The sequence below is a fragment of the Microtus pennsylvanicus genome, chromosome 22 (assembly GCF_037038515.1).
Source record: "Microtus pennsylvanicus isolate mMicPen1 chromosome 22, mMicPen1.hap1, whole genome shotgun sequence".
NCBI lineage: Eukaryota > Metazoa > Chordata > Mammalia > Rodentia > Cricetidae > Microtus > Microtus pennsylvanicus.
The window spans coordinates 9051985-9160107 of record NC_134600.1 but is presented as its reverse complement, the minus strand read 5'-3'; the positions used below and the strand labels follow the sequence as shown (position 1 = coordinate 9160107).

The window sequence follows — 108123 nt, the reverse complement described above, 5'->3', positions numbered from 1 at the left end:
GCCTTCCCGGCAGCTTCCATGGTCTGGGTCACTCCTAGATGTATACCAACCCTTGGCTTTCCTCTAAGCTCCACGGCCCCCCTGTCCGGGGATACCTATTGACTCTTTAAACCAGTTAAACTCAGAATAAAAGTCATCAGCTGCGTGCCTTCTTCCTGCTCTCCAGCGCTTGGTCCTTAAGCTTCCCTGGGGCTTGCTCCTATCCCCAAAGTTTCATTGATTTCTTCCTACCTCTTCCAACCGCCCCGTCCTCTTGCCTGAATTACGGCATTAGCTTCCACATGACTGCCTTCCTTCAGCTCACCCCTCCCACTTAGTTCAATCTCCTTGCAGTCATTTTAGTGATCTTTATCTAATTGCAAAACTGATCGTGTCATTCCAAACTCAAAAAATATTAATCATGGCTTTTCTTGTTTGCTCCTATACAATTCAAATTTCTCAGTGTATTCTCTAAAGCCGTGTTCCCCTATCACCTTCTGAATAACTTGTGCCATACTTTTCATTGCCTGCGTAAGCACTTTTGTTCTCTGAACAAGCCAAGCTCTTCCCCCTCCACGCACACTCCACTCACCAGTCCGTGCTGTCTTTGGAAAGTCCCCTGAGCCAACATCTGTGCTTGCCAAATTATTTGATGGGTAACTCATCTTAAAAAAAATCCCAGAGCAGACGTCCGTTCTCCGACAGGTATAACGGAGGCCGGCTAGATCTTCTGGGAATGTGTACCTATAGAATCAATCGGTTCCTTCAGGTAGATGGCTATTGAATCAAGCCTCGAATAGCGCAGCAACTTTGGGTAGGAGAAGGATCTAAGAAACTTCCCAGGGATGTGCGCACACGCGCGCATGTTCTTTCTCCGTCTGCATAGTTTATTTTCTTGTCACACATCCACCCTCACCAAGTCATCCCGGGGCTCTCAATGTCCCTGCCTTTCTTCCTATCTGGGATCTCCTTGCCTAATTACCCAATTAAATGTGTCTGTATTTTGCCCTCAAAGTTTTCATTGTAATTTTTTATGTTTTTTGAAGTGTTCAAGGGCTATTGTCCCTAAGAGTTACAGTTTCTGAAAAGAAATCTCTTTCTTATGTTGTAGGAACTACCATGTAACACATCAGCTTCTGAACTGGAAGGGGATGCGGGAGGGTGGGGGGGGCACACAGGGCCTCAAAGAACAACAGCAACTGAGGAAAGCTGGGAGCAGAGTGGGGTTTGGGGAAGAGATTGTCCAGTGCCCCGAAAGTCAGCCCTGAAAACACACATGCAAACAACATTATGCAGATTGAACAGATTATACTTAAGTTATATACATGCAATAACAATTGGTGAAAAAAAGAGGCCACGACTCTAAAGGGGAGCAGGGAGGGGCATATGGGACAGCTTGGAGGGAGGAAAGGGAAAAATACAGTTATAATCTCAAATTTTAAAAAATGAAACGCAAGCAAAAGAGACAAATGAAAAATTTCCAAAACCAAAACAGAAACCTAGAAGAAAGATACTTCCAAATACGTGATACTATTTTGCAAGATTCAACTCAGGAAGTTGCATCTTTGTAACAACAATATCAAGTATGCAGAAGACATAAAACTAAAAAAAAAAACAATGGCATATCTGGTAAACTGTATTTTTCAAATCTTGTTTTTCTTCCTAACTCATCATGGGCTCACTGAGAATAGAGCGTACCTCTCTGTGCCCTGACTCAGGCTTGTGGCTTCTTCCAGTAAAAGGAATGGTGGTTGGAATTGTAGGAATTGTAACTGTCAGAGAAGGAATTGTAACTTGCCATGCTCCGTGGCATTCATTTGTTATTGTTTTCTTATTCATTCTTTTTTCCAGGAAGTGGTATTCCCAGGTGCAGCTGCTCCTACTGCTTGATCCAGGAGAAAGTCCAAGGCAGCCCCCTCGAGCCTCATGCCTGGAGAACTGGCCTATACTGGCTCTCACTGTGTATCTGAGATTCCCCCCACCCCTCCGAATCAGCTGCTTTCCAGATGACAAAATAATCATTCTAATCGTAACAGGTTAGAACGCTGCTGCTGGCCATATTGCCAATAGGGTACAATGTAAAACAACGAATACAAAGACTTGCATTGGGTTTGAAGGAAAGGGCCAGGCTATGACAAGCGTCCCTTCAATCACTGGCAATCAATCAGGTAAGAAGAAATTGTGCTTTACCATGCCTGAACTGGTATGTAGACAAAAGGAAGTCCATGGTGTGAGGAACCTAGGAGCCACGTTGTACAACGAATAACGAAGGCACTGGACTAACTCGTGATTCGTGATGGTGAGGGGAAGGACTCCTAGAAAGTGTTCTGAATCTCTCATTTCAGGAACATTTCTTTTTCCTTGGAAAAACAACAATCAAGATCATCCTTATTCCTTATCCACCCCTTCTTGTATTCTGTCTTTCTCTTATGTTAATCGACTATACCTGTCTTGTTGCATTATGTCCATTATTAAATAAATATTATGGCAGCTAGAAATAGAAGCACTCAAATAGAAACACCACCAGGCAAGGCGAATGGGTAGATAGCATCTACACAGTTCTTCACCCAATGTGGGACTTTCAGCGGCCACCATGCTCGCCTCTGCTTTCTGCTCCTCTCTGCAATGCAGCTGCGTACTGACTTCCTTAACAGATGGAGGGAACGTTCTCCTCAACCTTTGAATCTGGGCTGGCCTGTGACTTGTTTTGAACACTATTAGGTAACAGATAAGACTTCGTATCAGTTGGAGCCCTGTTATGTCTGGGCAAGTGAGGTCAGCCTTTTGAGGGATGAAGGACGATGGGCCACTGTGGGGTCAGTGCTGTTCTCCAGGGTTCGGCGTTAGATTTGTGCGAACACTGGGGCGAGATCAGACCGGCCTGATCCAGATGAGCAGAGCATTGGCTGGTCTTTACCAGCAGTGGTAAATGACTGTTTTGCCAACTTGTATTTATTGCACATGTGTTCTGTGTTCTATGTTATATACCAGATTAGTTAAATACCTTTATTGTACATGTGTTATGTGTTCTATGTTATCTACCTGATCACTGATGCAGATCTTACAGAGAGGTAGGGAACAGAGAATATCAAAACTGAAATCTAAACCAAAAATTCTCAAGTGGAACAAGCCTATTTCCCATCCCCAAGGCATTTGGCCTGGAACATCTCTTCAAGGAATGCCTTACCCTGTGTGTGCCTATGACTCCCTCATCAAAAGACTGGTCAGGTACGAGATATGGGGTATTTCCTCACAACCTTGATCTGTTTAAACATGGCAGCTTAATGTCCAGCAAATAAATGTATAGCAAAATGTTCACAGACTTCCCTGGCCTCTCAGTTGACCTATTCTAACTTAGCTATACCTTCTAATAGGTATAGCTAAGTTAGACCTATTATAACTTAGCTATGCTATACAATCAGTAGTATTGCCATAGTTTAAATGGCTATCCATTGGAATTCCTAAAAAAAAAATTTCCTGCTGTTTTCTCACTTTTCCTTGTCTTCTGTAGGTCTTGCTACTACGCAGTCCCAAGAATGTCACTTTATTTTGTATTTGCCCTTTTGGTTTATCTGAAGCATAGCTGGACCCAGATGGAAATACACTGCTCTTAAAATTACTTTGATGACTCTGGTTTAGCTTTTGTATCGTCCCTTATCTTAGTGAGTGTTTCCAAAGTTCAGCTAACAGCAGCTCTGTGGGAGTCCCTGTACCGCGCAGCTTGTTGAAATACAAGATATATGTCACATCTTAAACTTGCTGTGTGCACACGATATGTTTCTGCCCAATACACTTTTGGGGGAACGACCATCCATGCACTGCCAAGCCAAATTCTTCTCGTTAATGACAAGTGGTACATCATGCAAAATTCTACCAGACATTAAAAAGCCGAGGACGGAGAGATGGTTTAGCGGTCAGGAGAATAGTCTGTCTTTCGAGAGGGCTGGGATTGCGTTCCCGTTGAGCAACTCACAGCCACCTGTAACCCCAGTTTCGGTTCTAGGGGATCCCATGCCCTCTGGCTTCTGAGGGCACCTGCATGCATGTGGTGCTCGTTAACTCATGCAGGAACACACGTATTCACATAAAAACAATACATAAAATCTGTGAAAACTTTCACAATATTCTTGGACTTACAGGAAATGGGCCATAAGGAAATGACTAGTTGTGAGGGAACGGTTTGTGCTGGAGGGCACTGTTACCAAAGTTGGTGAAAAAAATTATTCTAGCTGACAAAGCGCAATTCATATTTGCACATCAAAGCACAATTTGATAGTGACAGACTATCAAAGTTATGCTGACGGTGACTATTTAATTGCATTGGAAAACATCCGATGAACAGCTAAATTTAAAAAAAAAAGAATAAAAGATAGTCTGCATTCTAAGGCTCCTGCAAATATAAAGAAATAAAAACCCAGGGAAGATATTCTAGATTGCTAACGTTAAGGTGGTGGGTCCCGGTCACACACGTTTTTAAGGGACCTAGAATAATCCCTCTGGGACCCCGCGGGCGGCCCGCACGGTGCTCGCCGCTAGGGGCGCTGCGCCGCGCGGTCGCGCTCGCCGCCGCGGGGGGTGGGAAGGCGGCTGCCGGGAAGAGCCGCACCACGTGCTTTCGGGGAAACCAGCCGGCACCGAGAACCGGCTCCTCTGAGAGGAAATCGAAAAGCGAAAGCACCGACCGGCAGGCAGCGCGCAGGCGCGGGCCCGGGGCTTTCCCACCGCTGCCCCGCCCCGCCCTCCCCGCCCACTCCCGCTCACCCCCCCCCCGCCGCGCACTGCGCAGGCTCGGCTCTCGGGTAGGTGGGTGGGGCCTCTGGGGTCTTGCGGGGAGCGGAGGGCGACTTTCCTTCCCCGCGTGCACACGGGCTGCACCAGATCCCCCCGGCCACCCAGGCTGATCGCAATAGCAAGGAAGAATAAAGGGAGGAGAATAGCTTAGTCACTGGAAAATGATTCTGACTTTGGCTGCGGGACAAAAAGCACTGGTCTCTGCCTGCGGTTTTTATGACTTTCCTGAATCTGGGATGGCAGCATTCTAGGTAGAGTGGGAAAGACCTGCCTAACTGGCACATACTGCCAGGCCTCTTCAGTGGGGACCCACGACACCCGTCTTCCGCACCCCAACATGCAGTTTGTGCGTAAACCCCACAAGACAGAGCCACGTTTCTTTCCCATGCTAGGAACACTGGCTCGGCAGGATAATATGCGGAGCCCAAGACAAATGGAAACGTGGGGCTAAGTGCAAAACCTCAAAGGATTTTGAGACAGCAGTGGAGCGGAAATTCAAGGGCAGGGTCCTAAATGCCCTGCCCTGCAGAAGCCATTCCACACAGAGGAGCACAGGGAGGGGGCGTTCATTTCAGAAGAACCCTTGTTACACGTTCATTTGAAGAAAAACTTAGAATGAAGAAGCAAATTTTATACCGCCTCTTTTATATTTAATTCCTGGCTTGGGCAATAGAATCCAGCGCCTAATTTAGCTTTCCCCACAAAGGCCCTACAGAATTTGGTCCCATCTGCCTTTTTTTTTTCTTCTCATTTTATCCCACCCTGTCCGTACTTCACCAGGCTCCTCTCCCATCCCCCACTTCATGGGTTCCTGAACCCCAAGTTTTTACCTACTGGTCTTTGGGACCCTAACTAACTGGCTGAGTTCATAGGTTGGCTCTGGCCTTCCCGTGTTTAGCTGGGTCTTCGCTGGTCACTTCTGATAACTTTTTATAACCCTCCAAACACTACATCTGCCCTTCTCTTTCCATCTTGCCGTACCAGAGCACAGTAATTCAGGAGAGACTTTGGCTACGCTCCGACTCACACTTCATGAAAGCAACCGACAGCCCCAATGTGTCTCGGTGTCGTGCTCACCGTCTTTCACAGGTACACAGAATGACGCGTAGGACGACTGAGCAAGTCGACGCAGAAATTTCCGTCTTTGTGACTCAAATGGGAAGCCCTGCAGGAGACGGGCATCCTGGGTACAGAGCTGTCCTCAGAATTTTTCCTAGTGCATTGCTGACCTTAACACTGGGGGTAGGGATCCCGGGTCAGTTCAGACCTTCCCACAGGCCCTTATACCTCCTGCCCTGGGTGTTAGAGTCAGAACAACCTCCCTCCAGTATGTAAATGAAGCCAGTCCTTTGTACCGCTGCCCCCCCCATTCACCGCCTGTTTACCCTGTCTAGATGGCTACTGTATTTCTTTGCATCCGTAGCATAAAAGATGCTTAAGGCAATGACTGTAAATCCTGTTGTTTAGGCCTTGCACGAGCATCAATGGACATAGGTTTAACGAAGGCAGAGTTAGGGAATATTTTGGGGACACTGGGTCCACCTGCTAGCAGACAGACATGGGAACTGTGAGGTACACCCGGGAGAGACCTAAATCAAAGCGAAGTTGGGAGTTATTAACACCTACGATTCGAGATCGTTTTTCAGAGCTTGGAAGTTGAGCTCGTGGTGAGATTGAAAGGAAGTCCGTTCTGCGGGCCATATCGAAATCAGGTGTGTTGGGGTTAGACAGGCTGTGTAGAGAGACTGGTCTGTGAGTTTAGGGTTTGTAGGTATCACAAACAGAATCCTAACTTGGTCTTGCAGGCTAACCGAGAAACAGAGGAATGAACCATTGTTCTTCTTGTATTCAAACACGGTGTTATTTGTTATTAACTATCTGTTAAGAGTAGATTGTGCTGGCCACTAGGGATAGACCTACTAACAGGGCTGTCTTTGTCCCATGCTTGCAGAAGCCACAGGGGACGTGCAGTGTGCTGGGAAACTTAGCTGTGGAAAAGGCGTGATCTGAACCTTTCTCCCATATGCGGACACATGCGCACTTTTGACAAGAAGGCTATTCAGAGCCTGAAGCATGTGTAGACATTATCCAGGGGAGAAGGGTTGACGGGACAAGACTGGAGACTTGAGAGACGGAGCAGAGGGAGGGGAGGGAGTACGAGCTTCACAGACATTCGAAAGACCTGTTGAGATTCATGGTCCTTACTCAAAGTTTAATGTTAGATATACTTTGGAGTTATGAACCTTTTTGGCAGTCTGACAAAAACCTATGAACATCTTCAAAGAATTTTCATGTCTTTAGTTGAATAAAGTAAAATTCATAAGATTAGGAAGAAAACCAGTTTCAGTGAAATATATATACCTAGTGAACTTGGACATACATAAAACCAGACTGACATCACCTTTGTGACACGGAGCCAGTGCTTCCCCACGAGTGGCCTTAGGTGGATCTAGCAGTGGGTCTGATTCACACAGTTTCTAAACTGTGCTTAGTGTATACAATGACTATACTGTCACTATGACCGTCATATGAGATAAAGGTGGTATGAGTTGCTGCCCTTAATTCAAAGTGGATGGAGAGTTGAACTCAGCTAGAAGTTAGTAGAAATAAAGCTATCGGTTTTGCTGTTCGAATTCATGAGTCCCGGAATGCTATCCCTCTCCTCGAGTAAAATGTGGAGGGTTACGGGTCACCCAAAGATTTGAAGCAGGAGTGAGGGGGTTCCATTTTTATTATTTACGACTGTATGATGTCCGCATGTGTGAACGCAGTCAGCACATATGTGCACAGAGCCCACGTGGCGGTCAGAGATCAACTCTCTGGAGCAAGTTTTCTCTTCCCACCGTGTTTTTGAGAAGGATTCTCTGCACAATTCTCCTGTCCCTGCCTTCTGTCCCACTGTAGGTTACAGATGCAAGCGGCTGCCCCAGTTTTATTGGAGCAAACTCAGGCTGTTGGGCTTTTGTGGCGAGTAGGTTTATTTCTTTGTAGCTTTATCGCAGCATCCTCTTCCTGAGGATCCAGATGGCTCAGGTCTATGCTTATGATTTCATAACTCATGGATTTGTCCGGATTCATAGACACAATAAAAAGAGTTCATTTCCCTGTCTATTAATGATCCTGACAAGTCAGATTTTGAAAATGCAATCCGTTGAATCACTAAATGTTCTTGTTCAGCTTTTAAAAGATATCTGCCCTTTGTCAGAGATTGGGGCAAGTGTGAACAGCACCCAATTTGCTAAGTCTGAACCGTGCCATTACTCAGTAGTACAGAAAAGTCCTATGCTTGATCCAGAACGCTATCGCCTCTAAGGGAGTGCACGGGGTTCCTGAACCATGAGGGGTGAGGAAAAATCCCTTAGTTGCACTTATATGTGGAGGCCAGAAGACAATCTCTAGTGTCATGCCTCAGGTTCTACTTAACTTTCTCTTTCCCCTGAGGTACCATCTCTCGCCAGCCTGGAATTAGCCTACTAGGTGAGGCTGTCTGACCAGTGAGTCTCAGGGATAGATACCACCTTGCCAGCTATGGGGTTACAGATGGATGAGTGTGTGTGTGTGTGTGTGTGTGTGTGTGTGTGTGCGCGCGTGCACGTGCGTGCGTGCATGTGTGTGTGTGCGCGCGCGTGCATGTGTGTGCGTGCGCGTGCATGTGTGTGTGTGCGTGCGTGCGTGTGTGTGCGCGCGCGTGCACGTGCGTGCGTGCATGTGTGTGTGTGTGTGCGCGCGCGTGCACGTGCGTGTGTGTGTGTGTGTGTGTGTGTGTGTGTGTGTGTATGTGTTCAACGTGGGTTTTCAACCTTAAACTCAGGTCTTGGCACTAGCGAGAAAAACAGTTTAGTGACTGAACTATCTCCCTGGTTGAAATGATAATATTAAAATTGATTTGGAAAATGTGTTATCTGTGATTGGTCCAGGACCAGTGACAGGAGAAGGGAAATATTTGGAAATCGAATCTAGATCTTATTTTATTAAAAGCATCTGAGTTGCCACCAGCTTGTTATGGACTGAAGATTTGTGCCTCCCAAGTTCATGCACTGAAAGTGAGGTTTAAGTAGGAAACATGCGCCCCCCCCCCCCGATTTGTACTTTGAATGCTCAGTCCTGGGCACTGTTTTGAAGGTTTTGGATCTTTTGAGAGGTGGGGCCTGGCTGCAGGAAGTAGGTCATCCGCCTTTGAAGGTTGAATCTACTTTTAGTTCTGACTTGCTTTTCCTTCTGTCTGTCTGCCACAGTGAGAATAGCTTGGCCCTTGTGTCCCCTCGGCGCTGCTCCTCCAAGGTGTCCTCCAGCACGATGGACGGAAAGCGAGAGCCAGCCAATACTTCCTCCGTTCTTCTGTTCGGATTTGGTCCTGGAGGCTCTAACCTGTGGCTCTCACGAAGAGAAGCTCTCGGGAATGGGCCTGTCACCCTCATCTGAGCTCCCAGTACACTCTGGGAACTATGGTGACACCAGGCCTGGAAGAAGGGGATCCTGCCCCTGCGGCTCCTGGTCTTGCACTTCCAACTTTCAGGATGGTGAGAAATAAGTTCTTGTTGTTGGAGCCCTACAATCCCAATACTTCTACACCAGCCTAAATTAAACCACAGTTCAAAGGAAAACCCTATGGTGGTAGAGTTTGGCGGGGGAATATGCTCTAAATTCCATCCCATTGCATTTCCAGCTTGCGTGGCCCAGTTTGAACTGGACTAAACAGGTATCTCTAGAATGCTTCTGGCTAAATCCTGTTATGCAAAAAGAAGATACCTTGAGGGAATATCTTGCAACCCTGGGGTTAAGGACTTGGTTCTGGGGGCTAGTGGTCACAAAGGACCCACCCCCAGGTGCTTAAAACTACCTGTAACTGCAGCTTCAGTGAGATCCAATTCCCCCTAGATTCCAAAGAAACTTGACTTATGTGCACATACCTGCCCTACACATGGTTAAAAATCATATAAAATAAGCTTAAAAAGAGAACTTATTTTAATTTTTCTGGATGTAAACAAAAATAACCACTTATTGAACTCACAAGGTAACTTGTGCCTCTGTTCAAGAAAGCAAGCCACTAGCTTCCGTGTTCTCTCTGGTAGCCCAGATAACACGTGAAAGCTATGAACGCATAGGAACCTTGGCGTTCTGTCAACCAAGCTTTATTCTGAAAACCTTTTCACAGTGTCTGCTAGGTAGGTAAGACTTTGTGGTACTTCTGATAAATTCCAGGGAATGAGGAGCTTCTAAAACCCGTTCTGACATCTTAGTTAGTTCAAGGCAACATTTCCTGGTAGGAAAACTAGAAAACAGATCACTGTACTGCCCAAATTTATAGTATTTCTGTCAATTCGACGGGTCAGTTTCAGGTGACTTCAGGAAGCTGACTTCCAGAGGGCAGCAGGAACCGAGCATGTCCCGTAGGTGACGTGGTCCTTATTGGTCACACACTCAAGACTACCCAGAGGGACAAAGGGGTAGAGGACAGGCTTGGGACTAGGGCTGCTCCACAGAAAGAGCCTATGGCTTAGTAGGGGATGTGAGCGAGTAGCAAAGACAAGGGTAATTGGCTATAAGTGTGTGTGTGTGTGTGTGTGTGTGTGTGTGTGTGTGTGTGTGTGTGAGAGAGAGAGAGAGAGAGAGAGAGCATGAATACATACATATTCCTGGAACGGCCAAAGGCAGAGTAAGCAATGACATCACAGACCACAGTTAGGCTGAACTGGTGCCCAAAGTACACCTGCAACTTCTGTACCCACAGTGCCAGTCAGCAAAGCACTTCCCATCTCTCCACCAGCGAGAATCAAACGCCTTGCTCCTCTGTAGTCTCAGATGAAGATACCAGGACCAGAGACTCGTGGAATCAGAAGGGATGGCTGAACCCCTTCAGTCCGACATGTTCTCGAGATGTAAACTATGCAACCTGCAGGTGACTTCAGGAATCCGAGGTCCAGGCTGCCATTTGCTTCCCAGCCTTCATTTCCTAAGACTTTTCACCCATCTGTCCACTTGCAGTGCCTTTAATGTTAGCGCATTTGCCCACCCTACAGAAATGACTCTGGATCCTTCTTCTCACTGAGAGACCCCCATCCCCGGTAGGGGCACTAGTAGCTGTGAGCATCACAGATATGCTGGAGCTGTACTGGCAATCTGAAGGCTCCATGATTCACCCCTGTGAGTCATGCTGTTCCCGCCCCATCATTCCCCACATCTGGGATCTACTTTCATGATTTTTATCTGGTTTTCCGCTAACCCTTCCTATGGTTTTGACTAATTCAGACATGATACTGTATTCTCGATCCACCCGAAATGGTAACATGGCTTCCAGGGCCAAATCATAAATAAAACCTGAGAAATAAAATCAGAAACAAATGCACGCAAGGATGTGTTCTGTTATATTGTTGCTAACACTGGTTTCTTAAAGCTGTTTTCTTACATGTCTATCTGAAGCTTTGGAGTTTTTTGCTTTCTTTTTTTCTTTTTTTTCTTTTTTTTTTTTTTTTGCATTCTGGTCACTTGCGCTCCCAGTTGGGGTGAGAGGAAAGCTTCGGACTTCTACCATTTTCTAGAAACCGGTATTTACAAAGCTGAAGAAATAAATTGTGGTCTTTGGCCGAGAACAATCCCCGCTGTCAACTGCTCTCTTCTGTGAAGAGTCACTTTATGCTGTCATTCAGCAGAATACGGAGATTTCATCTAAAAATTGAAAATGGAAAATGATTGTTAAGGAAGCTATTTTGCAAATAAATCAGTTTTGAGGGAGCGAATACTCTTTTGTCTACTGAACAATCTGTAATCTTTCTACCAGTTAACTAAGAATTCATTAGAGTCATTGGGTCTGATCAGTCTGAAAGAAGAGTAATTCGAGTAGATTAAAAACTGTGTTAAGAAGTCTACTCACGGGGCAGGCAGAGTAGCTCCCTGGGTTAAAGCACTCGCACCGAAAGCCCGAGTTCAACACAGAAACACACACGATAATTACAAACCCCAAATCCATTCATCACAAGAAACATAGTAATATTAATTATTATCTAAATAATTAAAACCTAAAAAAAGGTACAGAATGTAGCAAAAGTTCAGTTGGATCTAAATAACTTGGTATGTTCAGGATATCCAACACTGGGCTAAGCCATGCAGGGCAAGCAAGGACTGTCCTTTGGAATTCTTAAAGAATACCATTTGACTTCTAGCCAGGTAGCAGCTTCCTGCGCATCCAGATCCCTGCAAGGTTTCTCTCTGATGTATTCATATTTGGTAAATTGGGAGTGGTGAACCCTTTGACAACATTGGGGGATGGAAACAAATAGAAAACATCCCAAGTAATGTTATAAATGGGGACACAGTTCTTAAAAAATATTTATGTTCGAGCTGGAGAGATGGCTCAGTGGTTAAGAGCACTGGCTGCTCAAGAGGCCCTGGGTTCAATTCCCAGCACCCACATGGCAGCTCACAACTGTCTGTTACTCCAGTTTCAGGGGATCCAACACCTTCACACCAATGCACGTAAAATAAAGTTAAATAAGTTATTTAAAAAAATACTTATGCTTCGATTGTTCTTCGTGTTCTAGGGCCACAGAGACAGGCTGTGCAACAACCAAGAGAAACTGGAACTCGTGGTTCTCAAGGTAACTGCCAAAGGAGACTTACAGATCTTGGCTGCACCAGGGAGAGAAGTGTAGGCATATTTGGCCCTCTGGTTTTGTGGCAAACACCGGAAGGCAGTTCTCGCAAGCGCCAGTATTTAGCAACTTGCATGCCACCTAAGCAGCACCATCTGTTTCAGGCTCTTGAATTTGTGCTTGCAACCGCGCTTTCTCCTTGCCCAGGCGGTGCCGCAACCCCCTGCGATTCACTTGGCACCTTTGTTTCATTGCCAACACCCCAGACCATTGAGAGACGGGAGGACTTACTGCGGTTTCAATCGTGGCGGGGCTCAGGTTTTCTCTCAGCACAGCATAGACACTCGGGGACATGGGGAGAAGGTCTGAAGGAGACTGGGGTTCCGTGGAATCACTCCGGCTTAAAGAGATAACAGGAGAATATTACAAGGATTATAACATAATAGCTCATGGTAGCCTGCTGTGTCCGGGACTCATCTAACACTTCATCTCTTTGTGACAATAAGCTTGCCTGCTTCATCATTTCCTATCAGAGCATTCAATCTGCTAGGCAATACATGGCATATAAAAACACCGCTTTATAATTCCGGCCTTAATAGGCGGGAGAGTGTGCCCTGAAGACTCGCTTTATGCGTTCAAAGAAATGAGACATAAAATGCTTTATTGGGCATTAAAAATGCTTTATCTTCAGTTATATGTACTCCGATCTGCCCTTAAATCTTTTAGGAAAAGCCTTTTGAAAAAAAATAAATCAATTCAACAATAAATATTTTACACGTGACTAACGTTACTCACATGGTTGAAATGGGGATAAAAACCGAAGGGACATAACCTTTGTCTCCCCGTTCTGTTGGTCTCGAAACTGAAAAAGAAAAAGGCACAATGTTGGGAAAGAAATGTTAACGTTATTGATAAAGTTGGAAATCAAACATCTGGGAAAATGTCTAATAAATAACACGTTTGTCTTGTAATTCACAAAACAGCCACACAGGTGAACTTGAAATGCATTAGGCAAACAACAAAGCCCTTGGCAGGCTGATACGACTTCATATATTAACGACTCTAAAATGTCTTGAGGATAGTTGAGATGGCTTGACTGTCTGCCCTTTAAGAGTGGCAGTAATATCCAATTCATTTGCCATAGTGAGGTTGTCAGTCTATGGGGCGCCTGGGGAATAGTTAAAATGTGGAGCCTGACGAAGGGAACTCGTTAGGTGTGTGCTTTATAAGGAATATTGAGACGCCAGCCTCTTTCTTCTCTGCGTCTTGGTCTCATGGCAGGCCTACCAAAAGGTGACGGAATTAACCTCCAGAGACTGGCACCTTCCAAACTGTAAGCCCAACAAACTTTAGTCTTTGGCTGACACACGTAGGAACAGAATTCTTTTCATTAAAACACCGGTCATAAACTTATTACTACACAGAGGTTTTGAAGCATGGACATCAGCTTGCCTAGAACTAACATTACACCGTGATAAACACATAGTACTGGTAACGGGCAAACCTTGGTCTTCCCAGGTGCACCATGCCAATCGAATGCCAGTATGGTCTCCCAGCTTTAATTATTATGCTATTTCACTACAGCTGAGGAGCCTTAGAGACAACAGGCTGTTATCCCTTGGTACCTGTAGGGGACTGGGCTCTAGGAACCCTGACAGTCACTCAGTCTACTGTGCTTCAATCCTGTGTGTACAATCGTGCTGCGTTTGCTTTGGACCTAAGCACCCCTTTCTGTAAGCTTTACATCCGTTTCCAGGTTGCCTACAATACTGCCTCAGCATAGACACTGTTTTAAGAGCTCTCAGCCTATACTGCTTATAGAAGAAAGACAAGAAAAGGTCTACATCTTCAATGCCGTTGCAATCTCGAAAACCTCTTTTTGGTGTCTGGTGGGCTGAATAAGATGTGGAAACTAGGAAGAGAGAGCCCAACTGTACATTCATGAGAGAGAACAGGGAGCCCCTTACCCCAGACAGTCAATTTTATCATTTTTCTTTGATGTATTCAATATTGTTGGATGTCTATTGGGATAGTTGCTCTTCTAGAGTTTTAGGACACATAGGAGAGTCTGGCGAGGCAGGAGAGTGGAGCAGGGAGCCCCATGTCTCTTCTTACATAAAGAATAAACACTCCGAGTAAGGATGAGAGTGAGGCCGGATGGGGTATATGATTCAGGGCTGGATTATTTGTCCAGCATTCGTCAGAGCCTGAGTTCCATCCCTAGCCTCTCTCTGTCTCTTACACACACACACACACACACACACACACAGACACACACACACACACACACACACAGAGAGAGAGAGAGAGAGAGAGAGAGAGAGAGAGAGAGATCACAGTAGAGTGAAAAACTTAACTCTTCGCTCTCAAAGTTTCTTTGCAAAATGGACTGCTGCATTTTCCCGAAAGCTTTGCAGCCATCAGCTCCCTTCCCTGAGCCACAGGCATGCAGCCATCAGCACTCCCGTGGAGTGGCGTTACATTTTTATTTTTAATAATTAAAGCTTCCCTGAAGTTCAGAGAGCAAAACAACCTCACTGGCCAGTCTTACAGACCAGGTCGCAATAACACACACCTTTAATGCCAGTGGTCATACTGGTTGGCCATAGAAACCAGGTCATGCGTGCCTTTAATCCCAGTGGTGCATTCTTTTAATCCCAGCACTAGAGAAGAAAATAAAACGGGAGGAGACAGCTCTCAGTCAGTCTCATTCTGAGATTCCTGGAGGCAGGATCGCCATTTCGGACTGAGGTCTAGGTCTAGGTAAGAGCCAGTGGCTGGCAGTTTTGCTTTTCGGATGTTCAGGCTGAACCCCAATTTCTCTCTCTGAGTTTTTATGACTAGTACTTCACTCCTGTTTTAAGGGGGACGAACTCCAGGCTCTACAAAGAGCTGGTTTGGCCGTGGTGAAGTCTGTTGTAGCCATGAAGGTTACTCTACTAACCACGGATATGGCAATTCATTACCCCCATTGGACCTGGGACATTACAACATCAAAGTAATAAAAAAGAAGAACTTCCTTCACGTTTCTCTGTTATGTCATCATTTCCCAAAATCTCATGAGAAAAGTAAACACAGACCTTCGCAAGGCTGGGAGCTGTAGTGTTTGCCAAAGGCTTTGTCTTTGGGAATGTCAGGGTAGAGGTACTTGAGAGGGTTCTCGGGGATGTTCTCGGTCATGATGACCTTGTAGTCTCGCAGGATGTCAGCGAAGGGCAGAGCTGACAGCCGCCCTTTGTTGTAGGGTTCCACAGAGTGGAACCTCACTTCTCCTGAAAAGCACAGAAACCGGGATATTCAGGTTCTCCACGGTCATTCCTCGACCCGCATTATCTCCATAGCTAAAAGGTCTGGCCTTCTGGAGTCCCATCAGTGTAGGCCGTACACGCGATAAAGGGCGCAACACAGGCTTTCAGAATTCACAGGTACCCGGTTACAGGCCAAGCGGACCAATTCCTATTCAAGCCGTGAGGGAGTGCCATGGCGTACCGTTTTCAGAGTGGTCCACCCAGGTGAAGGTGATCCCTCCAAGATGGCTCTCACTGAATCTTAACAAGAATGTCCCGGGCATTTTATCCTTGAGCAGAAGTCGTTCCTTCTCTTTGCTTACAAAGCCCATGATGTACCTAAAATTAGAGCAAGGGGCAAGGCATGGTCTCATCTGATTGTCGTTACTGCTCCACTGATTGCATTCATCAAGAATAGGCCTAACACAAACAACTGTACCCAACTCTGCATTACACAACACATGCATATTATACAATACATGCATGTAGTATAGAGGCACAATGTATTATTATAGGTTATTCTCTGAAGAAACCACAACACACTTTAACACCTAAACACACTTTAAAAAAGAAATGGGAAAAAATTAATTAACTAATTAATTAATTTTTTTTTTTGAGACAGGTTTTCGCTGTAGCTTTAGAGCCTGTCCTGGAACTAGCTCTTGTAGACCAGGCTGGCCCGGAACTCACAGAGATCCTCCTGCCTCTGCCTCCTGAATGCTGGATTAAAGGCGTGTGCCACCACTGCCCAGCATGGAAACAAGATAATTAAAGCAGAAAAAAAGTACTCCTAAGAAAAACAGAGCCCATGAACTCACCCATCAATCCACAGGGGGAGAATGTGCTTTTTAATCAGGTCCAATATTGCTTCCAACCAGGTCCAGAAGGTAAACGGTTTGCCAGGCAAATGTTCCTGTCAGGAAGAAGGTGCAAGCATGGACAAGGCCGGTGACTTAAGCTGCACCCTGATAGAACCCACCCTAACTTTTGAGCAGAGCAGGACCTTCTGTTAGGATCACCCTCATCCGGGAACTCCTCCAAAGCATCAGCAACGGCACGGAGCTGGAGCCGCAGCAAGCAGCGCCATGACAAAGAGCTTCCTAAGCAACACCTCCCACCCCAGTTTGTACCTTGCAGAACTTGGCCCAGCTGAGGTGACCGTCGCTGTAGTTAGACTGGACTAAAATGAAGGAAAAAAAATAAACAGAAAAATTTAACGAGAGTGGGACTCTCCATTCTGTGCCTGGCCTAGTTTCTCACCCTCCTTCATCGTAAGCATTTCACAAGGACTTGCAATGGAGATGTACGTAAAATAAATGGGAGTGCAATCCCTGTGAGTGCAGTGCCTGGTGAGAGGTTTGGTATCTAACAGCTTTGTGAGGGAGGAGCCAACACCAGCTTTAGGACGCTCCAGGAATGGGGGATAAGCTGGCAGACAGCAACTCCAGGGAAGCCACCCCAGGGAGGAAGGACAGTGGAACACAAGGGGCTGTGGGGACAGCGTAACATTGACTGGGGACATTAGAAGCAGCCTAAGGGTGGTGACTTGCCCACTAAAATGAAAACAATAAGCTTGGAAATCATAGGTAGCAAGCAGCCAACAACTATTTTGATCTAGAACACTATTAATACTATCTAAATTCTATGAAAACTCCATTCCTGTGGATAATTTGCTGAAGAGCCTAAGACTACAGTTGCAAGCCACGCTAATCTATACTATTGCTAGTAACGTACTAATATACTTAAAAGCATTAGCTACTCATTAACAAAAATTTGCCAAAATCTACCATTCATATTTGCTGTTTATGAATTCAAGATTAAAAAAAAATTGTATTTGGTAAGTGTTTATACTGTCCAAAGGACCTGATGTATCTGAATGCCAACTGATGAGCCAATGGGTGTGTGTGGCAAGCGAGCCAGCATCCTACGAGCCATTCTGCTGCCCCGTGTTCTGTGCAGACCAAACCTTGGTACCAGTTCAACTGGAAACACATCCAGACTCAGTGTGAGCTCTCCCTGGTGCTGAGGGCTCTTGCTTATCAAAATTCAGGTGTCCATAAGAAATCTGGGTAAAGCTCTGACTGCAGTTAGTACAGAAAGGGCTGCTGACGACATCTGTACGGTCTAGACACAGAAGCTTCCGTCACGTGAGGAATTCGGTCATTCTTGGTGTCTTTGACTTTCTGTTCCATTTCCCGTACTTGGCCCAGCCAGTTCTAGTTAGTTAATGGCAACGTGAACGCTTCACAGCCTAGTCAGAGGAAGTGGCTTAAGGACTCCTGAGAACCAGAGGGTGAATGGAAGGGACTGGCTGCAGAGGAGCTCTGGCCCGGCTCACAGCGGGGCGCTGCTGCCTCCTAGCTGCGGAGTGAGGCTGCGACCTCTGAGCCCCAGCCTCCTCAAATCAGTACAATAAATATCGTTAGCCCCCGAGGAACACTGTGGGGATTAAAAGGAGAAAAACACTTGGGCCTGTCCCTGACGATATCCAGTAGGCATTCAGTAAAGCGTGACAATCGCCGGAACTCTCAGCGGTAGTAGCATGACTGCTTGCAAACCCTCCCTGCCCGTCTGCCCTCACCTGTGAGCTTCTCCGCCAGCATGTTGAGCTGGTCTGAATTAAGGCCACGGCCGACATAGGATGAAAACTGCCAGCTCATCACTTCCAGGAGTTGAGTCAGCGTGACAGACGGAGGATTATTGAAGAAAACCAAGTTCTGAAATAGAGTCACGGTGACGATATCCGTTAGTTGCATGGGGGAACACCACCATTGAGTACATCGCTGCCCTGATTTAAAGTCGGGGGTCAAGCGAAGTCAACAACACAGATTGTTAAGAGCGAGCTTTTCCGTGCCTGTGTTCCTTAAGATAATACAACTTGGGGATCCATCTTTGCTGATGGAATCACTTGCCATCTCCCAACGTTCTCAGAACGACCAACTCAACCAGCAATCGGCTTATACAGGTAGTTGTAACCATACAGATAGCCTTCCCCGAAATGCTATTCCCTATAGACATGTTCAATTTGCTCATCATGAAAGAGGGTACCGCATCCAGCAAAGATCACAAGACGGGAAGAAGAGGAGGAAAGTGGTAGGATTTTGGGGGACACTATTCTCTCTTTGAGAAGGGCATTGGAGGATGGCCAGGGAGGACAGGCTAATGAAGGCATAGAGCTCAGAGTCTGAAGGGAGACTGAGTTAATAAGTCAGCCTCAGCTGCTTGGTCTGGCTTCATGAGGAGGCTGTGACCTCGGTGTCCAGATAATCACACTGAAGCCCAGTTGTTCTGGAAAGGGTGCATATGGCGGCCTCTGTGGCTTCCTAGCTGATGTTGTTAAGGACAAAGTGTGGTGCTGCCCTGAAGCTGGAGGACGGAGGCACCCCACTTTCCTCCCATGCCCCGTAGTTGGAAGAGATGAGCAGACACATAGCTCTTAAAGGAAAGAGTCATATAGTGCCAACGGCTATTTTTGGCCTTAAAGACCAGAGAATTGGCCGGTGGACTCTTTGACCCAAGAGGGATCTTAGCCCCCGGCAGCTCCTTCTTTGCAGTTGGTCTGCTTCAGATGCCTGGGCATCTGGGGATGAGGGTGGGGATGAGGGTGATGCAGCTAAGCCATTGATCTGTCTCAGGTGCCTGGGCATCTGGGGATGAGGGTGGGGATGAGGGTGATGCGGCTAAGCCATTGATCTGTCTCAGATGCCCGGGCATCTGGGGATGAGGGTGGGGATGAGGGTGGGGATGAGGGTGGGGATGAGGGTGGGGATGAGGGTGGGGATGAGGGTGATGCAGCTAAGCCATTGATCTGTCTCAGATGCCCGGGCATCTGGGGATGAGGGTGAATAGGACTGAGCTGTTTTCTGCATGGTTCCCTTTTAGGAATATTGCATTAAAGGGAAAAGGCACTGAAAGCTTCCCTATTTAGTGATCATTTCTTACACAGTCACCTAGGGGAAAGAAGTCTTCTAGCAGAAACGGGTTTGAATAAAGAAGGAAGGATTTATTTGAACTGCTTCTTCTGGAACTAAACACTTGGCAACACAACACACAGTCTGGAGTTTTGTTTTCTCTGTCTTAAGAACAGAACAAGAGGGAGTGTGAAATAATTTTTTTCCCCATTCCCTAGTTTTCATTAAAAACCATCTATATCCTGGCACTAAAGTCCATTTTGGGCAAGTGCCTCAAAGAACCACCAGATGGCACTAAAGTCCAGCCTAAACCTAGCAAGGTTCACATCTATACCTAAACAACATTTGTTCTGTCAGAGCTCAGGCAAGATTGACAGATATCCTGGCTACTTATTTGGAAACTAATTCTGTGCCTTTCTAGAAGAGGCCAAGGACAGGTGCCCAGAGGTTAAGGTAGTCAGATAGCAAGTTCTGACAGCATTTAGACAATTCTGGAGCCAGATGTTTCCCGGTAGAACCAGGACAGCCTTCGAATCCACAGTCTTGGGACTGGTTAGAGTTCAGAAATAGCCAGAGCTCTCGGAGTCTGTAAGTCTGTAAGAACACACGACCTCCTCCCCTTCGTTAGTATCATTCATTAGGAGGCAAGATCTTGCTACGTAGCCCGGGTTTGACTCGGATTGGCCTCAGATCACAGTCTTCCTGCCTGAGTCCTTCAAGGGCTTGGATTCTAGATGTGTGCTCCCCTGCTCAGTTCGAGCAGGACGCCTTAAGCATGGCCTAACAGGGCTTACACACAGTTGAGAGGAAATGTTAAACAGGATGAGAAGCGGAGAGACAGGGATAGGGACCTTACCTGGCAGTCGTTGGTTGACACATTGTACCAGATGATGGATGCCCAGGCATTGGGCAGCTGGCTGACGTTAGAAATCATCACCACAGGTAACGAGCTGGTCTAGTGAGAAAAAAAAAAGAAGTTATTACAGGTAGTCTAAACTTGCATTGCTGCTACTCTTGGCCTTCTCTTCTAGAAGGCCATTTCAAGTTAACAGCCCCCGTCTTCCCATCCTGGTACCCAGGCGCCATGTGAAGAACTTCTGAGCACACACAAGCTGGAGTGCAGGAAGAAAAGGAACAGGAACCCTTTCTGAGCGCCCGACACTAGCAAGCAGGCAGTTTCCTCACTATCTTCCCTGACACTGAGAAATGACGGTACTTCCTCATGCCACACAACGCCCCAAACACAACCCAAGTGGTTTTGGTGAAGATTTAGTCATCATCATCCTTTTAAGCTGTGCTAAAGAATTTGATCTGGAAGTTACTTTGGGAATGAGCCACTATGATCCGATCATGACTTGGTGCCTAATTAAAGTCTATGGAAGTAGGAGTTTTGTTTAATGCTAGAGAGGTGCACCATGGGAGTTGGAGCTGCCCCGCCTGCTTCTAAAGAACAGTTAGTACTATCGTCAACATGGTTTTCTTTCTTTTTTGTTTATTTAATTATTTATATTTGTTTATTTATTATGTATACAGCATTCTGCCTGCATGTATGCCTGAAGGCCAGAAGAGGGCACTGGAATACATTACAGATGTGTCGTGAGCCATCACGTGGTTACTGGGAATAGAACTCAGAACTTCTGGAAGACCAGTCAGTGCTCTTAACCTCTGAGCCATCTCTCCAGCCCGTCAATCCGGTTTTCTGTGGTACCAAGTAGCCAGGCTTTCACAGACTAGCCTGGGAGGCTAATCACGGAACAGCCGTCCCTTCCTAATAGACACAAAATTCCTGTGGCTAGAAATACCCAGGAGCTGAGGAACCAGGCAGCTTATGGAGGCTTAGGGGAAAGATGTGGAGAATTTTACACACATTTGAATGCTTCAGACAAAGAGGAAAAGGCAGAATCTAAAACAACACACTCAAGCTACCTGAGATGAAGTGCCAATGGCTACACTGGCTTGTCTATTCAACATATATGGGGGCTTTAGCATGGGCTAGGAATTGTGTACAGGCAATGGTGGACATGCAACTCATGGTGCCCTGACTTTAAAGAGTTCATAATCAAGCAGGGCGGTGGTGGCGCACGCCTTTAATCCCAGCACTTGGGAGGCAGAGGCAGGCGGATCTCTGTGAGTTCGAGGCCAGCCTGGTCTACAAGAGCTAGTTCCAGGATAGGAACCAAAAGCTACGGAGAAACCCTGTCTCGAAAAATCAAAAAAAAAAAAAAAGAGTTCATAATCAATGCGTTCAGTTTAACCCTCTAAAGGCTTCTTTAGTCTTAAAGCTCAATGGCGGCTGTTAGATGATCATAAAATGACATACCCACCAACATCCCTACCACTTTTCTCTGCTCACCACAGCAGAGAACTTTCCAAGAAATTTTAATACATAGCTCACATTTTTGAAAATATATCACAATATGACACAGTCATATTGTTATTTCTCTGTATGGTTATTTCACTGTATGCTTTCTGTTGAATATTCATAATTCAGAAAATAATAAAAACGTGGATAACAAATTATTCCATATATTGACTAGTCATGACTTTTTTAAAATCATTTTTTATTTAACCAGCATGGCATCTTAACTTTTTAGTGGATATTTGACACAGTGTTTTTCTAAATAATACGTGAAGGACAAACAACAGCCTAGCACGATTGAGCTTCTTCTATAAATGCTGACTGGTGGCTGTGGAACTTACTAGTGAGGAGAGGCTTCTTGAGACACTTACCTCCAAGTCAATGGTGAGGCCATAGAGGCATATCTGGGTCTCAAAGGCTATGGAGTGTAACTCCTCCGTCACCATGTGGCAGCCCTATGGGGAAACAAAGGAATTCTTTCCTTACAAAGGCAGCTTTTCTGGTAGAGATATGAAAATTAACAAAGTAAATGTCATCAAAAAAATCCATATGATTGTTTTAAAATAAGGCAAAGTTAAAGAAATCTTCTTTTCCACAAACCATGACTTTGAGTTTCCAAAACGTGAAATTTAAAACTCGGGTATATTTTCAGTAGTTGAAATGCTAAGTTATTCCTTATTCTAATAAGCCACCCATTTATGGGTCTACAGAAAGACTTATAATCTCGTAATGCGTTGATTGGAAAAGATATTAAGATAGCTCTGGTTAAAGATGGCATGCGAGATACAGACATTTTCTTTGCTTTGCTTTAGAAACTTTAATAAGATTTCAGTAAAACTAAGTTGTCATTTAGATTCCCAGTGAGAGGCAGGGAAGTGTGGAAAAGTTGGAAGAGGTTCGAAGCGCCTAACTGCTCTGAGGTTGAAAAGGGGGCCCTAACAGGCGAGCGAAGAGCCCCCGGCCCATGCAGGGACGTCTACACCACCCCCTTGGCCTGCTCAAGCGACAAGAGCTTTTCTCTTCAGAGCGGAAGAGTCGGTGGAATTAGAAGACTTTGCATTCTGGGTAGAAGACAACGTGTGGGCAGTGGGGCACTGCCAAGTGAAGGGAGGAGGATTCTGTGCGAGCCTGGGCTGAAGTCTACTCCCTGTCTGCGCTTGACATCAGGAAATACACTCGGATGTGGACCAGACCAAAGGCAAGCTCACAGTATTACCTTCCAGGAGCTGCTCCCCAAGAAACAGCCAGCTCTCAAGAATTCATCCTTGATTCTGCAGACTCAGCAGAACATAGAGGGTTTCTAAGTGGGTTCTGTGGTCAGTTGTGAAACGCCACACTAATGATCATTAGACATTTGACAAAATCTCTCACATAAAACAGGGGTGTGAAACAAACAAACAAAAAAAACCCCAAGCCAACCAAACCTCTGAAGAAAATGCAAAAAGCAAACCATTTTGTAAAAAAGTAAAGACTGCATGCCAGGCTCAGTTTGCCCAACAATTAAATGACAAATGTCCCCATTGTAATGAGTGGATATTGCCACTGCTCAGTGCTAAGCAACCATAAAAAGGGTCCAAGGATGCCAGTTACAGAGGATAGACAAACCAAAAAAAAAAAAAAAAAAGTCACACTAACCCCCGACACTGTAAATTTCCAGGAACCAGAGATTAAATGGAAAGTCTAAGGGTCAAGAGTACAGGTATGAAGTACCACAATGGTTAAGAGCACCGACTGCTCTTCCAGAGGACCTGGGTTCAAGTCTTAACATAGCAGCTAACAACTGTCTATCATCCAAGATCTGACACCCTCACCCAGACATACATGCAGGCAAAGCACCGATGCACATAAAATACAAATAAATACATTGCTTTAGAAAACAGAGAGAATCAGAACATAAAATAACTAGAATACCATTTTTTTAATTATGAATAAAGTTATTTATAGTACAGTAGTCTATGCCTATTCAAATTAGCAGTCAAGTGTGCCCACCGAAAGCCTCCGGAAGCTGGTTCCTACAAACCTTCTTTCTGAAAACTGTTGCAAGAATTCCTCTAGTAAAATCAAAAGAAATAGCTAAGAAAGAGGAGGACATAGACCTAGCCAGAATAACGGGGAAGAGATCCTTAGCAGAGAAATCAAAAGAACTTTAACACAGAAAAGAAAATCAAACCAAACAAACCAAGTAATTATACAACAGAATTGGAAGGTGAACGGGGAGGATGGGAGGGAGAAATGACAGGCCCAAACCTCACTAATATGAGGATGGGGGATACAGCTAGCTATGGAAGAAAAGGAAAAGAGAAACACTCTGATCGCTATGTTGGACTGTAAATGAGGGATCGTCTCGTTCTGATGGAAAGGTTAGGGCGGCATGAGTGACAGGTCCTTAAATGAGGTAAGTAAAGACTCAAGGAAACCGGAAGCCGTGCAAGAACGGGAATGCAATCTTAGTTAGCAGTTTGACTCATGTTACGTTTTATATAATTGCAATTACTTTGTATAATATTATGAAGGTAGAGGGAAATTTATATGTATTGATACTCCCCATAAAAAGTCATAACTTAATCTTGTACTCAGAAACAATTTAGGTATTTCATAGGGAAAATTTAAAAATGAAAGAAATAAGAATTATATTCACAGCTCAACAATGAATTCAAGAGAGGGGTTTAGGTGGGATTGACTGGGAGAGAAATTGCCATTTTTTTCCCCTCTGACAGCACCCTACAGTACTTGACTATGCCTACAACCAGCAGAATTGCCATCGTTAGAAGCCTATTAGAAAAATGGGGTGTCTAGCTCAGACATTTTTAACAAGAACTACAGGTAGAATTTGGGAAGCAATTATTCTTGATGTGGTCCGTTAACATTTCATTTAGCCCCAAAAGGGACGTGGCCAGTTTTGTGAGAGAAAGCTCACAGCGTGCATAAAACAAGTCCGGGAACAAGTGAGAGAAACGGACTTGTCTAAACTTCAAAAGCCAGGTGAGATCAGAGGACAGGGCCACCCTGGGAGAAGTGGAGGAATAGCTCCAAGGGTCAACAGCAATTCTAAGCCCTTTGCATTCATTTTAAGATAGAAAATTAGCCAAACATGATGCGAATAAGAATTCCATGAAAGAATGTAAGAGCTGCTGATCACGTTAAAGGTAGGATGTGTTCATCTGAAGAAAGCACAGAGGGAAGACGGCCTCTCTTCCAAACTGTAAAGAAGAGAAAAACCTCCCCAACGATGAGGAAAGATGCTTATGCTGTACAAACACACCCACAGGATGACTGGGGAACCTAAATTTTATTGGACGTTCGCAAAGGGGTGGTCTTCATTTTTTTTAATCCAGTTCAATGTTAGATAAGCATGTGCAAATTATTTGAGAGGCCTCCTGCAAGCAGGCAATTGAAAGCCCAATGCTAGCATGTTTAAATATTTCATAACCATAAACCAAGTTAACAAACTGTTACAATACGGCCTAGCCTCCTACTTTGACATACAACCGTCACCTAACTTAACTGATCAATTAATTCAGCACCACAGTGCTGTTTACACTTGGAGGAGCAGGAAAAGCCCTGCCTCCCAGCCCGCCCACCCATTTTGGTAGGTAGCTCAATTCATATCCGTAAGCATGCATGTAATAGCTCATTATGGGTATTTTCCTCCTCTTTTTAAAAGTTGTGACACATGTGTTCAGCATCCAAATGTAGATCCTGGAATACACACACACACACACACACACACACACACACACGTATTTGGGAGGCAGCAGTGCTAGGGACATGGAGGGGTAGGAGGGAGAGGGGCAATGGATTTATTGTATTTTAATTTTAAAAAAGAGTAGAAGAAAGCAAGCTTCTACGACCAGAGCAATGACTGCCAGAATTGTCCATTAACTTTGAGGAAAATTTCATGCTTTAGGGTTTTGTTTCTTAAATCTGGATGGCAAGAACGCTTCTTGGTCATTCTAATCGATTTATGTTGCTTGCTTGAAATCCCCTGCTCTGTTAGGATACACATTGACACCAAAATATGGCAATGAGGCCAATATTCAATGCACAGGACTGAATAAAAAGCCTGACAGAGCGGCGCAGCATTAATTTCCAACACTTCCACGGCCATCAATCAAAGCCTTCATTGTTTCGTCAATGCAGTCCAAGCCAGACACTAGGCAGTTTCATGGTCCTGGGGTTGATGCCTCGGTCTGTCCTTATTGCTTTCGCTGCCGACTGTCCAGTAGCGCATCCTGGAAACCCAGATAATATGAACCAATGCTTAAATCCTCCAGGAAGAAGACATGCCTGTTTGTTCCTTTGTGTTTGCTTGTCTGATTGCTTGAGATGGGTGCCATGTGGCCTAGGCTGGCTTCCAACAGGGCCGTGAGCTGAGGAAGTAAGACCCTGAAGTCTTCTGCCGTTCCCGCTTTCTGACTTGGAGTATTGAGACTACAAGTGTGCACCCCAACTCCAGGTCTTTGCTTGTTTAATAAGCTAGCACCTACATAACGGCACAGGCAAAACTGCAGTGCTTAGGGAGACAATCCTTTTAACAAATATTTATTTATCACAAAATATTTATCTATCTTAAAAACAAAAAGAAAACTAAGAACTAGCTTGGATGCTGGCAAATAATGCGCGGAGAGCGCTAACTGTACATTCGCGGGAGAGCCCGTGAGCAGCGGAGCGCTAACGCAACAATCACAGGAGATCCCATGAGCGGAACGCTAACGGGACAATCACAGGAGAGCCCATGAATGGAGCGCTAAGGTACAGTCAGGGGACAGCCCATGAGCGGAACGCTAACGGGACAATCACAGGACAGCCCATGAGTGGAGCGCTAAGGTACAATCAGGGGACAGCCCATGAGCCAAGCGCTAACGGGACAATCACAGGACAGCCCACAGTCACAGACTCGTGTGAATGAAAGCATGCTCAGCATGTACGAACGATGAGGATACTGAACGGATGCTGTTGCCCTTAGAGGGGGCGGGGGTAGGGGAAGAGACTTCTGCCTTTCTTCTGTAAGGACCTGGGAGAAAGGTCATTTCCGGGGAATGCTTATTTCACGGGATAGAGAGCTAGCTTCAGAGTCTGGTCACTTGAGAGATGATGAGAATCATTTTATTTATTTACTTGGGGATTATTGCTTGCAAACAGATGGGGGTGTGCCCTGCATCCCATGAAAGAGGGCATGTCTCCAGCTAAGGATGTGACACGTGGGTGGGCAGAGAAGAACAAGGATCTACAGTTGTTTCAAGTCACTGCATGCGAGTTCCCCATACACGGAACCCTGGCTCTCCATAGAGAAGGCAGCACGGAGTCCTGATCTGTAAGAACCACGGCTGACCACGGCCCATTGCCACCCATAACTAACTGACACATCCTCCCAACTGGGTCCTGTCAAAAGAAGTGTAGGATAACATTAACCATATCTGGAGAAAAGGAAATTGAGAGGAAGAAAGTGGCTTGCCCAAGTTATCTCTCCCGTGAGAAGTGGAGCCCAAACCAAGGCGGTTTTCAAATTCCCCAGAGGCATAGCAGGGAGGCAAAGGGGAACCCAGCAGATAAAAGGTATGGGCATTTCCTAAGGAAGTTTTCTGCTAATTTCCTTCCAGTCTTGGCAAGGAGCCTCTGCTGATAGCTCCTGTTTCTGAACTAGCTAGCCAGCCATGTGTGAAGTGGGGTAGAAGGAGGAGGTCCTTCACCCTCCCAGAGACTGTTAGGATCCCAGAAAGATGCACCCCAGAAGGATGAGCAGACAGACTACCAGGGTTTAATGTTGGTCCCCGTCTTTAACTGCCTGTGCAAATGCTCGCTCTCCTAACTGGAAGGCGTATGCTATCCACCTAACAGCGTTAGCCCAAATACCCAGTTCGCAGTGTTCACCAGGAGGAACTGTTAAACCAATTCTCCGCAGGGTATGCACACTTGCTGCAGGTGTTCCTGGATAAGCAATGGTAACCTTCGAAGCTCGAGAATGAGGTCATGGGATCCTTGCTTCCTGTCTTCCTAAAACATGCCACTGCCATTGCTGGCCCTGTGGCTCTATGAACACCATCTCCTGCCTGCTATTCTACTTTCCCTCGCGTTCCTTTGGTCATTTCTACTTACTGACCCAACCCCCCTGGGCTGGATCATCTTTCTCCACGTATTTCCTAGCCGTCAACTGTTTCTTGAGCACCCATTGGAGCCTGTGACTTGTTCTAAATGTACCTCGGCGTCATACCAAGAGGCTGTCAGTAGGGGGAGCTCGAGGAATATCTCAAACAGCGGCCCTGATTTAGCAAACTTAAAAAAGAAACAAAGTCATTGTCTCTCTATGATTCTGTTATCAACTGGAAAACAAGAGGACAAAAATTCACAGCAATATAAGTAGACACGACTAACAAGACAGTGCTTGCGTCTTCTATAGAGGAGGATGTCTCTAAGGAAATTCCGGTACAGATTTTTGATTTCACGTTGATAAAGATGACAATGTTCCGCAGGAGTTGAGCGATTTAGAGGTATTCCCATTGGATCTGTTTTGCTTACGAAAAGCACAGAATAATTGTGTTTGGTTTGTTCAGATTCGCAAATAACAGCATTCAGGGACGCCACGCTGAATGAAATATCACAACTCTGTTCAAAATTCCACCGAGCTGGGTAACAGCAGTTCAGGGAACTTAGGAAACCCTTGGGTGGGGGGGGGGAGATTCCCCCTAACTTATTTGTTTTGCTCGGGCTCTCAAACTCAAAGGCTCTGGCCCTGCGGGTCACTGGGAGGAAAGGCCTGTTTGTGGCTCTGCTGTAGCAGTGTCTGTCCTTGAGGGGCCATGGTCTGTGGCGATTTCGAAGGGACAAGAGAGAGGATGAAACGCTCATAGAGGGATACGTGTGGATGTCAGGCCTGGGGCGCAGGATAGACCGCCACGCGGTGCGGGGTTTCTACAGCTCTTCCAGAGGACTCAGACGTCTGTGAGACTCATAACAGCTGTGATTTAAGAGCCCAGTGAGTGGATCTCTGCAAACCGGACAGTCAGACTCTTAATTGCTGGGCATCTGCACCGAGGGCTCGGGGTCACCTCAGAAGCATCTCTGGGCAGGGTGTATCAGGTGTCATGTCCTCTCAGGAGACAAAGAGTACCATATTTCTCCGTCGTATTATTCCAAAGGTGACAGTGGTCAGTCACCAGTAGGAATGTGGACTCGGACTTAGCTTTTCCATACACAAACATGAAGATAAAAAATAAAATGCCGAATTTTCCAGGCCAACTAAAAGATGGCCCTCACGGCCAGGACTCAGCCAGTCTGTTGGCTGGAATGTTTGTCCAGTTCACTTGGTGAAATGTGAACTTTACAGACCAGAGGAATTGATGCTACGCAATAGAAGAATTACTTTTCAGCTATGATTTTCATGAGATGGGGCATGATTTTTGACACCTGTTTCACATCTGGGGGAAAACAAAGGCTTTGAAGATAGTGTGCCGAGATGGAAGGCTAATTAAAGAAATTGTGACAACGATATAAAATATAATACAATGAAACAATTTAAACCGTGTCCTCCAAACGGCGAGCTGTTCACCATGTGTGGCCATGTCAATCAAAAGGTTATGATATGAAACAATGCCTGTGCCATAGTTTGTTTGTTTTTAAGACAGGGTTTCTCTGTGTATCCCTGGCTGTCCTGGAACTCACTCTGTAGACCAGGCTGGTCTTGAACTCAGAGATCTTGCCTTCGCCTCCCAAGTGCTGGGATTAAAGGCATGTGCCACCACTGCCTAGCTGACGTATTTTTGAGGCATAGAAGATTAGACTGGTGTACCCAGAAATTAATGTTTTCTCTGAAGGGTGGTATGATGTGTTATTTTAATTTTAGCCTCCAAGAAGCCCCATAATATCTGTAATGATCAAGCTTTATGTCTATAATCAGGGAAACATAAGGGAAAGATAGATATAAAATTAAGCAGTTTAAGAGCGTTGGGGACATGCTGTTATAGGACTGTTTCCCAGAAAAAAAATCCCCAAGAGTTCATATTTCCTACCTCATTTCCTTTACTTCCAGCACTGGACTTCATTTCCTTCGGTTGCTGTGTGAAAGAAAACAGCAGAGTTTAGATGGAGGATTGTTATCAGCTGGGTATCAAGCTGGCCACACCCTCTACAGTCAGCACGTTCACAGCCGTAGTTCCGTGAGAGAGAGAGAGAGAGAGAGAGAGAGCAATAACTCTTGTTCTCTTGCTCACTGAAAGCCCACATCTCTACCTAGGTCCAACAGGAGCTAGTAGAGAAACCTAAACGAAACCCCACCTCATCATATGTCTGTCTGTGCAGATGTCTTTCTGCTAACCAGTTTTGTGTTTTGGAAAGCGGACCCTTCGGGCTGGGGTGGTGGCATCCCATATACAGGCGGATGTTGGCTAAGTGTTAATAAACCAGACGAACAGCCGGTGGCAAGAAGGGCAATAGGGCCTTTGGAAATCTAAGAACTATTAGAGAGAAGCCGGGCGGTGGTGGCGCACACCTTTAATCCCAGCACTCGAGAGGCAGAGGCAGGCAGATTTCTGTGAGTTCGAGACCAGCCTGGTTTACAACAGCTAGTTCCAGGACAGGCTCCAAAACCACAGAGAAACCCTGTCTCGAAAAACAAAAAATAAAAGAAAAAGAAAAATTAAAAGAGCTATTAGAGAGAGAGAGAGAGAGAGAGAGAACAGGAAGAGAACTCTAGGTCAAGAGGAAGTGGTGAACAGGAGAAGCAGCAGCTGGGGCAGAGCTTTCTAGACAATGCCAAGGCAGACGGTAGGAGCAGCCCAAGTTGTCCTGAAATGAAAGTGCTTTCTGCCACACCTTATCGGGTGTCACTTCCTGGGGGACTTTAAAAAAATGAAAGCAGAACAGCTCTGCCTTTAACACAGATCTCTGCAGTTGTCACGGTCAGCCTTGGCCAGCCACCGCGAATGGCGGCCGTTCTGAATTACAGTTCTTCAGAAGTCACCGTCAGCGTTTCTGTTCCATGTCCTTTCCGCTGTCTGAACTTCTCAGTGCTGGCAGCTTATGTACCATATTGAGAAGAAAGTAAGACATTAGCTAAGAAACTTCTTACTGATGGCAGGGGATACATGAAGTAAGGAACTATGTAAAACAAGAAAATGATTATGGAAGGAACATACAGTAAGAAATGCTCATGGAAGGAGCCCAATACAATACTCTGAGTTACATAACCCGTTAGCAAAGCTTTGGGCGGTGTGTGTGTGGCTGGGTGGCGGGCAACGCCTGCGCCATCTTATTTGCTACTTACCAAATGTCTAAATTCTACTGAGAGACTCCCATTGGAGGCTTCCTCAATGGACATAGCTTTGACTTGAGTCCCGCAAAGCACAAATCTTCTATTGCTAGAGAGAAAAGTTTTTGCCTTTAAAAAAGGGTTTTGGGTCAACAAATACTTGGATAATTTTTACAAAAAAAAAAAATCTGCCAAGTAAATATCTTACCTCAGAGTTGAGACATTCCTGTAAAAGCAAGGAGAGCCTTTCAAGTGAGCTGGCTATTAGACCCGGGAAGGTATTTCTAGACTACCACCACTTTAAGTCACACTACAGGAAGCGCCATCTAAGTCTTCATAGTTAAGTAATGCTTGAACTTGAAAGCAAGTATTTGAAGTGGTAAGAAAAGTTAGAGAAATAGATATACAAGTTCAAAATGATTATGTAAGAATTTTTAAAAAAATCTGTCATTGCCATATGTGAAATGGAATGGAATTTTGAAATCTTACTTGTCAATGGAAGCTTTCACCTTCACCTGGTAGTTGAGCTCTGGCAATTTTATTAGTAGTCTGAGAAGAAATGGGAAAAAAAGAATTAAAGACAGAAATTTAGAAGTGGTGAATGTTTTTCTTTCTTTTTCTCCCTGTCTCTCTTTTTCTTTCCTCTCCCCCCCTCTCTCTCCCTCTCTTTCCCTACTTTCCTTCCTTCCTTTCTTTTTTTGTTTTTTGAGACAGGGTTTCTCTGTGTAGCCCTAGCTGTCCTGGAACTAGCTCTTGTAGACCAGGCTGACTCTGAGATCACAGAGATCCACCCGCCTCATCCTCCCGAGTGCTGGGATTAAAGATGTGCACCACCATCGCCCAGAGTAAAAGCTTTTTCTACATTTAAATAATTAAGCATATTTCTAGCATAGACACACAAATAAAACATTATCTCCACCTATAGGTTGATGTGCTTTAAAATGTAAAAACTTCTTGAGTTCATTCTGTGATTCTATGGGCACCAGGCAACACCACTACCTACAAACATTGCTGTTTGCACATTTTCTCAGTTGACAAGCACTAGATATGTTGGTCTGTTCAGAAAAACAGCTGTATATTTGGACTGAAATCTAAACCATATATATAGTTAAGAAAGATTCTTTGGAAGTCTTTTAACGCAATTCCATCTTCTCCCCATACCATGAAAGCAAATGTTTTGTAAAGCTAGCAAAACCAAATATTTTTGAGAATTTTGATGAGGAAAACATTGAGGAAGACCATACTTCTTAAATGAATACAGAAAAATCCCAATTAAGTTATACTTGTAATTTTAAAAATAGTCATATATTTTCATAGCGGCAAACATGCTCGTAACTAAAACAGATCTAACTTCAAACAAAGGCACGATTCAAGCTTAATACGAAAATCCAGCCAAGTGGGCGGGATTTACGGAATATGGAGGAAATGCATTAGAAGGAGAGACACAAAACCAGGGCTCATCAAGAGCCCAAGCAAAGATGTGTGCTCAGTGAAGCAAAGGGTCCTTAAAGGGGTTGCACAAGATTGGCTCCAGGATGGAAGATGTTAAGGGCAAAGTCAGTAGTAGATGGTGAAGGGGGTGTGTGCTATCATGAACACGGACACAGAATTTTCCTTTCCATCTTCCTCCTTATCTGATCCAGAAAAGGTTTGATCCACTGTACAGCGCATATGGCTGACCCCAGAGCAGTGTGGTTCCTGGATTGTGGGTCGTGACCCCTTTGGGATCACATATCAGATATTTACACTATGTTTCATAACAGCAGCAAAGTTACAGTTATGAAGTGGCAACAAAAGTAAGTTTATGGTTGGGGCGTCACCCCAGCACGAGGGACTGGATTAAAGGGTCGCAGCATTAGGAAGGTGGAGAGCCACTGCCCTAGAGTCTTCCGTGGTCACCGTCTCTTTGCAACAGGAGAGCACAATACTACGGCAGAGAGACACTTTAGAGGGAAAATTTATATGATCTAGCAAGAGAATCTGTACAAAATTCAGGGAAGAAGAGGCGGACCCAGCAGTCTGAGGAGGAGGGCGGGATACCCACAGATGGTAGGCTATGCTCAGGTATCTTTTCAAAGGCTAAGTGCTTCCTGCTCAGCGGCTTTTCCACTCAGAATGTTTTTCAGACAGCCCTTATTATCTCCTAATTTTCTCTCCCCGCATTTCCAACTTCCTCGTCAACTGCATGGATGTAAAAGAGGATGTCCACTACGCCTCCCTCCCGATTCCCTCGTCACCATCTCCCGGCTTCCATGGGGGTAGGGAGACGAGGAAGGAACAACTCTTAAGAATGCAGTTTTACAAAGAAATCTGGCAAAAACACACAGAAAGAAATTGACTAGGAGGGTTAATTGGGGGCTTTGAAAGGCAAACTGAAAAGTGCCTTCCTTTTAAAAACTGGGTTCCAGCTCCCCTACGTGAGCAACAGTCCTGCCATAGAACCCTCAGTTGCTCTCCACCGTGGTATCAACAGAGGCATCTTGATTTACTCAGCATTCCTTCTGATTAGGAATTTTGCAGCGCCTGGAGTTGAAGGCTCAACAAATGTCTTTGAAAGTAAGACCGAAACACCTTGTCTTATGTTTACTGGGGAAAACCTAGGTTTTGGTTGCTCATAAATATGTACCAAATATACAAGAAAGCTCCGTGAAAATCATCCAAGCCCACGTGTTAGGTGCTCAGGAAGGGATATACCGAGGACCGCGGTGCTCAAAGTTTTGTGGAAAGAACATTTGCTGGGTAATCACAGGGAAGCGTGCGGCACCCGTTTCCTGGACATCACGTCTACCAACATTGGTCCCCATCTGCTTTGCTATTCTGTTTCTCTTGGCTCCGCTCTGTGGCCCAACAGAGTCAGCCATGATCTCTCTGTGCTCAGTCTCCTACAGTTCTCCCCTTCTGTCTTCCTGGTCTTTCCTCACGTTAACCTTTTTCAGCAATTAATCCCAGAGTGCCTGATATGATGAACACATACGTTCATGCTAATATCCCTCATGTCATGATCTTGACAAGCAAACTCTCTCGTCAGAACTCCACTGCGGGGACGTGCCAGAGTCCAGCCTGGGCTCTCAGCGGGTGCTCGACCAGGAAGGGCTGAACGGAAGGTGCCTTCATTAGCAGTGGCTGTCGCGCCAGAGATATAAAAGAACGGACTGTGTTCTGCCTACCTTAGTTTGGTAGTGAACTGTATGAGGGTTTTAAGGACCATTGGCCTCTGAGGGTGTGTCGGCATGCACGGCTGTCGCTCAACCACAAACGAGCTACATGGAAAAGAAAGACCGTTTGAAAATGTTGAAAATTTAAGCCACAGAGAAACTGGATGCGATTTTTTCCCCACAAAGCCCGGACTTCTTACACCTGGAAGATGCTGACGCCCCCATCCCACCTCCTGTCTCCCCAGCAGTTGCTCAAGTCATTAGTGTAAAATAACAGGGAAAAGGTCTGAAGGTCATCCCTAATTAACAACAGCAAATCTTAATTACCCGTTACGGACTCAATAAACATCCCTGCTTATCCCAAAATGGCAAAAGAGAGACTTCATTTCATGCCGTTTTGGACTGAATGTTGGGAGTTCTGGTGCTAAAAATTAGGATCCCATAAAGTGCTCCCCACCCTCGTTTCTTGGATGCGCTCGCAAGAAGAAACCCTTTCTCTTGTCTCAAATGTGAAAACTGAGCGGGAGGTGGGTGGTGCGGTTGAGTACCGTGCCTGCGGAAAACTTGAGTCTGCTGCCGAGAGACACACGCTGCGGATTAAGGAGCCAGGAGTGGAAATGTGGTCCTGGGGATCTCTGGGCTCTCTGACTGCTTCCTGGGGTCCCTACCACTCGGTCCCACTCTGCCCCGCGCCCAGCGAGTGTTACAGTCACAGCGAGCGAGCGTGCAGGCGATTCACTTACTTCTTGAAAAGGTTGTAGATCAGGAAGATGGCTCTCTCTAGCAGGTGTGCTCTCTGGGTGGGGATGGGGTCGCCTTCATAAGTCATCTTGGTCGATTGCTCCTCTAGTTTCTCCAGTTGTCGTCTGAGTTGGAAAAGACTTTCTGCCAACAGGGTAAAGCTATTGAACAGCAAATGACAGGTGTTTGTCCCCACTTAGTGACTGAGCTGGTTTAGCAACTAAATAATAAATGATTAAGTGGTTGAATTAAAGAAATCATTTAATTCCAGTGATGATTTATGACAAGTCTTTATTGTCTTTTCCTCAACCTTCTCTTCTTTTTAATATGTATCGTGTTAGATATCTTCTAATTTGGGCTTTTAATTTACAGAAATCCTTTATGAGTTATCGTCAACATCTGGAACCAAATCCCTTTTAATAGGCCTTGAGATCCTGTTAAGTGTGTGTATGAAGAATTTGGAGAGAAACCAACTTAAAGTGTAGGGTACAAGGCGTGGAGACTGTGGTGTGGAAATCCTCCCTCCCTCCCTCCCCGCCACTGCACACATTTGTTGTTCCTGAGTTTTAGCGGGCAGCGGTGACTGAACCATTTGGGAATGCTTGCTTCTGAGATCCAAGTGGATCTTTCCTTAGAGACGGCAGGGAGGAACTAGGTTCTAGCCAGTGAAGGCCAAGAAAGACTGGAACAGACTAGGAAGAAGAGGGGGCCCCAGTGTGAGGAGCAGAGGTCTTGTCTCTCAAGCATTAGACAGAAGGGACCAGGCAAGGAGCTGTGGCCCCTGCTGGGTTTCACTGTGGGCACCGTGGCTGGGGTCTTCCTTGCCCCCTTTGTCGCTTGTCTTGTTTTTACAGCAGATCTCTCTGGGTTTGGAGAATTGACGAAAATCAGTATATTTTAAAATGATGCATGCGCGTCTTTACTTCTCTTGAGAAGTAAGCCCGAGCAAGCAGGGGCATGGCAAACTTCCATTTTCTGGAATTATCCCTCAGAAAGCAATTTTGAAATTTTAACGGAACAATCCGGCTTCTCTGTGTGTTTTGCTATTGCTCTCTCAGACAGTCTTATTTTCTGTTGGTGAGTCAGAAAACTTTATCAACATTTTATCTTGTAATCTAAAAAGGTAGTGTCTACATTTAATGGCAGGCCTGTGTTTTAAGAGGAGACGCCTTGCTGTTGACTGCTGGAGATTATGTAACTTGAAATGGTGTTATACTTTTATATAGGGTCTTGTTCTGCTTTTGCGGCTCCCCTGAGATGGTGTGTGTTACTCTGCCTAGCTGAACTTTCTTTTTAACTGGCCAGCAAACCTTGTGTATATTTGTGGTTTTACACATGGTGTTTTGAGATATTTGTATACCGAAGGATGGCCAAATCAAAACTAAAACATGTGTATTGTCTCTCACAACCTTCTTCTTGTAAGAGCAGAAGACTGACTTAGTAATTTTCAAGTTTATAAGCTATTACTAATTACAGTCATGATGTGTGTTAGAGTCCCCAATTCTTTCCAATGGAAAGTTTGCAACCCTGACCAACATCCTTGACAAAGTGAATGTGTTTGAAAGCATAAAACTAAACGTTTAACTCATACCATAAGGCACACACATTTTAAAAAGTTGTTTTTTAAAAAGATTTTTGAAGCTAATTTTTCTTACATCCGTGCAGACAATGCATTGCTGGCTTCAAAAAACTCATTTGAGTCTTTTAAGCTATCAATGTCTGAATACTGAGGAATTGTTATGCATGGGAGATGCTTCCTTTGCCTCTGTGCTTGGTGTAACCCGTGGCGAGCACCCCGAAGCCTGCACTTCCTGTGGTTTTCACTAGAACTAAAGTCAATGGCTTTACCAGTTCTGAAGCTGGTCCAGCCCGTTGTGCAGCGGGCCTCCGATGCAGGCGATCTGCTGCCGTCTCTTCCAGTCCTGCAGCTCCTCGATCAGCAGGTTGTTCATCAGCAGGTCTGACTCGTTCACGATCTGTGTCATCTTACTGAGGGCTTCCTAAAGCCAGAGGCGGGGAAAGAGACGCACACAGCAACACCCAGGTTACGCTCTTGCTGACACAGCATACTGACCTGAGACATGAAGGCTTGATGAAAAGCAGCCAAACATTGGATCGAGACCAGCTCCTACTTGGTCTAGCATTGCCTTTTCAAACGTCAAAGTCTTTACAACTGGGTAGTGTCACAAGAATTGTGGCCACAGGAGACATTCCAGTGTTTCAGTTTCTGTGTGTCCAATGGGAATTTCTGCGCCACTACTGAACCTTGCTGTCGTACACAGGCATTTGAACAGTTGCTTGTTCTGCTTGTTTATATGTGTACAGGTGTAGTGTCTGCCTGTACATCCAGACGGTACGTGTGTGCAGTGCCTACCGAAGCCAGAAGAGGTATCGGATCCTCTAGGAGTGGAGTTTCAACTGGTGATGAACCTGTTCCCTCCAGAAAGCAGTCAGTTCTCTGAACCCCGGAGCCATTGCTCCAGTGCCTATTTCTACGTTTGTTTGTTTGTTTGTTTTTTAAATAAATGTGATTTTCCATCTATTTGCAAATACGCTGATTAAAACTCGGGTCTTTCTGTGCTACTTTTCCAGCAGACTCTACTTGTGCTCGTGGAGACACCACGAAGTAACTTTCTAGGCATAGGAATCGGGAGATGGAGTTTCTCTTCGGGTCTTCAACAACACTGCGAGCTTGAGCAAAGCATTTGCCTTACTATACTTAGGTTTCTCATATATGTAACTGGGTGGATGAGCTAAGTTATTTTCAGAGTTCCTTCTCAAATTCTGTTTCTCAAACAAAATAAGATGGTACATGTAAAATGTAAACGGATTTTCCATAAAAAGCCCTACATTTGGATTAATTCCTTGCACGCTTGCACTATATATATATATATATATATATATATATATATTCCTAGTTATATTTATAAGCAATTTAAAGTGAAATAAACTTATATGGAATCATGTAAGTTCATTCACTGAAAAGTGATTGCTCAGAAACGAACCTACTGATTTAACAGTTATTGGTTAAATCCCAACGACATTGCCTTTTAAAGACAGGGAGAAAATTGAAATAAGAATATTTAATCTCTTGAAAATATTTCATTGAGTCAAAAAATATGGTATGCTTGGTTGCCAACAAATGACACTTGAGTTTGGAAGATTTTATAAAGGGGACAATATTTAACAATCTCATCCTCAGAAGAAAATATAGAACATAGTATTCTTTCCAAAAAGGTTTTAAGTCATCGAGCAAGTTTTAATTATAAATGTGTAGTGTAACCCACTTCAGCATGCTAAACAGTAAACAATAAAACTCGGTACACCTGTTTTAAGTTCACGATACCTCCAGCAGCATTTCAGAGGCCAGGGGGGCGTGGAGCAGGATGGGTACACAAGTATACTCAGTCAGGAAGGACAGTTTCTGGAAACACCTCCTTGTTTTCGTTCAGTGTCAATGGAACTGATAAAATCTGAGGCCTTGATTATTTTCAGTAAGATGAGGTTTAGGGGGAAAAAAAGTCAGGCAAACTGGCCGATTTAAAATTCTCCACCCACCTTTCTCTTGAAGTCCAGGCTATTAAGCATTTCTTGCAGTGTCAAAACTTCCTGGTTCATTAGAATGCTATTCTTCTCACCGTGGTCTGCGAAGGAAAGGAGGCCAAGTTCAGAATACTCACCTCTGGGGCAAGCCTTTTAGTCCCCCTAAGCCAAATCCATCTCAATCCACCCCCACACCCTGGGCAGGACCAGGGACCTAAGCTGTCAGAGACAACATGGACTCCTGGTGTGGAGCATGGAAGGCCAATCTGGGAATGTTCTTATCCTGCCAGGAAGGATTCCAGCCAAGTGTGCACAGAGACCGTACATCTATCTACGTGCCAGAAGAAGGATGCTCTTCACCTGGCACTCAGTTTTTGGTGGTAGACAAAGGAAGGTTTTGTAAGGGCTTGTTTTACTGGTTCTGCCTGCACTAAGGAAAAAAAATGCTGGTTAGATATAAGGAAAAGGGGGATTCCCTGTGCTCGTGATTAAATCATGAGACTCCTTCTATGGCCTCTCCCCATTTCTCCCCAATCCGTTCATTCTCTGCATGGGAGAGTTAGTTAGTCTTAATGAACTTACAAGAACTAGTAAAGCTAAAATGTCTACTTTTCCATTTTACAAAATGGAATAGTCTCACAGCAGAACTGGTCAGGGAAAAGTACAGAAGATGAACCAAAATAAAAAATCATTTAGCCCCTTGCATGGGAAGATATGCCATAAACCAATACCATACTTCTTAGTTTGAATATCGGTACACAGTAAGTGCGGAAGGCTGAGGATGCTTATCTTAAAAATAAAAAAAAAAAAGCCAACGAAACCACCGTTCCAAATTTCTCTACAAATATCACTAATCTTCAGGATGTTATTTCTGGCTTTGACAGCTCACAAATTCTCCATTTCTTCAGTGCTACTACTCACAGTAAAATGTTGTGTGTATATTGCTTTATTCACTGAAATTTTATTAGCCAATACTTTCCAGTTTGCTCTCTAATTTGTTTCTCTTTCACTCATTCGTAGTTTGTTATCTTATTAAATTAACAAGATAATTTGTTTCTTTCATTTCACTTATATCCACGTGGGGAAAATACTTGTTGATTTAAGTAATTAAAAATGGTCATTTAAAACCATTTTTGCCCCAAAAAAAGCTACAGAGAAACCCTGTCTCAAAAATCCAAAAAAATAAAATAAAATAAAAAATAAAAATAAACCATTTTTTGGTGTCTGTCTGTTTATAGTGGGCTGTCACACAACCCAGGCTGGCCTTCTACTTCTGTGTGGCTGAGAGTGACCTTAAATTCTTCTTGCCTCCACCTCCCACATACTGGGTTATAGGTGTAAACCACCACCTTGGAATTCGTTTTTAAACTCTTTACAATATACATGAAAAGTAAGAAGTGTTGAGGTAATATAGATAAAAAATGCTACACTCAAAATAGTTTTATTGTCTAGGGTATCATGCTATATTGTAATTCTTAAACTTCACAGCTTATGTGGAAATTGGAATCCATCTGTCTTCAGTGACACTTGATGAACTAGTCAGTGTTTCCCGACTTTTCTAGGATCATGGATCCCTTTGATAAGTGATTAAACCTAAGTAGTGTAATTTCTTCTAAGGAGAAAATTCGAACATGTAAATAATCATGAACATTTTAAATATTTCAAGGCAGTCTTGACATCCAGAAGATGATAGAAGAACACAAAACACCTTCTTCAGAAAATTAGGCATTTGGTAATGGTCACCTATACTGCCTTCTAGGTTTGTCTTAATAACGTTTGAATGGTTAAAGGGGATTCCATAAAAATATAGATGTTTATATTGGTTTCTTTTATTTATTTATTTATTTATTTTGTTTTTCGAGACAGGGTTTCTCTGTGGTTTTGGAGTCTGTCCTGGAACTAGCTCATGTAGACCAGGCTAGTCTCGAACTCACAGAGATCCGCCTGCCTCTGCCTCCCAAGTGCTGGGATTAAAGGCGTGCGCCACCACCGCCCGGCTTATTGGTTTCTTTTAAAAACCATTTGTTTTTAAAAGAAAGAAAATTGTAAAAATATTACATCTTTCCCTGTTATGGTTTGGATGAGAATAGTCCCATAACTCATATGTTTATGATATGGGATTCCCCTCTGTACTTTGTGAATATGTTTTATTACCATTGGTTAATAAAGAAGCTGCTTTGGCAGGGCAGAATAGAGCAATGTGGGAAATCCAAGCAGAGATAGAGAAGAAAGAAGGTGGAGTCATGGTGACACCATGTATCTGCCCCAGAAGCAAGAGGTAACAAACCACAAGCCTTGTGATAAAGTACAAAATAATAGAAATGGGTTAATTTAAGATCTAAAAGCTAATTAATAAGAAGCCTGAGCGAATAGGCCAAACAGTGATGTAATTAATATAGTTTTTGTGTGATGATTCGGGTGTGGGTGACCAGGAACTAAAGTGCAATCTCTGTTTACAGTTTGAATGCTTGATTCCCAGTCAGTAGAATTGTTTGGGAAGGACTACAGAAGTTGAGGCCTCATTGGAGGAGGTGTGTCACTGGGGATAGACAGTGAGGTTTTGAAACCTCATGCCAGGCCCAGAGTCTCTCTCTCTTTCTCTGCCTATGGCTCAAGATGTAGCTCTCAGCTACTGTTCCCTCACCTGCCTGCATGCCACCACACTCCCCTCCATGATAATGGACTAACCCTCTGAAACTATAAGCAAGCTCCAATTAAATGCTTTCTTCTAAAAGCTTCTCTTTTCAGCATCAAAAATGTATATAAGACACATGTCTAAAGTCCTCCATTGGCTGACACAGCCAAGTATGATTTCCAAAACCAACAAATCTATGCCAGCAGAGACCTGTCAACTATTTCAGACAGAATCAACTAGAATCTCAACAGTTATCCCAATAATCACATCACAGAGTACCAATCTACTATTGCCTATTTAGATCAGGTCTTAAAAATATTTTCATTTTCTCCATCCATCTAACTATAACTATTTGCTTTATAACTATAATCATCTAACCATAAACAAGATTAATGTGTAAGTACAGAGTCAAATTTAGTATCTTTGTTTTTGAAATTTATTCAATTGTTAAAATTATGTTTTAGAAATACTTAAAAATAAAACTTTAAAAATTCATACACAATAATATATATATATAATGTCTAGTACTGTGGGAGATAAATACATAGATATACATGTTTTTGACTATGTAGAGAAGACGTAAGACATTTTTACCATCTTTATCTGTAGATTATGAGACTTCATGTGATTTTTATTTTTAATACTTTTATCTACATTGCAATTTTTTCTATGAAGCAGAGTTCTACTTTGTGAGAACTCATTTAATATCAGTAAATTACTGACTGTACTAGATGATTGTTTTTATTTTTATTAGTTGAGTTTTATTTTTCTTTTGAGGAAGTTTCTTGCTATGTATCTCAGGATGGCTTCCAATTCTCCTTCCTCCTGCTCCAGCCTCCCAATCGTTGGGATTCCAAGCATGTGCAGCATACCCAGCCCTGAAGTCCTGATACCTCAGAATATTCTTCCACGGGGAGACACTTGTTGTAGTGAATGTTATTTCTCATGTAACGTGTGATTTGCTTTGAATTGGTTAGTAGATAAATATGTGTTTATAACTTAAACGGAGAGGAGGAAAAAGCAAAACTGGAAATATTCCTTGTCTTCATTTTTCAAAAATGAAACTGGTAGGGGACCCAGAGAAGGAAGATCAAGGTTGCTTGCAACTTTACTCTTACCAGCGGAGAACCTTAATAATCATGTTACTTTTATGTCTCTATGTATAGTTATAGACAAAGCAATAACTTACCCATTGTCTGAATTGTTTTATATCTGTAGTCAAATTCATCTTGCAGATCTTCTAAGTATTTGGTGTCTTGTTCTGTCATCTTTATACAAAAGAGAGCATGCTCAAAAGGAAATACTAAACTATTTTGCAATGTTTATACACACCATAGAAACATTATATGTACTTCTAAACAATACACTGGAGATCCCAGCCTCCAACAGCATCTGTCAGGAGCCTACATGTCCAGAGAGCTCCGCCACAGGAAAACTGCATTCTGCTGGAAGACCACGTTAAATGGGCTCTTACACTCAAAGAAATATTTATTTATATTTTATGTTTATGAGCACACATGCATGCAGTGTTTGAGAAGTTCAGGAGAGGGCTTTAGATCCTCTCAAACTGGAGTGCCAGAGAGTTGTGAACTGCCAAGTGGGAACCAAACATAGGTCCTCTGCATTAGAAAACAACTTAACCTCAAGACCCAGCAATACCAGTTTTGAGTATATATCCAAAGAATGCTCAATCATAACCCAAGGATATGTGCTCAGCTATGTTCATAGCAGCTTTGTTTGTCATAGCCAGAACCTGGAAACAACCTAAATGCCCCCTGACTGAAGAATGGATAAGAAAAAAATGTGGTACATTTACACAATGGAGTACTACACAGCAAAAAAAAAACAATGACATCTTAAAATTTGCAGGTAAATGGATGGATCTAGAAAGAAACATATTGAGGTAACCCAGACTAAGAAAAAAATATATGTATTCACTCATAAATGGCTTTTAGACATAAAGTAAAGAAAAACCAGCCTATAATTCACAACCCCAGAGAACCTAGACAACAAAGAGGATCCTAAGAAAGACATACATGGATCTAATGTACATGGGAAGTAGAAAAAGACCAGATCTCCTGAGTAAATTGGAAGTGTGGGGATCATGAGAGAGGGTAGAAGAGGAGAGAGGAAGAAGGGAGTAGCGTAGAGAAAAATATATAGCACAATAAAAGCAATAAAAATAAAAGAACAGCAAGTGCCGTTAATCACGGAGCTATCTAGCTCTCCCAACTCTTTTCTGCTTGCTTAGGAAATCTTTCCACATCTTTTCCCTCATTTCTCAATTAGTTACAGGGGCTGCTAACCACATAGCTTCCTTTGCTGGAGAAAACGGATCCTTTTGTCCTCTCAGGGTTGGGTTCTGCTCTGTGCTAGTGCACAAGAATGACTGGGGGAGGGGGAGGGAAATGGGAGGCGGTGGCGGGGAAGAGACAGAAATCTTTAAGAAAGAAAGAAAAAAAAAGAAAGGAAGAAAGGAAGGAAGGAAGAATCAGAGAAGCACCGTTTACGACAATTCTGCCTCAACAGTTTTTCTTCCTGCATCTTGAGAGATGTCTGCATTGCTTATTTCTGTTTTTGACTTTACTCCAAACCCATCCATGTGTCCTGCTTAGTCATAATAGTTGAGATCTTGAGGGGGTGTTCTCGGAAAGGACTAGCTGAACAGGGACAGAGAGGAAGGAGCTGAGGAACCAGGTGGTGTGTACTGGGCTTTGGCTTGGAGACTACGAGGAAGTCAGGGCCGTGATCATCGGCACCACAGAGTTAATACCAACTTGAGAGCAGTTTTGGCTGTTCCCTCTCGGGCTGTGTCCTTCCCTCCATGCCTGGACAGACTATTTCAAAGAAGCCCTTGGCAGCTGATAGTCACAGACCTGGGATGGTCTATGAGCCTGAGGGAAGGATCAAGGCAGAGCTATACGTGGGACACTTTGGTTATACCAGACTTCTTAGGAGTTAACAACGAATCCGGGGACCGTGGAGCTCAGTGTTGAGAACTGGCTTAGCACACACCAAGTCCTGGATGCGGACCTAACATACACCACTACCCACAAAAAATACTGGAGACTGTGTGCTTGATTAATGTGTAGAAGTATCCTCATTACAATATAATATAACAGCCCCTGTCTGCTTTTACACGTTCATGGAGTCGGTACAGTCTATGATTTAGCATCATAGTATGCTCAGGCATTGGCCTGAGGTTCACCTTGAGGGTCTAATTGTTTTTTGGCGAGGATGGGAGCAAAGGCATATCTGCTTCTTTACTTGTTATGGAAGATGATTAAACCGCAGGACTGGAAGCAAACGCTTAGAAGGCCATTCACTTAAACTCTGCCTACAATTTGGCCAGTGGACCGAGAGCTTTACCTTGCCTGTAGTTGGTTTAGTTTTAGAGAATTATGATTTCCATAAAAAAAAACCAACAAGTAAATGAATACTGCATAGGTTCTGGAAAGGGAAATTGGTTTGATCTTTCTAGTCAACACAGTGGAAGGTCTGTCCTACTTAAAAATAATCTTTTCTAAATCAACGAAACTAACATCTAGAATAAGACCGATGGGGAGGAGAAACCAAAATGTACTAATATCAAAGGAAATGAGTGATATAATGGGTTCTACAGATAAAGAAAAATAGAAGAATAGAGAGCCCAATTAGATGAAATGGATGCACTTCTTTTTTTTTGGATTTTTTCGAGACAGGGTTTCTCCGTAGCTTTTGGTTCCTGTCCTGGAACTAGCTCTTGTAGACCAGGCTGGCCTCGAACTCACAGAGATCCGCCTGCCTCTGCCTCCCGAGTGCTGGGATTAAAGGCGTGTGCCACCACCGCCCAGCTACAAGTTACTCAATTTACTCTAGAAGACACAGATAATGGGCGAGCTTGGTACTAGAAACAGGTTGAGTTTAAAAGCCTCCTCAAGGAAACATTTCCTATACAAGCACAGCGTGAGGGAAACCCACTGTCCTCTGAGATCTGTCTGCACTGGCCTGTGGCACACAGGCTGCCCCTAGCCTTTCCAGGCAGCTACCTAAGGCCACTCACCTGAGACATCTAATTAATGTCACTCACCTGCACACTGTTTTTAATGGCAGCCACTTTGTGCTCCACGTTTCTCTGTCTTTCCGAAACCGAAGAACTTTGTAAGGACTTCTCCAGAGGTCCCTGCAAAAAGAATGTCTTGAAATTTCAGTTGTTGATAAAGCATGTTTATGGTTATTGTCAAGGATATACTATTTTGACTTGAGGTTTGGATAAATGTGGTACATAATACTCTACAGCCATTAAAACTCCCGCTGAAAGAGCTGGGCATGTGGCCCTACTGGCAGAGAAGGCACCGGGCTCCAGGTTCCCAATAAAATGAAGTAAAATAAAAAAAAGGACAGCCCTAAACTGGAGCTTCCAAATGAAAACAATACCGTTCTTCATCACCCGAGAATAAGCTATTAAAACTCAAAAGTCTTACAAAAACATCCATACCCTGATAGTGACTAGAAGTCTTTTTGCTGTTTTTTTTAAAGATTTATTTGTTATGTATACAAGTGTTCTGCCTGCATGTAAGCCTGCACTGCAGGCCAGAAGAGGGTACTGGGATGCATTGTAGAGGGTTGCGAGCCACCATGTGGTTGCTGGGAATTGAACTTAGGACCTCTGGAAGAGCAGCCAGTGCTCTTAACCTCTGAGCCATCTTTCCAGCCCCTTAGAAGTTTCTTTAAGGCCGGGCGGTGGTGGCGCACGCCTTTAATCCCAGCACTCGGGAGGCAGAGGCAGGCGGATCTCTGTGAGTTCGAGACCAGCCTGGTCTACAGAGCTAGTTCCAGGACAGGTTCCAAAAACCACAGAGAAACCCTGTCTCGAAAAACCAAAAAAAAAAAAAGAAGTTTCTTTAATTGTTTTTCTGGGCTATATATTTTTCTCTGTTCCCCTCCCTCTCCCTCCCCCCTCCCCTTCTCACCTCTTCCATGATCCCCATGCTCCCATTTTACTCAGGCCATTTTGTCTTTTTCTAACTTCTACTTCCCATGTAGATTAGATCCATGTATGTCTCTCTTAGGGTCCTCTTTGTTGTCTAGGTTCTCTGGGATTGTGAATTGTAGGCTGGTTTTTCTTTGCTTTATGTCTAAAAACCACTTATGAGTGAGTACATGTTACATTTGTCTTTCTGGGTCTGGGTTACCTCACTCATTATGATGTTTTCTAGAAGTGTTAATAGTTTAAGAGATACTTTCATTAGATCTTCATAAGTTGTATGAGTCACTAAAGTACGGAGAATGTCATTTAGAAAATGTATTGTTTTATGTATTTAGAGGATTAACGGAAAAAGTGTGCCTTAGAGATTGTTGATTCCCCTGCTTATCTTTGCTAGGTTCTTACCACATTCAGAAGAATGAGATAAAATATATCGTAAATTACATTAAGGCAAATAAGCTCTTAGGGAGTTTCTGTAAATCAAAATTCCTGTCAGTGGAGTAGCAGCTTAGACTTGGGAGTGTCAATCAAGCTCAGCGGGTGAAGGCAGACTGCCAGAGAGGTGGAGTCCAAAGCGGAACTGGGAACCTAACTGAAATGTGGTCACTGCCTTCCTAGATTAATACTGTAAGATCTTGGACTAGAAGTTAGCCATGAAAATAGAAAGATATCTAGAGTAGTTAGTCTGGGTGCACATATCTGTGATCCCAGCACTGGGAAGGAGGACGGAAGGAGTCTGAGTACAAGGCCACCCTCACCTACACAGCGGATCTCAACTTAGCTCGGTGCTGCCTAGTGAGCTCAAGGCCAGTCTTGGCTACGCAGTGAGTTCAAGGCCAGCCTCAGCTACACAGTGAGTTCAAGGCCACCCTTGGCTATACAGTGAGTTCAAGGCCACCCTCAGTGAGTTCAAGGCCACCCTTGGCTATACAGTGAGTTCAAGGCCACCCTCAGTGAGTTCAAGGCCACCCTCGGCTACACAGTGAGCTCAAGGCCAGCCTCAGCTACACAGTGAGTTCAAGGCCAGCCTCAGCTACACAGTGAGTTCAAGGTCACCCTTGGCTGTACAGTGAGTTCAAGGTCACCCTCGGCTACACAGTGAGCTCAAGGCCAGCCTCGGCTACTACTGAGCTCAAAGCCAGCCAGCACTACACGGCTAAAAGGAAAAAAAAAACAGGAATTTGAAAAGATTTGGTAATTATGCCAATATGGAAAAAAAAGACAAGAAACTTCTCAAAGATGAGCCCCAGGCCTTGAGCATGAGTGCCAGGAAGGCTGGTGCCACCAACAACACAGAAGAAGACCCTGATTTTGCAGAAGATTGAACTCAAGGAGAAAGCAAGATCACAAACTCAGAGACTATGACCTGACAAGCCAGCAAGGCAATGGATAATGCATATGATTATGGATCAGAAAACATTACCTGGATAGGCATGTTGGCTGCAGCCAATATTCTTCTCTCTTCCCTTAAACAATTTGAGATGACCACAGCTACATGCATGGGATTTCCGTGAAACTTTCCCTGAAAAATAGCAAAAGTGGGCAGCATAAAAGGCCTTGAAGACACACATATGTCATAAGGAAATGTTATACTTAACAATCTGTTCCATGTCTATTCGCTTGCAATGTCATGGAAACCTAGACACTTAAGGAGAAAATGTTCCTCTCTTTGCTTTCAAAAGTCCAAGCAGAAGTTCTCTGAGACTTCTTTATCAAAGCCCTGAACACACTGGTGGGTCCGCTGACTTAGGCGCTAGGCAGGTTTTGGACAGAGCGGTTATGTCCCTGTGAGTTCTCCAGAACCAAAAGGGTTATAGCTGTGCGTGTGGTAGCTCACTGCTTCAGGCTAACTGACTATCCTGAGATCCCCAGTTGATGGCATTCACGTCAATTATAACTAACTAACTAACTAGTTAACTAACTAACTCATAACTAACATTATACTCAAGCGAAACCAAACCCACTTTTCAGCCCTGATATCTTGGACATTGAAGCATGTATATATTATATTGCCAAGGTTAATATATTGTTAATTGGCAGCCTGAGGCACTATTGAGCCATCAGATACATTTCTGTAAATGAAAGTCGTGAATCTCTTTAGGTAGCCGCAGTGCCCAGCAATGGGTGTGCGCTCATTTGTCTTACCCGCAAGAACTGTGTTTTCTAGCCTGAAAAACCATAATTTAGCTAGGAGTGTTAAAACCTCCTTACCAGACTTTCTTGAGGCAAGATTAGCAAGAGGCACAAGAGGCAAGCATGCTAATTGAATCTCTGCCCTCTTCTCTTGAGGGGGTACCGATACCCATGAAATGGTCAAACGGTCAATGGCAAAGAAGTTAGCAGTCCAAAAAGTCGAAAATTAACACCAATCAAAAGTAGATTAAACAGACAACTGAACCAAAGGATCTTTCTGGAGAGAAAATGAAGGTTGTTGGTTGTAAACATTATTGTGGCTGTGACTTCTGTGGTAGTATTTTAGATTCTGTGTCAATTATCATTTCCACCTGTGAAACTGGGGTAAAACCAGTTATTCTGGTTCCTGTTCTTCCATATCCACTCTTTAAACATCTTTTCCTTCAGATCAAGGGGATACAAATTGGAAAAGAAGTCAAACTCTCACCGTGTGCTGATGATAGGATAATTTACATAAGGGACCCCAAAAATTCTACCAAGGAACTTCTACAACTCATGAACACCTTCAGTAATATAGCAGGATACAAGATTAACTCAAAAAAAAAGCAGCCCTCCTGTAAACAGATGATAAATGGACTGAGGAAGAAATCAGAGAAACATCACTTTTCACAATAGCCACAAATAGCATAAAATATCTCGGAGTAACTCTAACCAAACAAGTGAAAGATCTGTATAAGAAGAACTTTAAATCTTTGAAGAAAGAAATTGAAAAAGATACCAGAAAATGGAAAGATCTCCCATTCTCTTGGGTAGGTAGAATTAACATAGTAAAAATGGCAATCTTACCAAAAGCAATCTACAGATTCAATGCAATGCCCATCAAAATCCCAGTAAAATTCTCCATAGACCTCAAAAGAATAATACTCAACTTCATATGGAAAAACAAAAAAAAAACCAGAAAGCCAAAACAATCCTGTACAATAAAGGAACTTCTGGAGGCATCACAATCTCTGACTTCAAACTTTACTACAGAGCTACAGTACTGAAATCAGGCTGGTACTGGCATAAGAACAGACAGGAGGACCAGATATCAATCCACATACCTATGAACACCTGACTTTTTAACAAAGAAGCAAAAAATATAAAATGGAAAAAAGAAAGCATATTTAACAAATGGTGGTGGCATAACTGGGTATCAACATGTAGAAGAATGAAAATAGATCCATATCTATTGTCGTACACAAAAGTCAAGTCCAGATGGTTCAAAGACCTCAACATAAAACCAACCACACTGAACCTCATAGAAGAGAAAGTGGGAAGTACATTTGAATGCATTGGCACAGGAAACCACTTCCTGAATATAACCCCAGTAGCACAGACACTGAGAGAAACAATTAATAAGTGGGACCCCCCGAAACTGAGAAGCTTCTGTAAATCAAAGGACATAGTCAACAAGGCAAAACAGCACCCTAAAGAATAGGAAAAGATCTTCACCAACCCCACATCAGAGGTCTGATCTCCAAAACATACAAAGAACTCAGGAAATTGGTCATCAAAAGAAAAAAACAATCTAATAAAAATGAAGTACAGACCTAAACAGAGAACATTGAGATTAGGGGTTGTAAATGGTACAGCTGTGACTGCTACAATGTTATCCTGGTGTTTGTAGCCAGGATTTCTGTCTACAATGTTATCCTGGTGTTTGTAGCCAGGGCTTCTATCTACAATGTTATCCTGATGTATGCTAGCCAGGGGCTTCTGTCTACAATGTTATCCTGGTGTGTGCTAGCCAGGGCTTTTCCCCCCACCAACACACAGAGTTTCAGTATCATTTGATCTTTAAAAGCAATTAAGGGAGATTTGGTATGCAATACATATTGTTCTGATCCAGTCATAGCAGAATTGTAAAATGTCTCTCTGCTCCATAGGAGATCCGAAACATCTTGTGTCGGGGGGGTGGGGAACCTCTGTTTAGTTGATACTGTTTTGTAGGAGCACACCTGATACCTTCCTCCTGTGGCCAATATATAGAAACAGTCAAATTTGTGTGTCGATTTTGAGTCTAGCTAAGTTGCTCACTGCTATAGATTCTAATGATGTATTTGTAATGTTTGTTAGCAATTCTAAATTTTTATCTGTACATCTTTCTGGATTTTCTACTCCCATTAACCAGCTCTGTAGACTCTCCCTCACTTTCAATCATTTCATTTCCATCCAGGCTTTGTCTTCGAGACTAGTTTAGCAGTGTATTGGCTAAAATCCAGACACAGGGATTTTCTTCTTTTTTTGCAACAATACAACTTCTGATAAAGCTTAATTTTGATCTGATAGACTCCGATGACCCAGTTTGTTGATATCTGCTTTGTGACCCAGCATATGCATAACTTGTAAAAATCTCATGCTAACTTGCAAGGAATGAGTATCCTGTAGTGTTGGGTACAAATAATTTATTCTGCTTTATTAAGCCAGGTGTCATTTTGTATAAATTTCTTTCTTGGTGCTGGCTTGTTTTAACTATCAAGTTTATAAGTTCTTGAAAGAATTACATCAAAAGCTACTTTGTAAGTCGTTCTCTGTTTCTGAAAGAAATATTTAGATGTATAACATATTGCTCGTGATTAAAGTCTTTCATGGCTATGAACTGAAATTCATCTCCAGCATTGACCTTTTACCCTAAAGCAAGATGACTAACTATGACATAATGCTTTTTAGTCACATGCGTTTTTGCTTAATTCAAGAACTCAGTTTCAAAGTGGACAGAGATATTTGAGTCACCAGTATCGTATATACATAAAAGGGTAAATACTTATGAAATAAATGTGGCAAACACATCCCCAACCCTTCTTTGCTTCTTTCGAGTGCACTTTCCTGAAGTTTGTGTAAGCTCAGAATTCACTGCCTGTTGCGTTTCCATAGTGCAGTCCTGTGGGCTGTCCAGACACCAGGGAAGTGTCGTTTCTTTAGAGCATGGGCATACCGCAACGCAACTTTCACCAGAAGTTCTCAGTAAGGACTGGCCTTCGAATCCCTTCCAGGACGGCCAACTGCTTTGTTGATTGATGCACCAAGCTAGACTAGTGGTCTAGTCATACCGCCATGATTAGCAACCACATCACTACGTAGTTAGGGAGATGATGGGGGGAGAGTCTTCTGTTTTGTGTTAATTTCATTGGTTAAATAAAGAGACTGCCTTGGCCCTTTAATAGGACATAAAATTAGGTAGGCGGAGTAAACAGAACAGAATGCTGGGAGAAAGAAGCTGAGTCAAGGAGTCACCATGATTCTCCTACTGGATACAGACGCAGGTTAAGATCTTCCCTGGTAAGACACCTCATGGTGTTACAGGGATATTAGAAATGGGTTAGATCGATATGTAAGAGCTAGCCAATAAGAGGCTGGAATTAATGGGCCAGGCAGTGTTTAAAAGAATACAGTTTCCGTGTAATTATTTTGGGGCATAAGCTAGCCATGTGGGCGGCCCGGTGCGGGGATGCAGCCCCACCGCTCCTATTACAACAGGGAGATGGCTGCTAACTACTCGCCTTGTCTGCCCTTATCCATGCGCTACTGCTTTCAGTGGCGACTGTCTATGAGTAGGTGTGTTTCCTGTGCGTCTGTATATGTACCCTGGACGTGCCTGGGGCCAGCGGAAGTCAGAAAAGGGCATCAGATGCCCAGCAGCTGGAATTACAGATTGTTGTGAATCACCGCGTGGGTGGGTGATGGAAACTGAACCTAGATCCTCTGCAAGCATAGCAAATGTTTCAGCTCTGAGCCATCTCTCCAGCCACCGATCTTGCTCTTAGACATGCTGTGCTGTTTCAATTAGAGTACCCCTGCAGTAACCAACTGAAACAAGGTAATAGGGATAGGTTCAGGGATAGGTTGCTTTTTATGATCTGAGTCTTGTACCCTTAGAGATTTTTTTATTTCTTTTCTTTTTTTAGATCCCCAAAACTGCAAATAATGAAATTTTAGATCTTGCCAAGACGAATCTGCCTCCCACCCTCTAGCATTAGCTGCTCGATTAAACACATATTTTCACTTTTCTCCAGTAGCATTGTGCTGGAAATGAGGTGCATTCTGGTCAGCCAGCAGGATGCTCCTGATGCAGGTGTATGTTTTAGGGCTGACACTGTGCACTGGAGGATGCTCCTGATGCAGGTGTGTGTTCTAAGGCTGATGCAGTGCAATGCGGATGCTCCTGATGCAGGTGTGTGTTCTGAGGCTGATGCAGTGCAATACAGGATGCTCCTGATGCAGGTGTGTGTTTTAGAGCTGACACTGTGCAATACAGGATGCTCCTGATGCAGGTGTATGTTCTAAGGCTGATGCAGTGCACTGCAGGATGCTCCTGATGCAGGTGTGTGTTCTGAGGCTGATGCAGTGCAATACAGGATGCTCCTGATGCAGGTGTGTGTTCTGAGGCTGACACTGTGCACTGGAGGATGCTCCTGATGCAGGTGTGTGTTCTGAGGCTGACACTGTGCACTGGAGGATGCTCCTGATGCAGGTGTGTGTTCTAAGGCTGATGCAGTGCAATGCGGATGCTCCTGATGCAGGTGTGTGTTCTGAGGCTGATGCAGTGCATGCAATGCAGGATGCTCCTGATGCAGGTGTGTGTTCTGAGGCTGATGCAGTGCAATACAGGATGCTCCTGATGCAGGTGTGTGTTCTGAGGCTGATGCAGTGCAATACAGGATGCTCCTGATGCAGGTGTGTGTTCTGAGGCTGATGCAGTGCACTGCAGGATGCTCCTGATGCAGGTGTGTGTTCTGAGGCTGATACTGTGTACTGGAGGATGCTCCTGATGCAGGTGTGTGTTCTGAGGCTGATGCAGTGCACTGGAGGATGCTCCTGATGCAGGTGTGTGTTCTGAGGCTGATGCAGTGCACTGGAGGATGCTCCTGATGCAGGTGTGTGTTCTAAGGCTGATGCAGTGCAATGCAGGATGCTCCTGATGCAGGTGTGTGTTCTGAGGCTGAGGCTGTGCACTGCAGGATGCTCCTGATGCAGGCGTATGTTTTAGAGCTGACACTGTGCACTGCAGGATGCTCCTGATGCAGGTGTGTGTTCTGAGGCTGAGGCTGTGCACTGCAGGATGCTCCTGATGCAGGTGTGTGTTCTGAGGCTGACACTGTGCACTGGAGGATGCTCCTGATGCAGGTGTGTGTTCTGAGGCTGAGGCTGTGCACTGCAGGATGCTCCTGATGCAGGTGTATGTTCTGAGGCTGATGCTGTGCACTGGCGGATGCTCCTGATGCAGGCGTATGTTTTAGAGCTGACACTGTGCACTGGAGGATGCTCCTGATGCAGGTGTGTGTTCTAAGGCTGATGCAGTGCAATGCAGGATGCTCCTGATGCAGGTGTGTGTTCTGAGGCTGACGCTGTGCACCGCAGAATTCACTTCTTACGGCTTCTGACTGTTCAGAGTTCCTTCATCTCTTCTAAGGAATTTGGCTATTGCTCTTGTCAGTTTTTCTGTGTGAGCCTGGCAATCTGTACATCATGAATTCAGTCATAGAATACAACCTAGCTCCTGGTGAGTGAATTCCTCTCTTACATCCCGTAAAGCACTTATTGCTGCTTTCCAAGAAAATATGAAGCTGAATCATTTAACCAGCAACAAATGTGTATTAGACCAATGTCAACGCTGACTCGTTCTCGTCTCGTTCTGTACACACGGTAATCTGTCCGAACCGTAAACTGTAGTTTCTATTCTGATGACAACATGTGTTATAACAACAGCAGGTTATAACACTCAAGCGAAGTGACAACCGCATGAGTAACGATGACCTAATTTTATATCACACACCATAACAGTGACATCGGGACTGCCACATGGCAACAGCAACTGAGAAGTGTCGAATATAAGACGCATCCTCTGAGCTGGGGGAGAGCTCTCAGTCATTGCTAACGGGGATCTAAAGAACAAAAGGGATTCGGGAAGACAGTTGGACAGTTCCTTATGAAACTAAACACACTCTTTCGCTTCCTCCGGCAATCACTCTTTCGTATTTATTTAAGGAGGCTGGGAAGGTATTTACACACAAATACCATCTATACATGGGAGCTTGTAATAGCCACATTAATAATTGCTAATACTTAGAGATGGCAAACATCCTTCAGTGGGATTATTGGTCACGTAAACTATAGTACATAGAGCCGAGATATTATTTAGTACTAGAAGAAACGTTTCTAAACTATGAAGACACAATACACTTAAATACACACTGCTAAGAAATATGTCAGTTTGAAAGGGTTCTTGTTTTATAATTTCAAGAAAACTTAAAACTAGGGAGGTAGGGCTAGGCAGGTTGCTCAGTTAAGGCCTTGTCACGTGAGCGTGGGAACCCGAGTCTAACGCCATGGAAAAGCTAGGCATGATGGGATACGTTTGTGATGCTTGCACTGTAGGGCAGAGACAGTGGGTCCCTGAAGCTCAACTGGCCTGCCAGCTTCGACGACCGGTGGGCTGCAGGTTCAGAAAAAGGCCGCCACAAAAGATAAGGTGGAGAGCAACCGAGGAAGACACTCTGACTTGACCCCAGGCCTTCACATTCGTGTGCGCCCACATGAACACATGTTACCCCCTCCCCGCCGTCACACACGCGAAGTAGGAAGACTGTCACAGAGACAGTGATTGCCAGGAGTTTGGAGGAGCACAGAGTGTATGGGGGAGGGGACAGTGAACCTGTCTTGTGTTATAGAACCGTGGTGGAGACGGAACATTGCTCCATGTTGAAACCCGTAGAACTATAATGTGAGTTATAGATCTTAGCTAATCACCATCATCTGAGACAAGTGTACCACATTAATGTAATATTTAAGAGATTGTCTAGCGGGAGAGAGGATGGGTGGGTAGGACGTACGTGGGAACTCTACTTTCTGCTTGCGTTTTCGGGAATTTTATTTATTATTTATTTATGGGAGTGACAGTTCTCACCCACTCTTGCCTGAAGCGACCCTTCCACTGGAGATAAAACTGGTTTGCTTGTTTGCCTTTTTTTTTTTATTGATAGAGTCTTACACAACACAGGATGGTCCTAAAATCTCTATGTAGCTGTGGACGGCCTTGAACCCCCTACTTCTCTGTCTCTCTGGTGCTAGGGTTTTGGGTGTACCCCAACCACGCCCGGCACAAAGCTGACTTCGATGCAACAGAAATGAGGTGTAGGCTCTCAATGGTTTGGTTTGGGTTTTGAGATAAAATCTCACTATGTTCCTCGACTGTCCTGAGACTCACTATTAACCCAGGCTGGCCTCAAACTCATAGAGATCCACCTGCCTCCGTCTTCCAAGTGTTGGAAGTAAAGGCTTTTCCTACTACACCCAACTTCCAAAAGGTGTACATTTTAATGCCTTTTCTTCATTTTCTTCATTCTTCAACACGTTTAAACTAGTGAAAAACCAGCTGTAAGTGTGTGCATATTCAGGCTTCCTGAAGGCACTATGTCTCCTGGTCACACTTCTGTTTTGATTGACTTATGTTGACTGATGGCTTGACAGACAGACATACTGTAGAATCACCAGGGAGACCTAACTCTGGGCGCATTTATGACTGAGTTTCCAGACTAAGGTAACAGGAGTAGGCAGACCACCGCAAATTTGAGTGCCCCACTCCACGTGCTGGGGGCGCTGGACCCGACACCGACACCTTTCTCTGCTTCCTACCGCAGGCACAGTGAGACCAGCTGCCTCTCACTCCTGCCTTCCTCAATGGCTTTTGTCGGGTACTATGTCACACAACAAGATGAGGTGCTAACGCACCGCACCCGTGAAGACAATCTCCCCGAGACGGCTACTCTGCGCGGTTCCACGTGGCCCCAGGACCTGATTCGGTGCCTCAGGCATTCACTTCATGACTTCAGGTAAACGGCCTGTTAGTCTTCATTGCTTGGGAAGAGCCTGCCAGACAACTGAAAGATCTTTGCAGCTGGCGAAGCGCTCTAAATAACAGGGTTTCCGGATTGCTCCAAGGCTACGCTAGGGGAGTTTTAACTCTCATCCACATACATCAACAACAAAGCAGTACAAAACCAATTTCTTTCTAGTTTAACTGACATTAGCAAACTGGTTGATCTGTGTTTCAGGAAGTATCAGAGAAATTCAAATATAAAATAAAAACTACAGATATAAAAGAAGCTTCAGAAAAATGGGAGACTGTGTTTGTTTTTGTTTTGTTTAATAAATGACAGTGGGGACTTTTCTGGCACTTCTTGACTCACAAGAAGGATACCACACTTGTCTCTGAATAAAATAATTCACTCTCAGTCCAGAGCTGTTAGCAGAGCCATCATTAAAAACTCCATTTTTCTGGCATAGAAAAGGCAGGGGAAGCAGGTGTCAAGCTCTCAGCAGTGATGACCTTGGGCAGCAGACTCAAGATGGGGCTTTTCACTTCTAATTTAATTATTTGGAATTGGAATTCTTTTAAATAGTTAAGCATGTGTTGGTTTAAGGATTAAAACTAAGTAGAAATTATATACGCGCACACACGTGTGCGTGCACACGCACACACACACACACACGTTGTATATATACCAAAGCCGATCTTTCACTTTGATTTCTGCAGATTCTTTTTTTATAAAAGATGACTTTTGGTTTTAAAATTATCAGTCAATTCAAAAGAGATGCTAGAGACCGCTCTGATGGCTAATATTCTGAGCCCACAGGGAACTCACAGATCAACTTGAATTTGAAATAGGAAATGAGCAAAGTGGATGCTAACCCCTTACCATTCATACTTGATCACAAACAAAACAGTCCCTGCATATATTGAGTACCTACTGTATACAGGGTACTTCTCAGGTAGCTTCGGCAAGGTAGGCATTAGGAGGCATGGGTGTTATGTCACTTTGGGGTATGATATCATCTGTAAGGAGTCAAAGAACCAGAAACTCAAGGAAAAGCAACCTCAAACCCAGGTGCCCTTCATTCCACAACTTTGGGCTTTCTAAGTTACTACTACGGCAAGACACCAACCACCTGATACCTCTTTGGCTAATAGGCTCTGGGCACCACAAACTGCGTTTAATTTCACTTTGTCAGACATTCTGATATTTTTCCTTAAGGAATGTACTCAAGGCCGTCATTAGTTATGGAACCCGAAGACAGGCGGAGCAAACAGCAGAAAGATGCCACGTCTTGACCATGAAGTAAGTGGCTCTGGCTGAAGTCACATAGAGGTCTCCCACACTGTGGAAGTTCTTATTTCTAAAGGCAGCCCCGCCATGGCTGCTGGGTGCCCTGTGTGCCCTGGTAGGATCTAATGAGGAACATTGAGAACGCAAAGCCCTGGCCACTGTTGACTCTCTCTGGAATATTCTCAGTGGCCGCCTTGATGACGTCACACAGGTCTTCTACCAAAGACTGGGCTTGCCTTCCCAGCCATAAAAGCAGCGAGTCCCTCAAGCTCACGCTCCCCTCGAGTCCTGCACCCCACTGAACTTGCAGACATCCTGAATAAGCTCAATGTGACCTCTGTAGGCACCCTACTTGAAAGCAAAATCAAAAACACTATTGTATCATCTTTTGGCAGATACCTATCAATACAGAGAAAAGGCAAGACTGAGTTCTCCATCAATTACAAGATTAGTTTTTAGAAAGTATTAGAATGACAAGGTTGTGTAATCTGATACTGGAGAGGCCTTCTTAAACGAAGGCAGTATTTTTAGAAAGGGTGTAAAAAAGATAGGCTTTTCATTAGATTAAAAGGGGGGATTGGTGTGGAAAATAATGAAATCAAAAGACATGGTAGACTAAGGAAATAGTAGCTCATATGAATTATTAGTATGTAAAAATGTAATTTTTTAAAAAAAAAAACTTGAATATATATAAACCTTTGAAGCTGATGGAAAACTCAGTAGCAAAGAAAAAGGGATTCACAAAAAGAGGACAACCAAGTGTGGGAACGATGCCCAGCCTCACGATTATCAGATAAGGGAAGGAAGGAAGGAGTTCCCCCAAAATCCTATTGGCAAAGATTAAAGATAATTACAGCTGCAGTTGGAGCCAGCAAGACGGCTCAGTAAGTGAGGTGCTTGCTACCAAAGCCTGGCAGCCCAAGTTCAATCCCTGGAATCCACATGGGAAGGGAGAACCAACTTCTACAAGCTGATTCCTGACCTCCCCCGATGTGGCCTGGGATGCACACCATATGCTATCACATCACACACACACGATTACAGATATATATATATATACATATACATATGTATATATATATATATAAAGCCATGGTTAATGAAAATGAAGACAATCATTCTTTCCTATTCTGCCGATGAACTGTGAATGTGTGACACCTTAGAAAAGCAGTCTCAAAACTCTCAAGTTTTAAAACGCTTACTATTGTAACTAGTAAGTACATTTCTAGACCTCGATCCTGTACAACTTAAGGCGGGACCCGTGACCATCTTCGCACAACCAGCAGTAAGTACGGAGACGGCACGCCGAGCAGGACTTGCGCGGTAAATCACCCGTGTGCCCACACTGCAGACCGTTTGTCCCCCATCGATGAGAGAGGACTCCTGTGAAGTCAGACTCGGAGAGCAGAGAAATGAATAATAAGGTTTCGCTTTTGTCAGTGGTAAACTCTTGACATCATCACTTACGAAACCCCGTAACCACACACACACACACACACACACACACGTTCGTATGGGCATAATTCACGTATTTGCTGCTTTTATTTAACCGTGGGATCATGGATGTGAAAAGCTGCACACTTAGCTCTGAGTGTGGATGTCTGTAAGGGTGGTGATGCTGTGCATGGAAGCCGAATGTGTGATTTCACCTGCTTTAGGGGAAGTGACAGCTGGGTATTGATGATGCAAGAGTACAGAAAGATGGGAACCGAAAAGTAAATAGTGGTTGCATGATTTTGGTGGAAATTTGCGGGTTTTTTTTTCCTTTCTTTTTAGACTTGTCAATGTCATTTGAATTTTCATGAAGACCCGCATAATTTAAGCAGTCAGAAAAGCACAAAGTGGTTTTTAGTCTCATGAGTTCTGTTGGTAGTTTTTAAAAGTGGTTTATATAATGATCCAAATATGGGGCCATCAGAACCCGAAACAAGAAGTGGAGAGAGACTCTTTCGATCCGAAGAAATAAAACCATTCTGTGGGTCGACGTTTGAGAAGCAGCCTCCAAAGGGCTACTACACGTCTGGAATCCACCTCAGTTGGGGTGGAAGTACGGATAATTGAAACATGGGGAGGGATTAAGCTGAGGGTGTGGCCAACAGCCCATAACTAATGGAGAATTAGTGCTTGAATAACCTGGAAGTCAGCTGCAGACGCCAGGACAGGATCCAGAACCTCTGCCACGGCACCTAGAGTGAACTTCACAGTGGCCTCCGTGTTACCCAAGTGTCTGCCTGGGGTCCCTTTCTTCAACAGGTCACTGTTGAGAAGCTGCTAAAAAGAGGTTCTGTGGTTCTCAAATGTCAGCCCCAGGCTGGCCCAGGCCACCATGGCCGTCTTTCCATTTTTACCAAATGTATTTGCCTCCATCCCTCAGCCCTTGGCTGATTTGGAGCTCAATAAGGACGGGTTCCCCTTTCTCTTATCCTTTTGGGTGAAACCTCTTATCAAGCCACGCGTTTGGATATCCTATGTCCTCTGGGCACTAGTGATGCTCTTGACAGCCTGACCCAGCAGCGCTTGAACACGGCCATCGTGGTGATGGCTTCTCTAGAAGAACGTCCTGGAAAGTCCTTGGGATTTGAGGTCAAATCTGGGGCCTTAGATGCTTTCGTGCCCTCATCAGCAATGACATTTAGAGAAAAGCCACCCCCTCCCTCTGCCATCATTCCTCCCGTGTAAAATGCAAGCCCTGCTTTCTCTCTTAAGCCAGGAGAATTAAGTGGGATGTTGGCATGATCGCAATCAATCATAAAATTAAGGTCATTACACATGTGTTTTTTGATTGCAGAAGTAAAAATATCCTTTGTGGGAACCTTTTTAAATGCAAAAACCGCTAAGATTCAGGAAAATCCCCAAGAAAATAAAAATCATCTGAATCCCTGTATAACTGATCTTAATATTTTGATATATTCCTGGATATTTTCTCCATGTGTGTAGTCTAGAGGCATACATTAAAAATACATTTCAAAGCATACTATGCATCACTATTAATCTGCGACTTCACTTAACTTATACTTCAATACATTAAAATTCTTCAAAGATATAATTTTAATAATGATTGAATGCTTATTTTAGCCCTGGTCTGATTTTTTATAAATAATTTTTTTTCATTTAGATTTTTGTCTTTTCACCATCAAAGTGTTTTTTTATTAACCCAGACTTGCTCACTTATATTTTTACCTTCTTAGAAAACTGAACGAGATTCATGAAAATACTTCGCACATCGATTTTATTTATAATTTCTACTTCCTATGTAATCTAATGTTACTTAATATGCCACAAGCTCTGTAAACTTGATCCATAAAGGTTCATTTGAAATGGGCTCTCCTAACATTACAATATTTGCCCAGATTATTACTTTGGGGTTTAAATTTGACGTTTTGAAATGGCTTCCTAGGTCTCAGAAGCAGTAAATTAAACATTACATGTCCTTAGTACCAAATCAATGTCAGATTTATGTTCTCATTTTCATTCTGTGCTACAAAATAACAATACTTTGCTTTGGATCATTATACACTCCGCGTTTTACTTTGGACTTAAGAGGATCAGGCTTAAGTTTTATGTTCATTCCAAATGAAAACCATATTAATAGCAGGAGGACGCCATCAGCTTCCACCGCCACTTTCGTGCACCGCCTTCGGCTCCTCAAGTTTACATAGCTTGTATGTTGCTTGCTACCCAATCTCTGCTGCCTTTGCTCGTCTTCTCCAGACGTTTGTGGAGGTGGTCTACTGTCCTAACAGCACTGACTCTTTAGCTTATCGGAGGTACTTTTGCACACAGCCCTGTCTCCATTAGCACCCTTGGGGGATAACGTCGCGCTCATTGCCGACTGTGGGCTGCTGCATCGATCGAGTGGGGGTGATGGTTCTGCCCAATCCCCACTTCCACCTTCTGCGCTGTCACCGGTTCACCGGCGGCACCAACCGCAGTCTCCTAGCGAGAACACAAGGCCACTGAAGCCAGAATTTTATTATATGGAGTCAAAGGTAAAGTTTTAAATTTTCCAGGGCAGATCGCAAGCTTGGCATAGTTTAATTTAAACATCTGTTGCTTGGTTGTAGGGGGCGGAGCGGGGTGCATGCCACGGTCCTTGTGGAGGTCAGAGGACAGCCTGTAGGAACTGCTTCTCTCCTTCAACCCCGTGGGGGGCTCCAAATATTTCAAATTTATGCCCACGTGATGTCTAGTTAATTTAGGAAACTCTTCTACAACTTATTCTCAGCTGCCGGTCTCCCTCTCTACCGTTTTGTCTCCACCAATCGCCTGTGTTGGCGCTTGTGTGTCTGAGATCCACGCGCCACGTTCTTTCACGCGCCCACACTGGGACTCCGCCATGGGCTCTCCGTCGGATCAGCTATATCAACATCGTTTAAATTCCACCCATTCCCTTTTGCCTGCCATGGGTCCTTTCTCACGGCAGCCACGACGGCTCTCTCTGCGCGTTCCTCTTTCAGACTTTTCATCCTAACCTATTTGCCCTTCAAGGTTTCCGCCTTGCTTCATGGTTTCCTAGAAAGTTCTTCAGACAACAGAGTGTCAAGAGAGCATTTTCAGAAGTCTGTCGTCTGATACTTAAGGCATGCTTGAAGTTTTTTTTATTATAAGGAGTCAAGGCTGGTTTCTGTGATTTCTATCTGCCTGACCCTTGGATATATTTTATATACATTTTAGAATTTAAAATCCAGCCATTTCACATATTAATGTTATATTTTTCTTTCACACACACACGTGCATGTGCACACGCACATATATATGTATAAAAGGAATTATTATACATGAGTGTGTGTGTGTGTGTGTTTCGAGACAGGGTTTCTCTCTATAACAGCTCTGGCTGTCCTGGAACTCACTTTGTAGACCAGGCTGGTCTCGAACTCACAGAGATCCGCCTGCCTCTGCCTCCCGAGTGCTGGGATTAAAGGCGTGCACCACCACCGCCCCAGTCCTTTCATATATTTTATCTGAAACTTCTGAGAGGTTTTCATGCTAGTTAAAAATGTGAAGTCCTCCTTAGCCAAGAAGCCGCTCTTTACCGCAGTTGGAGGCTATCACAGAAAACCACAGCTGAACACAATACAGTTATCAACAGGCCCTGCAAGCCCAGCCCCAGGGGATACATCATAGCTCCTGCATCTGTGGCTAGGGGAACTTTGTGGGAAGGAGGGAGAGAGGGAGGGAGGGAAGAAGGGAGGGAAGGAGGGAGGGAGGGAGAGAGGGAGGGAGGGAAGGAGGGAGAGAAGGAGGGAGGGAAGGAAGGAGGGAGGGAGGGAGGGAGGGAGGGAGGGAGGGAAGGAGGGAGAAAGGCTGTAACTGCCAGAATACTAGGAAGTCTGCTGTACAGCAGTGTCTCCCAGAAGTGACGGCATCAACCAGACAAGAACAATGGCAGTATCAATGGACATTTTCCTACAAAGGAAGACTATTTCTCAGGGACACCCCCCCCCCCATTAGGTGAAGGACCACAGGCAGCTGATAACTGCCAGGGGAAGTAGAAGGTGCTCCTTCCAGGAATGAGCCCTCTTATTGACTGTCCAGCGCAGAAGGTCAGCCCTGAAGCCATACACGTACAGACAACAAGCATCGGCCTTGCAGGTGGTATTCATGTATGTTTGTGCAAACACACGCATTCTTATGTCTCTGTGTGTGCAACGTTAATATTCAAAGACAAAAAAGCGATGGGCTTGAGGGAGGGGTGTGAGGGAGGGTTTCTGGGGGGGTGAAAAGAAAGTGACATAATTCTATTTCAGTTAAGGCATTTAAACTTCTTAAAATAGTTTTTAAAACTAAACTAAATAAAAACAGTCCAGCGGCCCATTTTCCTTCACTTATCTCCCCTGCTCATCTCAACTCTTAACTTGAAGACAGATCTCATCGAGTACTCGTTGTTGCTCTCTGTTTAGCTTGAAGGAAGCCGTGCAGACGGATGGTTTCCCCTGGGCTCTGTCAGACAGTACAGCATTGTATGCAGCCATTCGCCCATCTCTGGTGACCAACGGCAGTTTGAGACCAGGAGCAGTAAGTAGAGGAGTGTCCTAGGTATCGGAGCCTTTTTATAATGCTGTAATGTAAAATACCACTCAAATAACCACAGAACACAACTCTGTGGGGGAAAAATGCATCTTTCTGTTTGCAACTAAATTTCCCAAACAGAAGAAATGTATGGGAACCTCATGGGGCTGAAGTTCACCACCGTAAGACTAGGGTGGCTGATATCACTGCCCTTCCATGTGTCTTTATTTTCCAACTTTCCTGTAGTTAATATATAATACTCTTATATAAGATGAAAAACCCATTCTTCTAACAGGATAGAACAAGGCCCACTTGTACAGGAACCAGCAATGAATAGAACTTTCCTCATGTATCAAGTCTAACACTTTCTGGAAGAAGATAAGATCGTATTGTAGACACTTGTCGTCTTTGTTCATTTATACCAAAGAGAAAATGAGAAAAGAGAAAAAGAAGTTCCCGGTGGGCATATATGAAAGACTGGTTTGTTCATTTTGCATTGCCCAGGCTGGCCCAGAACTCACTGTGCAGCTTAGACTACCCAGGAGCTCACAGATAACAACCTCTCTCTGAAGCCCCCTACACCAGCTATGGAAGTGAGCTTTGTTTTCCAGACTTGGGATTTAACGGACCAGAAAACGTCAGCACAAGATTCTGGAGAGGAAACCACTGTAGGGACCACTTCTTCAGCCTGCAGAATGGCTCTAAAAACCCTTGTTATGCGGGCCCGAGAACGGGAGTTTGGGTCTCAGAACCCACAGCAGGAGAGGCCCCACTCCTGAAAGCCTTTCCTTGACCTCCCCACCTGTGCCCCGTGACATGCTTACATGCACAGGCATATGTCATGCACATATATATGTGAAATAATAATATATAATAAAACAAACATTTTCAAACGTGAAATATTTCTTTCCAAATGACTACAAAGAGTGTATATCATCACAGCAATGTCCCGAGAAAGGAATAATTATGACAATTAACAACTCTTGTTTTTTTTTTTTTTCAGCATCCTGCCAGCTGGTGAAAAAGCAAGTTAAATACGACGGCTGGCTGGTGGTTTGAGACCTTCTGACACCGAGACTCGGTTCTCCTGGTGTTCCTACTTCCAGATACAAAGTCCTGGCTCCTAGAGACAGAATCACCTTAGGGACAGGGTCAGGTAGGTGTTTCAGAAGGCCAGGTAGCATCAGGTCTGGCATTAATTTTTAGAGAGAAGCCCTTCTAGACCCAGTGCTCTTTAGATCCATCACAGCTTCCACTCATCAACTATAAAATAATACACATAAACAAATGTCCCTAAAGTAAATACCGGGATGTGGGAAACCAGTTTTAGCATCCAATTCTGTGATGGATGACTAGCCAGAATTCACCCCCTCCTCCACGCCTTTTTTCCACAAGCCAACTCACCAGCCTTTCCTTCCTACTATCTGAGAGCTAGGCTCCTGCCTCTGCCCTTGCTTCCCCCACAGGGTTACTTCAACACGGCAGCTGGAGTGGCCATGCTAAATACATTTCGGATCACACCATCCCCCCCTAACCCAAACCCCACTCCCCAAGATCTTCTCAGTTCAGAATGAAATCCTGCGCAAACCAGGTGCGACAGCACGGAGGGTCTGGGGCACGGCACAGACGCACACGCCCTCCCTGAGAAGAGGAGACCTGGGACTGGAGGAAGTCAGAAGAGACAGCTCTGTTGTTCAGAGCACTTCCTGCAGAAGACGCCAGTGCAGCTGCCAGCACCTAGGTTGGGCGGTTCTAAACACCTGTAACTCCAGCCCCAAGGGATCTGATGCCCTTCTCTGGCCTCTGCAGGTTCCCCCACACACACACAGGTGGCATTCACCTGCACAGACACACATGTGTGCACATAAAAAAAAACCATCATCATAAATATACATCGTTTTTAAAATAAAGGATCGGTTGTACAGCTGCCAACTTCGGCTGTAGATCAACGGTAAAGTTGATTATTTCATTAAAAATTCTTTGTTTTTCAGGATGTACATAAAATTCATGCCTATTGTTTAAGATGGGGAAGATAGGAAGAGAAAATATGGAAATCTAAGTCATCACTGTGATGCCGGAGCGAAGCATGGATGGTATTTTGATATCTTTCCTTCCAACCTGAAGTTTCCCTCTACAATCTAGACACACCATTCGCACTCCAAGGGCATGCTCGTTGTCCATTGTTTTCACTTAGCATCTTCACACGCGTCTTCAGAAACAGAATAGTAAATAAATGTGTGCTGTCGGCGGGTCTGGCTGAGCCAGGATCTACCAGGTCATTTCCGCCTTAAACTCCAAGGTTGCCTGACTTACATCCACAGAACGCCAGCATGTTTGTTAAATGGAAAATGAGTAACCCAGGCAGCTAGAGTGGGGAAAAGGTTGGCAAGAACACGGGGCCTCGTAGATGGTCTGAGATGCCAAAGCTGTCACTGGGGCTTCCTGTGAAGACTGCAGGGCCGGGCAGGGGCCAAGGAGGAATTCTGCCCAGGGAGCCCTGGCCTTGGTGGAAAGGCCAGGACTTGGAGTGGCGCTAGACTCCCAGCTCCTTGTTTGCCTGCTTCTCTGTCAGTCTGCCTCAAGCCAAAAATAATCATCCCCCCCGCTAGAACATGCTACAAAAGAACTTGTACTCTCGGGGTCTCTCTGTGTTTCTGGGGCTTTCTTTTCTGCAAATAAATTACTTGGTCTGGGAGCTTTTCCAGCTTGACAGAGCAGGAAACAAAACTTGTGCCCAGTGCTGTTTAAATCCTGTGATGTAGCAGATGCTTTAACAAGCGAAATTAAATATGTCCAGTCTAAGGAGCTTTCTGGAAAAAAAATGTATGTGAACCAACAGATCATTTCAGGAAAGCAAACACACTTCCTTTAGGAGCATAGCAAGACAGCACCCAGAGCCTCTTATCTGGAGGATAACATGAAACTCTATTCTCATGAGAGAATATTCCTGGAATCCTCCGGGGGGGGGGGGAACATTGCAAAGCAAGAGAAGCTGAACCCTGTTCCAGGAAGAAGAGGTGTTGAGTGCTTGTCAGTGTACCCAGGTTGTCAGCCAAACAAATCCGTCTCAGAAGATGTATATAATAAATTCCAACGCTCTACACATTTCCCCACTCGGCAGGAGCAACCTAGAGGTGTGTGGAACAAAATGTATGTGTGACGCTCGTTCTAAATGCTTTACAAATTAGTATCTGTGTTTTCCAAAATCTTTGGTGTGAAAATCATTTTAATGGCAGGGTCAAACCTGAGTGTGTTGATCTCAAGGAATGTGTAGAGTCTGTTTAATTACTGAGACAGCAACGTAACCTCCTTCCCTCGTTCGTTTCCCGCCTAGCAATCGTCTTAGAGAAAGGGGCCGTCCATGCCGAGTTCCAGTTGTGGCACTACCTATGAAATGACGCGTGGATGACCCTGGGAGTGGCGGGCACTGTGTCAAGGTCTTCATCTGATTTATGGCCTCTAGTCGCGGTTACTTCCTGATGCTCCTGGCGGGCACAGCTCTGCGGCTACCGTAGTTTTCAGGGAAGACCAGAGAACAAGGAGCTGCTACAAGACATGCGGGTAATAGAGTAGGAATCCGAGAGGGGCGGCTGACCCAGGAGTACACACACAGGCCAGCGTGTAGAATCAAATTCCTAGCCGGGCGGTGGTGGCGCACGCCTTTAATCCTAGCACTTGGGAGGCAGAGGCAGGCGGATCTCTGTGAGTTCGAGACCAGCCTGGTCTAAAAGAGCTAGTTCCAGGACAGGCTCCAAAACCACAGAGAAACCCTGTCTCGAAAAACCAAAAAGAAAAAAAAAAAAAGAAAAAAAGAATCGAATTCCTTTGCTTTCAAACTAACTGTCATCATCACTTTCCGATATAAAGAGAATCTCAAGGAAGGATCTACATAGTTTTAGAGCGAATATTATTATATGGAAGGTCCCCAAATTTCTGCAGGATAAAAGCACTCCAAGAATCTATAGAACACATTAAAAAAAAAAAAGAAAGATGGAGTCTCAATAGTTCAATAGTCTATGCCGGCCTTCAATTTCCTACGTGTCTGAGGATGACCTGAACTTCTGATGCTCCAGCCTCCACCTCTGGAATGCTGGGATTACAGGTGTGCACCACCACACCCAGTCTGTTCGGTGTTGAGTACAATTCCAGGCCTTCGAGCATGCTAGGCCAGCACCCCATCAACTAAGCTAGAGCTACCCTCCAGAACAATTCTCATGGTTATTGTTCACATTTGATAAAGAATGCCCACTTCCACGATCTTCAAAGACGTATAGGCATCCATGAAGTTCATCAGAGATGAAACAGGGATGTTATCCGTCATTAAAGCAGCAGAAACAACTTAGAGTAGACCACCATCACCATGAAGTAGGAACAGGCACAGAACTGCCTTCTATCGAGGAAGGTCGTCTTGAATACACACACACACACACACACACACACACACACGCACGCACGCACTCACACATGTGCAAACACACATACACATGCACGCACACGCACATACATATGCACGCACTCGTGCACACATACACACGCACGCACACACCACACACATGTACTCACATGTGTGCAAAAACACACATACACATGCATGCATGCACATGCACACATGAACGCGCACACACATACACACGCACGCACACACACATACACACACACGCACTCACACATGTGCAAACACACATACATACGCATGCATGCACAGCACACGTGCACGCACACACCACACACGCGCACACACATCCATGCACGCACACACACCGCATACACACGCACGCACACACACCACACACACACACACGCATACACACCACACACACCACACACATCCATGCACACACACACGCACGCACGCATATACACCACACACACACACCACACACACGCATGCATACACACCACACACACACATGCATACACACCACACACACGCACGCACATCCATGCACGCATGCATACACACCACACACACACACCACACACACGCACGCATACACACCACACACACGCACGCCCACACACCACACACACCCATGCACACACACACGCACACGCACACACACTTGGAGAAACAGATTCAGAAACTGGCATTAGATATCCCGGGATAAGAACATCAAATACAAATGACCAGGAGGGGCCTCGGAGGAAGGAGGGAAGAGACAGGGGAAATACTGCTGGCCTCGCTTGCCGCTTCATGCGTGTGAGTTCCACAACTGTTAAAGGCGAATGAGTCTTCCTCTGTAGAAAAGGAAATCTTTTTGGTTAGCATCAGCAAATCGGGCAGTGAATAAGCTAAAAAGAGAGCGGGCGCTTTGCCTGGGACCTCGGCTCTGTGGTCAGGCCTGACACAAGCGACCAAGTCGAAAGGTCATAGCCAAAACAAGCGCCGTTCACTCATGAGCCTGCCCCCTCTAAATTTCTAAAACACTGAGAACAAGCCACTCCATTTTGATAAAGATTCACAAAAAACAAAAACAAAAAAAGATTTACTCAATTAAATTTTCCATGTGTACCAAATATCTGAAAAACAAGCGTTTGTGTGACTTCTCTTTCCATCTGGCAAACCAGAAACCATTGGGCCTCTATTGGAAAATCACCAGGTATTCGCTTTCTTTATTTTCCTATCTACAAAGGCACCCGCCAACGACCAGAAGCATTCACACACCAACAGGCCTTGACAGTGTGCCGTGTTGCGTCCTGTGGAAAGAAGAGTTTGAGATGTCTGGTGAGCACATTCACGACCAATACCCCTGGAAGCCAAGCGAACTCCTTGCCCGTGTAGAGAGGAGAGGAAGCCAAGAGGAAATCAGATGCCCTTTGATGAATTCTTTCAGGGTAGCTGAGATGATGGCTCGGTGGGTGAAGTGCTTGCTGCTGCCGGCACAGGAACCCGAGTTCAAATCCCCAGAACCTACATCACTTTTAAAAAGGTGTGTGTGCCTGGAATCGCGAGCTCTCGTGGTGAGTGAGATAGGAGGTGAAGGATAATCCCTGGGAGTTTGGGGGCCGCCTAGCCTGTGTGTGACCTTGTCTCAAGCAAGGAAGAAGGCAAGGGCTGGCCCTTGAAGGTGTCCTGTGACCTGTGACCTACACTTATGTGCCATGTCCCACACGCTCACACACATAGGCACACATATTTCATAGACTTGAGAAATTCGGTTCTTCTTGGAAACTTCCAGAGCAGGAGAAGGGGGTGTTAAACCACGTTTTCCAACCCCCTTCCTTCGGGCTTTCACTTGGCCAGCACCTCAGAACCCTTGCTGTCGTCTCTCCTACCCTGGTCACATCCCTCGGCAGCATAGTACTATGATTCACCTGTTTCTAGACAAGAGAACAGAGGGCTCACGAAATGAACTGTTCCTGAGAGGTCATATACCTTCTAAGAGGGCTGAGCGAAACTCCAGCTGGGTTTCAGAACCCCCGAATGTCCTTCTGTGACAGCGTCGGGAGAGTTTCCTATGCGCCAATCATCTTTCTTCAGTGTTTAAGCCAGGTCGGAGTTCTCATATTCCAGGAGCGTCAGAGATGTTTTCACCGTGATGGTTCCCATATATTCCCTTCAGCACCCACCCCCACTGAGGCTTTATGTGGTCCTGTTCTGATTCACCAGGACTGTGTTCCTGCGCATTTGAAGTTCTCTCGCGTTCCTCTGATAGGGTGCCCTGGCAACTCCTTTGGGTTTCTCACAGCTGTGGTTTACTAATTAGGACCTGGGAAAGCGTTTGTGTTTGTTATCTTCGCTGAGGGAATGGTTTCTCATGGCCATCCTTACATTAAAATACGCCAAACGGGACAGCTGACGTAGAGATTCGTTTCATGTCTAGACCTCAAAGTTTGATGTTAATGATCACTGTTTGGTGAATAACACTCACCAAGATATAAAAGCCAACGCAAGCCATGTTAAATGTCTAATTCCAAGCGTAGGAAACACACGTCTACCATTTGGCGGTTACATGAACCACGATGGCGCCACGTTCTAACGGCGGTGCGCTTTCCGAAATCCCAGGCGATTTCCTCCTGAGAAGGACACCGGATGCACAAGGCACGGACTACAGGTATATGGCGCGGAAAAGAGAGATGCTTAGGAACCGAGACATGAACCAGCCGTTATCCAGGTCTGGAGCTCACGCGAAGTGGTCCCCTACCAGCGTGAAGAATTCCAGGATGGTTAAATACTGTAATCTCACTGTGATAGTGGTTGCATAACAATAGGCGTTTAATAAAGATCTTGAAATGTCAGAAACCATGTTTTAGCAGGAAGAAAGAGGCAATTTGGGGATATAATCTACCTATGTAACACTTCAGGCTCAGACTCTGGATTTGGGAAGACAGATTTGTCTCAATGCTTTCACCTCTGTCTCTGTGACCTTTGGCAGTTCTGTGACCTTCCCAGGCCCAGATTCCATCACTTCTAAAATGGAGGAAATATTGAGTACCTGCCCGGGTTTTCTGATGATTGGGGTGATAAAAGCAGTTAGTACTCTGTTGGACTAAGCACATAGTGAGCATCCCCGTTATTTTAAGATGTTTACATGCATAATAGGAATTTGTACGGTTATGCTTGTAAGTTTTTACTTAGATAATATCTAAGCACAATCTATACGTGTACAATGTTGTGGTAAACTCAGAAGCAGTAAGGAATCAATCTATAAAGATGAAGCTCTTATCGTTATGGTTATGAGTTTTATAAACATCACGTTTGTGTGTCGCCCCTCTGCGGGTGGTACGTTTTTATGTGAAGCACGGGTACTGTCTTCAAGCCAAACCAAAAGGGGGGAAATCCACCATATCTAGCCTTCTAGTCGGTCAAAGACAGAGAATCTTGGAAAACAGTCGCTCATCCGTGCATCCCACTGTGCCCGCATCCCGCACGGTTGCTCCGCCCGCCTTCGTGCGCAGCCAGTGTACCTAAAACTCGCTCTGGTCCACGCCTTCCAAGTCTCCTGCTGCCCCACCCCTCCCGTGCCTTCATGTACGGTCTGGTTCACCCGCAAGACTTGCTCCTGCCTTGTGTATGATTACGCTCTCCGTGTACTCAAATCCAGTGCCAGCGGACACTAACCAATGCCAGAGGCCACTGACGCCATTTGCCCCACCCTTTTGTAATCAAGGATCCTCAACACCGTTCTGGGTGCTGAAAAGACGCCACATCAAATGAGCATGCGCCCTTTGTCCTGCTCTCCATGAACTTGACCTCCAGCTTAATACGCAGGTTACGACGGTCCCTTACTTTGAGGGCTGCAACGGGATTACATAGTTTAGGATTTACGCTAGACAAACTATTAAAAATGATGAAGAGGCTGGGCAGTGGTGGCGCATGCCTTTAATCCTAGCACTCAGGAGGCAGAGGCAGGTGGATCTCTGGGAGTTCGAGACCAGCCTGGTCTACAAGAGCAAGTTCCAGGACAGGCTCCAAAGCTACAGTGAAACCCTGTCTCAAAAAAAAAAAAAAGAAAAGAAAAGAAAAGAAAAAGAAAAAAGATGAAGTGGAGAGAAAGTATTGCAATTGATGGGACAAAAAAACATTTCATTTAAATAACTGGTCACAAAAATTCCCACAAGGTTAGCAAAGCTTTGTGTGAGCCCCTTTTCCATGGCTGACCCATCTAGCTGAACCAGCCTAGCTCAGCAAACTAACAAGGCTGAATTTGTCCAAGAGATTCCAGGAAGCCTTTGGGTTTCTGGAAAGGTCTCCTAAGGCAGCTGGGAGCTGCCAGGGCTGTGTTGCTGTGTGATTCCCGTGTGGAGGAGGACCATAATAGCTAAAGATAAACAGAACACTTCATATTATCGCTTCAGCCAAAGGGCTTGGGGGACGGTAGAGACACAGTAACTCCAGGCAGCCAGCAGAATGCGGGCCCCCATGGTGGCTGGCTCTTCCCTTTCAACATCCTCTTTTCTCATAGAGGATGAGCGGAAGAGAAGGCTAGGGTCCCGAGTGTTCAACACAGAGAAAGTGATTTGTGTAGCAAACACATCTTCAAATGCATCATGTTTCATATTCTTGCCCCTTGCGGGCTCTCACCCCCCACACCCCCAAACAGGAGTCTCCCCAGAGTGGAGAGCTGTCAGTACGCAAGGTTTCTGAAGAAAGCTGTGGTCTGAGCCCAGGTGTGAGATACAGGAAGCTGCTGTTACAATTCGGTCAGGGCCACTATTGTTTTACAACTGAATTGCTACTGTCAAGGCAATAATTATAAATAAAAGCAAATGTCTTAGTAAAACCACAGGAATAAGACCAGATATTACCAGAATTCTTCCCCTAAATGTGAGTCTTGCTGATAATTTGTTACATTCACATCAGTTATACCTAAGGTTCTCTTCAGATTTAAAATGCTATTTTTGTAAGCTTCCCGAACACACTATAATAAATGGATAAAGTGGTATATAAAATTAACACGCTATAATAAGCAGATAATGTATCAAATTAACATCAGTGAAAGCACAAGAAATAATCAAGACAGAAGCATTTCAGCCAAGTTTCTCTTGCTGTTCTCACCACCTCTATAAGGCTTCACAGGAAGTCACAACTCCGAGCTACACGGCCTGTGTTTGCCACTCCCTGCGCATGGGCACAGTCAGCCTTAGTGAGAACACCGTCCTAACACCGCCTTGCACGGGACATTGTTTTTGCCTGCCTGTCACCGGGGCTCGCCTACCAAAGGAGTTCACTTGTCCCAGACCTAGGGCTGCATGGATCCCGACGGCCCTTGGCTACAGAAGTTAGGGGCTTCCTGCAGAGTAAGGAGACAGAAGCTGGAGGGTGCCTTTAATTCGGTGTGGCAGCCACGCAGGACTGAGTGGGGGGCAGTAAGGCTGTTCCCACTATTGTGACCCAGATGTACGTTCTTCACGGGTTGCCACTCCGCTATTGTTGTGATTTTAGAATTGATATGCTGTTCCATTGTTTGTGATTTTTAAAAAAATGAACATTTTTCTTTACACATTCACTCATATATATTTTTGTCGAGCCAGAAAAAAAAACATATGATTTCCACCAACACATTGGAAAACCCGTCACACGCTAGAGACTGTCGTAAGCATTGAGATCCTACAGCTGATATAATTTGATGTTCAGGCCAATCCATTAGAAAACAGTTTCCCCAGAGCCCACTTGGCATGTGATTTTGGCCATTGGCTCTCTGAAACTCACACTAATAGACAACAGATCTATTACTGCCAACTTAGAGGCGCAAGTGCACAGACACTCGGAGACTCATGCTCTTGAGACTGGGGGTGAGTGTGATGGGGACCCATTTGATCTGGCCTCTGACGCAGCGGTCGGGGTTAATCCGCGTGGGTCTTTTAGGATTTCCTTTTCCACGGCTTTAGGCAACATGGCAGAAAGCATTTGGTTTGCCTTTCGAGGGTCTTGCTGTGTAGCACAGGCTGATCTTGAACTCGGGATCCTCCTGACTCAGCCCTCTGAATGCTGGGTTGTCTGTGCCATTATGATTAGCTAGAATGATTTTTTTGTTTTGTTTTGAAATATGGTGTGAGTGGCCGAGAGGAGGGTATTTCTGATAGCCCAGGCTGGTCTGAAATTCGCAGTGTGCCTGAAGGTGACTTTGATCTCCTGACCTGAGATTGCAGGCTAAAGGGCAAACCCAGAACAACAGAACCACATCTCCATCCATTCATCCAAATGACAGATATTTTTAGAGTCCGGTATGAACCCCAGACTTCTCTCCAAACTAAGAACAGGGGGCACCTGTTTTCTTTCTTTAAAAGGTGTATTGATTGTCTATGTTTGGTCTGCACGAGTCTGGGTGCCACATACATGCAGTTCTCAGGGAGACCAGAAGAGGGGGCTGGGTCCCCATAACTGCAGTCAGAGATGGTTGTGAGCTGCCCTGTGGCTGCTGCAAATCGAGCCAGGGGGTGGAGAGCGGTTGGTGCTTTGAACTGCAGAGCCATCTCTCCAGCTGCCCCCACTTTCCCTTTGACTGATGTTTTCACTTTTGTGCTAATAGAAAGTTTTCAAATAATAGAAAAAGGAGGAGAAAGCATGTTTTAAAGTATTCACACAACACCCCAACATCTCTTTAGTTGAGAGGCAGGCAAGAGTACACACCTGCGCCCTCTTCGGCAAACACTCCTGTGATGATGCACTCGGCAGCCTAATTCCGTCACCTGTACCTACTCTACAGCCACAATCCTCTCCAAACGAGGTCCCTGGCAACCTCAGAATCTCCTGCACACCCCGCCGATATCAGGTTACGTGTCCTCTCTGGGCAATGGTAGACAGTCTCTACTCAAGCGCATTCCCGAAGCGCCAGAGTACGAAGAATGGGAAGGCTCTATGGAGCCTGGATGGGTTTTGGGTGTGTGTACAGTAAGGTGAAATTGTGTTTTTAGGGTAAATCCCATATGTATGACCTAGTACCGATGCATAATTGGGCACACGTATGATTAAATCAAGCACGCTATGGGAAGGGACATGTCCAGTAGAAAAACAGTTTGTTGGTCATATGTCAGTCCCAATACGCATGCTATACCCCTTAGGAATCAAACTTCTCCCCTCTAGAGCTCCATAAAAGACGCGCAGAACTGGAGTCCTTAAACACTGTCATCCTGAGGACTGCTGTCCTTTCTGGCAGCGTGTCCTTCGATCTGTATTACTTCTGTGCTCTGAAGAGTTATCTCCTCTTCTCTAAAAGTCTGTGTGAGCCCTTGTTTTTAAGTCTTTGGATAAGAAGCTAAGGAGCCTAGAAACACCCAACCCTGAGTCTAGCCGCAGGTAATGTAACTCACACAGTAGCAAACAGAGCCGCCCATTCTCACAGCTCCCATGGCCCCGGCAGGGCCATTTCTCCTCTGCACAGATGAAGGCCTCTAGGGGAATGGGCTCCCGATCTCTGATTTCATCCCTCGCTTCAATAGAGTCTAGAGTGGCTGGCGTTCTGCCCGAGGCTGTCCCTTCTAAGTAGTGCCCTTGCAGCTTGGCAGCCATGCCTCGCCCTTACGTCAGACAGATGCATTGACAGCCCCTGCCCGTACACCCAGGGAAAGACTGGGACTCGCTAGAAGGATGGATACAGAGAGCCCAGATGACTGCTGGTCTCACAGCCAGGCCAGGGAAGCGGGCACACACCAGGATGCAGCTTTGGGGGCAGGGTGTGGACTGGTTTTCCTGACTTTCCGTCCCTCTACCTGGTCATTGGTGAAGGATATAAACTATCAGTCATGCTCTGGTCCTAGGAATACAAATTCTCGGGTCTTCATGCTGTCTTACCGGATTTCAGGCCCTTTCTACGTGTCTCATTTGGTTGTTACTCATCTGTGCACAGCTGGACAGAACGCCACTCCCACTGCTGGCTCCCTGCTTGCAGTGCGAGTCCCCACGTGAAGCTGGTTCTTGGTCCAGGCTCTTTTATGACCTCGAAACTCAGAAACTGACTTCCAGCCATTTACAGAGAAGGAAGGAGTCCTTGATAAATTATGTAGTTTTGGATATATGCTACACAGAGATCACATTCAACACATATCAGTTCAAATTGCGCTCTGATGATATCGTTTTGTTTTTGATGCATTGAGAATTGAACGCAGGGCTTTGGGCACACTGGATAAACACTCCAGCAGTAAGCCATCTTCATAACCTTGATGTTCTGATTTTAAATGCTATGCCCTTTGTTGAATAATCCTACGTGGCTACCTAAAAGTTCAGACAAGGCCATCTCAGTTGGATGATACTGCTACGGCATTCATTTGGAACCGCAGGACAAAGTTGAGAATGCCGATGAGCTGTCGGAAATACTACAATCCATACGAAAAATCGATTCTCATGACATGGGATATTTTGAGAAAGGCCATGAATTCATTATACTGTGCTTTCATTGGAGATGTGGAGACCATGTGTACTCTGGCCTGTGCGTGGATCTGAGCTCTAACCCTAGAACTGAAGGAAAAATAACAATAAAATGTGTGATCCAGGCATAGTGGCTCACCCCTGTAATCCCAGCACTGAGGAGGCTGAGTCTGGAGGACTGTTGAGAATTCGACGCCAGGCTGGTTTACAGAGCGCCAGGGAGAACAGGAACAAAATACGTTAGATCTACTGTGTGTGATTAAACTGGGAAGCGATCATTTTTTCAGTGCAACAATGGAAAAATAACTCCACGTCCCTTTGTTCGCTGCATCCATCGAGGCTGACAAGAGCTGGATGGGCTGGTGTTCTCATAGACCTCTGACTTCTGAGCACCTTGTCTGTGGGAGTCTTTCATTTTCTACATGGGGCCCCCCTCGGCTGCTCTTCCTGCTGCACAGCCGCTCTGCCCACTGAGTTATAGCACAACCCTTGATGAAAGAAAGCCAGCGAGTGTCATTTCAGGACCCCCAAAATTCTCTACGGCCATCCTGACTTCAGATTCCGCCTTCTACAGAGTGGCGTTGCCTCGCATGAAGCGCTTTCGTGAGTGTGATTTATTCAATGGCCCTGTTCTAGGCTAGCCTCTTGCTCTAAAACAATACTTCAGCTGCCTTCATAAGACTAGTACTATTATCGGCTGATTCTTACCTATCTAAAGTGGTAGCCGCAGTAATCGAGGGTCAGGACGTGTTCGAATACTAAGGGTTGCAAGAAAGCAGAAGAGGGAGAAAGCGATGCAGATTTCAATAGCACACGGAGCAGGCAACATGGAACATGGTGCATGGTGGAGTGGGGGAAACTATGTCCCAGGAAGGGATATGGCACAGATGAGCAGGGGTGCCGGTGTGGGGGGTCCTTCTATGTGCTTCTTTTATTGGTTAATGAATAAAGAAGCTGCCTTGGCCTGTTGATAGGGCAAAACTTAAGTAGGTGGGGGGGGGTGACTAAACTGAATGCTGGGAGAAAGAAGGGCAGAATCAGGATGGGCAGAACTTAGGTAGGTGGGGAAGACTAGACTGAATGCTGGGAGAAAGAAGGGCAGAATCAGAATGGGCAGAACTTAGGTAGGTGGGGAAGACTAGACTGAATGCTGGGAGAAAGAAGGGCAAAATCAGGATGGGCAGAACTTAGGTAGGCAGGGAAGACTAGACTGAATGCTGGGAGAAAGAAGGGCAAAATCAGGATGGGCAGAACTTAGGTAGGTGGGGAAGACTAGACTGAATGCTGGGAGAAAGAAGGGCAAAATCAGGATGGGCAGAACTTAGAACTTAGGTAGACGGGGAAGACTAGACTGAATGCTGGAAGAAAGAAGGGCAGAATCAGGATGGGCAGAACTTAGGTAGGCAGGAAGACTAGACTGAATGCTGGGAGAAAGAAGGGCAAAATCAAGAGTAGCCATACAGTCAGACATGCTGAAACGTTGACGGTTAAGCCACTGCCACATGGCAATACACAGAATAATAGAAATGGGTTAAATTAATATAAGAGTTAGCCAATAAGAAGCTAGAGCTCATGGGCTAAGCAGTGATTTAATTAATATGGTTTCTGTGTGATTATTTCAGGGCTCTGAGCCCTGAATCAGGGTACCAACAAGCAGCCTCTGACTACATTCATTCCCACTACAGAGTACACATTTTAGGAAGACAAATTATGTGACTCGTGTATCTTCCATCGCTTGTTGCAATTGTGATCTTCTTGCTCAGGACACACAGCTTTGTCCCTGAATCACTGTCCCTCGCCTACCCTCATTTCTAAACCCACCTCTACCTGCACGATCGGAAGTACAAGCAGAGCTACACATCTACATTTTAACAAGCTCCTTGAGTGATTTTTATCACCAAGTATTAACTGAAGGAGCCCAATCAACCTACACAGTTCAAGAGGAAGACAGATGGGACAGAATGCCCCCACAAAGAACCAACTACACCAAACTATTGCCTCTGTTGAAATAAACCAGATATGCCATTTTTCATTTTTCAAGCTGGCAAAGATGAAAACTCTCTGTCCCACTCCATGCGGGTGATGAAATAAGATTTCACACATCGTGGTGGGGACGTAAACCGGCACATTACCACAGGACAACCCACAATTCCTATCAGAAGGCTCAACATTTTTTCATGCCTTTGACACAGCAATCCCACTTCCAGGAACATATCCGAAGGCTGTGGTGTTTAAGAATAATAGGGATAGAAGGAGAAGTCCAAAACAGAAAATATATTCAACAAAATCATAGAAGAAAACTTTCCCAACCTAAAGAAAAATATGCCTATGAAGATACAAGAAGCTTACAGAACACCAAAGAGACTGAATCGAAAAAAATTCCCTCACCACATAATAATCAAAACATTAAAAATACAGAATAAAGAAAAAAATATTAAGAGCAGCAAAGGAAAAAGGTCAAATAATATATAATGGCAGGCTTTCCAGAAATACACATGACTTCTCAATGGAAACAACAAAAGCCAGAAGGTCCTGGTCAAGCATTATGAGACATTAAGAGACCACGGATGCCAGCCCAGACTACTATACCGCCAAAACTTTCAATCACCATAGAAGGACAAAACAAGATATGCCATGACAGAACCATATTTAACCAATACCTAACCACAAACCCAGCCCTACACAAAGTACTAGAAGGGAAACTTCAACCCAAGGAAGTTAGCTACATACACAAAAACACAGACAATAGATGATCTCACAGCAACAAATCCCAAAGAAGGGAAAAATACACACACAATAACCTCACCAACAATGAAAACTAAAATAACAAGAACTAGCAATCACTGGTCATTAATATCCCTTAATATAAATGGGCTCAACTCACCTATAAAAAGACACAGGTGAAGAGATTGGATACAAAAACAGAACCCATCCTTCTGCTACATACAAGAAACACACCTCAACCTCAAAGACAGACATCGCTTCAGAGTAAAGGGCTGTAGAAAAAGTTTTCCAATCAAATGGTCCTAAGAAACAAGTTGGTGTGGCTATCCTAATATCTAACAAAATAGACTTCAAACCAAATCAAAAGACACCTTTCATATTAGTCACAGGAAAAATCCATCAAGAGGGAATCTCAATATTTAACATCAATACCCCAAATACAAGGGCACCCTCATTTGTAAAAGAAACACTACTATAGCTTAAATCACACATTAAAACCCACACACTAATAGTGGGAGACTTCGACACCCCACTCTCACCATTGGACAAGCGTATCAGACAGAAAATTAACAGAGAAATAAGAGAACTAACAGATGTCATGAATCAAATGATCTTAACAGACATATATAGAATATTCCATCAAAACATAAAAGACTTTCTTCTCAGCACCTCATGGAACTATCTCAAAAATTGACCACATTCTAGGTAACAAAGCAAACCTCAACAGATACAAAAATTTGAATAACCCCATGTATCTTATTGGATCACCATGGCTTAAAATTAAAATTCAACAGCAAAACTAATTTCAGGGAACCCATAAATACATGAAAATTAAACAGTGCTCACCTGAATCATCAATAGGTCAAAGAAAAAATAAAGAGAGAAATCAAAGATTTCCTAAAATTTAAGGAAAATGACCACACAGCATACCCAAATTTATGAGACACAATGAAAGCAGAGTGAAGAGGAAAATTCATAGCACTAAATGCCTACACAAAGAAGATGGAAAAATCCCATACTAGTGAGTTAACAGAACACCTGAAATCTCTAGAACAAAAAGAAGCAAACTCACCCAAGAGGTCTAGATGGTAGGAAATAATCAAATTGAGAGCTGAAATCAACAAAATAGAAACAAAGAAAACAAACAAAGAATCAATGAGACAAAGAGTTGGTTCTTTGAGAAAATCAACAAAATAGACAAACCTTTATCGAAACTAACCAAAAGGCAGAGAAAGAATATTCAAATTAACAAAATCATAAATAAAAAGGGGACATAACAACAGACTTGGAGGGAATCTAGACAATCATTAGGTCGTATTTCAAAAACTTGTATTCCAGAAAATTGGAAAACTTAAAGGAAATGGACAATTTTCTGGATAAATATCACTTACTAAAATTAAATCAAGACCAGATTAGCAAATTAAATAAAACCTATAACTGCTAAAGAAATAGAAACAGTCATCAAAAATCTCCCAACCAAAAAAAACCCAGGGCCAGATGGTTTCAACACAGAATTCTACAAGATTTTCAAAGAAGAACTAATACCAATACTCCTCAAATTGTTCCACACAATGCAAATAGAAGAAACATTGCCAAGCTCTTTTTATGAGGCTATAATTACCCTAATACCCAAACCACACAAAAGGCATTACTAAGAAAGAAAATTACAGACCAGTCTCCCTTATGAACATTCATGTCAAAACACTCAATAAAAATACTGGCAAACTGAATCCAAGAACACATCAGAAAAACCATCCACCATGATCAAGTCGGCTTTATCCCAGAGATGCAGGAATGGTTCATCATATGAAAATCTGTCCATGTAACCACCATATAAACAAACTGAAAAATAAAACCACATGATCATCTCATTAGATGCTGAAAAAGCCTTCTACAAAATACAACATCCCTTTATGATAGAGGTCTTGGGGAGAGCGGGGATACAAGAACATACCTAAACACTATAAAGGCAGTATACAGCAAGCCAACAGCCAACATCAAACTAAATGGAGAGAAATTCCCAGCGATCCCACTGAAGTCAGGAACAAGGCAAGGTTGTCCACTCTTTCCATATCAATACAATTCTTGAGATTGTAGTTAGAGCAATAAGACAACAAAAGGAGATCGAGGGGATGCAAATAGGAAAAGAAAAAGTCAGACTCTCATTGTTTGCTGATGATATGATAGTTTACCTAAGGGACCCCACAAATTCTACCAAGGAACCTCTACAACTCATAAAAAAAAACCTTCAGTAATGTAGCAGAAAAAAACATTAACATGAAAAATTCAGTAGCCCTCCTTTACAGAGATAATAAATGGACTGAGGAGGAAATCAGAGAAACATCACCCTTCACAGTAGCCACAGATAACACAATATATCTTGGAGTAACTCTAGCCAAACAAATGGAAGATCTGTATGACAAGAACTTTAAATCTTTGAAGAAAGAAATTGAAGACACCAGAAAATGGAAAGCTCTCCCATGCTCTTGGGTAGGTAGAATTAGCTTAGTAAAAATGGCAATCTTACCAAAAGCAAATCTACAGAGTCAATGCAATGCCCATCAAAATCCCAGTAAAATTCTTTAAGACGCAAAAGAACAATGCTCAACTTCATATGGAAAAACAAAAAATCCAGGATAGCCAAAACAATCCTGTACAATAAAGGAACTTCTAGAGCCATCACAATCTCTGACTTCAAACTCTACTATAGAGCTACAGTACTGAAAACAGCCTGGTATTGGCATAAAAATAGACAGGAGGACCAATGGAACCCAATTGAAGACCTGGATATAAATCCACATACCTAAGAACACCTGATTTTTGATATAAGCAAAAAATATAAAATAAAAAAGAAAGCATATTCAACAAATGTTGCTAGCATAACTGGATTTCAACATGTAGAAGAATGGAAATAGATCCTTATCTGTTGCCATGCACAAAACTCAAGTCCAAATGGATCAAAGACCTCAACATAAAGCCAATCACACTGAACCTCATAGAAGAGAAAGTGGGAAGTACAATTGAACGCATTGGCAGAAGAAACCACTTCCTCAATATAACCCCAGTTGCACAGACACTGAGAAAAACAATTAACAAATGGGACCTCCTGAAACTGAGAAGCTTCTGTAAAGCAAAGGATACAGTCAACAAGATAAAACTGCACCCTACAGAATGGGAAAAGATCTTCACCAACCCTACATTGGATGGAGGGCTGATCTCCAAAATATACAAAGAACTTAAGAAACTGGTCATCAGAAGAACAAATAATCCAATAAAAAATGGGGTACAGACATAAACAGAGAACTCTCAACAGAAGAATCTAAAATGAAAGACACTTAAGAAATGTCCATTATCCTTAGCCATCAGAGAAATGCAAATCTAAACAACTGTGATATTCCATTTTACTCCTGTCAGAATGGCTAAGATCAAAAACATTGATGACAACTTATGTTGGAGAGGATGTGGGTTAAAGGAACCACTCCTGCATTGCTGCTTGGAATGCAAACTGGTACAGATGCTTTGAATTTCAGTATAGTGATTTTTTTTTTCAGAAAATAAGGAAACAACCTTCCTCAAGACCCAGCAATACCACTTTTGGGTATATACCCAAAGGATGCTTCATGGTACCATAAGGACATGTGCTCAACTATGTTCATAGCAGCATCCTCAGCTTTCTTCCTGAACGGATTCCCCAGTTCTCATTGTTCTTCTAGCCCGCTTTGGTTAGAAGCTTAGCCTTCTCTCTTCCCATTTGTTCTCGACACTGCTTTTCAAAACCAGTTCCTCCGCCCTCAGAAACGGATGCCTTCGGGAAGTCAAGTGCACACTGATCTTGTGGCGTCTGGACTGCATTTGCAGTGATGTGACACGTGACCCGCTGGTCCATGGATAGCCACGGGATAAGGCAGTGTTCATATTTTCAGCATCAATTAGATGCAACACAGGGCCCTGTACTTACTCGTTGGGGTGGACATTAAGCACTGGCAATGCGAACATCAGTGCGCACTGGGAACGTGTTCTTGGAGAAGAGACTGGCGTTAAATATATAGACAATGGAGTCGCAGGTTCTTCGTGTTAGTTTCCAACAGCACAGACCATATCAAACATCTTGTGGCCTCACCTCCCTTCCCCAAACTAATTTTTAAGATGCATTGCTATCTGTGCAATAACCCAAATTAAGCGGCTATATCGTCTCATTTTTAATTCCCTCGCGTTTTGTATTTTTTCACTCATTATATATCAATTCTTTACCAAATTATCTTACACTCCCAGCACCTAGCCTTCATTCTATTGTCCCTGCCAAGATCATGATCCTATTTCTTTCTTGCTGACTTCTAATAAGGACCAAATAGGTCCTTCCCAGCTAGCCTGTGTGTGGTGTGTGTGTGCGTGTGTGTGTGGTGTGTGTGTGATGTGTGTGGTGTGTGTGGAGTGTTGTTGGGATTAATGAGTCCTGGCCTTCAGCTGCTTTTCCCTCCTAGAACCTTCTAATTAAAGTTACTAGAAGCTATGCCTAGTTTAGAGGATCAGAGGATGGGATTATCACCTGTTGGCCATTGGCTGCAGGGTATTTAAGTCTACATGGTGTTAATAAAGGGGGGCTTTGGTATCAGTGTTTAAAGGTCCGTGTGTTGGTCTGTCTCTGCATGAGTATTCTCAACATCCAGCCCTTTGCCCGAAGCTCGCGAACTGGGTTATAGCGCACAGAGCGCAGACATAGGGGCACAGTGGGCGGCAGTGTGTGTGTGTGTCTGTGTGTGTGGTGTGTGGGTGTGTGTGGTGTGTGTGTGTATATGGTGTGTGTGTAATGTGTGTGTACGTGTGTGTGTGGTATGTGTGGTGTGTATGTGTGGTGTGTGTATGTGTGTGTGATGTGTGTGTGGTGTATTGTGGTGTGTGTGGTGTATGTGGTGTATGTGTGGTGTGTGTGGTGTGAGTGTGGTGTGTGTGTGGTGTGTGTGTGTGTGTATATGGTGTGTGTGTAATGTGTGTGTACGTGTGTGTGTGGTATGTGTGGTGTGTATGTGTGGTGTGTGTATGTGTGTGTGATGTGTGTGTGGTGTATGTGGTGTATGTGTGGTGTGTGTATGTGCGTGTGTGGTGTATGTGTGGTGTGTGTGTGGTGTGTGTATGTGTGTGTGATGTGTGTGTGGTGTATTGTGGTGTGTGTGGTGTATGTGGTGTATGTGTGGAGTGTGTGTGGTGTGTATGTGTGGTGTGTGTATGTGCGTGTGTGGTGTATGTGTGGTGTGTGTGTGGTGTGAGTGTGTATATGGTGTGTGTGTAATGTGTGTGTACGTGTGTGTGTGGTATGTGTGGTGTGAGTGTGGTGTGTGTGTGGAGTGTGTGTGGTGTGTGTGGTGTGTGTGGTGTGTGTGGTGTATGTGGTGTATGTGTGGTGTATGTGGTGTATGTGTGGTGTGTGTGTGGAGTGTGTGTGGTGTGTGCGTGTTGTACAGAGGGAAGGAAGAGGAGTGAATGAGAAAGCAGTGAGTTAGAGGATCTGATGTGTTCAGAGGGGTTCTGTGTGTGAAGTAGTATTTCTCTGTTTTATTTTTTCTTCCCGGCTTTGCCATGAGTCTCTTCCGCACTTGGTCACATGACCGGAACTAGGAGCACGTTTTTCACTCAGGCACACCCAGGAGCCCTACAGCACAGAGGACCTGGGGAAACAGTGCAGGCCAGGTGTGCTAAAGGTCACACTTTCTGGTGTCACCTCACCCACTGAGTTTCAGCTTCCCGCCCCGCTCTGTGGAAAGCACAGCGGAGGAGGTGGGATTACTAACCACAAAACTAACACCGAGACTCTAAGCAAAACTTTCTGATTGACAGGAGAAAAAAGACGCTATCCTCAGAGATGCCATCCCGCTGCCCCCCTCTCACTCAGATCTGAAGACAACCCATAAAATTTCATCTGAATTTAAAAACCAAAACACAGGAAGTGTGAACTCTAAACTGCAAGATCATGACATCCCCTAATTGAATTCCTAGTACTTAGAGTGGCCAGATATATGCCCGGTACTCATTCAATAACTGATAGCCAAATAAACTTCTGAGGAATATTTTAATCCTGAAAGAACTTAGGTAGAATTTGAAGCGGATGGACTTTGTATTTTAGCTTTGTAAAAAACCCTGTCTTAGCGTTTTCCCTTCTGAAAGTTCTCTGCTTAGCATCCTGTCTCATTTCTTTGTGGGCTATCTGGGTTTGTATTTTATTTTATCTTGTGTTTGTTGTGAACTTTTTGTTTACTCACACCCGAGAACTCTTCTTATTCAGAATGTATGGAAATCCTCTTGAACATTGCTACTTCAAGTAGCTTTATAGCTACTTCTTAAATACTATTCGATAAATCTCTAGATTCTGGTAGGTGTCTTTATGTTTTATTTTACAGTGTTTGCATATAGTAGGGTCATTTTAAAGTACATCTAGGCAGAAATGGTCAAGGGTGGAATTATGAATTATTTACATACGACGAAAGCATTACAAATCGAAGAATACAAAAGTACCGGCTACAATGTGAATTTATGCATTTATGAAAAAAAATTAAAAAGGAAACATATGACTGAAGGTAGAAAAATTACACAAGAGCAAGCTTGCTATATATCACCAAGAGTCTGCACAATGAAAGACATATAAACTCCATAGTTCAGAAATTCTACCACTAGGTATGTAGGGTAGAGAATGTCTTACCATGTACCAAGGGGTACATGCAAGATGTTCAGGGCAATGATATTTGAAGCAGAGAAGGAACGTGGTAAATACACCAGGTGTCTACCAACTATAAAATGAAATTTTTTTGATACAGTCTTATATAGGAATACAGTGTAGCAATACAAATGAAGCGGATATTGCAACCAAGGTTGGTGATGATGAATCTTGGGAACTGCGAAACATCTTTGAAGTGTAAATACAATGTGATCTCACCTATGTGAGGTTCAGTGGGCCACAAGCCTACTCTCTATGCTTTACAAGAAAAAACTGTAACCAAATGGAAGAGACTGCTAAATACTTGTCATTCTCTGGGTGGGGAGAGAGCAGATTGGAGTTAAGGGGGAAATATAGGAGATTTCAAGAAATAGAATATCAGCAAAGCTCTAGAGAGCCATCCATGGTGTTTTGTATTCCAAAGAGTGGACAGATGCCAAACTGCATGGTATCATTTGACCATTCAGACTGAACCAATAAGCTTTGTACATTCAGATTCGTGCCTTTTTCTAGATGGTCCAGCAACAACTGTGATCAGAGCAGAAAGTAGTTCGCATGAAAGGCCGATTTATTATGTAAATTTGCAAGAAAGCATGCTATTCTCTTTGATTCTTTGCTATAAGTTGTGTTGGTGTGCCGTGGGCGTGCATCTGTAAGGCTATTCTATTATCCACCCCGCATCTTTTGGAGGGAACCGGACTCACACTAACTTAGTCATAAAATAGCATCTTGATCATCCCAACTATAAAAAACATTTGATTGGTCTCGCCTAGCCTCAGTATCTGTAAAGTGAAGTCTACAGAAAGCAACCTAAGGTTTTTATACCCAGCCACAGTGTCCATTAAAGTACCAGAGCTGGGCTGAAGAAAGCAAAGATGCTTATTGTCAAGTGTGCCAACCTCATTCTCAGTCCCAAAACCTACGTGGTAGAAGGAAATAATCAACTTCTGAAGGCTGTCCTCTGATCTCCAAGGACATGACATGGCACACGTAATTCACAAAAATACACATATGTCATATACAATGGATAAATAATAACTACTTTGAAAGACGCTCAGGTATAAAAGTTCTCAAATATTATATTACCATTTAGACCCTTCGTGAAAACTGCCACTTGATAAAATTTAAGCAATTGAGAATAAAATGAAATTTTTAAATCTTATGAATGATGAATCAATGGTAAAAAGTTCTCATGTACACTGAATCCAATTAAATATAGAGCTAAAGGAATACAGATTGACAGCAGAATGGGAAATTAAAACTAATAAACCCGGGAGGTAATAGGTGGACAACAATTTCTTCACATTTAACGTCTTTAAGTCAACAGAGAACTGTTCAAAAGTCAAAATATAGTTTGACACAGTACATATACTGTACCCATTTTATGCTTTCCATAGTTTTGTTAACTTGAGTGCTCATTTTTGGAGAAAAAGTCTTCCTGGAAGCAAGAAAGCACTTATTTGATAAACACCAACAAAAATAAAAATTTATTTTCAGAAGCACCCATAATAGCATTCTACTTTTACTCCAAGCAATCCTACATTGGCGTTCATTTATTACATTATCTCTTAAGCCCCTCTTGTGTGCCCAGGCACCATGTTGGCACTGAGGTTAGAAGACTAAAGGGAACAAAGTCTTTCCCTTGTTGGAGAGTATAGGCTTCAGACAAGAAATAAACAGATGGAGAAATTACAGGCTGGGGGTGGTGGCACATGCGTCTCGTTCCAGCACTCGGGAGGCAGAGGCAGGTGGATTAGGCCAGCTTGGCCTACAGAGTGAGTTCCAGGACAGCCAGGGCTACACAGAAAAAGCTTGTCTCAAAATACAAAAAAAAAAAGTGAATTTATAAAAGGATGAAGGGAAGGAAAGGACATGGAGAGTTTGTGGTACCTGTATGTGTGTCTGTGTGTGTGTGAGGGAGGGAGAGAGAAGAGAGAGAGAGAGAGAGAGAGAGAGAGAGAGAGAGAGAGAGAGAAGAAAGAGGAGGAGGAAATGAAGGAGAGAGAAGAGGAGGGGGAGGGAGGGTAGGAGGAAGGGTAAAGAGAGAAAGAGAGAGAGGAGAAAGAGGAGGAGGAGATGAGGGAGAGAGAGGGGAGGAGGAGGAGGAGATGAGGGAGAGAGAAGAGGAGAGGAGGGGGAGAGAGGGTAGGAAGAAGGGAAAGAGAGTGAGAGAGAGAAAACAAGAGAGAGAAGAAGAAGAAGAAGAAGAAGAAGAAGAAGAAGAAGAAGAAGAAGAAGAAGAAGAAGAAGAAGAAGAGAGGAGGAGGAGGAGGAGGAGAGGAGGGAGAGAGGAGAGGAGGGGGAGAGAGGGTAGGAGGAAGGGAAAGAGAGCGAGAGCCAGAGAGAGAGAGAGAGAGAAGAGGGGATAGCTTCTATCTGTGTATGCACATGATGAACACAGACAGGTATGAGAGCTGGGCAGGTGGTAGTTAGAATTTACTCTACTGAGCTATCTGCAAATGCCCATGTACAGTTAAGTGTTGAATTGATGCTCATCAAATATTAGCATGCTTATTTCCAAGAAAGAGGCTTTGGATCGTTTCTAGCTTTCTTCGTAGTTTTCTCTATTGTTTCCATTTTTATTATGAATGTGCACCATCCTATCTGAGGGAGAAAGAAGGAAGTTGAATAAAAAAAAAACCCAGAAAGTCCAAGAATAGCAACATTAGAAATCATGGTTTTGGGTAATGACTCAAGCGAAATAAAAACTTAGACCCTTGCAAAAGCCCACATGTTGATCCCAAAGCGACTTCATTTAGCATCAATGAGTGTACTGAAATGTTATTTCTTGATTAATCAACCTATCACACCATGAATAGGGACTTGACGTGCTCGCTGCGAGGTGGAAGAAGCCAATCGTTTAAAAAGCCGCAAACCGTATGTTTCCAACGTGAGACATTAAAGAAAAGGCAAACTCCGGAGAGGAAATGGCCACTAATTTCAGGCAAGCAGTGTGAAGTCAGGGATGGAAAATGGCTGAAGGGAGCCCAGGAGACTTCGTACTGCGAAACTCTTAAATGTTGGCGGTGGTCGGTGAACGGCATTATGTTTGTTAAAATACATAGACTCACACTCCATCCTAATTAGCCCAGGGACTTTAACAATAACATATCACCATTATGTCATCAGTTATAACATCCACGATGCTTACACTTACAAATGAGAGTACCAACTCATTGCACAAGATCTTGACGAAGGCACGGAAGGGTCAGAGGTCAGCCATGATGAGCTGCTCTTTTAAATTTGTTTCCATTAAATTTGGTGGCAATTAGGAAGTAAGTCACGTGAGTAACACACACACACACCTCACTTCCATAGACTCTTAGATGAAAATTCTTAAAAGAAAGCAATAAAAATAACTAAACAGGAAAAAATTTAAATGATGAAGAAACAAAAAAAAACTACCTTTAAATATGCTTTGAAAGTAATTTAAGGTACATATTCAAATTCCCTCCCAAATTTAAGACTTGTAATCCATTTTTTTTTTAAGTAGAATGTTTTCTTACCTGAAGAACCTTTCTAATCCTCTTTAGATTGTGGGATCAACAGCAGGTTTTTCTCTTTGGAAACGCGACCTAACTGTTCATCCAATTGTATTAATAAGTTTTGAAGAAGAATTGTTGCCATAGTTTCATTGTTAGAAGCCACTTCCCTAAAATAAAAAAAATATTGAAGGTGTTACTGCTCATTATAAACAATTAATTCCATATACATTTAAAAATGTCAAATTTATTCCACATTGATAATCACTGACGCGTTTTAAATTAAATACATAAAAAAATTTCAGCATCACTAATCATCAGAGTTTTATAAATTAAAACTACAGCACAATACCACTTCATCCTCATTGGAGCGGCTATTGATAAGAAAAAATCAAAAAGAAAATCAGAAAATGAGTCTTGGCAAGAATAGTGAGAAATCGAAGTCCTTATATATTGCTAAGTGGGATATACAGTGGAACGGTGTGGAAATTTCAACCGTCACTAATAACACACACACTTGCCAGATGACCCCACGGCTCTGCATTTGGGTCTACGCGCCAACAGTCAGGAGGAGACCAGGCACTGGCATACGGCCACTTACTGGCAACTTTATTGGCAACGGCCTAAAGGCAGAACACCCAATATGTCCATCAGTAAGTCCATGGCTCCGATCATGCGCAGTGTATCCACACAGTGGAATACAATTCTGCTTTACCATCTGAATAAATTCTGGCACATGCAATGGCAAGAAAGAATCTGGGGAAATGTGGTGTTCATGAAATAAGTCAGCCAGAGGAAAACGTGGCGACCCCTACAAGGTACCTCCTATACTCAAATCTGTTCATGAGAGAGAAGGCGGGAGAATAGTTGGAACTGAGTCTTGCGGGCCAGGGTTACTGTTTAATGGGCCAGGATTTCAGACTGAGAGGATCGCAGGCTGCAGATGGGGTGATAACGGCAGAACGAGGCACGCACAGTTCCTGCTACCAAACTGTACAGTTCAAAGTGGTTAGAATCCTTTGCTCTGTGGTTTATAATTCTGACACAGAAGAAAAGATGACTGAAGCAAAAAGAAAAAAAAATTGGTTACATAGGGGGAAACAGATCTTTGCAAACTGTTTATTAACTGGACAGTTTCGTAGTCATGTAGGAAAAGGTGTTTTTGACTGATTGTTTTCCATGGCCAAGGTTTGGTATGGTAAGCCCTGAGCGTGCTGTCTGCCTTCATCTTGCTCTAAGTCAAATAAGTTAGAGGCAGTCGGGGGACAGGGAAGGAGCTTGTTGAAAATAAAAAGGGAGGTTGGGGGTGCAGGACAGTGTGTGTTCACCGCAGAAGGCAGAAAGGGGTCCTGAAAAGAATATTTACTGGCATCGAGTCTATGATAACAGAATTGGCATATTTAATGAATTTGTTTCTGTAGGATTTTTTTTTCTGTCTAAAACATGATTTGAATAAGAATGGCTTTCACGGGCTCATATGTTTGAATGAATTAGCCACCAGGGTGTAGCATTATATGAAAAGATTAAGAGGTGTGGCCTTGGAGAAGGCGTGACTCTTTCTTGGAGGAAATGTGTCACTGGGGGAGGGCTTTGAGATTTCAAAAATTCCAAGCCAGGCCCAGTCTCTCCTCTCTCTCTCTTTCTCTCTCTCTCTCTCTCTCTCTCTCTCTCTCTCTCTCTCTCTCTCTCTCTTTCTCTCCCTCCTCTCTCTCTCCTCCTCTCTCCCCTCCCTCCCTCCCTCCCTCCCTCCTCCCTCCCTCCCTCCCTCTCCCTCTCTCTCTCTCTCTTTCCCCCCCCTCTCTCTCTCCTCTCTCCCTCCCTCCCTCTCCTCTCTCTCTCTCTCTCTCTCTCTCTCTCTCTCTCACTCTCTCTCACTCTCTCTCTCTCTCTCTCCTCTCTCCCTCCCTCTCTCCTCTTTCTCTCTCTCTCTCTCTCTCTCCTCTCTCCCTCCCTCTCCTCCCTCTCTCCCTCCCTCTCTCCTCTCTCCCTCCCTCTCTCCTCTCTCTCTCTCCCCTCCCTCTCTCCCTCCCTTCCCTCTCCTCTCTCCCTCTCCCTCTCTCTCCCTCTCTCCCTCTCTCCCCTCTCTCCCTCCCTCTCCCTCCCCTCTCTCCTCTCCTCTCCTCTCTCTCTTTCTCTCTCTCTCTCTCTCTCTCTCTCTCTCTCTCTCTCTCTCTCTCCTCTCTCCCTCCCTCTCTCCTCTCTCTCTCTCTTTCTCTCTCTCTCTCTCTCTCTCTCTCTCTCTTTCTTTCTCTCCCCCCCCTCTCTCTCTCCTCTCTCCCTCCCTCTCTCCTCTCTCTCTTCTCTCTCTCTCTCTCTCTCTCTCTCTCTCTCTCTCTCTCTCTCTCTGACCCAGACGTAGCTCCCAGCTACTGCTTCCGTGCCATGCACACCACCACGCTTCCCGCCATGATACTAATGAACTAGGGCTCTGAAACTCTAAGCAAGCTCCCCCCCCCATTAAATTATCTCTTTTGTAAGAGTTGTCTTGGTCATGGTGTCTCTTCACAGCAATAGACCAAGGACCGAGGCAGTTGGGATGGGAGATACTTAAAGACAATGCATGAACTCCATTAAGTTTTCATCTAAAGAGGATAAAACAAAACTCGCCTTTGAGAAGGAATTCCAAAATCTTGAAGGAATACACACACACACACACACACACACATATGTATGTATACACACACATATACTTAAATGAATGCATCTACTGAGTCAAAAGCAGACCACACAGAATAAATGTACGTGGCTAGAGACAGGGTATCCACCCATCTCAACCTACCAATCTTGATGCTCAATCCACTGGGCCAGTAGATGCCGAATTTCCATGGGAAAGTTGTCATCATAGAACTGATCTACTTGCTCCAAAACTTGATTTCTAGTTGTTGGACTTGATTCCATTGAGACATGCTATAAAACAAAGGGTAAAGTTAGAATTTTAAATAGTCTTTACTGGGAGCCATAAGACAGGATTTTGTTTTTTGGATTTTTGGGGTTTTTTTTTTTTGGTCTCAGACCTGAATAAGATGTTAGCTATTAGTTAGTTCATGGGAGGGAGGAAATCAACTTTAGGAGAAAAAAATAAAACCCAATACTCAGCAATTCCTCTTAGCGTTTTCTTGAAAGGTATCCCTAATGCAGGACAGTTGCCTGAGTCTGCCCCCAAACCACATCCTTCCTTGTTCTACCATGACCTCCTATGCCGCTGCTCCAGGAAGTCCCACCTCTCTCCCCAAACGCCCCATGCCCTACCCCGACTGTCCACATAGCCGCCATTCCAGAATCTGTCATGTCAGCAAACTGCTTCCTTAGACACCCCTCCCTGAGCAAGCTGAAGGTAACCATACGCTCCGCACTGACTGAACCTTCCCAGGCTTATAAATTCATTCATTTCTTCCCCAGAGTTTCTTTTCGATGGAAAGGTTCAAGCCTGCTTTCTTTATTTCGTGTGTTTCTGGGCTCCAGAGTCAAGCCTCCCTGCCCTGACTGGAGTCCAATCCTGTGGCAGCTTCCTGAGGGATGACCTGCACTGACTTCTCCTTGGTTCTAGTCGAGTCAGTGCAAAAGAGATCTAAACCCATAAACTTTTTCTCTAGGGATTTATGGTTGGGCAAAGCTTTTTTTTTTTAATGTACAAAGCCTACCTTGCCTCTGACAATGGTTAGGGCCTCACGTTAAAGTTAGAATAAGCCGTCCCATCTACATAACATGAACAAACATCATTAGGACATAATACCCATGCAGTTCCCATATTTTGCTCGTTTGGAATGCAGAATCTTGAACAGTGATGTTAAGTCAAGGGAAAACCTCTCACACCGGAACAGTATTTTGACACCCTTGGGGGTACAGTGCGCTTCCTTTTGCGTGTTAGAACAAACTTGAGTAGATGTGGTCTTTAGATTTCAGTGGGAACACTTTTATACATTTTAAACATCCTTTTCCTTGTGCTCCTACTAAATGCTCTAAAGTTGGGTTGCACTCAGGAGAAAGTAGGGAAAGAAGCCATCTGGGTCTTGCATATGTCTGTGTTCAGGAGCGCTCGCAACTGACTGGGTGTAGGTTAAGTCGTGAGTGTTGCTTAAACGCCACGAATCCGCAGGATAGGAAGCTTCTATGAGGATGTGACCACTGCCCACAGTGTGCAGCTGGCAGAAGTCCCAGATCAGGGAACAAAAATGGAGCCTTCTCCCAGCTTACCAGCAACAAGGCCTTGGTACACTGACACCCGGCAAGCAGGGGTGGGGGTGCTTGGGACACTGACACCCGACAAGCGGGGGTGGGGGGTGCTGGGGACAGCATTGACCACTTTCACTGTTTCTATGACTAAACCCTTTCTATAGTTTGAACGCAAGTCTGTTTCCTATCTAAAAATTTATCCGACAGTTAAATCACTCAGCCGTCACTCTTTCAAACCAAGGCTGAAAACGGAGCAGAAGGACCCTCCTCCCCTGGGCGAGCCCTGGAGATGAAAGCCGGCCGACCTCGCTGGCTTGAATTTGTCAGGAAGTCTCACCTCTGGCTGAGGGGCTAAAGCCAGCTTATGGTTGTGGGGCGGGAGGGTGGGTCAGTTTTCTTCAGGGATGCAGACCCTCAAGTTACCCATGCTCCAGTAGACAGGCTGACATCCATCACCCGTCATACCGAGGCAACACTAAGTGAACGCAAGTGGGTTTAAAGCCAACACAAAACAGCACATAAAATTGAGATGAAATACTCTCAGGGAGAAGAAAAGATTCGGAGGGTAGGAGACGCGAGTAGATTTGATGATTTACTTTTAAATTTTACTTTTCGAAAACGTTAAACAGATGGAAAGAAACATTAAGTGAAACTTGAAGTAAATAATAAGGTTTTGCTCTTTGGTTGGTTTTGGTTTTTTTGGGGGGTGGGGGGTTATTGTTGTCATCATTGTTTTGCTTTTAGACATGCAGCGGCGTGTCTCTGTTTTCACTCTCTAAGGGGCTCACAGTCCTGCTGCAAGATAGGTACTACACATCTAAAACCTGCCTGCATCGGGTCCACCGCCCTGGAGCACGCTTTGCTGTGCTGTCTGGCCACTTTGCAGAGGGAGCGGACCCACCCTGAAGCATGGTTCGCACTTCCCAAACCGCAGTTACCCGCCACCCTAGTTGGGAGCTGCTTCTCTGAAACCCAGTTATGCCCATCTCGGGTCAGACATCACAGTTCTCCTCCGGCTACAGAAAATGAGGCCCCCAGCAGCCACAGTTCCGCCGCAGCCACAGCCCCCATCCCACCGCTCAGCCTCAGGACGGCGCGGCTTCCCCCTCCTCCAGGAAGACCCGCGCCAGAACTTCAGCTCTTTGGAAGATGGTTTTTCTTGGTATAAAAAGCAAGACCCTCCTCCGGCTTGTTCAAGCAAACTACCCGACGCCACCTGCCGAGAAGCCCTTCCCCCGCGGAGAGGCCCCAGGCAACGCGGGCCGTCGGGCTTACCTGGCTCTCCCTCCCTCCGTCCAGGTCAAGTCCAGAGTCAGAACCAGCCTTCAGGGTCCACAGCCGCTGAAGCCACGCCACTAGGGGATTTGCATTTCTCCACCCACTTGAGGCTTTCCTGTGCGTCAGTGTTCGAGTTTCTGGGACTCTAAGGCGGTTCCCACCCACTCTGGTTTAGAAACAAACGCTTTGCAAAGTCAGAATGAAGCCCACTCGCAGAACACGGCCCCCAACCCTAGTAATAGGCAGCGCTCATGAACGCAGAACGGCCCAAAGGTGCCAGAAAAATTCTAGTCAGGGCTACACACTCTTTTTTCAGTCTTTCCCAGACAAGAAAAGATCCTGTACGCTCAAGCTAAAGGCCTGGGATCCCTGTTTTCCTCAGACAAAACGGCACTTTTTCTCACTTTTTCTGGCGAGCCAGCGCTGGAATCGGAGGGCTGGGCAACCAGAACCAACACACCAACCTCCCGCAGGTAGGTCTGCTCCTTCAGAGGTTTGGGCCAACTCCGGTGGAGGTTCCCAGGGTCTGCCCTCTCTAGCCAGCTTCCTCCCACCCTAAGTAACCTTGTCCTCGAACCACGGGCCTGGTCTAGAATCACAGATTTCCGTTTGCTTCTGAATCTCACTTTCTGTCTGGTCATAGAATATGGAAGCAAAAAGCGTGCGTCCCCCGCGCAAATACGCACTATCCGGAGCCTTCTCTCCCAGGTGCCAAAGTGTCAGGGATGTCACCCCCTCCCCTCAATGTGTCAGTCAACACTGTGGTCAGCTTTGTACAGTCACAGCTCTGGGAGGCCAGATTGTGACTGGTTAGCCACAGGGAAGTTTCTAGAAGCTGTGTTGCTCGGTTCCCACATGAAAAAAGTCCGACTTCAAGCACTCCCTGAATTGCTAGGGAACTGCAGCTGGTCTTCTCTGAATCCTTCTCTGCTTGCTTGCTTACCCATAAGGCCATATTCCTGACACCCAGGTTCAGTTTGCTTTGGCCCCAGCCTGCCCAGGAGACTCTTCTCCCTCCGAGGAATCTGCCATCACTCACTGCCCACGCTCCCTTCACTGTGTCTCCTCTCCAGCCGCTCTGTGCAGTGAAATCCTAGCCTTTGTGGGACTTCAACATTGCCCCAAGCCCATAGTACTTTTTCCTACTTTGAATTTCTATTCTCCTTCCTTCCAAACTGTCTGAGAGATAAGGGATGCACTCCTGGGATGTTCAGATCCCCCTCATGCTCTTAATCTCTCTCCCCCTCCCTTCCTCCTCGCTCCCCTCTCTCTCAGGATATGTCCGTGGATATGGGTGTGTGCATGCCGCTCGGATCTCCGGTGAAAGTCGGAAACCAATGGCAAGAGGCAAGCCTTAGGCCTGGCCTTCTAAGCCTATTTGAGGATCTCCTGTTGCCACTGAGTCAGCCAGCCCAGGTGGCCTGAAAGCTGCTGGGGACTCCCCTGCATTGTCCCATCCAGCTTCACAGGGGTTCTGGAGATCCAAACACAAGTCCCCATGCCTGCATATAAGGGTTTTACCCACTGCGCCATTGCCCCAGGCCCAGTCGCATTTAAACAGGAGAAATGGGTTAGACTAGCTTCAATAGCACTAATCACCTCATATCCACAAAATTCAACATTTCTGAATATAATCAATGTAAAAACTTCAATTCCTACATAAGATCCTCGGTGCTCCTTCATGTTGAGTACCCTGAGTCTCTTAGAGTCCTCGGTTGGGACCGCATTTCTTTAGGGTCTAAAAGCCCCTGGTAACTAGTGGCTAGCCTCCTGGACAGCAAAGGTAGAGACCACTTACTTTGGGTCCTTTTACTTCCTACCCTAGTTAGAGTGTTGGTCACTTTGGTTTTCTTGTCCTTATTGTTACGTTTTAACTGTTGAGTGCTGCTGTACAAAATGGGGGCATCTTCTCTGTCTCCTTATGACTCCCCTAGTTGTTCTTGGGACCCCTTACTAATACTTTTTAGAAATTGCTGAGCATCCCCCACGATTGTGTATTACAGTTTTGCAATCATTATTCATCCTATCAAAACTCTGAAGTAACCGACTCAAGCTTCCAATGGCATCCCCGCTCTATGCTCAAATGAACGTGTTTAGGAAGAGCAAGAATGTCTTCCAACCTCAAAGCACAGGGTGAAGCGTGGCTTCAGGGTTTCTTTGGAGGCAGGGTCTCAAGTAATCCAGGCTGGCCTCAAATCCCTATGTAATATGACTAATATGACCCTGCACTTCCTAATCCTCCTGCCTCTGTCTCCCAAGCGGGGATTACACCCTAAGCCACCTCTCCTGTCATGATTTGCATCCTTTAATGTCTATCCTGTGAAGGACAGTTAGATGTTCATATCTTCTCTTGCAATGTATGGTTGTAAAATAGGGTGTCGGCTGAGCTATTTAGGAAAATCCAGACCGATATAACTACGTCATTGAAAAGGCTGAGTTATTGTGGTGTCCTTTTGGATAACCAAGTTGTGCTTTGAGATTCTTAGAAACCACACTCTCAGCTGGTAAGCGGTAGTTTCTCAGGAACCGACTACATTGTATAACCCGAACCTTATCAAAAGCCTTTTTGTCTACTGTCACAGAAGAAAACCCCCTGGGCCTGACTTGTATTTCAATTTGTGTGGCTTTCTCCTCAGGGTTGGGGCTCAAACGCAGGGCCTTGGCCCCGCTAGACAAGAACTCTGCCACTGGTTCAGCCCAGCCCTCTGGATCCTGTGTGGTAGTGGGATTCTTATCCGCATTCAGTTTGGCAGTGTGCCGGTCATCTGTCCATCGGATTATGCAGACACCCTGAACCCTGGGACAGTTCATCCACAATGGTAGAAACCCACACCTGGAAATGTCACCAAGGGAAATGTCACTTTGTTGGGAGGCTGTGGAGCTCGTGGTAAGGAATCAGGTTCCCCATCTGGGGGTTGGATACACCAGCTCTTCAGTAGTGGCGGGCTCACTTTGGGAAGTTAGACAGCCGAACAAGGGCTTTTCCTCAAGAGTCCGTTTTATGCCTTCGTACCTAACGCCCTATTTCCCCGAACGCACTACTAAAAAGGTGTACCTTGAAGGTCTGAGGTTTAGCAAAACTTTTAACCTCTTAGTTGATAATATTCTTTCGCTAGACAGCATTTAAGCTTTTTCAGAGTGCAAGAAGAAGGCTTCAATTATAATGGTATCATTTGGCACCACCTCCTTGCTTGAGTGTTAAAGCAGCAACTATTTTGCCCAGTGATTTTGATTTTGTGTGTGTGTGAGTGTGTGTTGTTTTTTTTTTAGTATCAACCTACTGAAAAGCGAAAGATTCTTATAAAAACAGATTAATATTTCAAAGTCTCTCAATACCCCGGGCCACATGTGGAGATCCGCAGATGGAGAGCTCCTGCTATGTTCCCCTGTCCAGTGCGGTCACTTTACCCCGGAGGACTCTCTGCTGAAAGCCTCCTTCTTTCTTGACTCAAGTATCTGTCTTCATCCTCGTGCCTCTCCATCTTATGGAAGCATCGCAGAAAGGGCACTAACCCCAGTTTTCAAAAAAAAGTCTAAATAATAAAGCCCGCCCCCTTCCATTGGCCCTGGCCCACCTCAGAACCACACAATGAAAAATGTCCAAGTGAACAAGCAAACTAAGTTCAAAAATGAATTCCCTGTGAAGAATCTCAAACTCAAAAGCCCTCACGGACTCCCCTTCCTCCCTAAAAGATACTACCCCATGCTGGATTATAAAACTTATGCTGGGTTCTCTACTGTCCTCTCCCAGGAGGGAAATTCTCAACTGTAGGTCTTTAGGAAGGCAGATTCTGCTTCTGCTGTAACACCTGAACTCTGTACCTATTTCTGGTGGTGCCAAACTACTCTCTGTAGATATGGTAGAATAGATTCCATATAAAATGTTCGGGAAGATTAAAGAGCTAATGTAAGTAATTAGGTAAGAGGAATAGCCAGTCAGTAACAACTGTTGGTAACAGAATACTTTGTCAAGTTATGGGGAACTGAGGAGGTCAAAAGTTGATCCTCCATTTTTCTCTTCTCCCTTACATAGAAGGCAAATAGAGGCCAAAGGAGAGGCCCAGGGTGGCAGGCCACTTGCAAGCAAGGAGCAGGATGGACCCACAGCCGGTCACTGACTGGGCTTTCCTATCCTACCAAGGATACTACTTACTTTGGAGGAGAGAGATAGAGATAGATAGACAGATAGGTGATAGATAGATAAATAATAGACAATAGATGATTGATAGATATATAGATAGATATATGATAGATAGGTGATCAATAGATGATTGATAGATAAATGATAGATAGATAAATAGATAGATGGTGGATAGATAGGTAGATAGATGATTGATAGATGATAGATAGATAGATAGATAGATAGATAGATAGATAGATAGATAGATAGATAGATAGGTGATAGGCAGATGACCAGAAAGAGAATTACGTCAACTCCATCTCTTCTTTCTTGTATAAATAACATAAGCAGTTATTGGTTTTCATCTTGTGGTAGCCCTTATCTCCCTTCCCCAAGTTTCCTCTGTTATGTTTCCTGAGTTGGACAAGGATGATGGACAAGCAGAATATACACATGCTGAAAACCATATCCCGTTCCCCAGCAGCGCGTGCCAGTACTGTGAACATCACTGGGACCAGACAGTCTGATGTGGGGCTTCCCAGATCATCTGTCTTCAGGTCACTCTGCCTTCATCAGACCTGGGACAAAGTCTTCCGAAAGGGGCTTAATAACAGCTGGGCGGTGGTGGTGCACACCTTTAAGCCCAGCAATTAGGAGGCAGGCAGATCTCTGAGAGTTCGAGGTCAGCCTGGTCTACAGAGAGTGTTCCAGGACAACCAAGGCAACACAGAGAAACCCTGCCTAGAAAAAAGAGGGGGGCCTTAATATCTAAGGCAGTGGTTCTCAACCTTCCTAATGCGGTGAACCTTTAATAGTTCCTCATGTTGTGGTGACCCCCAATCACACAATTATTTTTCACTGCTACTTTGTAACTATAATTTTCTACATTATGAATCGTAATGTAAATATCTGTGTTTTACAACCGTCTTACGTGATCCCTATGAAAGGGTTGTTCGACCCCTTTTCCAATGGGGTCGCAACCCACAGGTTGAGAACGCTGATGGGAGGGTTCTCATCTCTTTCCTAATGACTGTGCTCCCTCTACTGTCAGGTTCAAGCATTGCAATATACAAGTCATACTCTTTCAAACAAGAGCGCTTCTTATATGGCCGGAACTCCGTCAGACATGGTGCTAAGATCTTCATCTGTATGGTTTACCTAATCCTCGTAACACTACGCTATCGTGGCCGATGCTCAAAACACTCACAACAGCCTGTTGGTTAGAGACAGGATCTACCCGTTCTAGTCAGGGTTTCTACTTCAGCGATGGAAGACCATGACTAAAAGCAACAGGGGGAGGAAAGGGTTTCTTTCAGCTCACACTCCACATCACAGCCCGTCCCGAAAGGAACTCAAAGCAGGAACTCAAGACAACCTGGAGGCAGGAACTGAAGAAGAAACCGTGGGGGAATGTGTATGTGCGTGCGTGCGTGCGTGTGTGTGCAGGTGTGTAAGTGTGTATGAGAGTGTGTGTATGTATGTGTGTATGAGCGTGTGTGTATGCATGTGGTGTGTATATGCGCATGTGTGTATGTATGTGTGTATGAGCGTGTGTGTATGCATGTGGTGTGTATATGCACATGTGTGTATGTATGTGTGTATGAGCGTGTGTGTATGCATGTGGTGTGTATATGCGCATGTGTGTATGTATGTGTGTATGAGCGTGTGTGTATGCATGTGGTGTGTATATGCGTATGTGTGTATGTATGTGTTATGAGCATGTGTGTATGCATGTGGTGTGTATATGCGTATGTGTGTGTGTGAGTGTGCGTGTGTGTGAATGTGTGTGCGTGTGTGTGAGAGTGTACATGAGTATGTGAGTGTGTACGTGTGTTGGAAAGTCACAAGGGGGGCGGACATGGGAGGACTGGGAAAGTTAGGTGCGATCAGGGGGTATAATGTGAAAATCTCAAAGCATCAATAAAAACATTATGCTGAAAGCAAACAACAAACAAGAATAAATGCCCAGCAGCTCAGAATAATTGCCGAAAGGATCTGCAATGAGAAAATGCAGGAGACATTCACTGTCAACAAAGAGAAAAACAGAAGGTTTGTGTTCGGGAGCTCCGGAGTGCAGTCAGGACCCAGCTCGCCATCTGTAAGCAGATCTCTCTTGGGGGGAGGGGGCGCTAGGTTCAGCCTTCCTAAGGATGGCCCTGATGCATCTTGAAACCAGCATTCTTAGCCAGACATGGTGTAGTGGTGCATGCTTGTAATCACAGCCCTTGCAAGGCGGAGGGGGGGGGGAAGCAACGAGATCAAAAGTTCAAGAGTATCCTCAGCTACACAGCACTTTGGGGCCAACTTGGGCTACTTAAGACTTTGTCTCAAATAAAATCCATCAAATGGGAATTGATCAGCACAGTGAGGAAATGAACTGAGGCCAGGGTGTCATGGGAGCACACAAACACATTTAGCTGTGCTAGGGTTCTGAGGAAAGGTATTCAATATGTCCCTTAGGCAAGATGTAAACTATTCCAGTTCTCGGGACAGGAGCCCTATAATTGGGGACCTACATCTAGTTGGATAAAGAGGCTTTTCTATTGGTAAGGTTCCTCGTAGGAAACTCCAGAAGCAATTGCTTCTTTAATTGGCTGGATTCTTCCGGGCTATTGCCATGGTGAGAGGCACAGGGAGCGTGAACATTTCTGTACTGGGCCTTCGTGGAAGAGAAGGTGAGAAGGTCATGCGGGAACTTTATTCTTGTTGGTGCAGGGAACTAAGGAGATGAAGCAGGATGGAGCCGAAAGGGCTTCTGGGTTTTTGGTAGACTCCCTCTCAAGGTTCGGCACTAGCCCCTGTGACAAGATCATTCGGTGAGATCAATTAACAGGAAATTGAAAGGCGCGCTGCCATATGCGTGTGTTGGCCAGGTGGTAAAAAGTCCCTCTCCCTAGGCGCGCTGAGAAGACGGGAACTCTGGCTACGCACCAGGGGGCGCTGTTTTCCCACGGACAACAATTCTCTAGTGTGACCCTGGAGACGGGTTCGTTTTTATTCACCTCTAAGTTCCTTCCACAATTGAACCAGATGGGTATTTTTCCTCGGTTGTTCCTCCCTTGTGATCACATCGTGTTTGGCCCTTACAGAATTACAGGAGTTAGAGTGGCGAGCTGGACCCTACCAACTTGCTGCATGGCTAGAGGCAATATACTGGAATCCTTTACACCAGGGAGAGCGGAGGAGGAAAGAAAAAGGAAATAAGACTTAATCATGCCAAATGACTGAGCGCTTACTTTCGGCATTATTGAAACGGCACACCTGAACAGGGCCTCTGGTAGAACGCATACTTAGGGCAAGCCTGGGCTAGGCATTCAGTTCATTTAGGATTTTTTTTTTAATCTCTATGTCTTATGTGCTCAGGACTGTCAAATTTTTGCAGAGGATAGTGTCTCTAAAGATGGCTCAGGCTTCCTGCCTCTTCCCAGCACCCACCAGAGAATGTTTATCTTCCAAGTCATCTAAGTAAAGATGGTGGACTCATGAAACAAAGTCCCTTGTTTGGACAAGTGCTCTGGCTGCCCCTTCCAAACAAGCTGCTGTTTCTTCAGCTCTTCGTTTAGGAAAAGCCTAGAACCAGTAAAGTAGGTTGATTGGTTGTTTTGTGAGGCAGAACAGTTTACACAAAACTCTAATTCACTCCTAAAAGCCATAGATAGCTCCTGCACTCACTTTCTCGTTGACGCCTAGGGCGGAAATTCCAAGTAGCGCTAAGTATGTCCAGGCAGATTAACAAAGCCAGGGATTGTGAGATTCCCTCGGAATACATTGAAGAGCTATATGGTCGGGCTCCCTAAAAGATGGCTCCTGGCCTGATGATCCTCTCAGGGTGGAGGAGCTTGTCCCGTCTGGCCCTGTCAGAAACATCCAGTTAATGAGCTGCAATGTGAACCTTTGACATAACCAACCTCCCGGTGGTAAGTCTACTGTAAATGCATTGTCCTCCTGCCCACAGTCAGCACTGCCCCATTGGAAACAAGAAGTCTGGCTTGACTTGGGTTTCCACTAAACATATTTAAACTGAAACAGCAACTGATGACATCAGGACAGGCTGAGCTCCCGGTGTTTAGATTTCCAACCACTGCTATAGCATTTCCAGAAATTTCCACAGGATGCTACTTAATAGTGATAACAATGGGTTACATACAGGATTAACAGGGGGAAAACCCAATTAAATCATCCAGACAGCTGATCTTTCTGCAAAGGGCGGGATCTCCAGATTGGCTCCCCAGCACGGTGCGCTTCGGGCACAGGGCCAAGAGTTGTCACACAGTGACTCCGTTGTCTTCACCTCCCCGTGTTAGTTGGCCGGACTGGTGCCCCACTTAAGGCCTTCAATGGGGACTTCCAACAGGGCTGCTCTTTGCCTCGGAGATAACCAGCGGTGGGAACGCTATCTGGTGGCAGGCAATTAGCTCACGTAAATAGTGCCAGCACAAAACTCAAGGTCAGGTTACCCCCTGAGAACACCGTGGGACGAAAGCCAACCTGGGAAAAGCGGAGCCCGGTTCACCTCTGCTGCGCGCTGCATTGTGGAACCGCTGGCTCAGGGCACGCATTGTTTAGGGCTTGTTGACGCCCCTTACGAAATTTCCTCAATAGCACAGTTGAAAGCCCGAGTTTCTCACCTAGAGATGACAGGCTTTCTTAGCAGTATGTCCTTCCTACGTGCTGATTGCAGCTGAAACAGATTTTCGAGGTGAGTTTCCTGAGATCTGGGATGTGAGGCTAGAACTTTCTGGAGCGGTGGCCATATTCCCAATTCATTTGAGGCTTTGTTGGGAGGAATCCCTAAAGCACGGTCTATACACACCTTTTTTTTAACGACCTCTACTTTGAACTCATATGTTTGGACAGCCAATCAGGGCACCTGGTCCTGACTCCATCTTTGGGATTGAGAGGTAAGCCTGGAGATAGAAAGCTCTAGAAAGAGAGAGACCACAAACTGCTTACTGAGTCCCATTCAACCCTGTAAGAGCGAGACTTACTCTGCAGAGTCCTTGCTGAGAGGCTGACTTCTCTGCAGGATCGCAACAGTTTAACATTTCATGGAGGTCAGGGGAAGCGCCAGGACACTGGGGAAAGAGCCAGCATAGCATATGAAAATGGGGGAAAGGTTTAGTAGAAAAAAAAAAAACAAAGATCTGTAAGTTCAAGTCTTTCAGCAGGCAAGGAAGACTCCACAGTAAATAAGGAATAAAACAAGAATAAAAGATACTGTCTCTGTAGCTTTGGAGCTTGTCCTGGAACTAGCTCTTGTAGACCAGGCTGGCCTCGAACTCACAGAGATCCTCCTGCCTCTGCATCCCGAGTGCTAGGATTAAAAGTGTGCTCCACCACCACCCGGCTCTAAGATACCGATTTTACATAAACTACACCCCTCCTCCCAGGCCACCCTGATATCTCAATCTATCACGAATGATTTACAAATATCTGTGGATTAGATCTAGGACCGCGTGCACTAAGATGACGTGCTGTAAGGCCACGCCCCAGGAGTCATGGTAACACAGGAGGAAAGACCCGGGGAACAGCTGGGATCAAAAGCTCAGAAAACGAAGTTCCTCTAAGACACTGTGCTATCTTCTGCTGTTGAGAGTGAGAATTTCTGGGCCGGAAGCAGAGATCGTCAGGTAAGGATGTGTGTAGTTTTTGTTTTTGTTTGTTTGTTTTGTCCCTAAGGCCCACGTGACAGGAGGAGACCAGACTCCTGCCAGCCCCCCTTTAACCTGCGCCCATCCACCGTGACACGCACGCACCTTCCTGCGCTAAGAAACACATACAACAACTATCATCTTAAAAGTCTAAACATAGGTCTATGGAGACTGGTTAGCTCCTGTGAGATGTTGAACTTTGAGACAAACAGCTGCCATTGACAGCTTTTGATAGCGCTGTTTCTTCATCCTCTTTCCAGGGATTTATTATTTGCTAATACGCACCAGATGGCTTGTTTTGGTTTAGTTTGTTTAGGGTGTATGCATATTCGGGTGAGTTTTGGAGGCCAGGGGTCAGTGGCAGAGGTGGGTGTGCCCCCTCCGTTGCCCCCCACCTTGTTTGGTGAGACAGTCTTCCACTGAACCCGGAGTTCCCGGGTTCATGAGGCTGCTCAACCCTAAGGCTCCATCTGGGGTGGGCCTCTTTGCACCCCTGGTGCTGGGATTACACAGGGGCACTGCCACACCCCACTTTTTATGTGGGTGCTGGGATCAGAATTCAGGTTTTCACGCTGCTCGGCGAGCCTTCTTTTGGAGCCTACGTTGCCTTGTTCTGCATAGCCTCAGGGACTGACCTAACTCGGGTGGCAATGGAGTGAAGGACAAATTTAGGGACACAGAAAAACTGAGTTCAGGTGGACTGGGCCCTCTGATGGGGAAATTGCAGCACCGGAACGCTCAGCGTGCTTGCTGGATAGTTTCACCGGGGCGGGGTTATCGCTCGCAGCGTTATTGCGAACAGATGAGGAGGCCGAGTTTACGGTGTGCAGCTGAGCCAGGAGATGGGTTTAGCTAATCTCAGCAGTCGCCGTTTTGGTAGGAGAGCAGTCTGCAGGCTGTAAACAGCCACGGGAGAATGCTACGGTGGAAATTTTCTGCGCATACCGTCGGCATTTGCTTTGCTGTTGCTCTAACCCTAACCCGAGAATCCTATGGTCTAAGGGTTTGATTTTTGAAATGGCGGGGTCCGTGGCAACAATACACACATACATCCACTCAGGACTTCCTTTGATCCCCCACGCAAGATGTTTTATCTGCAAAATGAATTACAAGGATAAAGAAAATAAAAATGATAGCTGGTTGATTAACTATCTCCTTAATGATAATGGTGATATTGAAATACATTTTGGTCATGACTTTATCACTACTAATTTTTATATAAGATTTATCACTACTAATTTTTATATAAGAACAGCAATTACAACATAACTAAGGACTGTTTTTTTCTACTACTTTGAAGATTTAGAATAAGCTGTGTTTTTTTTAATTGAGTAAAATATGTATAATGTTTAAACCCAACCATTTTCAATTATAGTTTGGGCTTTTTGGTGCTGTCTTGGACTTGGAGTTTTGATCTTGGGATATCAGATTTCCTAAAAAACTGCTTGCTTGTGGCTCTATCCAGTTTCCCTGTATTGCTAGCCCCGTGCTCTGCTCTTACCAAAAAAAAAAAAAAGTTATATTTTTAAAGCATCTTTGCTTTTGTCAGGGTCAGAAATAAACATAGAACAAAACATATAGAAAGAAAATGATTTCAATCTTCCCGGTGTTCACTTTCATTTTTACTGTCCTGAGAGGCCTGGAAAACTTCTGGAATGCATGTTTCTAGGACACCCCCACTTTCTGTGGCTTGCTGTTCTGATGCCTGCTATTTTGCAGAATAATTCATTAAAGAAACTGCATCAGACCATCTCTGGCCAGATTCTACTTTTGAACAGCATTTTGGCATTTCACTTCCAAGCTTGATACAAGACATCTAAATTAAGCGGTTACTAAACATTCTCTTTACAGGTCTGTATAGGTGCCTACAGGGTGTGGTTCTTTTGCTCATGTCTTCTTTTAGCTCATCATACAACACACACATACACACACATATACATACATGATACATATGTTCTATATATCAACAGTGAACAACGGCCGTAGTAGGTTAAAACCAAGACACTAATTTGTTTAAGACATGCTCCTTCCTCTCACTTTTATTCCAATTGCTAGAACAGGCAAGTCACACTAGACCTTGCCCTCCTCCTTCAACTAGATCATTTGAAGCAGACCAGTTGGTGCTTGAGTTTTTGGCTGTGACTGGAAAGACGTCAGCTGTGGAGAGGAGGCGGGGCAGGCATGGGAGTGGCTTGTTTTCAACACGAAACTGGGGGAGATGGTGGCATCCCAGCGTTGTCGTGGTAAACAGAGTGGACAGACTTGGTTGTATGTCTGAGATAGTCCTCACAAGACGCTTATTATTGTCACCACATTAGAGACGAGGAGATGGAGAACCGGGGTGTTCCAGTGCGTTATTCGAGCTCAGACAGCAGTGGAGAGGCAAGATTGGGATTTCAGTGCAGCTCAGCTCGATGTGTTGCTTAGCATCAGACACCATCAATTGGTAAATGAAAGTCCCACGACCCGGAAGCAAAGCGGTGTAAGGATCAGGGCTCATCTCCAGGGCGGATGTCTGGCTGCGTCACTTCTGGAGACAGCTTGACTGTGGTCCTTCTAAATTGAGTTTGTTTGATGCCATGACTTTTCAGATCTTCTCATGTGCCCTTAAGTCTGCGTGATCCTTATCATCCTTCCACAGACCTGAGACATTTCTCGCATCACGAGCTGGGCTCTAGCAGGTGTTCCCCATGTGGCGGAAATGTATTTCTAGCACTGGGTCTCCACTCCCCTAAAATATCTGATGGCTTTTTCTTCTTTTCTCATGAGGATTAGGGCTGGGAGGGTGGCTTGGCCTGCAAATGCCTGCCTTATAGGCATGGGAACCTCCATAAAAAGCAGGGTATGAGAGGCAAAGACAAGGGCGTTCCTGGGCCTTGCAGAACAGCCAGCCTAGTCTATGCAGACCAAGGGGAGACTGTGTCTCCAAACAAACAAACAAACAAACAGGTGGATGACACCTGAGGAGCAAAGTCAGAGGTTGACCTTTGGCCTACACACACACGCACACACGCACGCACACACACACACACATATGCAAACATGCACTTCTTTTTAGAGTAACAAGTAGCAGAAAAGTCAAACTTTGGCTCTGGCCTGTTTCAAGTACCAACCAGATCTGTGCTTCCTTTTCCAACCCCAGAGCAAGAGGCAGTGAGCTGGTCTCAGAGCTTCAGCGTGAAAGAAACAGATGTGGAAGACACTGAAATCACAGCCACAAGTGTGGCCGGAAATGGCCCTCAGGGTTCCTGACACCTCAGAAGCTCTGTGGCTAACAAGATGGGAACCCTGCAAGCTGGCTGGCGAAAGGCTGCCCTTCAGCAAGCAAGGGCAACATCCGTGGCTTTAGGGTTGCCGGGATCCTGGACACCACCGAAGGAGAAGACTCGAGGGGGTTTCTCAGTGTTAGGGCTGCATGGAGAACCTTTCCTCTGCCAGGACTCCTCTTCTGAGGGGAGAGGCCTCAGGGACGCCTTCTGAGTGTGACTGGCTGCCAGCACATTCCCAGCTGGAGTGACACTCTCTTCTCCCAGCCCCAGGAGGCTCTCCCTGTGCCTGTGATCACCATCTCCCGTGATGCACTTCAAGTGCCCAGCTAGAGCATTAGACGACAGTGCCCTCCACTCAGATGGCAAACGTTATCGGCTCCTCTGAGGCCTCACTTGAGGAGAGGTTGCGCGCTAGCTTCCAGGG

General features: G+C 44.7%; 1 protein-coding gene across 1 annotated transcript; it reads right to left on the bottom strand.

Annotated features, from left to right (window-relative positions):
- Nucleotides 1–11244: 11244 nt before the first annotated feature.
- On the bottom strand, nucleotides 11245–92114 carry Stat4 (signal transducer and activator of transcription 4). Its single transcript, XM_075955992.1, is given in 25 exon segments — nucleotides 11245–11436; nucleotides 12651–12759; nucleotides 13155–13221; nucleotides 15440–15631; nucleotides 15849–15985; nucleotides 16465–16559; nucleotides 16777–16826; nucleotides 18228–18363; nucleotides 20414–20512; nucleotides 22288–22371; nucleotides 29923–29967; nucleotides 31176–31269; nucleotides 31369–31386; nucleotides 31650–31709; nucleotides 34328–34420; nucleotides 35059–35217; nucleotides 36905–37056; nucleotides 38615–38700; nucleotides 42424–42502; nucleotides 45304–45396; nucleotides 47624–47722; nucleotides 89233–89265; nucleotides 89267–89378; nucleotides 91988–92072; nucleotides 92075–92114. Coding segments are annotated over 25 exon segments (2244 nt in total). The 3' UTR covers nucleotides 11245–11409.
- Between the last annotated feature and the right edge of the window lie 16009 nt (nucleotides 92115–108123).